We start from the raw sequence: 144,179 nt of genomic DNA, 5'->3' as shown, positions 1-144,179 counted from the left end.
AAGGCTGCATACCCAGCCCCTTACTACACTCCTTGTACACACACGACTGTGAGGCCAAATTCAGCTCTAATTCCACTTGCAGATTTGCTGATGTCACCACTGTAGATCTCAACCAACAACAAGACAGAGCTCAGGAAAGAAATAGACAGCTTAGAGGCATAGTGGAAAAATGACAATCTCTACCTTAATGTCAGCAAAATGATGGAGCTAGTCATCAACTTCAGGAAGTGGAGTGGAGGACAGGCCCCTTGTCTGTATAAATGGTGCTGAGGTGGAGATGGTCGAGGGCATCAGGTTCCTGGGAGTAAATACCATGTCAATCTGTCCTGGTCCATCCACATCGATGCTACAGTCGAGAAAATACACCAACACATTTACTTTGTCAAAAGGCTAAGCAAAGAGACTCTTATAGTCATAGAGTCATACAGCATGGAAACAGACCCTTCAGTCCAAACAGTCAGTGCCAAATATCATCCCAAACTAAACCAGTCCCACCTGCCTGCTCCTGGCTCATATCCCTCCAAACCTTTTCTACTAGCTATCCATCCAAATGTCTTTTAAACATAGTTTAAAATGTACCCAACATTTCCCCAGAAAGTTCATTCCACACACAAGCCACCCCCTGTGTGAAAAAATTGCCCCTTGTGTTTCCTTTAAAATCTCTCTCCTCTCACCTTAGAAATATGTCCCTCGACTTGAAATCCCCCATCTTCGGGGAAAGACAACCACCATCAGCTCTATCTGTACCTCTCATTATTTTATGAACTTCTATCAGGTCACTTCTGAACCTCCTACGTTCCAGTGAAAGAAGTCCCAGCCTACCCAGCCTTTCCTTATAACTCAAACCTTCCGCACCTGGCAACATCCTGGTAAATAAAATGTGAGGCTGGATGAACACAGCAGGCCCAGCAGCATCTCAGGAGCACAAAAGCTGACGTTTCGGGCCTAGAGCCTTCATCAGAGAGGGGGATGGGGAGAGGGTTCTGGAATAAATAGGGAGAGAGGGGGAAGCGGACCGAAGATGGAGAGAAAAGAAGATAGGTGGAGAGGAGAGTATAGGTGGGGAGGTAGGGAGGGGATAGGTCAGTCCAGGGAAGACGAACAGGTCAAGGAGGTGCGATGAGGTTAGTAGGTAGGAGATGGAGGTGTGGCTTGGGGTGGGAGGATGGGATGGGTGAGAGACATCCTGGTAAATCTCTTCTGAACCCTCTCCAGATTGACAATATCCTTCCTGTAACTGGGTGACCAGAGCTGGACGCAATATTCTGGAAGAGGCCTCAACAATGTCTTGTACAACCTCAACATAATGTCCCAACGCCTACACTCAAAGAACTCAGCAATGAAGGTAAGCGTGCCATACACCTTTTTAAACCATCCTGTCTATATGTGACGCAAACTTTAAAGAATTACATACCTGCACACGTAGGTCCCCCTGTTCTACAACACCACCCAAGGCCATTAATTGTATAAGCCCTACCCTTGTCTGTTGCACCAAAATGCAACACCTCGCATTTATCCAGTTTGAATTCCATTTGCCATTTTTTTAGCCCATTGACCCATTTGATCAGGATCCCTTTGTAATCTTAGAAAGCCTACAGCGCCAACAATTTTAGTGTCATCCACAAACTTACTAACCATGCCTCCTATATTCTCATCCAAATCATTGACATAAATGACAAACAAAACAGGACCCATAACAGTTGGTCACAGGCCTCCAGCCCAAAAAGCAACATTCCACCATTATTCTCTGTCTCCTTCCATTAAGCTAATTATGTATCGAATTGGCAAGCTCACCCAGAATCCTTAACCTAACTTTACTAATTAGTTTACTATGCAGAACCTTGTCAAAGATTTTAATACAATCCTAATGAACAACAACTGCTCTCCCATTGATAACCTTTTTGGTAACTTGCTCAAAAAATTCGATCAAGTTTATAAGACATGATTTTCCTCACACAAAACCATGCTGACTATCCTTAATCAATTTTTGCCTCTCTAAATGTCCATCAATCCTATCTTTTATAAACGCCCAACAATTTACCCACAACCTAAGGCATGTCCACAATTACTTGCCAATTTTTACAGATGCCGTACAGAAAGCATCCTATCCAGATACATCACAGATTGGTTTGGCAACTTCTCTGCCCAAGCCCACAAGAAATTACAGAGAGTTGTGAACACAGCCCAGTCCATTCAAAAACCAGCCTTCCATCCATTGACTCCATCTAGACTTGCTGATGACTCAGGAATGCAACCAAGACCCATGCAAACCTGTTTATAGACTCTTCCACACTCTTCTGTTGGGCAGAGTATACAAAAGGTTGAAAATACATACCAACAGATTCAAGAACAGCTTCTTCCCCACTGTTATCAAATGGAAGAATGACATCTCATATATTAGAGTTGATCTTTCTCTGTACCTTCTCTGTAGCTGTAACATAATTTTCTGCATTCTGTTCTATTACCCTGATATACTTATGTAAGGTGTGATTTGTCTGGTTAACATGCAAAACAGTACTTTTCACTGTATCTTGTTACACGTGACAATAATAAATCAAAGTGAATCAAAAATTCTGTAAGGCTTTTTTTCAGAAAGGTCTGAAAATCATTTTGAACAGTGAGCTAAAACTTGCACTTCCAAGAAAATGTGATTTTTATCTCAAAGTCTACCGATACCTTATAGAAATAATTGCTAAGGTGCTTGTTGACTTGTATTTACAATGCAGAGAGATGGAAAACAAACAAGTTTATTCAAATTAAAGGGGTTGATTAAAACAGAGGGGCGGTTAGTACTGCCTCCAAATCCATCAGTGTAGTTCTGGGAAACGTTTGTGAGTTGTTAGGAAGAAAAGCCCAGAAACAGAAGACAGTGGACGTGACAGAGAGGAAAACATCCTACTTCAACAAATGAGTTTGAGGAACCCATGGTCATCGTCATTGTTACTGTTGGAATAAAAGTGTATGGAATCCTTCTTTCTAATATTTGTAATGAGTTTGTTTCAAATAGTACTTGAGCAGTGCAATAGGGTTTGTGATCTTCTTTTGCGCAATAAACTTCTATGTTCTTTTATTAAAAGCACACTGCAGGCCTCTTTTTTTCGCTGTCAGAGAATCATTAGCCTGTGGATTGTCCTTCCCAGGGGGTACAGGCAGCTGCAATAGGGTGAGGGTTAGGGTTAGGGACAGGGTTAGGGTTGGGGTTAGGGTTAGGGATAGGGTTAGGGTTAGGATTAGGGTTAGGGTTAGGGTTAGGGTTAGGGTTAGAGATAGGGTTAGGGTTAGGGTTAGGGTTAGGGTTAGGGTTAGGGATAGGGTTAGGGTTAGGGTTAGGGTTAGGGTTAGGGATAAGGTTAGGGTTAGGGTTAGGGGTTAGTGTTAGGGTTAGGCATAGGCTTAGGGTTAGGCATAGGGTTAGGGTTAGGGGTAGGGTTAGGGTTAGGGATAGGGTTAGGGTTAGGGTTAGGGATAGGGATAGGCTTAAGGTTAGGGATAGGGCTAGAGTTAGGAATAGGGTTACAGTTGGGGATAAGGTTAGGGATAGGGTTAGGGTTAGGGATAGGGTTAGGGTTAGGGATAGGGTTAGGGTTAGTGTTAGAGTTAGGGTTAGGGATAGGATTAGGGTTAGGATTAGGGTTAGGGGTTAGTGTTCCAGTTAGGGTTAGGGCTAGGGTTAGAGTTAGGTTTAGGGTTAGGGATAGGGTTCGGGTTCGGGATAGGTTTAGGGATAGGGTTAGGGTAGGGATAGGGTTAGGGTTAGGGTTAGGGATAGGGTTAGGGTTAGAGCTAGGGGTTAGGGTTAGTGTTAGGGTTAGGGTTAGGTTTAGGGATAGGTTTAGGATTTGGGATAGGGTTAGGGTTAATTTTAGGGATAGGGTTAGGGTTAGCGATAGGGTTAGGGTTTGGGTTCGGGTTAGGGGTTCGTGTTAGGGTTAGGTTTAGTGTTCAGGATAGAGTTAGGGTTAGGAATAGGGTTAGGGTTCAGGTTAGGGTTAGGGTTCGGGTTCTGGATAGGGTTAGGTTTAGGTTTAGGGATAGGGATAAGGTTAGGGATAAGGCTAGGGTTAGGGTTTGGGGTTAGTGTTAGGGTTAGGGTTAGGGTTAGGTTCAGGGTTAGGGTTAGGGATAGGGTTAGCGTTAGGGTTAGGGTAAGGGTTAGGTTTAGGTTTAGGGTTAGGGTTAGGGTTCGTGTAGGGATAGGGTTAGGGATAGGGTTAGGGTTAGGTTTAGGGATAGGGATAGGGTTAGGGTTAGGGATATGGTTAGGGTTGGGGTTAGGGTTAGGGGTTAGTGTTAGGGTTAGGGTTAGGGTTAGTGTTAGGGTTAGGGTTAGGGATAGGTTTAGGGTTAGTGTTACAGTTGGGGTTCGAGTTATGTTAGAGTTAGGGTTAGGGTTAGGGGTTAGGGTTAGGTTTAGAGGTTAGGGTTAGGGTTAGGATTAGGGTTAGAGTTCGAGTTCGAGTTAGGGTTAGGGTTAGGGTTAGGGTTAGGGTTAGGGTTAGAGTTCGAGTTAGGGCTCAGGTTAGTGGTTAGTGTTAGGGTTAGGGTTAGGGTTAGGATTCGGGGGTTAGGGTTAGGGTTACGGTTAGGATTAGGGTTAGGGTTAGACTTTGGTTTAGGGTTAGGGGTTAGTGTTATGTTTAGGGTTAGGGGTTCAGGCTAGGATTAGGATTAGGGTTAGAGTTAGGATTAGGATTAGGATTCGAGTTAGATTTAGGATTAGAGTTCGGTTTAGGGTCAGGGTTAGGGTTAGTGTTAGGGTTAGTGTTAAGGTTAAGGTTAGAGATAGGATTAGCATTAGGGTCAGTGTTAGAGTTAAGGTTAGGGTGGGGGTTAGAGTTAGGGTCAGGGTTAGGAATAGAGTTAGGGTCAGAGACAGGAACGGGGTCAGGATTAGGATTAGGGTTAGTATCTGCCATTTTCTTCAAGGTCACGTTATGGTTTGGGTTAGTGTCAGGGTTAGGGTTGGGTTCAGCCTTAGGACCAGGGTTTGGGTTTGGGTTAGGGGTAGGGTTAGGGTTAGTGTCTTTAAAATTTCCTCAAGGTTGAGTTAGATTGACAAGAGGATCAAAGATTAAGGGCAGGGAGCTGGTGCGGAAGTGGGTCAGACAGTAAATGGAGATGAGACTATGATCAGATCAAACTTGGCTTTTGTGAATGGTAGAACCAGCCAGACGATCAAAATGTTTTATTCCTGCCTCTGGGTTCGAATCTCCTGAGACAAGAAAACCCAAGAAGGCAATGCTCACCTCAATCTGCCAAAATAATATAATACTATTATTATTAGTGTAATAATATTCCATAATTACCCAGAAACAGAACCTCTCCCAGACAGCGAATGCAGAGTGATAATGTTTAACCAGCTCTGAGCCACAGAAGTACTCAGGACAGGGATTGATTTGGTGAGAAATAGATTGCATCACTGTCGTTTCTGATTTATGTAAGATTCAGAACTCAGTTAAGCAGAGTGGTCAAATCTGGAGATAACAGTGAACTAGGAGCGGCAGAGTTACTGGAGGGTCCCAGTGAGGTCATAACTGAACACAATGAATAAGACCAACCTGGGCCAAAGCTAGTACAAATGATACTTAGTGCAAGGGATTATGAGCTACAGGAGAAACAGAGAAAGAAAGTTACATTTCTGCAGCACCCTTTGCAATCTCAGGGCATCCAGAGTACTTCACTGTCAATCACATACTTCAGCGGTGCATCACTGTAGATATTGTGGTCAGCAATTTATACACAGCAGGATCCCACAAATAGCAATGTAGTAATGACTAGATTGCTAAATCATGTCTTACCAGGCTGAGGGTCAGATATTGGCCAAGACACCACCCTGAGAAAACACAAACAAAAAGAAAAAAAGATTTTTAAAAAAGCAAAAGTCAAAAAAGAGAAAAAAAGCAGAAAGGAGAAAAAAGAAAAATATTGAAATCTTCCCCACTCTTGTCCAAACTGCAACCACAGACCCTTTCACATTCACCTCTTTGTAGACAAAGCCTCACTTTCAGCTTTCCCCTGAAAAACAGTGCAGCATCTCCTCGGTACCTCCCTGGAACCAATCAGAACCGTGACGTTCGCGGCTGTGCATTGTGGAATAAACCAGAGGACCTGTACGTACTCCCTGAATGTTTTTGAGATGGTTAAGATCAAGGTGAAGATAGAAGAGGTTGAGGTGGCTCAGCATACCCAGGGCTTCAGCAGAACAAATGAATCAAAGGACTCTCCCAGTCCCTAAACAATTGGAGATGTGTCCTGGATTTGTTCTCCTGTGTTGGAATGGACAAGTTGCTGCTTTTATAATGAAAGGTCACATAACAACAATTTGTATTTATAATGCACCTTTAGTGTTCCAATGTACTACACAGTAATGTGATCAAACAAACTGAGGCACAGATTCAAATGTGGAGGCATTCAGACATTTGATGGGTACTTGCCCAATGTACTACGGGTGGCACCTTGCAGTAACTGCGACCTATATAGAAACATAAGAAAAAGCAACAGAAGTAGGCCATTCGGCCCTTCTAGTGTGCTCCACCATTCATTATGATCATGACTGATCACCCAACTCAACAGTCACCTGGTGTTGTGTGACTTCTGACCTCGTTTGTTTGTGCATCTTATTTACAGCCGTAACTTTGCATTCCTCGCTCTGTTCAACAATGCTATGATATTTGTATGGTATGATCTTCCTGCACAGCACAGAAAACAAAACTTTTGACTACCTAGTGACAATAATAAATCAAATCAAATCACATGCACTACCATATGGCTATGGGCCAAAAGCTGGAAAGTGGGATCAGTGAATATCTCTGCGGTCACAGATAAGATGGGCTGAATGGCCACTTTCTGCCTTGTAAACATGTATGAGTCTATTGTTAGTTGACCATAATTATTAAGGACCCTCAGGCGCTGGATGGATACCTGCGCTCCTCATAAAGACCAATGCAGAATTTCCTGTCTCTGGTGACAGATGGTGTGACATTATCTGATTGATGGGAGCTCAATGTGACATGATAATGACCTCCTTCAGAGCCATTCACTGAAACAACCATGACAGAAGCCTTTGTCAAAGGTTCTAAGGGGTGTCCAAAATGTAGGGCGGGGGGTAGGGAGAGAGAGAGAGAGAGAGAGAGAGAGAGAAAAGCTGGAGAGCTTTCAGCAGGGAATACCAGAGCATTAAGATTGAGTGTGTTCAGTGTGAGAGAAAGTTGCTGTGGAAAAGCCTTTGGAGAGAAGCAAGAAAATTGGAAAAAGTGAAAAAATAACCAAAATGAGCTGTAACCATGCCTTTGCCACACTATCCAGTATCTCTCCATTTCCAGTAAGACATCAGGTTCTATTTTAAAGCCAACAAACGCTGCTCACTTAGAACATAGGACAATACAGCGCAGAACAGGCCCTTCGGCCCTCAATGTTGCACCGACCTGTGAACTAATATAAGCCCCTCCCCCTACACTATCCTACCCAGTTCCAGTCAGACAACTCCAATCCTTGTCCCTTCTGCTGGAGACTGAGTGAAATGTTGCTTCTCTCAGTTTGTTGTCACTTCCACTTAAACCCAGTGTTAAAATCAAACAGTTCCCCTCAGCTGTGTTGTTGGAAAGATTGAAGCTCTGGCCCTGGAGGTTTATTCGGAGGCTTTCACAAGGTCATGAGGCATCAGTTCACATTTAGGAAGACAAATACAGTGTTAGCATTCGTTCCGAGAGGACTAGGCTACAACAGCAGGGATGTATTGCTGAGGCTGTGTAATGTTCTGTTCAGACAAATACATGAATAGCAAGTGAATAGAAGGATACAGATCCTGTAAGTGAAGACAGTTTTACTATGGGAGGGCAAAATGTGTCAGCATAGGCTCGGAGGGCCGTAGGGCCTGTTCCTGTGCTGTACTGTTCTTTGTTCAAACTGCATATGGAATATTGTGGGCAATGTTTGGCTCTGGATCTAAGCAAGGACATGCTGGAGTTAGAGGGCGTCCAGAGGAGGTTCACAAGAATAATTCCAGGGATGAAGGCCTTGTCATATGAGGAATGGTTGAGGACTCTGGGTCTGTACTCGATGGAGTTTGGAAGGATGAGAGTGGGTATATGATTGAGTCTACTGAGAGGCCTGGATAGATTGGAAGTGGAGGAGGTGTTTCTATGAGTAGGAGAGACTAGAACCGGAGAGAACAGCCTCAGAATGGAGGCACAGTCCTACAGAACTGAGATATGGAGGAATTTCTTCAGCCATAGAGTAGTTAATCTCATTGCTGCAGAGGGCTATGAGGCTAGTGTCCTATCGAAAGCTTTTGAGTGTCTTTAAGACAGAGGCAGACGGGTTTATTGGGACAAAGTAACCATAGTAACACAAGTCAAGCACAGACATGCACGGGAATTCCGAGAGGCATGGTTCTCCACCCATAATGCAATCGACAAACATCTGAATTGGACCCCATATACAAACCCATGCAGATCAAAACTGGAAATTACAGTACTGACCATAATGGGCCGGACAGTATAAGTTCCGAGCAGGGTAGAATAACATCATTTCATCGGAGGCTCCACTGATGATGTTACCTGGCATGGTGACAAAATGTCAGAATGGGAACAAGCCAGCTCGGCGAGCAGTTCAACAAGCTCAGACAAACAGAGATATGCATCTGCAGTTCCTATTACCTCAGACAAACAGCTCCCTGATTAGTAAGGGGATCAAGGGGTACAGGGAGGAAGGCAAGAGAATGGGGTTTGAGAAACATATCAGCCATGATTGAATGACAGAGCAGACTCAATGGGCCGAATGGCCTGGTTCTGCTGCTATACCTCACAGTCTCACGTCCAAGGCACCAGGACTCAACCAAGAGTAGCCACACTTCGCAAAATGTCAGATTTAACTCTGAACAAGAGGAACATAGGAACAGCAGTAGGCCATTCAGCCCTTCAAACCTGTTCCGCCACTCACTGAGATTGTAGATGAAATGCGACCTTACTCCACTCCCCTGCCTTTGGTCCATAATCCCTTAATACCTTTGCTTAACAAAAATGATCTATCTCAGATTTAAAATTAACAAATGATCCATCAAGCATTGCAGTTTGTGAAAGAGAGGTCCAAACCTCTCCCACCCTTTTTGTGTGGAAATGCTTCCCAACAGCTCTCCCAATTGGTCTGACCCTAATTCTCAGACTATGCCCACTAGTTCTAGAATCCCCAACCAGCGGAAATAGTTCATCTTTATCTCAGAGATAGTTGGAACTGGAGAATCTGGGATAACAAGGTGTAAAGCTGGATGAACACAGCAGGCCAAGCAGCATCAGAGGAGCAGGAGAGCTTACATTTCTGGCCTAGACACTTCTTCAGAAGAATTCAGAACAATTTTCTGAAGAAGGGTCTAGGCCAGAAATGTAAGCTTTCCTGCTTCTCTGATGCTGCTTGGCCTGCTGTGCTCATCCAGCTCTACACCTTGTTATCTTTATCTCACCTGGTTTTTCCAGTTAATATCTTAAATGCTTCAATCACATCACTCCTTAACCTAATGAATTCTCAAGGGAACAGGAAACAGGAGAATGTTGCACTTTCATTGGCCAGTGGTTTGCTTCAAATTTTGGAAAACCACAAACCCTTGTACCTCCCTACAACGAGGTGCACCTGCTATTTAGTGGTTTGACCAGCAGATGGTGCCGTTTGATTGCTTTCTGCAAAAGGAGACTATACATTTTTCCAGAGACAACGTGGGAGCAAATGAAAGCAGCTGCTGAGATTTATACTGCAAACAATAAATGCATATCTGGCCCAGTTAGCCCTTTTGGCTAATGCTAGCACTGTATTAGCGAATTCTTCCTATAATTTACCAACACCTCTGATTATTTTACTACTTTAAAGGTGCTACCAACAATGAGAGCGCTTGCTGCAGATGGTTTCAAATATTTATTCTTTTTTTTAGTAATATTCTGGTCTCTATCTCATTATTGCTCTGTAGAAGATCATTCCATGTTCTAATAACTCTCTGTGTGAAAGTCTGACCATTGTCGTTGAAATACCAATTAATGGAAACACTTTACATGAACAAAAACCTTTATCAATTGGAATCTTAAATTTCTTTGCCAATAGGTAAATAAAACATTTTAGAGGTTTTGTTGGCAATAACAGCCGCTAAATGTGGGTGGTAATGTCATGCAAATCCAGTGCTTGTTTTTTGCAGCTTGCAAGACCCTGGTCTCATAGCAGCCCCTTCAACCAACCTGGGTTTTACGGTCAGTGATAATGGGACCTGCAGATGCTGGAGAATCCAAGATAACAAAGTGTGGAGCTGGATGAAGGGTCTAGGCTCGAAATGTCAGCTTTTGTGCTCCTGAGATGCTGCTTGGCCTGCTGTGTTCATCCAGCCCCACACTTTGTTATCTGGGATTTAAGGTCCCACTTTTAAACTTTGTTTGTTGAGGTAAGTGACAATGTGCGAATGTACCACAGTCCCATCCAGGACAAAACAGTTCGCGAACTAACACACCACCCACCACCTTCAACATCCGTTCCCCCCACCACCGACGCTCAGTAGCCACAGTGTGTACTCTCTACAAATGCACTGCAGAAATTCACCAAAAATCCCAAGACAGCACCTTCCAAACCCACGGCCACTTCCATCCAGAAGGACAAGGGCAGCAGATACATGGGAACATGAAAGTTCATCTCCGAGCCACTCACCATCCTGCCTTGGAAACATTTCACTGTTGCTTCGATGTCATTGGGTCAAAATCCTGGAATTCCTTTCCTAAGGGTAGCGTCGATCTACCTGTAGCACATGGACTGCAGCAGTTCAAGGAGGCAGCTCACCACCGCCTTCTCAAGGGGGCAACTAGGGATGGGCATTAAATATTGGCCCAATCAACAATGCTCATGTCCCACGAGTAAATTTAAAAAAAATGCAGTGCCCAGACACTTAATCAAACTTTGGCTGTGAACGACCCAGGTCTGATTTAAATGTCAGCCCAATGCAGAGAGGTCCCACCTGCCACAGAAATATGTGGATAAATCACTGAACACACTGGCTGAGAAGTCAAGTTGCCATCGTTTTGCCACACCATAGCACTGCTCTCATTAAAGAGACAGTGGGAGTGTTTTAACCAGAGGGTCACTGTGCGTCAGGCAAGATGAGGTGGGGAGGCCGAGGGGTTGAGAAGTAGTGTCCTTCAATGATAACCACAGTTGGTGATGGGAACCGAACCCATGCTGCCAGTGTTACTCTGTATCACCAACCATCCTGCTGAGCTAACCTCCACTGTCATAGTGAGGATGGAAAGTATTGAAAAATGAGAATCAGAGGCTCTTGTGGGGAGGTGGTAATGTCCCTACTTCTGGTCTAGGAGGGTTTGAATCTCACCTCCTCCAGAGGTGACCTCCCTGGATAGGTTGGTTCAAGATATCTGTAAAACCCAGATGCCAATTCATCCCACTCTGGGTACACTCCCAACTAGAAATGGTGAATGGGTTAAATTTAATCACAAGGCACTCTGTTGGCTGGCAGCTTGTTTTCTGCTCAATCCTCTTGTCGAATTCACTTTCCTCTCGAAATATAAATCAGTTTATTGACTGATTTACACAACTGCTTGAGCTGAAGTTGCTCTCTCAAAGTGTCTCCATGACAGACCCTCCATTCCTGTTCATTCAATTCACTCATTCACTCTTTCCCCAGGACTGAGCTGCACTTTCCCAGCCAGAGGGTCAGTTGGAGCTCAGTAGGTGACCCTTAGCTCTGGGTCAGAAGCACATGGCCAAATTTCATTCCAGAGACAGCAATCTAGGCAAATAATCACTATGAGAGCTCCTGCATTTCAGAACAGGTGCTAAAGTGCTGCCTACACTGTTCTGGAGAGTGGTCACTGAACTCAAAATGTTAACTCTGCTTTCTCTCTCTGCTGATACTTCCTGACCCGCTGAGTTTCTCCAGCAATTTCTGATTATGCTGTCTCAGGAGATTTAAGACAGGAGCCGGGAGGTTGGGGCTGGTGTCCAGGCCACTAGCATCTCTCAACCAACACTGGAAAAACAGATTGTCCTGTCACTATCACAAACAGTGAATTAGCAGTAACATTCCCTCCAATGCCCATGTGCGGCACAGACTTCCACCAATCAGTGTGTGCGCGAAACCTCGGAGAGGACGGAATTCAGAACTCTCCATGGATAAGCAGATTATAGGGAACACTGATTCGCAGCAGGAGCAGGCAGCTCCTGGAGATTGCCCTGCTATTCATGAAGATCAGAGCTGTTCTGATTCACGTCTATCCCTGCTCATGGGATCTTGCTGTGCATATTCTGGCTACATCAGAGACAGTCCAGAGAAGGCTCACTTGGCAGATCCTGGGTGTGGAGGGACTGTGTTAGGGGGAGGGGTTGAATCAGTTGGGCCTGTACACATTGGAATGTAGAAGAATGGAAGGTGGTCTTATTGAAACAGACAAGATCCTTAGAAAACTTGAGAGGGTAGATGTGGAAAGGCTGTTCCCCTCGTGGGAGAGCCTAGGGCCAGACGGCGTCATCTCAGAATGACGGGTCACATATTTTATGAGGAGGAATTTCTTCTCTCAGGGGGGAGTGACTCTGTGGAAGTCTGTACAGTGGAGCGATCTTGAGGCTGAGTCATTAAGGTCTTTTTGATTTAGTTTTAGATTTAGATTTTATTTCACGTGTACTCAAGTACAATTGTATTTTTGCCATTTTGGATCTTGCTAGTGATGATCAAAGCCTGAGGTAGTCAGATTTATTTTTAATCAGGAAGGGAATCAATGGTTTGTGGGGAAAAGGCAGAAAAGTGGGGTTCAGGATTATCAGATCAGCCACACTCTCATCGAATGCTGGAGTGGACTCAATGGGCTGAATGGCCTACATCTGTCCTGTGTCTCATCATTTCCTACATTGCAACAGTGAATAAACAGTAAGGTAAGCCACCATAATCCCATACAGCCGCTCCCTCATTAGAGAGAGACCACTGGTAGTGGTTTAACCTGAGAGTCCTCACATCTCTGACCAGGAGAGGTTGAGAAAGTGTGACTTTCATGATAAAGCCCAGCTGGTGCGGGAGTGAAATTCCAGTTATTGGCAGCATCTCTGGCATTGCAAACCAGTTCACCTGCCAACTGAGCTACACGTCCAATGGCTGAATCAGCTGTTAAGCACTATATGACATTGTCAGAGTACAACGGACATCATTAATTCCTCTGTGATCTGCTGGGTTCTTCCTCAGATTGAGTGGCTCCTTAATTTGCCACCTTCGGTCATCTGTGAGTTTATCCTTGAATGCATCAGAAAGACAGGAAGTTGCCTTTTGGTGTCAGATCCTAACTCCCTGGTAAGTGCAGGGAGCGGATTGAGAGGAACATCACTGAGGCATCAATACAAACCACAGTAATTCTTCATTTCCCTGAAACAAATCCAATCATCATTCCAAAGTGTAGTGGGAATGTGGATTATACTGTTTGATTGGGAGTGTGGTCAATGGTTGTTGGAAGTCACGTTATTTCATTTGCTACATTAAAGGGCCTCGAGAAATGCAAGTTGCTGCTCTTAGTGAAACCTCCAGGAATATAAGACCATAAGGAATAGGAACTGCTGCAGGCTATTTAGGCCCTCAAGGCTGCATTGCCGTTCAATTGTCTGATCCAATGTTACTCATATCTGATCTCCTGCCTCTCCCTACGAGTTCTCATTCCCCAACTCATCAAGGATCTACTAACCATCTATCTAACCCTAGTGTGCAATGCACTCGCTGTGGTGATGCAGGAATTATTGAATATCCTGCAGATGGTGTTGTAGAGTATGATAAAAACTGTGGGAATAACCAGTTGCCTTGGAAAAACTAACTACAAGCGACTGAAATACAATCTGATCTTTGTTTAAAACCTTGCTCAGGCCTCATTCAGAATATCGTGCCTCCAGAGACAATGGAAAGGTTCAGCGAAGGACCATGTGATTGGTGCTTTGTGAAAAAGCCTCAGGTTACCAGAATAAGCTCAGCAGACGGGGCTTGTCTCCTTCACGAAATCATTGCATGCCAGTTGTACCCCTGTGCCCCTGGGCAGCTGAGATTGAGTCCAATTCTAGAATTGGTGTGAATGGAGAACAAGGCAAAATAAATCCACCGAGGCCGGTATCCCATCACCAAGTCCCTCTTTGTTTATCTGTGCACAGTACGTGGACTCTGACCAACCAGCTCGGAGCCAGTCCAGACAGTAATGACAACCTCGGAGACTCCTGTTTATATCTGTCAGCCAGCACTCCCTGATTGGCCCAGATTAACAGCCCCAATCAAGGATCTCACACTCAATGAAACCCACTTGGACCTCGTTCCAGTGATGTACATGTATAACCAATAAAACAGAGCGGAATAGCAATGTTGGTGTGCGATGCCAACACTACCAAAGTGAGGCGGCGTGATGTGGGCTGTACCTTTAAAGTGTGCAGTTTTTACATTCTTTCGTAGGATGTGGGTGTCACTGGCAGGGCTACACAAGGCAGACTTGGCCAACAATGTCCCATGGCATCCAAGGAAAGCTGGAACAAAAGTAATACCAGCAAAGGGAAGCCACGTGTAATGTTCAATGAATGTTTCTGGGGCTGGGTCCTTTCTCCCATTCCCTAAATGTTTCATATTGAGTGGAAATGTTTGACTGGATTGAAGAATGTTTATTAATGTGTCAATGATGTCCCTCTGGATCTACTCCCTGCTGTTTCCAGAGAATTAGGCTTTAATTCCTGGAGGATCCAGGATAATCCCTCTCCCCCCCCCCCCCCAACCCCGCTCAGCAGTGTGTAACCCTGCAGTGTGCGTCCATACCTGGCAATTCCCCTCTGGATCACAACATCTGTTTATATTAACAAGATGTGGAGTAAAATCAATGGCTGGGACTGAGCAAAGCAGGCAGGATTGATAAGTCTCCAAGTGATGCTGAGGTTGGCCTTGTGGTTGCTAACAAAGAAGGAACTACAGACTGTGGGAAAATATCAGAGCCTAGTTCTGGTGGATGGAACAGTGGTAGATAGGGATCAATTTGGGGAAGCATAAGGTCGCGCATTGGGGAAAAGCTAACAAGGAAAGGGAATGTTTAGGAATGTAGAAAGAGAGAGCTTATATCAAATCCCTAAAGGGGTTGGACAGGTAGACAAGATGGACAATAAATATAACAAAGTGTGGAGCTGGATGAACACAGCAGGCCAAGCAGCATCTTAGGAGGTGTGCTTAACCTGCTGTGTTCATCCAGCCCCACACTTTGTTATATCAGATTGTCCAGCATCTGCAGTTCCCATTATCTCTGGACAATAAATATGGTTGGCAAAGGCATGGTTTCTCAGGCTGCACAGGTCATAGTACAACAGTGTGAAACACTAGAGGGACCACTGCTGGAAAACAGCACCGTTCTGGTCACAGCACTAGACAGGCCACAGTGAAGATTTACAAAGATGTTAATTGGACTGGAAAGTTTTATTTTTGGGTTAATAATGGATGGGCTAATATAACTTTCCTTGGAATGGAAGAGACTGAGGGATATTTAATTGAAGTGTCTAAAACAATGACAGCACTAGATCAAGTGGGTATGAAACCTTATTTCTCTTGGTCAAGGGGCTATGAACTAAGAGGCTTAACTTCAGGAACACAGTAAATGGTTTAGGGAGAAATTGGCGAGAAATCCTTTCTCCCAGAGGGTTGTGGGGGTCTGGAACTCACTGGCTGATGGAGAAGCAGAGTCATAACCCCTCATAATGTTTGGAATAAAATGGGATATCCATCTGAAATACCATAACTTTCAATAGATGGAAAGCAGGATTAGGCCGGATGGTCTATCGGCTGCCTGATGTTTATTGAATGGACCAAATGGCCTTCTCCCATGCCGTAAATGTCTAGGATTCCACATGGCTGCTGCAAGATGACACTGCTGCAAATGAAACAAAAGAATTATGCTTGGTCTGTGAATGGATTTAACTGGATTAGAAAGATCAGGGAGGAGGATGGAGCAATTCGATAGGAGTTAAGTACTAGGTCACAGGAGAGTTGTGGACTAAGACTGATCCATTGAGTATGGTGCCATGGAGGAATTAAAAAGGCAAGTTGGATGAGGTGGTTAATGTAGTTGACCCTTGGGTGGGCATGAGGGAGGACGTCTCCGAGTAACTGTTGGTTTCAGACCTTGTTTGATCATATTTAAGATAGCAACATTGGAATCTTCCAGAATTGATTACTTCCAAATCACAGCTTCCTACACCCTCACACTTACACATACACGCGCACCCTGGTTGTATTCCCTGGGATTGTTTTGTTTGCTGTGGGGAGACAGTGGGATTGGAAGTGGGAAGAGCAACTGAGGTCAAAGTTGGCAGGATTGACTGCCACGAGGGGTCATAGTTTTAAGGTGTTAGGAGGAAGGTATAGAGGAGACATCAGAGGGAGGCTCTTCACCCAGAGAGTTGTGAGCGCATGGAATACTTTGCCAGTTGTAGTCGTGGAAGCGGAGTCATTAGTGACATTTAAGCGACTGCTGGGCATGCACATGGACAGCAGTGAATTGAAGGGAATGTAGGTTAGGTTATTTTATTTTTGGATTAGGATTATTCCACGGCACAACATCGTGGGCCGAAGGGCCTGTACTGTGCTGTACTTTTCTATGTTCTAAGTTACACCATGGATAGGCCAAACTCAATGGGCCAATAGGCTGCGCCATCATCAATCTCTGGAGTGGGAGCCTTGACCCTCCATGAAACTTTCCATTTGCTGGCCAAGTGTTAGCTGATTCCTGAGCAATGGTTGAGCAAGGGTTATTAATTCTACAGATATTTCCTGTAACCATCCCAATTCCTCAGCAGAGGGAGCTATAGGTTGTCATTTCTAATTCTGAAGGAGAGCCATATGCCACAGTGTTACCAATGGTTACTCACTCCATAGATACCAGAGTTGTTTTCCTAATTTTTTAAAATCTATTTTCCTAATGAACATATTCAGAGGTGTTATTACATACCTCTAGAGCGGGTGGGAATTGACCCAAGACTCCTGGGCCAGGGGTAGGGTCTGTACCTCTATGCCATGAGAGGGCCCACCAGACATGTTGAAGATGTCCAATATTTGAGTGTGTGTATGTGTGTCAGAGACAGAGTGAGAGTGTGAGAGAGTGTGTATATGTACGTGTGTGTGTGAGAGTGTGTGTGTGAGTGAGACTGAGTGATGGTGTGTGTGTGTGTGAGAGAGAGAGTGAGAGTGTGAGAGAGTGTGTATATGTACGTGTGTGTGTGAGAGTGAGACTGAGTGATGGTGTGTGTGTGTGTGTGAGAGATGAAGGTAAGTAATCCAACTTATGATTTGGAAGCTTGGATTCTAAGACTAAAGAACCATGCATAGTTTAAAATTTGATTTGTATTTTTATCCTGTGTGTGTTAAGAAGGGAAGGACTTTAGTTTATAGGGATTTTTTTGAGTTCTGTGAGCGGTGAAGAGCTGCCTGAATTAGATTAGATAGATTACATTCCCTACAGTGTGGAAACAGACCCTTCGGCCCAACAAGTCCACACCGCCCTTTGGACCATCCCACCCAGACCCATCCCCCTATAATCTACACACCACTGAACACTACGGGTAATTTAGCACGGCCGATCCACCTAGCCTGCACATCTTTGGACTGTGGGAGGAAACCGGAGCACCTGGAGGAAACTCACGCAGACTCGGGGAGAATGTGCAAACTCCACACAGTCACCCGAGCCTGGAATCGAACCTGGGTCCCTGGCACTGTGAGGCTGCAGTGCTAACCACTGAGCCACCGTGCTGCCTCAATTACTTTGTTTATGCAACAAAATAAAGTGTTTAAAAGGTAATTACAATCTGAATGTATTGAACTCAGAATTTACTGAGTCCAGAAGGTTGTAATGTGTGTAAAGTCACTCCCATTCCTTCCCTTTCTTTTAGCTTTACTTGTTCCATTTTCTGATATCATGTCCTCTCTCCCTTACCCCGACCCCAGTGGGACTATCTGTTCTTCCCAGTCTGGCAGTTCAATGCACTATTGTCCATCATCAACATGTCTGGTGGGCCCTCTCGTGGCACAGAGGTAGAGACCCTACCCCTGGCCCAGGAGTCTTGGGTCAATTCCCACCTGCTCTAGAGGTATGTAATAACGCCTCTGAATATGTTTCTCACATTTCCATCATTTAATCTGTACTATCAACATCCTATCTCCCCTAGCACTCTACCAACGCTACTGCCCCACACTATAGCATAAATGCTGTCCTTTCCACGTCAGCTCTGAAAAAGACTTGTCTAGAATTGAAACATTAGTTTGCTCTCTCTCCACAGATGCTGCCTGAGCTGCTGTGATCCAGTTTTCAGTAAGGATTTAAAACCCTGGGTAGGGGAGGTGGGGGGATGGTGGTGAATAGTAGAGTGCCTTAGAAACAAGGCTAGAAGAGGAAACATTGCTGCTGCCTAGCAACAAGGACCTATAAGATAGACAGACAGAATGATGCAGATGGTCAAGAAGAGAAGAGATAAGAAGGTGTAGAACTGGACGAACACAGCAGGCCAAGCAGCATCAGAGGAGCAGGAAGGCTGATGTTTCGGGCCTAGACCCTTTTTTGAAGAAGGTTCATGCTCCTCTGATGCTGCTTGGCCTGCTGTATTCATCCAGCTCTGCACCTTGTTATCTCAGATTCTCCAGCATTTGCAGTTCCTACTATCTCTGGTCAAGAAGAGTATGTGGGTTTCTCTTCAGAAAGAAGCAAGTGACTCTGGGAGAAGAGATCTGTAACAGCAACAGCGCAGTTTAGCAGTCTCCAAAACAGTCAGGACATAAGAAATTGGATTAAAATCAGAAAGAGAAAGACTATAGAATCAGAAGGCTGTGGAAGAGGAGTTTAAGGAACCCAAGTTAAGGAATACGAGAGCTGCGTTCGCAGTGCGTTTAAAAGTCTCAGGAAGTGAAATTATCTAAAGAAATGACATTGAGCAATTGTAGAACTTCCCGGAAAGAAACCAATTATAGCCATCCCAGTGAAAAAGAAATGTAAAAGTGAATGTAAAAGTCACCGTAATGTTTTTGTAGAGGGTGGAAAGTTTGCATCTTTATTTCTGATATTTATACTAAGTCAATTTTACTTAGTTCTTATTTGCTGTGTTATGCTTCTTTATTTCCCTTTTGTGTGTAATAAATTTTATGTTCCTGTATTAGTGGTACATTGGCAGCCTCTTGCGAGTGTGTCCAGTGACTGACCATTGCAGGAAACAAGCAATAAAAATAAAACATATGGTCAATGAAACCAGGTTCCACTCTGGGATCTAACCAGTCCTCTACCACCATCAGTTGGGAAAGTGTTTGTTTCAGGTGAGCTGCTTCCTCGATATTCTGCTTCTGTTGCAGAGACAGTTATTTTGCTGCAGTTTCCTACAAGCCCAATGTAAAGACAGGATTTAATTCATATGGAGTTGAGCATCTGAGATAAGCTGCAATGTTACTGAGAGCCCAGTAATCACAGTTAGCTGGGGATTATACAGCTCAAAGTACATTAGTCTATATCTGTACCATCATTTCCAATATAATAATAGGCAGCAACCAGGATTTCTGCGCTGAGCTCCATTAGACCCAGACTAGAATGCAATGCAACATGACAGCACTGATGGAGACATCAGACGGTGTCTTTGCTCAAATTAATCCAAAGAACCACGAGGTGAGATGTAGCAACCACGAGGCAGGGATGAACTGCGACACAACAGAGGCCCCAGATTTCTCCAAATCTCAGGGCACCCAGTGGAAGGGAAAGTGAGCTCCCAAACGCCAGCACACCAATCCCTGCCATTTTGGAGTTCCTCTGATGTGGTTGGAAAATGGATGTGAATAGCAAGCCAGGAAGTGTGGAAGGTGTGGGTTCCACAGCACCTTTTGAAGCAGCTGCAGACCGTATACACCGCGGGCCGCACTGCCAGAGAGTTCCTGATCTAGCACAGTATTGACGAAGCCTCATTTGATTTCCAGTCAGGCCCAGCACACACCGATGCTCATTCAAGCCCTGAGGACATCATTCCTGAATGTGTTCAGTCCAGCCAGGAGTCCCAACTGTCGATCATATCACTCAATCCCATCTAAGATCTGAAGAAGGGTCTAGGCCCGAAACATCAGCCTTCCTGCTCCCCTGATGCTGTTTGGCCTGCTGTGTTCATCCAACTCTACACCTTGTTATCTCAGATTCTCCAACATCCGCAGTTCCTACTATCTCTAAGATCTATACGGGGTCACTAATTCATGGGAAGATGCAGCATCGGGATGGTGAGCACATTCAAACAAGGGTATGATTCCTGATTCATTGCACTTCACTTGACAAAGGAGCAGTGCCCCAAAAGTTTGTGTTTCAAAATAAACCTGTTGGGCTATAACCTGATGTTGTGCGACTTCCAACTATTGCAGCGAAAGGGTCTGGATTTCTAACATAGGTAGGCAGATAGCAGGCTGGAAGAACACAGCAGGCCAGGCAGCATCTGGAGGAAAGGAACAGTCAACATTTCAGGTATTACCCTTCTTCAGGACTGAATGTGGGGGTATGGGGAGCTGCAGATAAAGAGAGCAGATGCTGCCAAGCCTGCTGTGTTCTTCCAGCCTCTTATCTGCCCACCTTTGATTCCACATCTACAGTTTTTTTTGTCTCTAACAGAATTTCTAACAGTTGAGCCAGTGTATGGGACAGACTGTCTGCAAAGTGCGATGTCAGGAGCAGTTCGATGGAGCCACAGGAGAGCTCGTCCAAAAGGGGGCTAGTTCAGTCAACACAAATGAGGGAGAGACAGGATCCAGAAACATTGCACATGAGGAAGGATCACCGGACCTGAAACGTTAACTCTGTTTTCTCCTCCACTGATGCTGCCAGACCTGCTGAGCTTTTCCAGCAACTTTGTTTTTGTTCCTGATTTATAGCATCCGCAATTCTTTCAGGGGCCCGGGTTCAATTCCACCCCCGGGTGACTGTCTGTGCGGAGTTTACACATTCTCCCCATGTCTGTGTGGGTTTCCTCCGAGTGCTCTGGTTTCCTCCCACAGTCCAAAGATGTGCAGGCTCAGTGGATTGGCCATGGGAAATTACCCATGGGTGTTTAGGGATGTGTAGATTAGGTGGATTATAGGAGACGAGTCTGGGTGGGATGCTCTGAGGGCCAGTGTGGACTTGTTGGGCTGAAGGGTCTGTCTCTGCACTGTAGGGATTCTATAAAAAACATTGCGATGGAAAGCAGTATCAAAGATTTAGAGATGTCACCGTTCTGCAACAAAACTCAGAACTGAAGTGTAAACAAACTTGTTCTCAGCCTTGCTACAGAATGGCTATTCTAGCCACGACACTGAAACGTGGAGAATTCCGTTGCCTGGGGAAAAGTTGCTCATTCAGATTGTAACATGAATTCCAACATCAGAACAACTCGCTACGATGAAACCAGAAGTTACTGTGAACGATGTTTGATGAGTACCAGTGCTGGATCTACAAAGGCGGAGCTTGCAATGTGAAATGACACATACACTGTGACATGTGCCTTTCTCTTCATCCTGCACCTACAATCGCCAAAACCAGAACACAGGAGAAGTGGACAAACATCTAGGAGAAATTTCTTCAAAGGATAGCAAATCTTCTCAATGCTCTATCCCCGGGGTCAGTGTGTTCTCCATTGTTGAACATATTTAAGCCTCAAACACTTGACATATTTGGTCCCTCCAGGATACAGGGAGTGGGCTGGAATATGGAGATGAAATCCAGGATCAGCCATTACCATATTGAATGACAGAAGAGGCATAAAGAGCAGACTGGTACCTTTTTTTTTGGATAACAGCTGACAGATGGCATATAAAATGCAGGAAGAACCTCCTTGTTTTGGTTTCAGAAATACTGATACTTTTTTAAAAAAGTAATGACCTTTGCAGCTCTGGCTTTCCACTCATTGTGCTCAAATAATTGATACGATTTGCAACTGGCAAATCCCTCAATAAACATTCAGCCAGGTCAGAGAGTGTCTAATGCTTAAATGGACAGTAATAAGATGCTGTCAGTAACAGTCTAAAAGGCAGCAGAAATCAGCGATCAATCAGATCAAAGTAAGTTCAGATGAAGGGTCACTGGACCTGAAGAGTTAACTCTGCTTTCTCTCCACAGATGCTGCCAGACCCACTGAGTTTCTCCAGCAATTTCTGTTTCTGCTTTGCACAAGATGCAGTGTAGCAACTCACCAAACCCTTTAACACAGCACCTTCCAAACCTGGGTACCACAGTGTGGGGCTGGAGGAACACAGCAGCCCAGGCAGTGTGAGAGGAGCAGCAAAGTTGATGTTCCCAGAAGACAGAGGGTGGTAGTAGACGGCAAGTATTCAGCCTGGAGCTCGGTGACCAGTGGTATTCCGAAAGGAATCTGTTCTGTGACCTCTGCTCTTTATGATCTGTATAAATGACTTGGATGAGCAAGTGGAAGGTTGGGTTAGTAAGTTTGCTGATAACTCAAAGGTTGGTGGAGTTGTGGACAGCGTGGAGGGCTGTTGTAGGTTTCAATGGGACATTGACAGGATGCAGAGCTGGTCAAAGAAATGGCAGATGGAATTCAACCCAGTAAAATGTAAAGTGATTCATTTTGGAAGATCAAATTTGAATGCATAATACAAGGTTAATAGCAGGATTCTCGGCAGTGTGTAGGAACAGAGGGATCTTGGGATCCACGTCCATAGATCCCTCAAAGTTGCTGTCCAAGTTGATAGGGTTGTTAAGAAGGCGTATGGTGTGTTGGCTTCCATTGGCAGGGGAATTGAGTTTAAGCGCTGTGAGGTTATGCTGCAGCTCTATAAAACTCTGGTTAGACCACACTTGGAATATTGTGTTCAGTTCTGATCACCTCATTACAGGAAGGATGCAGAAGCTTTAAAGAGGGCACAGAGGAAATTTACCAGGATGCTGCCTGGGCTGGAGGGCAGGTCTTATGGAGGAAAGGTTGAGGGGAGCTAGGGCTTTTTTCATTGGAGCGAAGAAGGATGAGAGGTGACTTGATGGAGGTTTACAAGATGATGAGAGGCTTAGATAGAGTGGACAGTCAGAGACTTTTTCCCAGGGTGGAAATGACTATTACGAGGGGACAAAATTTTAAGGTGATTGGAGGAAGGTATGGGGGCGGTGTCAGAGGTAGCTTCTTCACACAGAGAGTGGTGGGTGTGTGCAGAATACGCTGCCGGCTGTGGTAGCGGAGTCAGATAATTTAGAGACTTTTAAGCAGCTCTTGGAGAGGCACATGGAAGATAATAAAATGTAGGGTACGCAGAGTAGCTTGATTTTAGTAGGATAACAGGTCAGCATAACATTGCGGGCCGAAGGGCATGTACCGTGCTGTACTGTTCTGTTCTACATTCTATGTTTCGGGTTGGGACCCTTCTCAGGACAAGGGCAGTTGTTTGGGAGCACCCACTTGCAAAAGTTCCCCTCTCATACCATCCTGAGTCCGAAGGATCACCATCTCTCCACTGTCACTTGGTCAAAATCACAGAATTGTTTGGGTGCAGGAGGAGGCCATTCAGCCCACACTGAACCCAGAAACCTCTTCCTAACAGCCCTTTGGGTACTCTTGCACCATGGGATACAGCGGGTCAAGGATGTTCCTCAACAGAAACTTCTCCAGGGCAGTTAGGACTGGCCAATAAATGCTGGGCCAACCAGCAGTGCCCACGTCCCTAAAATGAACAAAAAAACATCCTGAACAGCAACTTGACCAGATAGCGCAGGATCATTCATGCCAACGCTCACCCTTTGACAAGCTTTGGCAGGGACTCAGCTGCATTACTGTGCTAGGATGTGAAGGAGATTTAATAGAAGGATAACAGGGATGAGGGAATGTTATATGGAAAGGTTAGAGAGGTCGGAATAACTGCATCCGAGCAGAGAAGGTTAATGTGAGATTAGATATGGGTGTTTGACCTGGAGTGATTTTGAGATAGTTGACTAGGAGGAAAGCTTTTCCACTGATAACTAGGAGACAAAGACTTAAGACATGCAGCAAAAGAACCAGAGAGATGATGAGGAGAAGTTCCTTTTAGCCAGGACGTCCTAGAATGTAGTGATTAAAATGGTGGTGGAAACAGATTCAGTGGTAGCTTTCGAGAGGAGGATAAATAGTTGGTTAAAAAGCAAGGTTGGCAGTGCTACAGGGAAAGGACTGGGGAAAAGTGGGTCTCCAGCAATGCAGTACTCCCTTAATACCGCAGTGAAGTGGCAGCCTACATGCTGGGCTCAGGAGGACGTGACTTGGTGACTCAGAGCCAAGGTTAAAATGGACAAGCCACCAATGGGGCTGGAGAAAACAAAGGGGAATAAAACAAGGCCGTCAGCTCATACATTGTAACGCCCTGAAACCTGATACATCGCATCATCCTTTGTGCTGGCTTGCAGACTGCGGTCTAGTTAACCCGAGTGGTAAGGTTACCTAGTGACAGGCTCACATAATTGGTTACACAGTAAGGGTCTTTTATTGCAATGAAAATTATTTGTGACAGAGCAAAAGTCTCAAACAGTGAATTTCTAGGCTCTGCTGAATGTGGCCTGAAACCACAGCTTGCAGAAGGTGGGTCTCGATAGTCCCAGTTCTCAGAGTGTGACAAACTGTGGGACTTAGTGTCAACTCTTAACTCCCTTAAAAACAAACCTGAAATACTGAGGATGTTGGAGATCTGTAATAACAACAAAGTGCTGGAGAAACTCAGCATCGATGAGGACAAAAGAGCAGAATTAATGCAGAACACGTGGGTTAATGCTCCCTGGCCAACATCTCTATCTCAGATTTGATGCAGTACTCCAGTGAAGGTCAGCGCAAGCTGGGAGAACGGCAGCGATAATGGGAACTGCAGATGCTGGCGAACCCAAGATAACAAAGTGTGAAGCTGGATGAACACAGCAGGCCCAAGCAGTGCTCCTGCTTGGCCTGCTGTGTTCATCCAGCTTCACACTTTGTTATCTGGAAGAACAGCACCACATTTTCCGCATGGGGACTTTGCAGCTCTCTGGACTCAATACTGAGATCAGTAATTTTAGGGCCTAAACTCTCCCATGTCCCAGCTCCCCCACCCACCCCACACACCAGGCCTTGTTACCACATAGCCTGCCATTACACACCCCCTGTTGTTAGCCACTAACAGTCCCCATTAACAGCTATTCACCCTCCTGGCCTGATCGTTAGCAACTCCTTTGTCTGTCCAATACTCTTCTTTCTCTTTGGGCTCTATCCCCACCTATCATTTAGCCCCTCCTCCCCACCCTATCATCTGCACATAAACTGACATTCTTCTATTGATCATCAAGTCTGAGGAAGGGTCACTCAGCCTGGATCATTATCTCTAATTTCTCTCCACAGATGCTGCCAGACCTGCTGAGCTTTTCCAGCAACTTCTGTTTTGGTCTCCTAGTTCCAGCATCCGCAGTTCTTGTGGTTTTTATTTTAAAGTGGAGTTAAAGCCTCAAATCTGAAATGCCTCGAGGGGTGAACAAGAATCTGACTCTCAGATCTGAAATGGTAACCTTGCTCCTCACTCCATAGATGCTGCCAAATTGACAGTGTTTCCAGAACTTCTAAGTTTCTATTCCTTGCTGACCATGCCAGGGTGTCAGCGTGGCCTGGCCACAGGCAGATATTAACTTCATTTCGGCACAGCTCATTTTCACTTCTAATCATTCTATGACGTTGCGTTCCCTGGTTATCAGAGTAAGCACAGGGTGGAAAACTTCAGCAGCACTTTTTGCTCGGTACACTGCAGGCTGTTGCACAGGACGAGGTCTTTCCTGCTGCTGATGGGTCAGTCAGCTTGAATGGATCAACAATGGTACCCTAAAGAAATGGGATCAACAAAATCAAAACGTTAAGACCTCATTAATCATGCAGCAACTCCACCGATCATTCATTATATTTAGGGCTCCCTGAGATACACAAGACAAAAGGTGAACCAACAGTGTCAGCCATACCTTAAGTGGGATGCACTCTGCTCTCTGAGCCAATAGGCTAAAAATACAAGAGCCATTCCAGGCTTTAAGCCTCACAGACAAGTCTGAGACTCCCAAGCAGTACTGAGAGAGGGCTGCACTGTTAGCTTGCAACTTTAAACCCCATCTTCTGACCCTCTGAAGAAGTCGTTCCAGACTGAAATGTTATGGTCATACAGCACAGAAAAAGAACCTTTGGTCCAACCAGTCCATGCCAACCATAATCCCAAACTAAACTAGTCCCACCTGCCTGTGCTTGGTCCATAACGCTCCAAAGCTTTCCTACTCATGAGCTTATCTAAATGTTTTAAGTGTACCCACATCCACCATCCCCTTCAGAAGTTCTAAGATTGGTGAAGCAGCAGATAGTGAAGGGGACTGTTGGAGAATGCAGCAGAATATAGATAGATTGGAGAGTTGGGCAGACAAAATGGCAGATGGAGTTCAATCCGGGCAAATGCGAGGTGATGCATTTTGGAAGATCCAATTCAAGAACGAACTACACGGTAAGTGGAAAAGTCCTGGGGAAAACTGATACACAGAGAGATCTGGGTGTTCAGGTCCATTGTACCATGAAGGTGGCAACGCGGGTCAAGAGAGTGGTCAAGAAGGCATACGGCATGCTTTCGTTCATTGGGCAGGGTATTGAGTACAAGAGTTGGCAGATCATGTTGCAGTTGTATAGGACTTTGGTTTGACCACATTTGGACTACTGTGTGCAGTTCTGGTCGCCACATTACCAAAAGGATGTGGATGCTTTGGAGAGGGTGCAGAGGAGGTTCACCAGGATGTTGCCTGGTATGGAGGGCGCTAGCCATGAAAAAAGGTTGAGTAGATTAAGATTATTTACATTAGAAAGACGGAGATTGAGGGGGGACCTGATTGAGGTCTACAAAATCGTGAGAGGGATAGACGGGGTGGATAGCAAGAAGCTTGAGTGGGGGACTCAATTACTAGGGGGGCACAATTTCAAGGTGAGGGGGGAAAAGTTTATGGGAGATATGTGTGGAAAGTTCTTTACGCAAAGGGTGGTTGGTACCTGGAACGTGTTGTCAGCAGAGGTGGTAGAGGCGGGCACGATAGAGTCATTTAAGATGTATCTAGACAGATACATGAATGGGCAGGGAGCATAGGGATACAGATCCTTGGAAAATAGGCGACAGGTTTAGACAGAGGATCTGGATCGGCACAGGGCTTGGTGGGCTGAAGGGCCTGTTCCTGTGCTGTAAATTTCTTTGTTCTTTGTTCATTCCACATGCAAACCAACCTCTGTGTAAAAACTTTGCTTTTCACGTATTTTAAAATCTCTTTCCTCTCACCTTCAAAATGTGCCCCCTAGTCTTGAAATCCCCAACCCTAGGGAAAAGACACCTCTCATTCATAGAGTCACACACCATAGAATCAGACCCTTTGGTCCAACCAGTTCATGCCAACCATAATCCTGATCTAAACAGTCCCACCTGCCTGCACTTGGAACATATCCTTCCAAACATTTCTTATTCATGTAAGTTAACTGTTTCTCTCTCCACAGATGCTGCCAGACCTGCTGAGCTTCTTCAGCATCCACTACTATGAGTTAAGCCCCATTTGTGCATTCAGATAGCCATAAAGGAAGATCCTATGACCCTATTTCAAAGAGAAGTTGGGAAGTGATCCGTGATCCTGGCCATTATTTATCCCTCCAATAACATCACTCGGAAACAGATTATCTGCTCATTACCACTTTGCTGCTTGTGGGATCTTGCTGTGCTCTCACGTTACCTCCACTGAAATAGTAACCACATTTCTAAAACTGGCTGTGGCGCTCGGCAACCCTGGTGGTGCTGAGAAACACTATATAAATGCAAACATCTCTTGGGAGCAAGAACATTAATTTGTACAGTCACCTCTCAAAGACGTCACAATCATTTCAGATCCAGTCAATTACATTTTTTCCATCCAATTATGTTTCTGTTAAGCTTCGTATTTTTAACACGTGCATTAGTCTGTTGTGGGCTCACATCTGAGCCATTGGCCAGCTCAGTGGTGACTCAGGCAGATGTGAAAGATCCCTGGGTATATTTCAAAGAAGGGCTGCGACAGGATTTTTTCTACATCTGAATAAACAAATTGGTGTCTGATTTAAACAAGGACAGCTCCAACAAGAAGTACCCCCAAGTTATATAGCTTAACTCTAGACCAGCTAAACACACACTCCTAAACAGCTTCCACCTCCTAAAACTCTGTCCCAATTCACACCAAATGCCATTTGCTCACCAGCCCTATGCTGACTCCCAACAAAGAGCCTTTCCACAACCACTTCCACCCGGAAGGACAAGGGCAGCAGATACATGGGAACACCATCCCTTGCTAGTTCCTCTCCAAGCCACTCACCATCCTGACTTGGAAATATATCGCTGTTCCTTCACTGTCGCTGGGTCAAAATCCTGGATTGGCCTCCCTAGGGGCATTGAGGGTCAACTCACAGCAATATGGACTGCAGCGGTTCAAGGAGGCAGCTCACCCCCACCTTCTCAAGAGAAATAAATGCTGGCGCAATGCCCATGTCCAAGCAAATTTTTAAACACTTGAAAGTATTAATTTTGAAAATTCTCATCTGCTTTTATAAAATCCCTCCATGACCTTGCTCCTCTCTAACTTGGGAATCTCCAACAGCTAAGTCTGACTTCTTAAACATCCCCAATTCGAATCGCTCCACCATTAATAGCTGTCAGCTCTGGAATTCTCTCCCTAAGACGCTCCTTTTCTCTCCATACCTCAAAGGTGCTCCTCCGAAACTGTGTTTTTGTCCAAGTTTCTGGTTGTCGGGCATATTGACACCTCGCATGTCTATCTCAGTGTCACATTTCTCCAGTGTACAACTTTGGAACATGCTACTCTGGTAAAAGCTCCATTACAAAATGCAAGTTACTATGGGGCTGTAACCCAGGATTGAGTGTAAGATTAAACTGAGCCAAGCTACTGCTTTTACTGGGCAAAAATTACAAATGGAAATAGTAACAAAAAGAAGTCTTTTTTCATAATTATTACAAAAGTTTTCACATATCTGCACATTCCTAATGAGTCAAGAGTGAGGGAAAATAATTGTAACAACCTTTGAAATTTTAATTCCATAACAGTGCTAATTCTCTTGCCACTGGAGAAACTGGGTTTTCAACTGTTGGAGAGTTAAGTTTGTTTTGTGTCAAATATAATTTTTAATGTCAGCGTTATTGCTGTTATGAATCACAATGTTTCTGCCCCCGTAACCACTTCCTCTTGCGAAAATGTTGCTCCCCTCTTGGGTACAGTCCCACTGGAACCTGCCCAACCAATCAATCCATTATCAGGGAAGGCCATATGGGAGAGGATGGCAATGGTGGGAAACTTCCAGCCTCTACGCTTCACTCTTTACTTCCCGGCAATCGCTAACATGCAGTGTAAATAAACTTTTGCTGCAAATGCCATAGATAATCACCGAAAGTGAGGTGGATGTGTTTTTGATCCATTAAGGACAGAAGGAATAATCAATACTTAGCACCTGGACCAAAAAGATACAGAAGAGTTAGATCACTCAGCCCACTGAGTCTGCTCCATCATTCGATCATGGCCACTATGTTTCATGATCACACTCTCCTGTGTTCTCACTGTAACTTTTAATTTTTTTTCATTCATTCACAGGACGAGTGCATTGATTGCCAGGGCAGCATTTATTGCCCATCCCTATTGCCCAGAGGGCAGTTAAGAATCAACCACATTGCTGTGGGTCTGGAGTAACATGTAGGCCAGACCAGGTAAGGATGGCAGTTTCCTTCCCGAAAGGACATCGGTGAACCAGATGGGCTTTTTAATCTTTAGGTTCTTAATTCCATGGTTTTAATTGAATTCAAATCCCACCATCTGCCATGGCAGGATTTGATAGCTGGGACTCCAGAATACTGCATCAATAGTTCAGTGATAATACTACAAGGATGTTGATGCCCTAACTAATCATGAAACTATCTATCTTTGTCTAAACGCATTCTATTACTTGGTGTCCACAGCCTTTTGCAGCAATTCCTACAGATTCACCACCCTCAGGCTGAAGAAATTCTTAGTTCTAATGGTGAATGGTGCCTGAAACTTCAATTTAGCCTCAACATTTCCTGCCTTGACTTAAACTGAGTTCCCATATTTGGACCTTCTTGTTGCACGTGAAAGGTACAATTGGTTTCAGCATCGTTGAATTGAAAAGGCAGAGATAAAGGACAGGCTTGTCTAGCCAGAGACACATCGACAGGCAGAACTAGCCAGGGCTGGCATTTCCACAGTCACCATTGGGATCCTCAGCTTTGGCAGTCTGTGACACAGTCAGTAGCATCCTCTCGTCTCAATCCCAAGGATCTGGGTCAAGGGTTTGAACACTAAAACAAATCAAGGCCTGAGTTTCAATACGATCAAAGCTCTGTGCAAGTGGAGTCCAACATTTCAACACAGTCTTGTAAACACCTTAATTCCAAAATAATACTGCTGGCCATCTGTTAGATTTTCAAAGGAAAAGCTGAATTCTTGCAGTCGCGGAATTCCCTCATCTCTTCACAAACATCCGAAAAGGTCAACAGAATGGAGAATTGATAACGTGCTCGAGATCTTAATATGCAGCTTCTTGGGTGGTCTTTGATGAGGTGTACTCAGGCTAACGAATAGTCATTGAGGGGTACAAGGTTCTTGATACAATTTATCAGAACATAACGTTCATTCTGTAGTCCCAAAGCTTCATGTGATTATAATAAATTCCTCCTCAATTCAATCCTAAACAGCTGTCCCATTCCAGCCCTGAAATTCCAAGCTCGAGATTGCCCAGCCAAGGGAAATAATTTGTCAGCATCTACTCTAATAAGGCTGTGCGAGTTTTGTAGGTTTCATTAAATCATCTCTTATTCCTTTAAACTTGAAAAAAAACATAGGCCTACATCCAGTCATTGTCCTCAAGAATAAATCCCTCATCCCAGGAATCAGTCTAGTGAACTGTGGCAATGCATCCTCTAAGGCAAATACCTCCTTCCTTAGGTGCAAACTGCACACCGCACACTGTACTAACACTTTACTAGTCTTGTTACAAGAAAGGTTAATTCAGTATTCACTTTCTGTTCTGAGGGAGGGTCACCAGACCCGAAACGTTAGCTCCGTTTTCTCCTTCACAGATGCTGCCAGACCTGCTGAGCTTTTCCAGCAACTTCCAATGTTGTTCAGTTTCCTAATGGCTTGCTGGGCCTCAGGTTCCAACTCCCTCCGAAACTGGGGAAAAATCTTATTTCTAACCCAGCATCCAGTCTCATCCACTTGATGGTGTTCCGCTGTCAACTGCTAACCAGGACTCGTTACAAAGTCTAAGGTCAAGTCCACAGATGGTAACCTTAATGCTGCTCAAAGATCAAGGTAAGATCCAGCACTTCAATAGGTCCATTCAGTTCTGTACAATGTGGAAGAGTGTGAAGCAACATTCCATCAGGGAAATATGAAAGTATGATGGGAACGTTTTGTTCTAAAAATGCCCTGATGCCTAACAAATTTATCAATTATCTGCACATGTTTACTTCAATTTTGCTCAACATAATTTACTACATTGTTTTCTATCTCAGTTTGACCTTGCGCAGAACAACTGCTAAAGATTGGCATTCGAAATCTCGAAATTAATCGTTTGTTTGTGAAAGCAGTGGGGGCAAGAAAATCTGCAACGTGCAGTTGCTCTGACTCTTAGAGGGTTCTTTCCAGATAAAACACTGAATTAGTTAAGTTAGAAACAAAGCAAATAACTTGCTAAACAATGTGGGAATGAGTTTGTCAAGTATGTGATGAGAATGCAACAGGAAAGAGTAACCCAAAACCTTTATTAAATCCTATCATGACTCCGTTGAGAATTGGAATTCAGATTTGAAAGATCTGGTGAAGAAACTAAAAAGGTGATTGAGTCGGATGCTGTAAAAATTTTCCGTTAAATAGCGAAACACATAATTCTGATACCAGTCCCTCCTCCAGAACAGCCCTCTGACGTACTCATTTGTATCGAAGCCCTACCTGAGAAACCGAGGGCTGAGGGAGGCAAGAAATACAACAGATTGATGGGGAGTAGGAGGGCAGAACAAAGTTCCTTTCATGGGAGGTGCAGCATTTCTGAGAGAGCCAGCTTTTGTCGCCTGTTAGCTAAGAGTCAACCACATTGGAGTAAATCTGGACTCATACGCAGACCCGGCTGGCTGAAAACAGCAGAGTTCCATTGGACGATGGTGGTCACATTACTGAGATTCGTCTCTACATTGCTGACATCTTATTAGAATTCACCAGCGGCCGTGGTGGGACTCCAGAGTTTTGGTGAGGGCCCCTAAATTATCAGCCCGCTGGTGTGATCATGATGCAACTGTCAGCCAAGTCCAGATGGTGATAACAAAGATAAATATTCAGTATCCGTCGTCAATCTCCCTCACACACAATGGGAATGCAAAGTCTCTCCATCAAACCACAATCCAAAAGCAGCACTAACTTGATGGGTGACACACCCCAAAGTACGCCAGTAAAACGATAAAACAAATGGCCACCCTGCAAAATCTGAGTGCCATTTTCGAAATACATCAATTGCACATACCCACTGGCATATTATTTTAAAAAACACACCACGACATAAGATCCTGTGGAATTTGCAAACCTGTCAACCTGATAACTGGACTAAATCTGCCAATTTAAGATATTAAGGGCTAACAGGAAAGCAAAGAACTGTGACTGCTGCAAAAGGGAAAATAAAAGAGCTGCAGAAACTCAGTTTCGAGTCCAGTATGACTCTTCCCTTTCACTCTACACCACCAGCAGCGCGCACAGTTTTGCATTTCCAACGTTACTGTGTTGTCTGCATAGCTTTGTTTGCGTTATTAGATAGTGATGTTTTCTTGCCCAGCTTCACAGCAAATACACAATGTTCAAGAAGAGACTGTACCAGTATGCCTCTGTTAATACACTGCTATTCACCAGCTGATCCCTTTCTGTGGCACACTGTCGACACTGGAGACAAAACAACATTTGTTGTAGTTGCTTGGTTCATATTACAGGAACCATTTGGAAAATGTTAGCTTTTTAAAGTAAAAGGGAATTTATATAAATTTTGAAAAGAAAAAGAGAGACAATAATTGGTTAAAGCAAATAAGATCTTAGCTGTTTGACACAGAAGAACGTAAAGCTGCTATAGTCCAGGAAGATTGCTCTGTTATTAGACAGAGAGATGATTGGTGGTAGTTTAACCTGAGGGTCACCATGCCTCAGGCGAGGGGAGAGGTTGAAGAGGAGATGGTTACCTCAGCCAATGAGGGAAGCTGTTAGCGTCACTCTGTGTCATAAAGCAGCTGTCCAATAGACTGAGCTAACCCAATCCCTGCACAGCACAGAGGAAAAGGTGAGTGGGGATTGACAATGCCTTCTGCTAAAAGTGTTGTCAGTGAACTGCATTAGGAGCAAAACCAACGTTGCTGGAAAAGCTCAGCAGGTCTGGCAGCATCTGTGGAGGAGAAAACAGAGTTAACATGTTGAGTCCGGTGACCCTTCCTCAGAGCTGATGGTGGCTGGGAAAACGTCGGTTTGTGTGCATAACATAGGGAGGTGGGTGGGGTAAGGAGTAAACGATAGGATAGAGCCCTCTGGACTCATATTAAGGTCAATAGTTTAGGACCTAAACTCTCCCATGTCCCAGCCCCTTACCCCACACACCAGGCCTTGTTACCACACAGCCTGCCTCTACTTACCCTCCGTTGTCACTAACCGTCCCCATTAACCCTCCCGGCCTGATCGTTAGCAACTCCTTTATCTGTCCAACTGTCTTTCTCTCTCTTTGGGCTCTATCCTATCGTTTACTCCTTACCCCAGCCATTTCCCTATGTTATGCACACAAACCGACGTTTTCCCAGCGACCATCAGTTCTGAGGAAGGGTCACCAGACTCAAAATGTTAACTCTGTTTTCTCCTCCACAGATGCTGCCAGACCTGCTGAGCTTTTCCAGCAACTTCTGTTTTTGTTCCTGATTTACGGCATCCGCAGTTCTTTCAGTTTTTATTTAACTGGAGACCAGAATAGCAGCGAGTTAAAAACCAAAAGAACTGCGGATGCTGTAAATCAGGAACAAAAGCAAAGTTGCTGGAAAAGCTCAGCTGGTCTGGCAGCATTTGTGGAGGAAGAAACAGAGTTAACTTCTCGGGTCTGGTGACCCTTCGTCAGAACTCTTGTTTTCTCCTCCACAGATGCTGCCAGACCTGCTGAGCTTTTCCAGGGACTTTGCTTTTGTAGCAGGGAGTTAAAGGCTGCTACATAACTAGGTCTGGAAAGCATGGCTCTGAGTACACCTTACTGGCACAGTCCTATCCAAGCAATGTCCCCTTTTGAAACATCTCACCCACCATGCTCCATGGCTTCGTACCTCCTTATGCTTACATTCCTCTTCCAGTGGGAGCCTGCTTCCATTGGAACTTATGGCACAAACATGGAGTCCCTTGGGGGACATGGGGTGACTAGAGCAGTGCACCTAGTACACAGTTCACTGAAACCCCCCCAGCTCTTCCTACCAGCCACAAACATACCGAAAAGATTTCCAGGCTGCTAACTGATGTGCTTCATTAGTTATAAATGCACATTCTGTGGCCATCAAGTCCTGCAGTGGGATTTGAACCTAAAGCCTCTGGCTTGCACTGTGCCATGAAGCCTCCCATCTTTTGACGTGAAAAGATGCTATTTCAATATTAGCTGAGGTTGTTGTTCTGTGTATCAGAACGAGTGAAACAAGGCTGTGTGTAACAGCTGATTACCAAACTGTGCTGAAATTATTCGAGCAGCTGCCAGATTGGCCAAAGCAGCATCATTATTTTCCAAACTATAGACAGCGTTCCATAGAAAGTACAACCACGCAGGAACAGGCCCTTCGGCCTAACATGCCTGTGCTGACCACAATGCCATTCTAAATTAATCCCATCTACCTGCCAATGGTCTGTATCCCTCTATTCTCTGCTTGTTCATGTGTCTACCTAAATACTACTTAAACATTGCTATCATATCTGCTTCTCCCAGCTCCTCTGGCAGTGTGTTCCAGGCACCTACCACCCTCTGTGTAAAATTTCTTGCACATCTCCTTTAAACTGTCCCCCTCTTCCCTTAAACCTATGCCCCCTAGTATTAGACATTTCAATCCTGGGAGAGAAAGTCCAACTGTCCACCCTATCTAAGCCTCTAATCATTTTATATCCTTCTGTAGGGTCGTCCCTCAGCCACTGATGTTCTAGAAATAACAATCCAACTTCTCCCTCATAGCTAATATACTCCCGTCCAGGAAACAGCAGTCCCACCATGTTCATTAACCTGGCCCTACCTGTTCTTGCTATTAGATTTGACTTAATTTCTACCTTCTTCTCAATCACTCCACAGTTCTGCTCTAGTTCCCGCCTTCCAACCACTGCTTTCAACATTCCCCAGTGGCACTAGCAAATCATTCTGCCAGGATACTGGTGCCCCTCCAGTTCAGGTGCAACCCGTACCGGTCTTTTGTACAGGTCCCTTCTGCCCTGGAAGAAATCCCAAATGACAGCAACTGTTTAGCCACAGGTTTAACTGGAAGTCCTTCCTAATCCTCGCCTCACTGATGCATGACAAGGGAGTAATCCCAAGATTGCAACTCTTGAGGTCCTGCTTTTTATTTTCCTCCCTAGCTCCCTTTGCAGGACCTCATCTCTCTTTCTGCCAATGTTGTGGGTACCAATATGGACCATAGCCTCTGGCTGCTGACCCTCTCCCTTCCTAATGCCCCCCCGTGCCTGCTCAAAGGCATCTTTCACCCTGACACCAGGGAGACAGCACACTGCCCTGGGGTTTCACCTTGTGGCCACAGAAATGTCTCACTGTGTCTCTGACCATATAGTCCCCCCTATCGATACTGATCTACACTTTAACCCTCCCTGTTATACGCCTGTGCCCGATGAGGTGCGACTGCCCTAGCAGCTGCTGCTCTCCCGAGAGGCCATTCCCCCAACTAACAGAATCCAAAACTCCTCCACCCAGTGTTTGTAAGTGTCTGTGTGAAGTCAGGACAAGAGTGTGTTCTGCTCCACAGCTGCCTCTCCCAGCCCTTCCCATCACCAATCCCCACTCCTCCACCAAGCTCACTTCTATCCTGCCTCTCCCACCCATTCCCATCACCAATCCCCACTCCTCCACCAAGCTCACCTCTATCCCGCCTCTCCCACCCATTCCCATCACCAATCCCCACTCCTCCACGAAGCTCACCTCTATCCCGCCTCTCCCACCCATTCCCATCACCAATCCCCACTCCTCCACCAAGCTCACCTCTATCCTGCCTCTCCCACCCATTCCCATCACCAATCCCCACTCCTCCACCAAGCTCACCTCTATCCCGCCTCTCCCACCCATTCCCATCACCAATCACCAATCCCCACTCCTCCACCAAGCTCACCTCTATCCCGCCTCTCCCACCCATTCCCATCACCAATCCCCAAACCCCACTCCTCCACCAAGCTCACCACTATCCTGCCTCTCCCACCCATTCCCATCACCAATTACCAATCCCCACTCCTCCACCAAGCTCACCTCTATCCCGCCTCTCCCACCCATTCCCATCACCAATCCCCACTCCTCCACCAAGCTCATCTCTATCCTGCCAGTCCCACCTCAAAATAACACTCTGGGAGACAAAATGGGGTTATTGCAATGGGATCAGTGATAATGGGAACTGCAGATGCTAGAGAATCCAAGGTAATAAAGTGTGAAGCTGAATGAACACAGCAGGCCCAGCAGCATCTCAGGAGCACAAAAGCTGACGTTTCGGGCCTAGACCCTTCATCAGAGAGGGGGATGGGGTGAGGGTTCTGGAATAAATAGGGAGAGAGGGGGAGGCAGACTGAAGATGGAGAGAAAAGAAGATAGATGGAGAGAAAAGAAGTTAGGTGGAGAGGAGAGTATAGGTGGGGAGGTAGGGAGGGGATAGGTCAGTCCAGGGTAGACGGACAGGTCAAGGAGATGGGATGAAGTTAGTAGGTAGGAAATGGAGGTGCGGCTTGGGGTGGTAGAAACGGATGGGTGAGAGGAAGAACAGGTTAGGGAGGCAGAGACAGGTTGGGCTGGTTTTGGGATGCAGTGGAGGGGAGGGGAAGAGCTGGGCTGGTTGTGTGGAGCACCCTTGTCTGCTTTCCGGAGAGACCACTCTCTCCGCGACTCCCTTGTCCGCTCCACACTCCCCTCCAACTCCACCACACCCGGCACCTTCCCCCGCAACCACAGGAAGTGCTACACTTGCCCCCACACCTCCTCCCTCACCCCTATCCCAGGCCCCAAGATGACTTTTCATATTAAGCAGAGGTTCACCTGCACATCTGCCAATGTGGTATACCTTATCCATTGTACCCGGTGTGGCTTCCTCTACATTGGAGAAACCAAGCGGGAGGCTTGGGACCGCTTTGCAGAACACTTCCACTCGGTTCACAATAAACAACTGCACCTCCCAGTCGCAAACCATTTCAATTCCCGCTCCCATTCTTTAGACGACATGTCCATCATGGGCCTCCTGCAGTGCCACAATGATGCCACCCGAAGGTTGCAGGAACAGCAACTCATATTCCCGCTTGGGAACCCTGCAGCCCAATGGTATCAATGTGGACTTCACCAGCTTCAAAATCTCCCCTTCCCCCACTGCATCCCAAAACCAGCCCAGCTCTTCCCCTCCCCCCACTGCATCCCAAAACCAGTCCAACCTGTCTCTGCCTCCCTAACCTGTTCTTCCTCTCACCCATCCCTTCCTCCCACCTCAAGCCGCACCTCCATTTCCTACCTACTAACCTCATCCCACCTCCTTGACCTGTCCGTCTTCCCTGGACTGACCTATCCCCTCCCTACCTCCCCACCTATACTCTCCTCTCCACCTCTCTTCTCCTCTATCCATCTTCGGTCCGCTCCCCTCTCTCCCTATTTATTCCAGAACCCTGTCCCCATCCCCCTCTCTGATGAAGGCTCTAGGCCCGAAACATCAGCTTTTGTGCTCCTGAGATGCTGCTTGGCCTGCTGTGTTCATCCATCTTCACACTTTATTATCATTGCAATGGGATACTGGAGAGTGCCCGAGTCATTGTGTGACACAGAAACAAACGTTTATCAGCATTATCCTGTTCCAATCCAACACAATCAGACTCACACCAGCCTTAACTGTGGCACAGGTTAACGAGATTAGAGAATGCAGCAGGACGCAGAATTTGTATCTAATCGTAATTGTGTGGAGCAATACTTCATGTTTCAAATTGAATGGAAACAGTTTCTGTCTTGAACTGTATGTTGCATTCTGTAATCAATGACGGGGAACGTCTGCAGTGTAATACACTCACATAATGTCTGACAGTCTCAACTCTCACAGCCATTCAGCCTCTCCACCCTTTCATAGTTAAAAAGATCTAGAAATTCAAAGTTTTGATATTCTTTTTATGCATCCTGGACTAATTTTATTGTTGCCAAAATTTTCCCTCTGTCCACTGCCTTTCTACATCCTTGGGGCTTACTATGTACTGTAAATTATCTCAGTAAACATTTTAACTTATTGTTAACTTTACACAGAAATGTAGGAAATAGGAGCAGGAGTAGGCCATTCAGACCCTCGAGCCAGCTCCCCCATTCACCATGATCATGGCTGATCATCCAACGCAGTCACCTGTCCCTAGTTTCTCCCCCATACCATTTGATCCTCTTAGCCCCATAATTCATATCCAACTCCTTGAAAACATTTAAAGTATTGATGTTAACTGCTTTCTGTGGCAGAAAATTTGACAGGCTCCCCACTCTGAGATTCAAGAAATCTTTCCTCACCTCAGTCCGAAACAGCCTCCCATATAAACTGTGACCCCTGGTTCTGGATTCCCTAGAACACCGCTCTTGCATTTACCCTGTCTAATTCCAGTAGAATTTTACAAGTTTCTATGAGAGCCACCCCGCACTCCCTGAGGAATCAGTCTGGCAAATGTTTGCTGCACTCCGTTCAGAGCCCAAAACAAAATCCACAAAATATATATCGTACATCTGATTGTTCATTTTGAGCCGTGTTCTTTCAGGTGAAAACCACAGCTATCAGACAGATGAATCCACTATCTTTTTTTCCTTTAAGAATTAGAACTAGCTTTATTGTCACACGCACTTCAATGTGTGCAGGGAAAAGCGTACAAGTCGCTGTTTGTGGCACCATCTCAGGTACAAAGGTCCCTAGGTACAGCTTTTCCAGGAACAGTTCTTGCAAAGTTAGAGAAGTGAAAAAAGGTCCAGCAATGCAGATTTAGGAATGAGTTGTAACATAGAGACAAAAAAGTACAGAGAAACGGTGTTCCCGCCCAGACCACCTAGCCTCCAGTCTGCATTGGGCTTTGATCCAGACTGTGCCTGGCTTCACAAGGCTGGAAGATTGTTCTGGAATCACTGAGACACTGGAGGGCGCCACCGAAACTGTGCCAGGCTGAGAGACCACCAAGCTTTTAAAAGAAAATCTCCCAGGGTTTTAAGAAAAAACGTACTTGATCACGGGATATGAGGATCGTCATTTGTATTTATAATCCTTCCTTAATCACCCTGGAGATTAAATCCAGTCATCAGTATCATGATTGTTTCAGAGATGAATAAATAGCTCTGCACAGCAGTTGGTGGGGACTGCCTCCAGGAACTGCTGCGGTCCATGTGCTACAGCACTCAGAGGGAGGGAATTCTAGGATTTTGACCCAGTGACGTTGAAGGAACAGCAACATATTTCCAAGTCGGGGTGGTGACTCTGGGGAAAATCTGACTCAGTTATCTTCTACCCTTGCTCTTTGTGTATCGGGGTGCCTCTGTCTCTATTGTGTGCTTTCTTCACTGTGTCTAATGAACACTTGTCACAGCTAACATTGCTGCTCTCTCCTCTCTGATCCACTATACAACACAACACATCTCTGCTGTTTGACGAAACAACATACAGCAGTTGAGGTGAGGAGCACAGCTATATTTAAAGGGTGGTGTTTAAGTGCAAACTAAAGTTGTCACAGTCCGAGAGGTCTATTTTCTCATTACAGACACTAGAAGGGAGTTTAGCTTGAGGGTCACCATGTCTCATTAGATGGCTGAGGCTGGGAAGCCACAATCCTGCATGGTAACATCGACTGGTACAAGGGTTGAACCCATGCTGCTGGCATCACCCTCCATTGCCTTCCAGTCAACTGAGCTGAATGACCTGCACTGTGCCCACCCTTTAGTTCAGTGTACGTGGAATAGAGGGATAAATGGTTGGCTAATAGGGAAAGCTGAAGTAGGCTTGGAACAGGCCAAAATGCTTCTCATGTTGAGTGGTCTGTTTCAGTGCTGTAAATTCTAGGGAACACACACCTTGCCATTCTCCGGCTAAAATTCACCCTCACTCAGGATTTCAGCACTGCTGCCTGTTTGGGGGACAGGCTGAATGACTCGTTATAAATTTCAAGAAAACAAAGTGTGAAGCTGGATGAACACTGCAGGCCAAGCAGCATCTTAAGGGCACAGAAGCTGACGTTTCGGCCGAGACCCTTCATCAGTCTAGGCCCGAAACGTCAGCTTTTGTGCTCCTGAGATGTTGCTTGGCCTGCTGTGTTCATCCAGCTCCACACTTTGTTATCTTGGATTCTCCAGCATCTGCAGTTCCCATTATCCCCGTTATAAATTTCAATTGCTTTTACCTTTGATTTTGTGGGTGTATCTTCTCCAGAACATGCAGCCACTTTCCCAACTGGTTTAATGCTGAATGCACGAGCAAATCGCGATGCCTGGAGAATTGCTGCCACCTCTTCATCCACAGTTACCACCTCACCTTCCTGAGCAACAGGAATTCAAAAAACAGCGTTAAATTCAGAAGGAGCTGAAAAGGTGGTCATAAGGCAAGCCATACCATGTCAAAACCTCGCTACCACAGCAAGTGGGTACAGGAAATAAGGTTAGATGGTTTACAAAGGACACAGGATGAGGCCATGAGGGAAGAGGAGGTTCTGCAAACTGTGATCAAGTGGATAGAACGGCGAAAGACTCAGCTAGTTTCTATGCACATTTTCTAATTGATAAGCACCTTACAGTCATAGAAATGTATAGCACAGAAAAGGCCTTTCAGGACTCGTCCATGCTGACCAGATATCCTAAATTAATCTAGTCCCATTTGCCAGCATTTGGCCCATTTCACTCTAAACCCTTCCTATTCATATTCCCATCCAGATGCCTTTTAAATGTTGCACCTGTACCAGCCTCCACCACTTCCTCTGGCAGCTCATTCCTTGCATACACCACCCTCTGCACGATAAAGTTCCCCTTAGGTCCTTTTCAAATCTTTCCCCTCTCACCTTAATCCTATACCCTTCTAGTTTTGGACTCACCTGCACTGGGGAAAGGCCTTTGCTATTCACCCTATCCATGCCTCTCATGATTTTATAACCCTCCATCAGGTCGCCCCTAAACCTCCTGTGTTCCAGTGAAAACAAACCCAGTCTATCCAATCTTTCTTCATATCTAATGCCCTCCATACCAGGGAACATCCTGATAAACTATTTCTGTACCCTCTCCAAAGCATCCACATGCTTCTCGTACTGTGGTGACCAGAATTGTACAGTCAGCTGTGAAGGGTCACTGTCTGGTCAGTTCACTGCTCCTTCTTGGAATTCATTCGTTTTGAGCTTTCTTACACCTCAACAGCTTGGTTTCACAAGACGTGAGAATGGCCAGCATTGGTTGCCAATGTTCAGCTGCCCTTGAGAAGACTGAATAGATCTGAACGGCTTGCTAGATCCCCTTCAGAATGAAGAACTAATCACATTATTTCGGGTCTGGGAGTCACAGCGAGGGTCCAACGGGTACAGATGACAAACTGTCTTTCCTGATGGGAAACTGTGACCCAGATGGATTTTTAGTTTCACAATCACCATTACTGATTCTAGCACACGTAAAAATTCTAGATTTTGCTTTCTTTAAAAAAAATTCCTCAACTATCCCTAGTTCAACTTGAACTCATACGTCTGGGTCGTACCCTGGGTTCTCAATCCACTGGCCCCTGAGCATTCTCAGTCCAGTCCTTTAGGGATCGGTTAGCTCAGATGGCTGGACAGCTGGTTTGCGAGGAATTACACCATCAGCATGGCTTTAACTCCCGCAACAGCTGGGGTTACCTTCTCTAAATCTTAGCCTCTCACCTCAGGCACGGTGACCTCCAGGTGGAACCACCACCACTTGCCGCGCTCTATCTCCCTCCCTCCCTCCCTCTCTCTCTCTCTCTCTCTCAGAACAGTCCAGTGATCCTCTGGAACTATGAGGATTTTCACCAGTGGCCTCTGATTTCCCAGTCCAGTGTCCGTATTATCGTACCCTCTCGGATAATCAAAACCATTTCTAGTTGTAAATCTTGAACAGATTGGGATTTGAAACCTGAGCTTTACATTAAAAGTGTAGTTGACATCAAACTCCAGCTTTTCTTTAAAGCCTCGGATTGATCCATTGTACGTTACGCAGCATTTTTCTTTCGCACAGCTGGCTGGGATTTTAAACAATCTGTACATGGCAGAAACAAACTTGAAGTCTCCTAAGAGGAGAGAAAAGAACATTTGAAATGGTCTGAAGTAAAAATTACAACAATCATCTCAGCTGGAAACTGAAACTTAAAATTTTCTACCGCTTTACCGTGACATAAATTTGAATAATGAGCACATTGTGGCAGCTGGAGGATTTAGGAGGTGATGAGCATACATTAATCTGTGAGTGAGAGTAGACAGCTTTACCAGGCACGGAGTGGGGGGGGATAGAGAGAGAGAGAGAGAGAGAGACACGCAGGGGTGGGGGAGGAAGGGGGCCGGGTGAGGGATAGGGGGTTGGGGGAAGAAAAGAGCGTGGTGGGCGGAGGAGCAAGGGCGTGGTGGGCAGAGGAGCAACAGCGTGGTGGGCAGAGGAGCAACAGCGTGGTGGGCGGAGGAAGAAGAGAGTGGTGGGCGGAGGAGGAGGAGAGTGGTGGGCGGAGGAGGAAGAGAGAGGTGGGGGAAGAGAGAGGTAGCAGACTTTGTGAGAGACAGACAGACAGAATATGGGAGGGGGTGGTTGAAGGGAGAGAGGGAGATGAGGGGAGAGAGAGCGCAAAGGGACAGAGAGACTCACGTGACACTGTCATATGATTACAGAATGTTTCAGCACATAATGGGGACATTGGCTCATTATGTCGATGTGACAACCATCCAATTAAAACAGGCCCAAATCCCATCACAGCAGATGGCAGAATTCAAATTTAAATTCATAAAATCTGAAACTGAAAAGCTAGTCTTAGTGAAGGTAAGCGCAATATTATCATCGATTGTTGTTAAAACCCTTTCTCGTTCGCTGAGTTTTTTTCAGGAAGGAACTCTGCCATTTTAACTTGGTTTGGTCTACATGTGACTCCACACCCAGGGGACAGGCAACAAAATGTTGTTTTTGCCAGTGACACCCATGGAAGAATAAAAAGAAAATCTCCCTCCTCACATCTCTGATTCTGACGGTATCATCAGCCAGGTGAGCAGTGAGGGCAGGACAGTACCTTCGACCATCTAGAGGGACAAAGGAGGAGATGTGCATGGGAACACCACCCCCGGCTCCATCCTTAGCAGCACCATGGGTGGTTAAAGATCATGAAGAATGTACTGGTTCAAAAAAAAGCAGCTCAGTACCTTTTTCACCTCAGGAGAAACTCCAGGGGATATAAGCCTAGCCTGTCCAACCATTCCTCGTAAAGCAATGTGCTTATCTAGTTAGTAGTCTAGCAAATATACTCTGAAATATACTCTGATCTCCTTCCAACACAGTTAGATACTTTCTTTCATTAGGTGATGAGTATTGTACACGTTTGGGCTCACCAATACCCTGCAGAACTGAAACATAACTTCACATATATTTATATTCAATTCACTTTTCAAAATATTATAACATTCCATTAACGTCCTTAACTGCATACAGACTAGCCATTTGTGTTTCTTGCACCAGGACAACCAGATCCCTCTCAGTAAATTCAGCATTATGAGCATCATTTGTTCCATGGCTGTTCTTTGTTCTTTCTTGGGATGTGAGTGTTATTCATAAGGCTATTCTCTCTCTTCCCTCCCCCCTGCTCTCTCTTCCCTCCCCCAATTCTGTCTTCACCCCACCACTCGCTCTCTCTCCCTCACCCCCACTCTCCCTTCCCCCCAACTCTCTCTTCTTCCCCCCACACTCTCTCTTCCCCCCCACCCCACTCTCCTCTCACTATTTATTTCAGAACTTCCTTCCCCCTCTCCATTTCTAAGAAGGGTCCTGAAACGTCAACTTTCCTGCTCCTCTGATGCTGCCTGGCCTGCTTCGTGCCTCAAGCTCCACACTGTGTTATCGCAGACCAGAAAATGAACTTTCACAACTAATTGCCTTTGCTGTTTAGCCTCAAGTCATTGGACATGGATGTCTAAGAAAAATAGAGTTGGATAGTCAAATTGAATGGTGCAGCAGGCTCGAAAGGCCTAAGGGCCTACTCCAGCTCCCATTTTCTATGGAGCAAGTGTCAGTGATGACGGCCATAGTACAGTCACTAAAACTCGTTTAAAAAAGAACTGACCTCATTCACCAATGTCCTTCAGGGAAGGAAATCTGCCTGTTCTTACCTGGTCTGGCCTACAAGTGACTCCAGGCCCACAGTGATGTGACTTATTACCTCTGACATTGTTGGTTTCCAAGACAATCTCCAGTAATTAAAGCGATAGACAATGACGTGCCCTTGCCAACAGGGCCCACATCCCATGGAAATATTAAATAAAACGCTCCATCTTTTAAACATCACAGTTTATGAATGTTTTTGAATGTGTATGGCACTAGTGGTGTGTTGACTCTTGGTCACAGCTGTTATAGAGTTTGAGTTTACAGTCAGACAATGAAGACAGCAGCGACAGCTCACCTTAGAATCACACGTTTGTCAGTTCAAACTCCACTCCTGACCCTCCCTCTGCACATAAATCTACACTGATGCTCCCACTGCAGTCCTGACGGGCTGCCCACGGTGCCATCTTCTGAGTGGGGTACAAATCTGAAGCTAAACCCGCCCTCCCTGATGTAAAAGATCTCACGGAACTATTCTGAAGAATATCAGGAGAGCTCTCCCGGCCTAGGGGCAGCTTCCCAAGAACAGATGATCAGGGTGCAGGCTGTGGGGAGGATTGGTTGACACCTTACAACAGTGACTACCTCAGAAAAGTATTAAAGATCAGCTGAAAAGCACTTTGGGATGGCCAAGAAAGGTGCTATATAAATGCCAGCTCTCTCAGCATTCAGTCTAACAAAATACACAAAGGCTCATCACACAGATAAACAGCTCTCGATAGACAAAACAAGCACCAGCTAACACCAGCAATCCTTGACTGCTATTCAAAACTTGCCTCCTACTCGCTCCCCTCATCCCAGCAATTATCTTCAAAACACATTAGATCTTCAAGGTTTTGGAGACGAAGAGAAAAACAAAATGATCAATTCTAACACAAGGTAAGAAAGGATTGACTCTGCCTGCTGCTGCTGATATGACCAGCGTGTGGGTCACATTCAAGGCTCCACTCCAAAAGGCAAAACACATTTGTTTTGGCTGCATCCACATCAGAAAACTTGCAAGCAGCAGATTCATTTGGAAACAAGCTGCACCCAACAGCCCACATACAGCAACACACGTTCTCAAAACAGCCTGTGATCTTTGGCTCCTGAGGAAAGCCTGATGGGACTGGATGTCAGTTTCTGCATAGAATATCGTCTTCTTTTATTCGTTTACAGAATGTGGACATCTGTGGTTAAGCCAGTATGTATTGTCCAGAGGGCAATTAGGAGTCAACCACATTGCTCAGGGTCTGGATTTACATGTAGGCCAGACCAGGTAAGGATGGCAGATTTCCCTCCCTAAAGGGCATGAGACTAGCTTTTCATTGAATTCAAATCTGACCATCAGGATTCGAAGCCATGCCCCTGCAGTATAACCTGGGACTCAATTACTACGATTAACATCACCACTACACCATCTCCTCCACTGAAGAAGTTTAAGTTAACCCTGGTCATTGCACGGTGGCTCAGTGGTTAGCATGGCTGCCTCATAACACCAGGGGCCTGGGTTTGATTCCAGCCTCAGGTGACCGTCTGTGTGGAGTTTGCACATTCTCCCCGGGTCTGCGTGGGTTTCCTCCGGGTGCTCCGGTTTCCTTCCACAGTCCAAAGATATGCAAGTTAGGGTGGATTGGCCATGCTAAATTGTCGCACAGTGTCCAGAAATGTACAGGCTGGGTGGGTTAGCAGGGTTACAGTGATAGGGTGAGGGGGTGGGTCTGGGAGGGATGCTCTTCAGTGGGTCGGTATGGACTCACTGGGTTGAACGGCCTGCTTCCATGCTATAGGGATTCTATTGCTCTAACTCAGTACTTTCCAAATGAGGGCCACCAGATAAGATTTTCGGGCTGTAGGCTGAGAGGCAGCCACGGTATCATGGACTCGGGCCAGATTTCCAAACGGCCCCCTGGAACTCCCTACACTTGTGTCTGCTGATGAGGAGGCAACTTGAAGAGACTGATCTCAGAGCCTGCTTCTTCCTTTCCAGGGAACATCTGCCTGCACCTCGCTCAACCCCGTTCCCCGAAACCCTCCCCCAATGGCTAGGCTCACACAAAAACGTGAGGGAGAAAACACAAGTCACGTTGGGAAACATTCGGAGAAACAGCAGCCCGGATTGAAGGCAATACGTTGGAACGCAAACACCGATCTGTCAATCCTTGAGTTCTTACCAACAATTTCCTTGAGCTCTGCATTCGTCACACTAATTCTCTTGGCAGCGGCGAGGTGAGGGGTACTGAATCCCACTTCCTCTGCGATTGTGAAGAGATCTTTCCACCACAGAGCTCCTCCGAGACATTCGCCTGAACAGAGATGATCAGACTAAGTTCAGCGGACAGAATACATCGTGTTACCCGGTTACTGAAGGCAGGTTACCACAAGGTTCACAACAAAAACCAGCCTGGCAACCCATCGCTAGGTCTTAGCCAAAGCCCTGCGGACCTGGACAAGTGATTTGCTCTCCTTTGCTGCCCTGTGCTCACCTGAAGTCAAAGGTAAGATTGACAAAGGTACTCACAGACATATTGAGGTCAAAAACGCACAAGCTGGGCACACAACATCGGTGGTTCATCAAGTTAAACCTGGTAGTTTCATCCACATCCACATTTTTCCTTTTTGTTTCGCTCCCTCAACTTTAAACCAGCAAAATCAATGCTGCGGCAGAGGGCACAGGAGGGTGGGGGTAATGAACTCTTCAGCGGCTGGAAGTCAAAATCCAGAAGGTTCTACATGAAGCAGACAGCTCACTCCTGCAGTTTGCTGCACAGCTGACAACAGCGACAACTGCCACTGCCGCATCCGCTCCCAGGATGAGGCATTCCACTCCCGGACATCCCAGATGTCCTCGTTTTTCAAGGACCGCAACTTCCACCCCCACAGTGGTCGAGAACGCCCTCGACCGCGTCTCCTGCAATTCCCACAACTCATCCCTCACACCTCCTCCCCGTAACCACCACCAAAACAGAATTCCCCTCGTCCTCACGTACCAGCCCACCAACCTCCAACGCATCATCCTCCGACACTTCCGCCATCTGCAATCCGATCCCAACACCAAAGACATTTTTCCCTCCCTACCGTTACCTGCACTCCAGAGGGACCACTCTCTCCGTGACTCCCTTGTCCGCTCTGCACTCCCGTCCAGCCCGACCACTCCTGGCACTTTTCCCTACAACCACAGGAAGTGCTACATTTGCCCTTATACCTCCCCCCGCCCCCCCACCTCCATCCCAGGCCCCAAGAGGGCCTTCCACATTAAACAGATGTTCACCTGCACATCTGCCAACGTAGTATACTGCATCCGCTGTTCCTGTTGTGGCCTCCTCTACATTGGGGAAACCAAGCGGAGGCTTGGGGACCACTTTGTGGAACACCTACTCTCGGTTCGCACTAAACAGCTGCACCTCCCAGTCGCCAACCATTTCAACTCCCCTTCCCACAGCAACTCATATTTCGCTTGGGAACCCGGCAGCCCAACGGTATCAATGTGGACTTCACAAGCTTCAAAATCTCCCATCCCCGACCACATTCCAAAACCAGCCCAGCTCGCCCCCGCCTCCCAGAGCCTGTCCTCCCACCTATCCCCTCCTCCCACCTCAAGCCCCACCCCCACCTCCTACCTATCAGCCTCATTCCGCCTCCTTGACCTGTCCATCTTCCCTGGACTGACCAAGCCCCTCCCTAACTCCCCACCTACACTCACCTTTACAGGCTCCATCCCCACCTCCTTTACCTGTCTGTCTTCTCTCCACCGATCTGCTCCTTTATCCATCTTCCATCCACCTCCCCCTCTCTCTCTATTTATTACAGAACCCCCTTCCCCTCCCCTAATTTCTGAAGAAGGGTCAAGGCCCGAAACGTCAGCCTTCCTGATCCTCTGATGCTGCTTGGCCTCCTGTGTGCATCCAGCTCTACACCTTGTTATCTCAGATTCTCCAGCATTGGCAGTTCCCACTATCTCTGAATATTCCAAAATACATCACTCACACTCCCTTTGCTCCCACCCTGGAGTCGCCCCCTTTCTCCTTTCTTAAATCTCCTCAAAATTGGCAATGCCCTGTCCTCTGGATCTCCATCCTTCACTCATTGGCTCTCAATAAGATGGACATTGTCCTCGCATGAGCAATTGGAAGAATATGGAATTTGAATCAATTTCTCTGGAACATTTACCACTGCTACAAAATAATCATGTTCCTTTGCCACTTACCCCACAAAATCTTGTGTGTTCTTATAGCTTCTGGAAGGTTGCAATCAGCATAGATGTCACTAAAGTACATTTCTCCCCCATCCTAATATTGGACAAAGCATTCCATGTCAGCATTTGTTCGTAAGAACCTATGTTATTCGTCCATAATTACAATGGGTCGCGCATCTGTGCAATTGACATATGAACAAGGAACAACAGTCAGCCATTCAGCCCTTCAATAAGATCTAGTAAACATTCTCTGAACTGCTTCCAACATATTAACATCCTTCCATAAGTATAGCGACCAGTGCCGTACACAGTACCCCAGCTGTGGTCTCACCAATGATCTACATAACTGAAGCAGAACCTCCATATCCTTCCATTCAATGCTGTGGAGACTGGGCTGGAATACCACAACTGCTAAACTGGGAGGGGCATTTTTCTAACACCCAGGCAGACGACCAGCTTTGTGAAGGAAAGCAGAGCAGCGACTGACCCAGGGCAATAACAAATAGGCAGCTCAAGGCAACAATCTGTTCTCCAAACACAGCAGCAAATTCTCAGACACTGGGGGAACACGGTGTGCATACCTTTAACACTCGATAAGCTTCTTTCAGCACAGCCTTTTTATCAGGCGACAGGTTAATCACACAGTTTGATCTGAAAGAAAACAAAACAAAACTGTTTCTCTCTGTAATAACTAGGTGTAGAGCTGGATCAACACAGCAGACCAAGCAGCATCAGAGGAGCAGGAAAGCTGACATTTCGGGTCTAGACCCTTCTTCAGAAATGCAGTCCCTACAATCTCTGTTCCCCTCTGTAAGATTGGTTTAATATATGACACCCGAGGACATATACCCGGACAAACGGGAAGCTCAAACGTCATATCCAGCTGAATTGCAATCACAGCAGCACCTGGAAGTGCAAATATCAGAAAATCCCTCCACTCAGAGCGAAGTCAGGCTCCTGCCAGTCCAGGCTGGGACGTCAGGCTCCCTCCACTTCGGGGGAGGGGAGGAGGTGTGGATCTGGCTTTTTCCACTCCACTCAGGGTGGAGCGGTCAACAGGCTCACACTTCACACAGGTCAGACTGGCTACAAAGTCGGACTCAGTATCAACACTACAGTAGTGTAAACGCAGCCACAGACACTGCTGTAGGGAGAGCAGAAATTAGTCGGCACAACATTGTGGGCTGAAGGGCCTGTTCTGTGCTGTACTGTTCTATGTTCTATGTTCTATCGTGCAGCAGGCTGTGTGGAATAGTTACAGGGACAATCTATCCAGCAGCAGATACAAACACATAACCTCACCCTGATGGGCAGCTTGAAAAGAGGCTGGAATGCTCTTCGCTGATTTAGCATTTCAGGCAAGGTCCCATTTTACCAACACCGCCAAATCTGGAGAGTTTCTAAAGGCACCTTGGAATATTATTCCATGTATTCATCATTGCTTATTTTAAATGATTCATTTTCTAAGTAGTAAATCTACATTTCAGGATGTAATTAAGTTGTTTAATTTTTGTCACTGCATATTTTTTGGTGCAAGATGTAAACTTTGAATGATCAGTCCGGAATTAATCTGCTAGCATCTTGCTGTGCTCTTATTCTGCGTTTCATTTACGAAACTGATGGAACCAGGAATAACAACAATTGCCTTAATATCAAGAGAATAATCTCTGTTAATTCAGTTAATGTTTCATCCCCACTAAAAAATTAAGCTTGAAAACTCATTTGTCCTTTCAAATAAAAAGCTTAAAAAAATGCTTACGGGAATTTAGAAGAATGAGAGGCGGCCTTATTGAAACATACAGGATCCTTACAGGGCTTGCCAGGGGAGGTGTGGAAAGGTTGTTTCCCCTTAAGGGAGAGGCTCAGACTAGAGACATCATCTCAGAGGAAAGGGTCGCACATTGACGATAGAGATGATAAGGAATTGCTTCTACGTTGCAAATTTCTTTACCATGGCAGGCAATGGAGGCTGAGTCATTAAGTACTATCGAGGATGAGGTAGACAGATTTTAATGGGTAAGGGAATCAACGGGTTATGGAAGTAAAGCGGGAAATTGGGGATGATCAGATCAACCACAACCTCATTGAATGGTGGGACAGATTTGATGGGCCGAATGGCCTGCTCCTATATCTTCTGGTCTTATTTAAAGAAGTGAATTTTTGACGATAAATCTCTTGCAGTGCAACTGAATCTGAATCACACTAATTTTTACTTCCCTTCCTGTCCCCTCCTTCTCAAGCTCTCCACCTTCTCAGGTTAGTCTGAAGTTGCAGATTCTCATTATTGTTAAAATCTCTCTTGGGTGGCAGCCACTGCAATGCCTACTGAGTTAGGTCAGAATGTGGCCCGTTTCCCTGGTAACGCCCCTCCGTCTCCGTGGTCATGCTCCTGTAACTAATCAGGTGGCCGCCCCTTTATTTTCCACCTTGCAAAACTCCCAATTGGGTCCTGGTTCGTGTCCAAGGGTTGGTTCCTGACTCTCTAACGAAGCTGCTTCCTCTGCAAACATCCAGATGCAGATCCCCATCCAGAGCTATTTGTCGGGAATTGCAGCAGGGCATCAGTTGAGGACAAGATTTCCTTGTCTCTGATTTACATTTTCCAACCAGTCCCTGACACCCCGCCAGCCCCAAAAAGGTCATGCATCCTAATCTCATCCATATTCATTGCCCAGCTTCAAAGAACATTAAAAAGTTAGATACCCATTAATGCAGAGCTTTATTGCACAGGAGGAGGGTATTCGACCCATCGTTTCTGGGCTGGTTCTATTACCTAGTGCCAATCTCCTGCCTTTTGCTCACTTCTATCTAATATCCTCTTGAGTAACCAGCCTCCACCTGCAGAGCATTCCAGACCCAAGGGATCTGCATTTTCACGTTGCTACATTTGCACATCACTGTAAATGTTTGCTCTCTCATACTTCTTTCTCGTGCCATCTACTTTGTCCAGCCCACGCATGATTTTGAAAACCTCCGCTTGGCCCTCCTCTCTCAAGAGAGAACAGTCCCAACTTCTTCAGTCTATTCTCCCAACTCTTTAACCTGATGAAGGTCAACACTGCCGGCATTGAAAGCCGCAGAGTCTTTTGTGGCAATGTTTGTGTCTATTTTGCAAAGTTGATACTAGTCCACAAGGCCAGTAAACAGAGCAGAAGCAGGCCATTCAGCCCAACCCATTACTCTGTCATTCAATGAGATCAATGACTGCCAATTCGTTTTCTCTTGTGATCTGACTTGCAGGTTTAAACTTTTTTTAAGGTAATTGGTCACAGGATGTGGGTATTAATAGTTCACCTGGTATTTGCTGGCCATCCCTAATCACCCATGAGAAACAGTGCTGAGCTGAACTGTTGCTATGTGAGTCCCTACCGAGCAACAGTATGGATGCTCCCACATGGATGGAGTTTAATTTAGATAAATGCGAGGTATTGCATTTTGCTGAATCAAACAAGGGCAAGACTTATACAATTAATGGTAGGGCCCTGGGGAGTGTTGTAGAACAGGGACCTAGAGGTTCAGGTACATAATTCATTGAAATTTGCATCACAGGTAAAGGGGGTGGTTAAGGAGGTCTGGCTGTGAGTAACTTAATCCTGGCACCTACTGAGCCAACCATCTGACCAGAAACTGCCTTTATTTTTCTACCTGCACAGGTTCAGAGAAGAATACTTTCATTGCTACTGTCTGATGACTATAAGAAGAAAATAATCCAAATTCTTTCTTACATAATAATATCAAAGCTGTTGTCCTTCAATCCAGCATCGCTGAGATTTTCAATGTAGCCTTGAAGGAACTCAACATTGGGCTTACTGAAGCCAAACAGCTGAGTGTGATACTCAATAAACTTCTGAGCAACTTGTATCTGTAACATAACAGCAACAGAGACACAATGAAAGAATATTTACAGGGACCACTAGAATATTAATACAATGGCTCTTCTCATCTGCAAACAAATATTATCAAGGTCAGGAAAGGAAGACTTGGGTGTTCACATACTCGGAACTTTACAAACCCCGAGATGTAGTCACTATTTTAACATTGTCGTGGTGGTGACCAATTTGCACACAGCACGTTCCTGTGAACAGCAGTGTGATAACGTCAAAAGAATTTCTTTTCAGTGGTAAACACAGCATGTGCACATACAGACAGACGCAGGCACACACTTGCTCACACATGCTCAGACTGACAATTAGAGGTCCGTGTGCACACAGGCACAGACAGGCACAGTAATGGCATGTATTTATACAGACACAAGCATATGCATGCTCACGTGCATGGAGGTAAATCCACACACGTACATACACATGCAGAGATTCACAAGCACTGTCTGACAATATTTTTGAAAGTAATTGCTACACCAAATGAAATCTACAGAGTATACTTATTGCTTGGTTAAATTAAAGAAAACAGATACTCATGTCAAAAACACTTTATATTCTTATGTTTTAATCTAAATAATAAACCAATTCAGTGACAGCCATGCACTCTGTTGTGTAAATGTCACTGTTAAGATTATGTTACTGTACAATATCACGAGGCAGTACAGAGCTTCAGGCAAAGGTTCAATCAGCAAACTGTGATGGGGAATGGTCCCATAGGTCAGCGTCCAGTTACACAGACGGTCACACACACACACACACACACAAAAAACAGAGTTGGGAGAATGTAAAGTGACACAGAGTGAGGTATGGTGAGGTTGAAAAGGGCCAGGACATTTTTCCGATATGTGTCAGTGCAGCTCCTTGTTGTAATTTCACTACTGAAGCACTGCGATTTCTCGCCAGCCTGCGTTCAGAAACAGCAGCAGAGTTGAGGGTGTGCTGAAGACATTCCCTCCCCTATCCCCTTCAGGAGCTGACTGCCCCAATCTGAAACGCTACCTGCCCCTCGGTCATGTCAATCCCAGTCACATGACCGCGCTCTCCCACCAGCTTGCTGAGCATGTAGCAATCCCGGCCACTCCCACTTCCCAGGTCCAGGATCCAACAGTTTTCCAAACATTCAGGAACCACAAGACCACATCCGTAGTACCTATCAAACAGAATAAAGTCAAACTCAAAACCTTTTCAAGTACAAATAATGCACATAGCACACAGGTCCAATATAAAAACCTTCAGAGAATCAGAAAAGCAAATGGTACAAGCGGAGGCCATTTGGCCCATCATGCCCAGGTTAACTCTTCAAACCAGCTGTAAAATTAGACCCATTTGATACAACAGGAACAACAGGTAACCAATATTACAACATTTCCTTTGAATTTGGACCCATTTGCTCTCTCAGGGTGGGGTTCAAGGCAAAATCACCCTGGTGCCAGAGCTTAATGCAGAATATTTATCCACTTTCACATCCCCAATATTCAGTCCCAGACTAAATGTCTTCACAGACAACAGTCCACTCTCCTCCAACCACTGACCAGAATGATACTAGGGAGCAGGAGTTCCAAACCCGAGGCCCCCATCTCTGAGATCTCCGCACAGGCAGCTGCAGCTTAGCTGTCTTGTTGATATGTCTGGTCACGGTGTCGTGGCCGACGCTGTGTCCAGCTGGTGGATACAAACTAAAGAGGAGCCCAAACTGGTCCTCTCAGCAGCTTGTGGACAGGTGTACAAAGAGTGAGAATGTGGCTTTAAACTTGACAGACAGCATTGCTGAGGTTCAATGGGAGACAGTCTTGTTTTTACCAGTCTGCAGTGCTAACTACCCATCCCTGACAAACCTCTTAGTCATTCAGTTCCTTATCTCAACATCAGTTGCTTTTTTGATGGCTACACTCTGCCAAGGGTGTGGGGAATGCCTTTCAACATTTGCTCCCTCTCTCTCACAATTACTCGCAATTCAGGTGCAGAGCAAAAAATCATTCTCATCTGCTAACTGTAAGGAGAGGACATTACGGCGGTGGCCATGAGAACTTTTCAACCTACAGTTTCTCTTGTATTTATTATTTAAAGGGGTTTCTCTCATATCCCAATTGGAGCTTGGACCCTAACCCCACAGCACTTCTCTTCAATGTGGAAGGTACTTGTCATGGAGGCAGCAGGGCAGTTCAGTGGTTTGCACCGCTGCCTCACAGCACCAGGGACTCGGGTTCAATTCTACCCTCAGGATGTGTGGAGTTTGCACATTCTCCTCATGTCTGCGTGGGTTTCCTCCGGGTGCTCCAGTTTTCCCCCAGGGACAAAAGATGTGCAGGTTAGGCAGATTGGCCATGGGGAATTGTCTAGGGATGTGAGATGGGGGGTTAGAGGGACAGAGTAAGGGAGGGTGGTCTGGGTAGGATGGTCTTCGGAGGGCCATTGTGGGCTAGTTGGACCGAGTGATCCACTTCCGCCTTGTAAGGATCATACGATTCTATGTCTTAGAGGGTCTCATGGGGTAGTGGGTATTGTTCCTATCGTTCAGCCATAACACTCCAGATTCAAATCCCACTCCGGGACCCCACTGTTCACAACTACCACTATTCGGTCAATTTAAAAATCTTCCGAACACAGGCATTAACAGTAGGAGAAATTCCTTGTTTACAGGGCACACTACCATTAGCAGGTTCCCCTCTGAGCCACTCACCTGACTTTCCTGACTCAGGAAATATCTACCAGAACTGGGAATGACAGGACTGATGTAGGAAAGGAGACTGAATCAGTTAGGACTATATTCACTAGAGCTTAGAAGCCTGAGGGGTATCTCAGAGAAATCTGTAAAATTCTAACACAGTGTAAGTGCAGGAAGGATGTTCCCGAAGACTGGGGAGTCCAGAACCAGGGGTCACAATCTAAGGACTGAGATGAGCAGAAACGTCTTCACCCGAAGAGCAGTGAAGCTGTGGAATTCTCTGCAGCAGAGAGTGGTTGAGGCCAAAACATTGAATGTTTTCAAGGAGTTAAATATCGCTCTTAGGGCCAAAGGGATCAAAGGGTACGGAGAGAAAACAGGAACAGGGGATTGGTTTCGAAGGTCAGCCATGACCATAGTGATGTGTGGAGAAGGCGCGATGGGGTAAATGGGCCTACTCTTGCTCCTATTTTTCTACATCTCCATGTTTTTATCATTGTGTTCCTTCAGTGTCATTTTGGAGCTCTCTCCCCAAGGACCTTCTCAAGGCGTAATTCAGGACTGCTAATATATACTGCCCAGACTATGACATCCATATCCCATCAACAATTTTTTTAAAAAACATACAATAGAAAGAAATTTGGATCTTCTCCCTTCACTATCCGTAGATCCAGATACAATGTGCTGTTGACCAATTGAGACTCCCTGTATGAAGCATCATGTGTAATCACCTCGCAAGTCCAAAGATGTGCAGGTTAGGTGGACTGGCCATGCTAAATTGCCCACAGTGTTCAGGGAAGTGTACATTAGGTGGGTTATATGGGGATGGGTCCGGGTGGGATGCACTGAGCGTCGATGTGGAGTTCTTGGGCCGAAGGGCCTTTTCCCACACTGTAGGCATTCTGCCATTCTATGATCGATGAAGTGACAGCACAGGGTGACTCGGTCTGGCTGTTAGATTATCAGTTAACCCCGGTGCACAAGCTCAGGTTCCTCAAAGCCCTAAGTGTCCCTGGTGAGGACAGTCTTTGTGTGCAGCTTGCCTGGCCAAAGACACAATCTTTCTGCCTTGCCATCATATTAGTCATCAGCACACTCTGCCAGTAATTACTGGCTTACAGATTTTTTTTTTATTCATTCTAGTATGGCACTGCTGGCCAGGCAGCATTAATTTCCCATTCCTGAATGCCCAGAGGGCAGTTCAAAGTCAAGCACATTGCTGTGGGTCTGGAGTCACATGTTGGCCAGATCAGGTATGGATCGCAGTTTCCTTCCCTTAAGGACACTAGTGAACCAGATGGGTCCTTCCGACAATCAACAATGGATTCAAGGTCATCATTTGATTCCTAATTCCAGGTATTTATTGAATCCAAATTCCACCATCTGCCATGACGGGATTTGAACCCAGGTTCCCAGAATGTTATCTGGGTCTCTGGATTAACAGTCCAGCGATAATACCACTAGGCCACTGCCTTCCCTCAGCATTGATAGCATTTGCTCAGGGGAAATAATAGCGGTTCCGGGACCAACACAGCATGCATGGGGCCAACAACATGAGTGGCATTTTGACTGAAAGAGAAATGTAACAATATTTCTGAAGAAGGGTCTAGGCCCGAAACGTCAGCTTTCCTGCTCTTCTGATGCTGCTCGGCCTGCTGTGTTCATCCATCTCTACATATTATTCTCTAAATGTTATAATTAAATTGGGTATAAATAAGTGAGACAAATACGGATAATGAGATTGTTGGCTTTGCCTGTATGCTTTACTGAAATTAGATGTAGATTGATTACTTACTTTGAGCTCACTTCTTCATGAACAGCCTTCAAGACATCCCGTACGTAGTTAGGGAGAGGTTTAGCAGGAGTGACACACATATTCAGGACCAGATCTTCAGTCTTCTGCAGTCTCCTTCCATAGTAATCCTTGAGACAGAGCATGACAAAACGGTCATATCACAGAAACAGGGATTAGACCCAACAATCAACATAACACAAACCTCTTATCCCAACTTCACCTCATCCCAACACAATGTCTTTCTGTTCCCTTTTCCCTCAGCTTCTTCATAAAAGCATCTACTGACCTCAGCAGCATGTGCTAAGTCCGTTGTTCTCATCACTCTCTGGGAGATGGCACAATAAACAATATAGTGCAAAAAATCCCTTTTCTCACAAGATCTGTGTCTCGCCGGCAATTGTTACTTTAATATCCATCCCCAATTTTCTTTATTCTCACTTGTTAACCCAGCCAGCTACAACTTAGTGGCTGGCTAGATCATTTTAGAGGACTGTGAACAGTAAATGACATTGTTGAGAGTCTGGAGTCACATGTAGGTCTGATCAGGTAAGGATGGTAGATTTCCTTCCCTGTATTACTGAATGAGATGGGCTTTTCCGAGGATTGACAATGTTTTCATGGTCATCAGTCGACCCTTAATTCCATATTCCTTATTGAATGCAATTTCCACCATCTGCCATTGCAGGGTTTGAACTCCGGTCCCCAGGTCATTAGCTGAGTTTCTGGATTAATAATCTACCGATAATACCACTAGTCCATTGCCTCCCCAGTTTTCTGCAGCTATTGGATGTGAAGCCACGTCCAACAAACCAAAAAAAACGGCAGATTCTGGAAATCTGAAACAAAAACCGAAAGCTGCCGGAGAAACTCAGGTGGTCTGGCAGCATGTGTGTAAACTGAAATGCAATGAATGTTACAAGTTCTTTAGAACTCCAGAGGAGGGGTCATTGGATCTGAAACATTGAACACTGTTTCTCTTTCCACAGATGCTACCAGACCAGCTGAGGTTCTGTTTTTGTCTGTTTCAAGTGTCCCCATGTCTTAGCCAACAACTTCTATTCAAGCAAACTGATAAGAAACACCAATTTATCAGGTAAATCAATGTTGATATCTCGAGTGATGATTAGTTATCCTTGTCTCTTCATTAAGATTCCCGAGGATGTGACAAGAAATGGCAGATTATGCTTGCTGGCTTCCTTTCTATCTCTCTCTCGCTGTCTCTCTATGGCTGGTGATGGCTCAACCTGACTTTATCAATGTGAGATCAAAACCCGAGCTTTTCATTATCTGAATGTTGCATCTTTGCCAGGAAAGGAGAGAAGAACCACATTTATATAGCACCCTTCAGCGCTCAGGACACCCTGCAGCTCATTAAAAAGCAAGGTATGTTCTTGGTTGCAAAGTGTTGTGAGGCAGAAAATCAATTTGTGAATGGCACAACATCATGAACGTCAACGGGAAACAGCGAGGCTACCTGTTTTTGCTCAATGGATAAATGACGGCCACGGTACCACCTCATTTCTTTAAATAATACTGCAGGGTATTTTACAAACATCTAGGGCTTTAGTTTAATCTCTCACTCGGATGCTCCTTCAGATTCGAGGCTGAAACATCAGTGCAGCAAAGTCCTCAGGTCCCTGGAGTGAAACTCAAACTCATGGCATTTCAAAAAGAGATTCATGAGGCCAATTCCAGGGATGAAAGAGTCGATTTATCGCAAACAGTTAAATAGGTCAGGTGTTTCATGAGAATTTAGCAGAACGAAGGTGGTCTCATTGAAAGGTTTCGAGAGGGCTCAACAGGACAGGTGTTCACAAGACTTTTCCACTAATGCAGGAACCTCAAATTAGAGCATATCATTTCTATATTCTGTAATTCTCATTCAAAACTGTGAAGGAACTTCCTCCCACAGAGTCATGGAGTGATACAACATGGAAACAGACCCTTCAGTCCAACCAGTCTATGTCAACCATAATCCCAAACTAAACTAGTCCCACTTGTCAGCGCTTGACCCATAACCCGCCAAACAGTTTTTTGTCATGTACTTATCTAAATGTCTTTTAAACACTGCAGACAGTGGTGTTCCCATATATCTGCTGCCCTTGTACTTCTAGATGGAAGTCGTTGAGGGTTTGGAAGGTGCTGTCTAAGGATCTTTGGTGAATTTCTGCAGTGCATCTTGTAGGGAGTACACACTGCTGCGACTGAGCATCGGTGGTGGAGGGAGTGGGATGTTTGTGGATGTGGTGCCAATCAAGCGGCTGCTTTGTCCTGGATGGTGTCATGTTTCTTGAGTGTTGTTGGAGCTGTACTCATCCAGGCAAGTGGGGAGTATTCCATCACACTCCTGACTTGTGGCTTGTAGATGGTGGATGAGTTTTGGTGAAACAGGAGGGGAGTTCCTCCCTGCAGTATTCCTAGCATCTGACTTGTTCTTACAGTAAATGTGTTGAGGTGGCCAGTCCAGTTGAGTTTTTGGTCAACAGTAACTACCAAGATGTTATGACGCAGTGGAGCATTCAGTGCTAGTAACATAGAACATTACAGCACAGGCCTTCGGATCTCGATGTTGTGCCGACCTGTCATACCGATATGAAGCCCATCTAACCTACACTATTCCATGTACGTCCATATGCTTGTCCAATGACGACTTAAATGTACCTAAAGTTGGCGAATCCACTACCGTTGCAGGCAAAGCATTCCAATCCCTTACTACTCTGAGTAAAGAAACTACCTCTGACATCTGTCCTATATCTTTCACCCCTCAATTTAAAGCTATGCCCCCTTGTGCTCGCTGTCACCATCCTAGGAAAAAGGCTCTCCCTATCCACCCTATCTAACCCTCTGATTATTTTATATGTCTCAATTAAGTCACCTCTCAAATTTCTTCTCTCTAATGAAAACAGCCTCAAGTCCCTCAGCCTTTCCTCGTAAGACCTTTCCTCCATACCAGGCAACATCCTAGTAAATCTCCTCTGCACCCTTTCCAAAGCTTCCACATCCTTCTTATAATGCGGTGACCAGAACTGTACACAATACTCCAAGTGCGGCCGCACCAGAGTTTTGTACAATTTCACCATAACCTCTTGGTTCTGGAACTCGATCCCTCTATTAATAAAAGCTAAAACACTGTACGCCGCCTTAACAGCCCTGTCAACCTGGGTGGCAACTTTCAATGATCTGTGTACATGGACACCGAGATCTCTCTGCTCATCTACACTACTAAGAATACTTACCATTAGCCCTGTACTTTGCCTTCCGGTTACTCCTACCAAAGTGCATCACCTCACACTTGTCTGCATTAAACTCCATTTGCCACCTCTCAGCCCAGCTCTGCAGCTTATCTATGTCTCTCTGCAACCTACAGCATCCTTCGTCACTATCCACAACTCCACCGACCTGAGTGTCGTCTGCAAATTTACTAACCCATCCTTCTACGCCCTCATCCAGGTCATTTATAAAAATGACAAACAGCAGTGGACCCAACACCGACCCTTGCGGTACACCACTAGTAACTGGTCTCCAGGATGAACATTTCCCATCAACCACCACCCTCTGTCTTCTTTCAGCAAGCCAATTTCCGATCCAAACTGCTATATCTCCCACAATTCCATTCCTCCATATCTTGTACAATGTTCCTCCGCATTTTGTAATCGAATGTCAAAGGCAGCAGCTAGAATATATCTTATCAGAGATGGACATTGCCTGGCATTTGTGTGGCATGAATGTTATTTGCCACTTGTCAGCCCAAGTCTGGATATCGTCCAGATCTTGTTGCGTTTGGAAGTGGACTGCTTCAGTATCTGATGAGTCACGAATGGTGCTGAACATTGTGCAATTATCTGCAAATATCTCCACTTCTGATTTTATGATGGAAGAAGGTCATTGATGTAGCAGCTGAAGATATCTGGACCGAGGACACTGCTCTGAGGAACTCCTGCAGAGATGTCCTGAAGCTGAGATAACTGACTTCCAACAACCACGACCATCTTCCAACCAGCTGCAAGTTTGCCCCTGATATCCATTGATTCCAGTTTTGTTAGGGCTCCTTGATGCCACACTCGGTCAAATGCAACCTCCATGTCATGAGCTGTCACTCTCACCTCTCGGATTCAACTCTTTTGTCCATGTTGAAGCTAGGCTATAATGAGGTCAGAAGCTGAATGGCTCTGGCAGAATCCAAACTGACCATCTTTAGTGTTTTAATTAATACACTGATTGAATTTTAATTTGATTCAAAATTTCCAACCCTGACATTGCTTACCTTGGGGAGCTATAAATTGCTATCATTGAGAAGATGAACAATGGGAGAGTTTCTGGTTTGCTGCTGACCCTCCCTCGTTAATGTCTGTATATTCAACTCAGTGAAGCACACCAATATAGGTTTACAAAACCCAATAGTTTAAGAGATTAGTAAATCAAAAATTAAAAATGACTATGCTACCTTCACATCTTCTCGAATTCCCATCTCTCCAGGACATTCAGAAGAACTAGAAAAATATTTTAAAATCAATTATGAGATATTGCCCTTGGCGTTTTTCCTTTTTCAGTGCATATTGAATTAGGAAAACCATTTATGAAAGATTCACTTACATTGTAGATTATTAGAAACTGCTTTAAAAGCCCAATGTATTAACAACTCAGGAAGGATAACGATACAAACTGCTACAATGTTTGCTAATGAAGAGTTTAAAAAAGCTGTTTCAGGTACTCCAGAGAGGCATTCTGTTGAAATAACACACAGCATGTGTCCAAAATGCTCAGTCAAAGTAAGCAGAAAGGTGCAATGCGGCAGGTTTATAGTCTATCGTTAACCCTCTCTCCTCGCTGAGATGTTTAAGATGTTGGCAGCTAAAGGTGTGGCCAGCATTGTCACAGAGATAGGGGCCAGAGATCAAGGAGCAAGAACCAGGAGAACTGCAGAAACTTCAGAGGGTTGGAGGAGGTTAGAGGATGCAGAAGGATGGAGTCCAATGATAATAAGGCCTCAGTGAAGGGAGCAAGGTGAGTTTCTGAGAGCAAAGGACACCTGAGATTTTTGTTATTATTGATAGGACTCACCATGGTCTATTGGAGTAGGTTTTTTTAGCTTCCTGGGCAGAGAGAAATTCCTCCATGTTTTGTATAAATTTAGCTCAGCTCAGGTTTTGCTGCTAGTATTGAACCTGTCCAAGGATATCAAGGGTGGGAGGGGATTAACAGTGCAATTATGATGCATCATTGATCCAGCGTCTAGGCTTCAGGCAGCAGGATGACTTTTGCCTGCGCTTTAGGCTGGTACTTCAGTGTAATACTGAAGGGAGTATTGCACTGTATGAAATGTTGTCTTTAAGGAGACATTAAAGGGACGTCCCATCTAGCCCCTCAGGGGACAGTCAAATTCCATTTTGAAGAAGAGATGTTAAACTCATCCTGGCCAGTTTCTCTATCAAGTCACAGAAAACTGCTCATGATAACACTGTAGTTTGTGGGACCTTGGTGTGTGCAAATTATCTATTGCATTCCCTGCATCATACTAGCAGCTATACTCCAAAAAGTGGGTAATTGGACATGAAGTGTTTTGGGATGTCCAGAGGTCAATAATGTGAACGTACAAATGCATCAGTTCACATGAAGAATGGTCAGTCAGGCCTATGCCATGACCATCCCAGGACTTGCCAGCTTCAAGTGAGGAGGCAGAAGTTTGATCAATGAAACAATTTGTCCTGATAGGAAACAAAGACAAGGCTTTCCAATAATCACGTCAGAAACAAAATCCACAACTGGGCTGGTTCACACAATTAGTAACACAAGTTCAAGTTCGGACCAATTTCAAGAATCTGAGATTAGACTGACTGCAATATCCCCTTCCAATTGAGACCTTCGAAACAACAGCGGCAAGAGCGGAAACAGCAGCGTGGACATACTTACAAGCACTGCAGAAGGCAGCTCACCACCATCTCCTCCAAGGCATTAGGAATGAATAGTAAAATGCTGGCCTGTTCCACAACTCTCAGATTCCATGAATCAAACACCCCACCATGAGATTTCATGCCAAAGCAAACATGAGTGACCAAGATGTCACAACAATTCATATTTCAGGTTGCAGGAGGTTTCTTAATCTCCTTTGACTGGTTTTGTAACCGTCCCTTTCATAACCTCAGGTACAAATGCAAATAATCTTATTTCAATGCACCTTAGCTTAGCTTGTCAAAATCTTGAAAGTTCTCTCAAGATACGGTGTTAACAGCTTATATAAAATGTTAATTTCTCAAGCCTCAATTACATTCTGATAAGGCCTTAGTTAAATAAGACCAATATTAGATCTCCCCCCACTGCTTTTTGATACAGTGTAATTATGTATACAACACTGCACATTAACTACATCTTATGAAAAATCATAACTCTAATTGCAAACAGATTCTACTGTTTTAGCTATTCATTCACTGTACTAATATTTATTCAGGGGATATAGGCATTGCAGGCTCTGTCAGCACTTACTGCCAGTCCCTAGTTGCCCTTTGAAAAGGAGGCAGTGAGCTGCCTTCTTAAACTACTGCAGTCCAGGTGCTGTTGGTAGACCCACAATGCTGTTAGAAAAGCAGTTCCAGGATGTTGTCCAGGTGCTGTTGGTAGACCCACAATGCTGTTAGAAAAGCAGTTCCAGGATGTTGTCCCAGTGACAGTGAACGGTGATATTTTCCAAGCCAGGATGAAGTCAGAAGTCACACAACACCAGGCCATAGGCCAATGGGTTTGTTTAAAATGACAAAGCTTTCAGACCACTTCTCATTCGTCAGGTGAAGTGTTAACAAAGGAGCAGCACTATGAAAGCTTGTGATTTCAAATAAACCTGTCAGCTCTCTGATGAAGGGTCTAGGCCCGAAACATCAGCTCTTGTGCTCCTGAGATGCTGCTTGGCCTGCTGTGTTCATCCAGCTTCACACTTTGTTATCTTAGATTATAACCTGGGGTTGTGTGACTGCTAGCTTTGTGAACCCCAGTCCAACACTGGCACCTCCATATCAAGTCAGGATGGTGAGTGGCTTGGAGGGGAACTTGCAGGGGATGGCATTCCCATGTATCTGCTGCCCTCGTTTTTCTGGATGGTAGAACACCAGTTTAGAGTCATAGAGCTGGTACAGCATGAAAACAGACCGTTCAATCCAACCCGTCCATGCTGACCAGATATCCTAAATTAATCCAATCCCAATTGCCAGCCTTTGCCCTTATCCTTCCAAACCCTTCCAGCCCAGTTCGTCCCCTCCCCCCACTGCATCACACAACCAGCCCAGCTCTTCCCCTCCCCCCACTGCATTCCAAAACCAGCCCAGCCTGTCTCAGAGATAATGGGAACTGCAGATGCTGGAGAATCCAAGATAATAAACCGTGAAGCTGGATGAACACAGCAGGCCAAGCAGCATCTCAGGACCACAAAAGCTGACGTTTCGGGCCTAGACCCTTCATCAGAGAGGGGGATGGAGAGAGGGTCCTGGAATAAATAGGGAGAGAGGGGGAGGCGGACCGAAGATGGAGAGAAAAGAAGATAGGTGGAGAGGAGAGTATAGGTGGGGAGGTAGGGAGGGGATAGGTCAGTCCAGGGAAGACGGACAGATCAAGGAGGTGGGATGAGGTTAGTAGGTAGGAAATGGAGGTGCGGCTTGGGGTGGGAGGAAGGGATGGGTGAGAGGAAGAACAGGTTAGGGAGGCAGAGACAGGCTCGGCTGGTTTTGGGGTGCAGTGGGGGGGAGGGGAAGAGCTGGGCTGGTTGTGTGATGCAGTGGGGGGAGGGGACGAACTGGGCTGGTTTTGGGATGCGGTGGGGGAAGGGGAGAATTTGAAGCTGGTGAAGTCCACATTGATACCATTGGGCTGCAGGGTTCCCAGGCGGAATAGCCTGTCTCTGCCTCCCTAACCTGTTCTTCCTCTCACCCATCCCTTCCTCCCAGCCCAAGCCACACCTCCATTTCCGACCTACTAACCTCATCCCACCTCCTTGACCTGTCCGTCTTCCCTGGACTGACCTATCCCCTCCCTACCTCCCCACCTATACTCTCCTCTCCACCTATCTTCCTTTCTCTCCATCTTCGGTCCGCCTCCCCCTCTCTCCCTATTTATTCCAGAACCCTCACCCCATCCCCCTTTTCTGATGAAGGGTCTAGGCCTGAAATGTCAGCTTTTGTGCTCCTGAGATGCTGCTTGGCCTGCTGTGTTCATCCAGCTTCACACTTTATTATCTTGGATTCTCCAGCATCTGTAGTTCCTACTATCTCTATTCAGAGACCCATCCAGATGCCTTTAAAATGCTGTACTAGCCTCCACCACCTCCTCTGGCAGCTCATTCCATACACGCACCACCCACTGTGCGATGAAGTTACTCCTTAGAGATAATGGGAACTGCAGATGCTGGAGATTCCAAGATAATAAAATGTGAGGCTGGATGAACACAGCAGGCCAAGCAGCATCTCAGGAGCACAAAAGCTGACGTTTCGGGCCTAGACCCTTCATCAGATGAAGTTACTCCTTAGGTCCCTTTTAAACTTTGCCCTCTCACCTTAAACGTACACTCCTCTAGTTTTGGACTCCCCTACCCTGGGGGAAAAGACTTTAGCTATTCACCCTATCCATGCTCCTCATTATATTCTAAAGCCTCTTTTCTAAGGCTCTGAAGCTCCAGGGAAAATAGCCCTAGCTTACTCAGGCTCTCCCTCCGGGTTTGGAGGAGCTGAAGAAAAAGCTCGGAAGCTGTTGCATTGCAGTGACACTTGACGAAGTGCAGTAAAACTTGAATGAGGCTGGATTACCCGCAGCGACGTTGTGCAGTTTCTCCAGTCTGAGGGCATGGAGCTCCCCAGCTCCGTGCACTCCCTCACCCAGCTGGCTGCAACCCCGTTAACCACGGACACATACCTTTCCCCGTGACCTTGCTGCTGCGCCATTCCTACCCTTCCGTACTCCGTGTCAAAGTCCCCTGGGGGGCGGCTTTCTGCGCATTGGCAGTAGGCTTTCCCCCCCCCCCTCTCTCTCTCTCTCTCTCTCTCCTCCTCCCTTCCCCTCCTTGGGTTCTAGCCTCGGAGCTTCTATCCAGAGTAAAGCCCTCGCTCCAAAAAGCCAGCATTACTGCTGCAAAGTTGCTAATGAAGAAAACTCAATGTGAACAAATGGCTCCATGATAACCAGAGGAGGCCGTTCGCCCTGCACTGGCTCTTTGAATGAAACCTTATGATCAAACTGGGCTCGGTTTCACCCCACACGCCGCCAAAACTAGAATACCTTGAGTTTTCATCATGTTCAAAAATATGTGCATCAGTATGTTTTTATCTGGTAATACAGGGCATTTATTTTTATTGTGGTGGCTCAGAAGGAGACTGTTCAGAGTATTCAGCTCAAAGCCACTAGCCTTGGAACCTGCTTTTCTTTATTATGAGGGCCAACATCCCGACTCTTCTAAAGGATAGACATCCCAGAATTCCCAATCACTATTCAATGATCCGTGCAGGAGGGCATACCAGCAGTAGCATCAGGCATAGCTGAAGATGAGGCATCAACCTGGTGAAGCCACCAAACAGCATAAGGTGCAAGTGGCAGGTAGAGCTAAGCGATCCCACAACCAAAGGATACAGCCTAAGCTCTTGCAGTCCCGTCACATCTTGTCATGAATGGTGGTGGACAATTAAACAACTCATCAGAGGATGAGGCTCCCCTATCCCCATCCTCAATGATGGAAGAGCCCAGCACATCAGCATTAAAGATAAGGCTGAAAAATTTACAGCAATCTTCAGCTGGAGGTTCTAAGTGCACGATCTATCTCGGCTCCTCTGGTGGTCTCCAGCATCACAACTCCAGTCAATTTGATTCGCTCCATGTGATATCAAGAAACACTTGGAGGCATTGGACACTACAAAAGGCTATGGGCTCAGACAACATTCTGGCAATTGTACTGAAGACTTGTGTTCCAGAAGTTGCTGCTCCCCTAGTCAAGTTCTTCCAGTACAGTTACAGCATTGGCATCTACCTGACAATGCAGAAAATTGCCCAGGTATGTCCTGTACATAAAAAGCAGGAAAAATCCAACCCAAACCATTATCACATTGAGAGTCAATCATCAATAAAGTGATGGAAGGTGTCATCGACAGTGCTATCAAGCAGCACCTGCTCAGTTTGGATTTCCACCAGGGCTGCTCAGGTCCTGACCTCATTACAGCCTTGGTTCAAACATGGACAAAACAGCTGAATTGCAGAGAGGAGGTGGAAGTGACAGCCTTTGACGTCAAGTCTGCTTTCAACCAAGTGTGGCATCACGGAGTCCTAAAAAAACTGGAATCAACAAAAATCAGGGGCAAACTCTTGCTGGTTGGAGTCATACCTGGCATATAGGAAGATGATTGAAATAACAAGGTGTAGAGCTGGATGAACATTGTAGGCCAAGCAACATCAGGAGGAGCAGGAAAGCTGGTGTTTTGGGTCTGGACCCTTCTTCAAAACATCAGCTTTCCTGCTCCTCTGATGCTGCTTGGCCTGCTGTGTTCATCCAGCTCTACACCCTGTTATGTCAGATTCTCCAGCATCGGCAGTTCCTACTATCTAGGATGATGGTTGTAGTTGTTAGAGGTCAGTCTTCTCAGCTCCAGGATATGTCTGCAGGAGTTCCTCAGGGTAGTGTCCTAGGCCCAACAATCTTCAGCTGTTTCATCAATGACCTTTCCTCCATCGTAAGGTCAAAAGTGGGGATGTTTATTGATGATTGCACAATGTTCAACACCATTGCAATTCCTCAGATACTGAAGCGGTCCAAACGCAACAAGATCTGGACAATTTCCAGGCCTGGGGTGACAAGTGGCAACTAACATTCGTGCCACACAAATGCCAGAAGATGACCAAGTCCAGTAAGAAACAATCTAACCACTACCCCTTGATATTTAATGGGGCTACCATCACTGAATTCTCTACTATTAATATCCTGGGGTTACTATTGACCAGAAATTCAACCAGACTCACGTAAAAACACTGGCCACCACAGCAGGTCACAGGCTAGAAATAATGCATTGAGTAACTCACCTCCTGACTCTCCAGAGCCTGTCCACCATCTACAAGGTACAAGTCAGGAGTGTGATGGTATAGTCCCCATTAGCCTGGATGGTTGCAGCTCCAATAACACTCAAGAAGCTTGACACCATCCAGGACAAAGCAACCCACTTGACTGGTATCATATCTATAAACATCCATTTCCTCCACCACAGACGCTCAGAAGCAGCAGTGTGTACCATCTACAAGATGCACTACAGAAATTCACCAAAGATCCTTAGACATCACCTCCAAACCCTCGACCACTTCCATCTAGAAGTACCAGGACAGCAGATATGTGGGAACAACATCATCTGCAAGTTCCCTTCCAAGCCACCCACGCGGAAATATATTGCCATTCTTCAAAAGGGGTCAAAATGCTACATTCCCCTCCTGATGGCAGTGTAGGTCAGCCTATAGCACACAGACTGCAGCGGTTCAAGAAGGCAGCTCTCTTTCACCTTCTCAGAAGTAGAGGGGGATGGGCAATGAATGCTGTCCAGCCAGCAACACCTGCATCCCAGGAGTAACTTAAAACAGAAATTGTTTCATAATAGTTGTCAGATCAAAACGGGTTATTTCTGTTTTGGTATAGACATTTTGGACCAAACAAGTTCCTATTGCACCATAACAAATCAATTACTTCCACGACTATTTCCTCATTTTGCTGAAAATGCTTCATTTGTTCAGACACAATATCGTTCATTTTTAACTTTGTTCCATTCTTCACTGATTTCACCTCAATCACTCACCCCCTATTCCTCTCTCTCTACTGACTGTCACCAAAAATAACCAAATCTACAACTTTGACAAAGCCCCTTTGCAATTATTGATGGAGATGAGGGTGGAGTCCATAAGTGCCATTCAGCCCAATGAGTCTGCTTCCCCATTCCATGAGATCGTTGAGCCAGCACATGGAAGAAATTAAGAAATAAATTCATCAGTGTTATCTTTGCACTCCAGGCTGACCAGAATGACCAGTTTTAGGAGACAAGAGCAGGATTTGATAGTGTTTTATGTGGTCTCCTCAGATCTGGCAGTGGATTGTAAAGCCAGAAGTCCTTTACAAATGTGTATCCCTTGGTCGTAAAGGAGCAGGAGATTGGCAGCTTTTTGGAAGCCAAGAGAATTAAGAAATAAAGGGATAGGGCAGAAAAGCCGATTTGTTCATATCCTAACTGGATAGTACCTCAGAAGGGGGCTAAATGGCCCAGTCCAGGACATATTGCTGAGTTCCTTCCAGCAGGCAGGCAACACGAGGAAAGGCAAAGAGAAAGTTCAAGTGCAAATGCAACCAAATGTTCATTGTTCACTTTCCCTCATGTACCAATTTTTCAAGTTGCACTTTGGGAGCAGAGCAAAAATATTTAAATATTTGGGAATGGAGTTCACAACACATCCACTTTCTCAGGTTGACCATCCATACAAAAACACAGATGTGCCATGCACAAATGTACATCATAAAATACTTAGTGCAAATGTTAATGCATTACAGCTCCACTAGAATCTTTATCAAATGGTTTTGAGCTTCAACTTCACCATAGGAGGTGAGGAGGGGTCACAATGTTGTTATCACTCTCAGATAAATGGTCAAGGCTCAGTTACATTGAACAAGGAAAGGAGATAAGCCAAACAAGGATATGAATTGAAGGTTGTGGCAAAGCTAAGAGTGACTTAAAGCAGCTGTGCACTCATTTTACAAATTAAAACAAAGTACATTTGCTCCTTCACCATCTCTAAGCATTGGCAACACAAGCAATATGCTGTTTACAAACTCACCGTCAGCTCTTCTTTCTCTGTAAGTGGAGGCTCTGGGTATTTAATTGTGGGCAATTAATACCACTTCTGATATTGTTTTCAGCTACATGCATTTTTTAAGAGAGATAATTATTTTGTTTCACTTCAAATGCAATGATAAAACCACTAACCACTCTGCAATCAGAATTTATTTTTGTTTAAACATGAAATTGATACTTAGGAATGCAGGAAAGTACATTTTCTAGAAAGTTTAAGAAATTAATTTGTAGGATAATGTTGGAAGTAAAATGCATTTTGCTGCACATCCAGTATGGGACTGAATACATATTTGCTAGATAGAGCATTCAAGTCCGTATATTCAGATACGAAGTCGGTAACAAATTGCTCCAAGAGTTGGACGTTTTAAGTGTTTTGCCAGTGATAGTGTTAAGTGTTGTTTGGACAAAACTTACTGGATAACAAGGCGTGAAGCTGGATGAACACAACAGGCCAAGCAGCATCTTAGGAGCACAAAAGCTGACGTTTCGAGCCTAGACCCTTCATCAGAGAGGGGGATGGGAGAGGGTTCTGAAATAAATAGTGGGGGGGGGGGGGAAAGGCGGACCGAAGATGGATAGAGGAGAAGATAGGTGGAGAGGAGAGTATAGGTGGGCAGGTGGGGAGGGGATAGGTCAATCCGGGGAGGACGGACAGGTCAAGGAGGTGGGATGAGATTAGTAAGTAGGAAATGGAGGTGCGGCTTGAGGTGGGAGGACGGGATGGGTGAGAGGAAGAACAGGTTAGGCAGGCGGGGACGAGCTGGGCTGGTTTTGGGATGCATTGGGGGGAGGGAAATATTTTAAAGCTTGTGAAGTCCACATTGATACCATTGGGCTGCAGGGTTCCCAAGTGGAATATGAGTTGCTGTTCCTGCAACATTTGGGTGGCATCGTTGTGGCACTGCAGGAGGCCCAGGTTGGACATGTCGTCTGAGGAATGGGGGTGGGGAAAAAAAAAAAAGAGTTAAAATGGTTTGCAACTGGGAGGTGCAGTTGTTTACTGTGAACCGAGCAGAGGTGTTCTGCAAAGCGGTCCCCAAGCCTCCGCTTGGTTTCCCCAGTGTAGAGGAAGCCACAACGGGTACAGTGGATGCAGTAAAATACATTGGCGGATGTGCAGGTGAACATCTGCTTGACATGGAAAGTCATCTTGGGGCCTGGGATGGGGGTGAGGGAGGTGGTGTGGGGGCAAGTGTAGCACTTCCTGTGGTTGCAGGGAAAGGCGCTGGGCGTGGTGGGGTTGGAGCGGACAAGGGAGTCGCTGGATGCCTAACCTGAAGAAGTTACCCTCCTCCCTCCAGACGAACCTCAGGGAATCTCTCTCCCACTGCAACTCTCTTGTTCCCCCTCTCTCCCTATTTATTTCAGAACCCTCTCCCCATCCCCCTCTCTGAAGAAGGGTCTAGGCCCGAAACGTCAGCTTTTGAGCTCCTAAGATGCTGCTTGGCCTGCTGTGTTCATCCAGCTTCACACTTTGTTATATTGGATTCTCCAGAATCTGCAGTTCCCATCATCTCTGATCAAAACTTACTGGAAATGTTTTTGTAAAGTAAGTTTCTTCACTGGCCCAGTATTTTGGAGTGGGGTCCCAGGTTTGCCATTCATTCTACATTCAGTTACCTCACTTCAGATGACAATTGCCCAATGCTTTCTCTGGTGCATCTTTAAAAGTTGGTGCAAGGTTACGTGCTTCTTTGGATGTCTCGATGTTGCCTCTGTATGTTCCTGACAACGTCTCACGATAGATCCATTGCATCTTGTGCTCCTGAGATGCTGCTTGGCCTGCTGTGTTCATCCAGCCTCACATTTTATTATCTTGGAATTCTCCAGCATCTGCAGTTCCCATTATCTCCTCCATCTTGGTTGGTTTCAAGCCAGGGGTGCCCATGAGTCAACAATGATATTTAATCTCTCCAGGGAAGCTTTGGTCACATCTCTAGCATGTTGCTGCTATTCTCCTGGGAGTCTTCTGCTGCTCTGTCCCTGCCACTTACATTGTCTGTGCTCATCACAGATGTTACCTCACCAATGAAATGCTAACAATTTTCAATTACCATTAGAATCAACCACAAAAATGCTCCTTATAATGTGTGGTGTGCGCAATTCAACAAATGTTAAGCAATTTAAAAACCTAGCCTGATTTCGGGCAAAGTCAAGTCTTCAAGCAGTTTCAATCAGCTGCTTGTAAAAAATGATGATGATGATGATGATGATAATTAATGATAAGATCCTGAATGCAACTGCTATTTCTATTTTTTTTTAAGTTTTACTGTCTTACCATGTATAACAAAATAAATTGCATTAACACAACTGAATCAGCGACAAGTAAAGGGGACTTTAATATTACAAAGTTGAGAAACAAAGGTCTTAAATATATGATATCAGTTAAAAATACTATATGATAAAGATTTTCAGGACAGAAAGAGATGGAGAACAAGAAGTATCACATTACACATTTGCTTTAATAATTCAACTGTAGTTATTAAACTCAGCTTCATAACAAGTAAAAAAAAATCAGATATACATTTTAACATCACTGAAGGATTACGAATATTATACAGCGGGTTCTGCTACCATACATTAAAGCTGCATGTTAACTTGGTACCTATTACATGTTCTCACACCTGGATAAGCCCGACATGTATGCAGAATGAGGCTGCTTGCATATACAGAGGAGCAGCATGGACCTAATCAACATTGGAGAATGAAGATTAAGGCAGCAATAACTACAAAAACAAGCTTTCAATAATTCTCAAAGAGCCGAGATCACCCTTACATTGGAGGGTGTAACAAAATGTTAACGCAACTTCCACTGACAAACATAATTTAGCAGTGACCATTATACAATATTAATTTGAGGGGCTCTGAAAGTCTGTTTAGAAATGTTAATTGAGTTGTTCAATTCAAAATGAAATATATTTTATGTTTTCAGTTTAAAATAAACACCTATAAATCACTGATGAATGAACTTTTAAATATTTATTTTCCCGATGGTAATTTAATTGGTATATTGAGGGTGCACCATTGATGTTTAACCCATGAAGCAATGAGAACATATGAAAAGCATTTAATTCTATCACCAGTTATGAAAATGTACTGGTGCACTGATATTACGTTTTTAAGAATCAAATATTAGATACAGCAACATTACTGTCTGGATTGTTTTCCTGGAACATGTCAATTCTCTACCTTTAATGGTGCATTCAAGTATTAATAATCTAGAAGTTCATATCAGTACCACATTCATAATGACTATTAAAAGCTGCATTGCAGTGACAGCACTGCTAGATTCTGCATAAGGTAGAGAATTCCCCCCTCCCCTAAAACATCACAACAATGTAAAGGACTACAGTCAATACCGCTGTTAATAGTCTATATATATACACACACAAAGCCAATTTGTTCACACATGACAGGTGCACTATGTATCTGACCTGAGCAGATGTCACTGTGTTCTTCATCAGCAATAAGTCAAAGGAGCATTTGGAAAAGGTGCTGATTGTTGCACATAAAAAGCTGAATGGTTTGCTTAAGAACGTGCTTCTCATGGATGGGAGATAGAACAGTTTCCTTCCCTCCACCCATCATATTCCACCAACAGGCTTCAGCTCCAGGTATTCACCTTCATGCCATCTTTCACCTCATTTTAACAGATGCTTCAGCTGGTCTTGAAGATTTGTAGAAAGTTCAACACTGTCAAAACATTTAATTGAGGGAGGAAGAAAGTGGCTTATTCGATCCGGTTTTACACCAACATTTCTCACTTTTATAAATTACAATCAGCATTCCTCCCTCATGATTTTGATTTCTATCAATCCAGACAACAGATTAAATAGGTTGTGCAAACAGAGAAATATTTTCATCTTAGGGAGGTACACTTTAGTGTTTAAATACCCTGTCTTTCAGATGCCTGGGAGGATAGGTACAATTCCATATCTGTTCTCACTCATTTAACTGTCAATTAAATTTGCTATGAACATTTGAATTAAGACCAGGAGTAAGTTATTTTGGCTCATCGAGCTTCCCAATCATTCAGTAAAATTACGATGAGAAGGTGCCGGTGTTGGACTGGGATGGACAAAACTAGAAGTCACATGGCACGAGAGCATAGTCCAACAGGTTTACTTGAGGTTTACGTTGAGGAAGGGTCACTGGACCCAAAGCGTTAACTCTGTCTTCTCCTCCACAGATGCTGTCAGCCTTGCTGAGCTTTTCCAGCAACTTTGTTTTTTGTTCCTGATTTACGGCATCCGCAGTTCTTTTGGTTTTTATTTTGTTGTATTGAAAATCACGAGCTGCTCCAAAAGATTGTGATTTCAAATAAACCTATTGGACTATGCCTTGCAATCGAGTGACTTCTGACTCAGTAAAATTACAGCTGACTGGATTACTCCATATCACCGCATACCCCTAAAACCTTTCAACTCCATGCTTAACAAGAATCTATCTACTTCTGCCTTCAAAATATTCAAAAGTCACTGTACAATTTCAGTTAGTACTGTAGATTTCTCGAAAGGATTGATAAGGTACAACCTCAAAAGGTTATTGGGGAAAATTGACGTTTGGTGGTACATAGGGTAACATGTTAACAGGGATAGTCGACTGCTAACTGGAACATTAGCCATTAGTGAGTCATTTTCTGGCTGGCAAGATATAACAAATTGTACACCATAGGCATCAATGCCGGGGCTTCAAGTTTTTATAATTTATTGAAGTGGTTTGGGAGCCCAAGTTCCAGATTCTCTTACAGGAGGAAACATCTTTTCCACTTTGCCATGTTAGGACTCCTCAGAATTGTATGTCTCAAACTGCCCATTCCAGGCATTAGTCTAATAAACTTTGTCTGAACTCCTTCCAAAACATATACATTTTTCCTTAAGTAAGGAGATTAATACTGTACTCAATATTCCAGATATCATCTCACCAAAGCCTTGTATAACTGACGCATACATTCTCTTTATTTGTGTGTTCAATTCACCTTGCAATAAACAATAATGTTCTGTTAGCTTTCCTAATTACCTGCTCTACCTGCATGCTTAACTTTTGCAATTCTTTAATTAGGGTAGTCAAATCCCTCTGCATCGCAGAGCTGTGCAGTCTTTCACCATTTAGTTAATATGGTTAGTTATTATGTAGTTAATATGGTTAGTTCCAGCCAAGGTGGTCAATTTCACATTTCCCCACATCACACTCCATTGCTAGGTCTTTGTCCACTCATAAGTAGTCCATATCGGTTCATAGACTCCTTATGTCCTGTGCACAACTTACCTTCCTTCCTCTCTTAGTGCTTTCGGCAAATTTAGCAACCATACCTTTGATCATTTCATCCAAGTCACCTCAATTAATTATAAAATCTTAAGGCTCCAGCACTGACACCTGCGGCATTCGACTCATTACATCTTGTCAATCAGAAAGTTACCCAATAATGCCTACTTGTTCCTGTTAACTAGCTAGTCTATTATCTAACGTTACCCCTTACACCACAAACTTCTACTTTCCACAATAACCTTTGAGTTTGCACCTTATCAAATCCTTTCTAGAAATCTAAGTACAGTACCAACTGCACTTTCCCTTTGTCCACAGGGCACACTACTTGGTTAATCTTGATTTTCACAAAACCACATTGATTCTGCCTGATTATGTTGTGACCTGCTATGATGTCCATCTTTAATAATGGCATCTAACATTTTCCCTATAAACAGATATAAAGCTAAATTATGATCTATTGTTTTTTACTTTCGGTCTCTTTCCCTTTTTGTACAAAGGGGTTACATTCATTTTCTTTCCAATCTAATTGAACTATCCTGTTATTGCAATTGCAATGAATCACATGTAAATAAATGGCTAGATTGAAAACTTATTCAGCTTGTGACTCACTATTACTATCAGAGTTGTCAGCTGTTTCACAAACTGCTCATCTGTAAGGATGATCGGATATTTCAGCTAGTGAAAACTTGAAGTCAATAAACACCTTTGCTTTAATTGAGACTTTATTTAGGAACACACAGTTTTATTGTAGCTCATGGAACAAGAGAGGTAAAAGACCTCTCTGGATCCTGATATCTATCAATTTCCTTTAAAAGGCAAATCTTTATCTTGTTTCTTTAAAAATTCTCTCTCCATATCCCTCTTCCATTCTTGTAACTTCCTTTGGGTTTACAACCTCTGTGCCTCATACACATTCCACTTTTAACTTCGTAATTGTCAGTTGTGCTTACATGTGTCAATTCCCCAACATCCGGAAGTTTCTCCCTAGACCTCCTTTTTCTTGCAATCTACTTTTGGTCATCTCTGCTCACATGTTCTTATGTGACTCGATGACACTGTTTTATATGATAACACCTTGGGACAGTTCACGACATAATGGCGCGGTATAAACATAATTTGTTGAAAATGAGTGATTTTCAAGCAGTTACAACATGTGATTGAACATATGAATGATCAGATCGAGTGAATGGAAAAGGGTCAGACATGTTTTTGCCATCTTGTGTAAGTGTTTTCAAAAGCAAGATATTTCAAAAGGTCACCACTAGGGAGTTGTTAAAACATCTTAGAGGATGACGATCCCTCACACGCAGTGGGGGTGGGTGTGTGCATTTGGGGAAATGGGGTGAACTTCAGTCCACAAACAATCTAGTGTTTTATCCTTCCTGAGTGACCATCAGAATTTTCTTTTTCCTTATTTGCACCAATACAACAAAATTCAGAAGAAAACAGCAGAGACCACTAGGTATACAACAGAAGAACAAACAACACCACAATGCAGAAACAGGCCTCTCGGCCCACCATATCTGTGCTGACTATGATGCCATTCTAAACTAATTTCATCTACCAGCACACATTGTAACCACAGAGTGAAGCTGGATGAACACAGCAGGCCAAGCAGCATCAGAGGAACAGGAAAGTTGACATTTCAGGTCGAGACCCTTCATCAGACCCTTCTTTACCTCAAACCTATGCTGCTGACATTTTGACAGTTCCACCCTGGGAAAAAAGACTTCAACTACCCCCTCTATCCTGCCTCTCCCAATTTTATATATTTCGATCAGACTGTTCCTCGGTTTCCAATGCTTTCACAAAAACATTCCAAATTTGTCCAAACTCTCCTTACAGCTAATAAGCACCAATCCAGCCAACATCCTGGTAAAGCTCTTCTGGATCCTCTCCAGAGCCTCCACATCCTTCCACTAGTGTAATGATGACAGCTGCACACAATACTTCCAAAGTGGCCTAATTAAAGTTTTATACATCTGCAACATGATTTGCTAACGTTTATATTCAATGCCCTGACCAATGAAGACAAGCATGTCATATCAGTTTTTTTACCACCACTTTCATGGAGCTATGAACTTGCACCCAAAGATCCCTCTATATATCAATGCTTCTAAGGGTCCTGTCATTTACTGCATACCTTTGTCCTACATCTGACCTCCCAAAATACATCACCTCACACTTGTCCAGATTAAACTCCATGTGCTATTTGTCCTCTCAACTTTCCAACTAATCTATATTCTGCTGTATCATTTGATGACTTTCCTTACTATTCACAACTCTAAAAATTTTCATGTCCGCAAACTTACTAACCAGACCGCCTACATTTTCATCCAAATCATTCATATACAATAGAAACAACACGGAACACCACTGGTCCCAGACCTCCAGTCAGAAAAACACCACTCAGCAACTACCCTTTGTCTACTACGACCAAACCAATTTTGTATCCAACTTACTGAATTTTAAAAAAGAACTGAAAATAACCTGAGTCAGGCAGTTCGCATACAGGGTTTAGATTTGATTTGTAAACTGTGCTCACCTTTCCCAAATGTCACTCTTTAATTCGGGCATTAATTTCTCTGGCATACATCTTGTGTACTATTAACTGTTCTTTTATGCATATGCCATATCAAGAGGCAATCTGCATGAATGCAATATGTCAGTAGATCATCCACGTGCATATGTTTAGTAAAGGAAACAACTAGGGATGTTGAAATGTGAAACAAAGACAGAATTTGCTGGAAATTCTCAGCAGATCTGACAAATATCTGTGGTCAGAAAGTAAAGATAATGCATCAAGTCCAGTTCTGAAGTAGGCTTACTGGGCTCAAAACATTAACTTGGCTTTCTCTCCAGAGATGCTGTCAGACCTGCTGAGTTTCTCCAGCAATTTCTGTTTTTACATCTGTGTAATGATTGACTATGCATCACGCACGCAATAATGTATAAGCCAACCAATGCAACATCATAGCAACCTCAACAACACTTCTGCAATTCTCCCCACGTGCAGCTAGTCAAATTATAGCCCAGAAAAAAGATCAGCAACATTTAGAAGGAGAACTAAAATGGACAAATATTTTGAGTAGTTTGCACTTTCTGACTGACTTATAGAGACAGGCAATCACAGACTCAGAGACAGAAACAGACCGTTCAGTCATATCAGTCCATGCCAACCATAATCCCAACTAAACTAATTCCTTCGCTTGGCCCATATCCCTCCAAACATTTCTTTTTCATGGGCCTACCTAAACATTTTTTAAACGTCGTGACTGTACCCACTTTCACCACTTCCTCTGAAAGTTCATTCCACACATGAACCACTCTCTGTGTTGAAAAGAATTGCTCCTGCTTTTTTAAAATCTTTCTCCGCTCACCTTAAAAATATGCCCCATGGTCTTGAAAGCCCACACCTTGGGGAAAAGACACCTGGCATTCATCTTATCTATACCCCTCATACCCCCTAAAGCTCTATAGGGTCACCTCTCAACCTCCTACACTCCAGTGAAAGAAGTCCCAGCCTATCCAGCCTCTCCCCATAACCCAAACATTCCATTCCCAACAATATCCTTGTAAATCCCTTCTGAACCATTTCCAGTTTCATAATATCCTTCTCATAACAGGGCGACCAGAACTGGACAGAGTATTCCGGAAGACACCTCACCAACATCCAGTACAACCTCAACATAACGTTCAAACTCCTATACTAAAAGGTCTGTGCAATGAAAGCAAGTGTGCTAAATGCCTTCTTAACCCCCAATCTATATGTGATGCAAAATTCAAAGAATTATGAACCTGAAACCCCTAGGTCTCTGTTCTACAACATTACCCAAGGCCCTGCTTTTCATTGTTTAAGTCCTGCCTTTGTTTGTTTGACCAAAATACAAGACCTTGCATTTATCCAAAATGAACTCCATCTGCCACTCTTCAGCCCATTGATCAATTGTGCATCTCCAGAGTTTTGTATCTTCCCCATTGATTTCCAGCATTTGTATGGATCACTGTCTGATGCTGAACCAGGCTACTTGGATGTCATGCTGCCCTAAATGGCCCTGAACTGAGCTTTCAGCCCATTATCTTCCCTGTCTGCAAATCTGCTGACCACTACCCTCACATCCATTTCACAATGCCACCCTGCCACAGCACACCTGCTTTTGAATCCCTCATTCGCATAACTAGCACGACACTCAGAAACAGAGACATCAAGATATTTTTTGGTTAGAAAATAACCATTTAATTAAAGTTGCTTAAGAATCTGCAAACAACAGCTTAGCAAATACTCACTTTTTCTGTATAGCTTCCTGCCTATAAAAAAGGAAGTAGTTTAGGGTTAGTTAGAAGAAACTTAATTGCAGGCATAAACCAGATCAAATAAGTTTTATCAAAAGCATTTTCTTTGGAGTCTACAAATCTGCTTCCCATTTATGGAAAAGAGATTAAACAACATAATACTGAATCCCAGAGATCAGAGTATGAATCACAATAAAAAAAGCATCCAAGGCTACAAGTCTTCATTTCAAACGGAGTGGAGTATAAAAGGCTTTGCTAAAACTACTCAAGGCACTGGTATGACTATGTCTGGAATACTACGAACAGTTTACGCAGCCCCTATCTAGGGAAAGATCCTGGCATTGGAGGTGTGTTAGAAAAGATTCACTCTTCTGTTTCCAATTATGAAGGGATTTTCTTATGAGCAGAGATTGAATAGGTCAGGCTTGTACGCACTGGAATTTAGAAGGAATGAGATTATATAAAATTCTTGGGAGACCTGACAGAATGGACGCGGAGAGGTTATTTCCTCTGTGAAAGGGTCTAGGACAGTGGAGTGGGGATTGGAGATAACCTCAGAGTAAGGGATTTTTTACAGAACTCTTTGCCACAGAGGGCTGTTGAAGCGGAATCATTAAGTATGTTCAAGGCAGCGGTAGACAGATGTTTACATCAGTTAGGGGAGCAAAGTTTATCGGCCAGAAAGTGGAATTGAAGATATCAGATCAGCTACAATCTCAATGAATGGCACAGCAGGCTAGATGGGCCAAATGGCTATCGACGTCCTCCTATGGACCAGGCTTGAGAGAGTTGAATCAAAGCACCATTAAATTATTTCCTTTTCCCTACGTCTCAATACTGTACACACTTTTACATTCTAAATTTCCCTCAGTTTCTTGTTCTCTTCCTCCAATTCTACTTCTTTCTTGAGTCAAGCCCACACGGCAACTTCTCAATTTAGCAGCGAGTTCCCAGGGTTTGACAACTTTACTCTGAACTTTTTTTTAAAAATCAGAAGGAGCTCACAACCTGACAAAGGATGATAAAAAATATTCAAACATTGGATAAGGAAAAGAAAGCAAGAGCACAAAGACAGAAGGAATAGTACTTACTGGTACTGCAGATGTGTTGTAATAATGGCCATCTTTCGCAGACTCTTAAAAACAAGGAGAAAATGATGAAGACAGTATTGTGAAGAAATGAAGTGATCAAGAACAACAAAATGAGGTTATGACAGCAGAGAGAAACTATAATGTCTCTCATTAATCCATGGAACTTGGTATACCCCTGTCTCTGGACTAGTATCTATCCCTCAAGCAACAGAATTAAAAATGTGTATCTGATCATTAGCACATTGCTTGCAGACGGTATTTCCACACATTTACAAAATACACTTCATAATATACTTCACTGGCTGTAAAGTATGGCAAAATCCTTGAGGCTGTGATTGTGATTATACTAGGGGTTTAAGAGGTGTATTTTGTCCTGGGATTTCTGTTTTCAACAGAGGTTTTAAGACAAAAAGGTGCTGAACTGTCCATTGAACTCGTAAAGTATACAGCTTGAGAGGCCTCAGGTTTTTTTAATGTTGGAACAATAGAAGCAACCTGAATGGGTGGGGTCAAACTCCCACAGAACCAGCATTTTTAGTTTTACTTGCTGGGTCCTGCAGTGAAGATTCCACCTAACAAAGGAGCAGCACTCCAAAAGTTTAGGATTTCAAATAAGCCTGTAGGATTATAGCCTGGTGTCATGTGACGTCTGACTTAAAAATATGCTCCTTAGTCTTAGAAACCCCCTTCTTAGGAAAAGACACCTACCATCAGTTATTCCAATTTCTTGTCGTTGTATTTTAACTATAGTGTATGAATAAAGTGTGTTTTGCTTCAAATCTTATAGTTTAACCAGAATGCAACATCTTACACTTACTCTTAAAATAAGAAAAAGTTAGGGTCTAGACAATGTTCTTAATATATCTTGAGGGGGCTTGGTCTGGTCCATAACATAATTAGGGCCTTTATGGCTGTAGCTTTTCCAAGTTTCAATTTGAAAAACTTCTACAAGGCGCATTTTTATTTGAAAATGGCAGATTTTCTATTTCACACTGAATTTGTATTCTGCATAAGCGTATGAATGTTGATTCGCTCCCATTGGCTTCTATTTATTGTCTCTCATGAATTGTGGCCAAACTTTCACATTTAATATGACAGATGGATCTTTGATTTAACATCTCACACGAGGTAATGGATGAGATTGCACTGGCCTTCTTTAGACCTGCACTGAGGCTGTCAGCTGAGGTTTGAGTTCTGGACTCACGTATGAAGCTACAACATTTGGAACCTACATTTTGTACAAATACTTTTCTGTTGATTCCGACATATATATAAACAGATGTTGGGCTTTGAGAACCAGCTGTGACGTAAATATAATTATTTCCCAGGGGAGTGCTTTAATGCAAGTGGTTGAGAGACGAAACACTCACATCCTCAGAATGTAGTATCGAATCCTCTTGCATCACCATGTTTCTAGCTGCTTGACCAAGGAGCTGAAATGGGAAACAAAATCACAACTTACTCCTTAAAACACTGCAGACTGTGTTAACTTTTTAACAGCAGTGTTAATGGCTCACCAGGGAGGATTAACATGCACTAGTGCAATTTTCAGAACTTTCAGAAACTTCAACTGTGTTGATTGAAAGTACAGTCTCAGTGGAGTGTATTTCAGGAGTAGTGAGAAACCAAAAACAGAAGCTATATTTCATACCTTTAGCCCACTTACAACTGTAATTCAGTGGCTATGAAACAGTACTTGTTACTATGATCCCAATTTGCCTCCCACAAGATAAGTTGGAGGAAGAAGATAAGCAACTAGATTATCTGTTTTAGTGTTGACAGTAGGGTAAAAATTGGCCAAAGCCTATGAATTTTTTCAGATAGACTGGAGGATTTTTATATCTGTCTGAGATGAAGAATGGGGGCCACGTTTTAGCATTTCATCCAAAAATAATACCTCAGGCAGTGAAGTAGTTCTTCAATCAATCATCAGCGAAGATTATACAATCAAAGCTCTGCAGCACAGTTTGAGTCTGTAAGCCACAGTCACAAAGAAGAACCATCACTGACTGAAAGTGAGTGTAAACCCACTGAGATTTGGTGGGGAGAACAGGGCTGATGTGGTGCAGTGGTAGCGTCCCTACCTCAGGGCCAGTACACCTGTGCTCAACTCTCACCTGTTCCAGAGATGTGTAACAACATCTCTGAACAAGTTGGTTAGAAAACATCAAAGTGACACTTAGCAGTTAATGATTGGATGAAGTTGGGGCAAACAAAATAAAAACAGGTGAGAAAATATAAAGAAAACTTATGTTGTTCAACAACTACTGACTTAAAAATTCCTAGAAAAGCCTCATCTTACAGCTGGATTAAAAATATTCTAAATGAAACAGCTTTGAAACATCAACAGCAGGTCCTGAACAGAGAGCTCTCTACCTTGAGTACTGTAAAGATGAGGGCCCAAACCCAAAGGGCAGTACTTCCCCAAAGGAAACATACTGCACCTTTGAAAGTTAAAAAAAAAGGACATGGCATGAATAATCTAAAAAATAAATCCATAAGTAAGTAAACTTCAACACTGCACCAAGGTGCTTTGCTCATATTGGCCTCACTTCAATTTATTCCCACTGAGACCAAAGCAAGTGTCAATATCCCCAAATACTATCACCAGATACAACTCAAATGAAAAATCGATTACTATTACCAGGTACCTTAATAGTTCAGATTAACTGAGTGCAAACTAGTGAAAGAAACATTCAGTAGAGTGTTCCTAGAAGCATGGCGTTCCAACCGGAACTCCATCAACAAACACATTGATTTGGAGCCCATCTACCATCCTCTGAGAAAAAGAACAGGAAATGACATCACCAACACAGGAAATGACATCACCAACACAAGGAAACCTAAACCGATAAATAGAAAGCGGGACATAATACCAAAGCTTCATTGGAGGCTCACTGATGATGTTACCTAGAATGGTGACGAAACGTCTGAAAACTAACCTTCCAGCTCAGCGAGCAAACTCACATCCAGAGTTTATCTCTGCCACAATATACTAATATAATCTTATTACAATTATGCCGCTCTTCCTCAAGTCTGCTCCCTGATTGGTTTGCACTCAAAACTATAAAAGAAACTACTAAGATTTGTTTTCAAACTTTGTAAGTTTTCATCTCACTGAGGATTCTGCAGGCCAAATCACATCCAACAACCTTTTCTGAAAAAGCTGCTCACACATTTTGTCAGCTGTGACAAATTCCACCACGACAGTTGCCACAAACCACACATTCAAAAAAAATGAAAAAGAAGTTAATTCTCGCCATCGCTCATGTTAAAAAAAATCCTTGAAAAAGGATTCCAGAATTCAGATCTGCATAGTCACCAAAAATTAATCCATTCCTTAAAAACCTAAAAGAACTGCAGATGCTGTAAACCAGGGACAAAACCAGGATTTGCTGGAAAAGCTCAGCAGGTCTGGCAGCAACTGCAAAGCAAAGATCAGAGTTAACATTTCGGGTTCGGTGACCCTCAGATGCCAGAGGTAAATTTCATTTACTCACCAGTTCACTCAATGACAATGCTGAATATATGCAAATTTAAGAAATTTGCATAATTTCTGAAAAGAAATCTTCCTTTTGGAAAGAAAAACATACTTATTTGCATTCAATATCCATTCCTAAATATAACAGTCTATAGTGCTTGCCAGGTCTGGCCTATATCTGTTTTCAGATTGACAGCAATGTGATTGTCTCTTAACCACCCTCTGAAATGGTCTAGCAAGCAACTCAGAAACAAAAGCAGAAATTGCTGGAAAAGCTCAGCAGGTCTGGCAGCATCTGTGGAGAAAAATCAGAGTTAACATTCTGGATCAGGAGACCGTTCCTCAGACTTACAGCATCTGCAGTTCTTTCAGGTTTTACATCAAAAAACGACACTAAGTCTCTCAAGAATTGGACAGGTGTCCTGGTGTGAAGCTGGCATTGGAAACAAAAACGGCAAATCCCACCCCAAATCAGATCACACGGGATTCTGGGACAGCTAGGCGATTGGATCCAAACTGGCTTGATGGTAGTTTTTCAGACTGGAGGCCCGTGAGCAGCAACGTTCCGCAGGGATTGGTGCTGGGTTCATGGTTTTTTGTCATTTATATAAACAAGTTGGACCAGAATATAGGAAGCATGGTTAGTAAACGTGCAGGTGACACCAAAATTGGTGGGAAGAGCAGATGACGAGGAAGGTTATCTAATATTACAAAGGGATCTTGATCGATTGGGCCAAAGCGCCGAGGAGCAACAGATGCAGCTTAATTTGGATAAATGTATTGCACTTTAGTAAGACAAATGAGGGCAGGATTTACACAGTTAATGATAAGATCCTGGGGAGTATTACAGGACAGAAAGACCTAGGTTCAGATACATAGTTCATTGAAAGTTGTGTCAGAGATAGACATAATGGTTAAGGCGTTTGGTATGGTTACCCTCATTGCTCAAAACATTTGAGTATCAGAGTTGGGATGTCATGTTGCTGTTATATAGGATGTTAGTGAGGCCTCTTCTGTAGAATTGTGTAAAGTTCTCGTTGCCCTGCTACAGGAGGGTTATTATTAAATTGGACAGGGTGCGGAAAAAATTAACAAGGATGTTGCCAGGGCTGGAGGGTTTGAGGTCTAAGGAGAGGCTGGATAAGCTGGGACTTTTCTCGACTGCAGTGTAGGATGTTGAGGGGTGACCTTATGGAGATTGATAATATCATGAGGGGCATAGGTAAGGTGAATAGCAAAGGTCTTTCCCTATGGTGGTGAGTTCAAAACTACAGGGCATAATTTTAAGGTGAGAGGAGAGAGATTTAAAAGGGCCCTGAGTAGCACGTGAAATGAACTGCCTGAGCGAGTGGTGGATGCAGGTACAGTTACAACAATTAAAAGATATTTGGACAGGTACAGAATAGGAAAGGTTGAGAGGGATATAGACCAAATCCAGGCAAATGGGACTAATTTAGTTTGAGAAACTTGATTAGCATGGATGAGTTGGACTAAAGGGTCTGTTTCTGGGCTGTCTGATTATGTACGCAAGATCCCATTTTCAAGTTACCTTTTGATTCAGTCCATGAATTTGTTTTTGAATGTGCTTTGAATCAAAGCAATGTCTTTATCCATCACTGGGAGAAATAATGGTATTTCATCACAGCTTTTCTGAATAATGCAACCACTTCACACACACGCAATAAACAATCAGCACCGAACAGTGCTGCCATCTTTCAGACAGACCTCTGGAACTCCTTCCTTGAACTTCTCCATCTCTCTCTTTGTTCTTAAAGAAATTGCTTAAAACATCAATTTTTGACCAAGACTCTGGTCATCCTCCTAGATATTGTCTTTACAGCATACAATCTAATTTTGTTTCATAAATGGCCTAGGAAACAGCTAAAAGCGTCTTATGATTCCAAACATTATTGTCAAAACAATAAAATGTGAGGCTGGATGAACACAGCAGGCCAAGCAGCATCTCAGGAGCACAAAAGCTGACGTTTCGGGCCTAGACCCTTCATCAGAGAGGGTCTAGGCCCGAAACGTCAGCTTTTGTGCTCCTGAGATGCTGCTTGGCCTGCTGTGTTCATCCAGCCTCACATTTTATTATCTTGGAATTCTCCAGCATCTGCAGTTCCCATTATCTCTGATTATTGTCAAAACGTTTGTTTGAGATGATTGCCACCTTCCTCTGTGGGTGGAAAAGATCCCAGGACCATTAGACGAAAGAGAGGAAGTCTGTCTCGCTATCCTGGCCTGCATCCAACCCTCACTGAACAGCACTAAAGCATGAAAATAGAACAAAGAACTGTGGAAATCTGAAATAAACTAAGGCAGAAAATGCTGGAGAAACTCAAAGTCTGGTTGCAGCTGTGAAGACAAAACAAAGTCAACGTCTCAAATCTGGCGACCCTTCTTCAGAACTAACAGCAGCTAGGAAAAAGTGATACAAATGCTGACGATGGTGAGTGGGTGGCGAAAGGAGTGAATGGATAGGTGGAATGGGGGCCCAGAGGACGAGAGAAAAAGACAGGCTGGCAGACGAAAGAATTGTTGATTAGTAAGCCAGGGAAGAAGATCTACTGTACTGCGTGCAGTTCTGGGTTTTATGCTACAGGAGGAACGTGACAGCACTGGAGAGGGTACAGAGGAGATTTACAAGGACGTCACCTGGGCTACAGAGTTTTGGTTATGAAGAGACACTGGACAGACTGGGGTTGTTTTCCTTACAGGAAAGGGGATTGTGGGAGGAGAACATGATTGAGATGTATAAAATGATGTGGGGAACAGATAAGGTAGACAGAGAGAGGCTTTTCCCTTTGAAGGGATCAGTGACCAGGGTATTAGATTGAACATAATACAGCACAGAAACAGGCCCTTCAGTCCACCGAGCCTGCGCCAAATTCGAATCCTTATTTAGACCCGCTATTATTGCCCATGTGCAGTTTCTATCCCTCAGTTCACCTCCCAGTCATATGTCTATCGTGATACACCTTAAACACTGTGAATGTGCCTGCTTCTACCATCTCCACTGGCAGTGCGTTCCAGGCACCCAACACCCTCCATGTGAAAAATTTTCCCCACACCTCTCCCTCTCTCCCCTTGAACCTTTTCCCTCTTGTAGTTGCCCTCTCCACCCTGGTAAAAAGCCTCTGAATATCCATCCTATCTATGCCTCTCGTAATTTTGTAGATCTCTTATCAGGTCAGTCCCTCAACCTCTGTCTTTCCAGTGAAAACAATTCAAGTTTATCCAACCTCTACTCAGAACTAAATTCCTCCATGCCAGGTGACATCATGGTAAGCCTCCTCTGCCGTTCTCCAAAGCATCCACTTCCTTCTGGCAGTGTGGTGACCAGGACTGCATGCAATAAGCCAAATGTGGCCTAACTAAAGTTTGGTATAGCTATAACATAACTTGCCAAACTTTTATATTCAAAGCCCCAGCCAATGAAGGCAACCGTGTGGTATGGCTTTTTTGACCGTCTTATCCACGCATGTTGCCACTTTCAGCAATCTGTGGACCTCTACATCCAAAATACCCCGTATACCCTCTGTACGTCAATGCTTCTCAGGGTTCTGGAGAATTTGCACCTGAATTTGATCTTTACCTGACATTTCTCCAGATTCAACTCTATCTGCCATTTCTATACCCAAATCTGCAATCACGATATATCCTGCTGTATCTAACATTCTCCTCAGTATCTGCAATTCCACCAAATTGAAATATGTTAAGGGAAACAAGTCCCCAAGGCCAGATGGGATCTATCCCAGGTTAGTGTGAGAAGAAATCGCCGGGGCCTGAACAGATATCTTTGCATCCTCTTTGGCCTCAGGTGAGATTCTACAGGAATGTGTTATCAGCTAACTTACTAATCGGGCCACCCATATTTTCCTCCAGATCATTTAAAATATATGTGTTTTCAAACAACGGTCCCAGCACTGATCCCCACAGAACACCACTAGTTACCAGCGTCCATTCCAAAAAGCACCATTCCACCACTACCCTCTGTCTTCTATGACCAAGCTAGTTTTGATCCAGCCAGCTCACCCCAGATCCCATGAGACTCTACTTTCTGTACCAGCCTACCATGAGGTACGTTATCAAATGCCTTACTAAGGTCCACTTAGACAACATTCACTGCTCTTTCCTCATCAATCATTCTTGTCACCTCCTCAAAAAACTCAATCAAGTTAGTGAGACATGACCTTACCTGCAATAACTCCCACACTACCTATCACTAACAAGTCCATTCACCTCCAAATGTGAATAGATCCTATCTCTCAACATATTCTCCAAAATCTTCCCCACCGATGTTAGGGTCACCAGCTTGTAAGTACCTGGATTATCTGTTTCCCTTCTTAAACAAAGGAACAACATTAGCATTCTCCAGTCCTGTGGTACCTCACCTGAGGTCAAAGAGGATGCAAATTTATCCGTTCAGGCTCCAGCAATTTCCTTCATTACCTCCCACAGTATCCTGGGATAGATCCCATCTGGCCTTGGGGACTTGTTTCCCATAACATATTTCAAGATACTCAATACTTCCTCTTTCATTATGTCCGAAAGTATTCACACACCTTTCCTTAACATCAACATCCCCCACGTCACTGGATCCGAAATGTTAATTCTGATTTTTTTCTTCACAGTTACTGCAAGACCTACTGAGCTTTTCCAGCAACTTCTATTTTTGTTCTTGATTTACAGCATCCACAGTTCTTTTGGTTTTGACTTAAGTATGCTTCTTTTTTTTTTGACTAAGCCGATAATTTCCCCCGTTATCCTATATTCCTGAATCCTGCCATTCCCCATCCTTCATTTTCATAGCAACATGCCTGTCCTACACTCTAATAACCTGGTCTTTAAAAAACTCCCAAATGTCAGATATGGATTTGTGCTCAATTGCTCCCAATTCACATTCTCCAATTCTTGCCTAAAGTTGGTTAAGGTAAGGGTCAGGATGTTCAGAAATGCGAGGATAAACTTTTTCACCCAGACTGTAGTGAGAATCTGGAACTCGCTGCCTGTAACAGCAAGAGAGCCAGAAACCCTCAAAACATTTATGAAGTAGTTTTACAGGAGACCGCTTTGTGGAACACCTATGCTCAGTTCATGACAAACAACTACACCTCCCAGTCACGAATCACTTCAACTCTCCCTCCCACTCCCTGGATGGCATGTCAATCCTACACCTCCTCCAGTGCCACAACGATGTCACCCGAAGGCTGGAGGAACAGCACCTCATATTCCTCTCGGGAACACTGCAGTCCAATGGTCTCAATGTGGACTTCACAAACTTCAAAATCTCTCCTCGCCCGAACCACATCCTAAAACCAGCCCAGCTCATCCCTGCCTCCTTGACCTGTCCATCTTTTCTCCCACCTACCCAACTGACCAACTCCCATCCCAAACTTCATATCTACACTCACCTATACTGGCTCCATCCCCACCTCCTTGCCTTGTCCATCTTCTCTCCACCTATCTGCTCCTCTATCCACTCTCCATCATTGCCTCCCTCTCTGTCTATTTATTTCAGAATCCCCTTCCCCTCCCCCATTTCTGAAGAACGGTCCAGACCCGAAACATCAGCTTTCCTGCTTTTCTGATGCTGCTTGGCCTGCTGTGTTCATGCAGCTCTACACCCTGTTATCTTAGACTCCAGCATCAGCAGTTCCTACAATCTCTAAGAAATACTTTTAATGCGCACTTGTGATGTAAAAAGATACAAGGCTATGGGTCAAGCGCTGCAAAATCAGACTGGAATAGTAAAGTGAAATTTTTTAACTGGTCTGGACACAACAGGCCATTTTCTCTACTGTAGATCTCTATGGCTTGAACAGAAGCTCGCGAGGTGATAACAATGAGTTGTCAAAAATGGGTTGGCTGCACTGAAACCATCCCATTTCATGAAGGGTGACTGGACTCAAAACGTTAACTCTGTTTTTCTCTTTCTTCAAAGATCCTGCCAGACCTACTGAGTGTTTCCAGCATCCTCTGTTTTCGCTTCAAGACTGGACTTGGGGTGGGAGGTAGTATGGATCCACAAACAAAAACAGAAATTGCTGGAAAACCCCAGCAGGTCCAGCCAGCATCTGTGGAGAGAAATGAGAGTTAACAATTCGGGTCCGGTGGCCCTTCCCCAGAACCGCACAGGGCGGCGGCGGCGGCGGCGGGGGTGGTGGGGGAGAAGGTGAGGCTTTAGCACTGTACAGGGGGTGGAGGTGGGAGGGAGTGAGGGGGTGGAGGTGGGAGGGAGTGAGGGAGTGGGAGGGAGTGAGGGGGTGGGAGGGAGTGAGGGGGTGGGGGTGGGAGGGAGTGAGGGGGTGGAGGTGGGAGGGAGTGAGGGGGTGGAGGTGGGAGGGAGTGAGGGGGTGGGGGTGGGGGTGAGAGGGTAGGGGTGGAGGTGGGAGTAGTGGGGGTAGGGATGGGTGTGAGAGGGGGAGGGTAAATTAGCTTTTGACTTCCCCAGGGGGTGGGGGAATGATCACTGATCCATTCATCACTGGGTCAACACGCCCCCTCCCCCATCAAGGGGGGGGGGGTGTTAAACTGGGCCTTAAAGGGGAAGGCCCCCCTTTTCCTCAACAACAAAGACAAAAAGCTCCAGCCGGTACCTCGGAGCTGCGGGAACCCTTCAGTATCTGCTTGGTGAGAGCGATCACGTCCGTGGTGCAGGTGGAAACCTTCTCCGATAATAAACCCTTCACCGACTGCCCGTAACGGGCCTGAGCGTCCGCCCCCGCCGCCATCTTGCCCGGGCGCTACGGAGAGCCCAGAGCGCCCGGTCCGCGTTTCAAAACCGCGACCGCAGGCGGCTGCCGTCACACAGCCAGGAACAAGCCCCATCCAACCCTGGACTGCAAACACGCTGAATCCTTTGAAACCCTACACCCACAGGCTCTGCTTTTTGCACATTTTATAGCCTGCTTCCACGTTGCCCTGTTTCAATCTTCTGAACAACAAGCTAACAACTTTGCACATTTGAAAACTTGCAAGGCAAGAAATAAAATGTAAAAACCGAAAGAGATGCAGATGCTGTAAATCAGGAACAAGGAGATTTTTCCTTCTCTGATGCTGCTAGACCTACTAAGAATTTAAAAGCTGTTGGCTTTCCTCAATTTTTTAAACAATGGACTAACAATTTCGCCAGTTTTAAAGTTCTGCAAGACAAGAACCTAGGTGTTTACACCTTCTAAACAATAAATTAACAATTTTGCAGAATTAAAATCATGCATTGCAATCAGTTTTAAAATCTTGTGCAATGAGATGTTTAAAATCTGTCACTTGGCGGAGCAGAACTCGGGTAATGCTGAGACAAATAGGCGGGCTATGAAACTCAAAGGTAACAAAGTGTGAAGTTGGATGAACACAGCAGGCCAAGCAGCATCTCAGGAGCACAAAAGCTGACGTTTCAGGCCTAGACCCTTTTAAGCTCAGGTGCTTTCTTTGCTCAGTTTGAGCAGAATGCCAACTGGTTGGGGATGCCTGCCCCGATAGCCACAGACACACATTCCCTCTGTCACCGCTGTAGATGGCAGATCAGTCTTCCTGAGAGACAACCCAAGGAAAGCGACGGGCCCATACAGTGTCCCCAACCAAGCACTCAGATCCTGCGCAGACCAAATGGCGGAGGTATTCACCGACATCTTCAACCTCTTCCTCCTACAAGCTAAAGTCCCCACCTGCTTCAAGAAGACCACCATCATCTCCACGCCCAAACACATGCAATGTGCCTTAATGACTACCGTCCAGTAGCTCTGACTTCAATAATCATGAAGGGCTTTGAGAGGCCCACATCAACTTCAGTCTCCCAACCTGCTTCAATCCCCTACAGTTTGCCCACTGACCATAACAGATCCACAAAGGATGCCATATCCCTAGCCCTGCACTCATCTCTGGAATATCCGGACAGCAAAGACGCCTACGCCAGACTCCTGCTCATTGACCACAGCTCCACCTTCAGCACCATTATCCCCTCCGGGCTGATCTCAAAACTGCGTGACCTTGGTCTCGGCTCCGCCCTCTGCAACTGGATCGTCTGCTTTCTGACCCATGGGCCGCAATCAGTGAGGATAGGTAACTGCAACTCCTCCACAATAACACTCAGCACTGGAGACCCCTAAGGATGCGTCCTCAGGCGCCTAATGTACTCCCTGTATACTTACGACTGTATTGCCAAATTCCAAATGGATGCCCTCTACAAGTTCACGTACGCCACCATTGCAGTCAAACAGACATCTCAAGTCAAAATACAGAAGGGAGGTGGAGGGCTCAATGACATTGTGCAATGTAAGTGATCTGTCTCTCAACATCGGCAAAACTAAAGAACTGATCATCAACTTCAGAAAGAAAGGTGAACACCCACATCTGCATCAGTGAAATTGAGGTTGAGAGGGTGAAGAGCATCAAGTTCTTTGGAGTGACAATAATCAACTACCTGTCCTGGACTTCCTACATAAATACTATGGTCAAAAAGGCACAACAATGCCTCTTCTTTCTCAAGCACCTCAGGAAATTTGGCATGTCCATAACCTCCCTCACCAACTTCTCCAGATGTACCATATCTATATATTGTCTGCGTACATAACGGCCTGGCACGGCAACTCCTCTGCCCGGGACTGTAAGAAACGACAAAAGGTGTTGTGCACAGCCCAGACCATCATGATGCCAACTTTCTACCCATGGACTCTATTTACACATCTTGCTACTTTGGAAAGGTGGCTAACATCATCAAAGACCCATTGCACTCTGGTGATGATCTCCCATAGCCTCTTCGTCAGGCAGAAGGTACAGAAGCCTGAACACATGCATCAGCAGGTTCAGGAACAGCTTCTTTCTAATCGTTATCAGTTTTGAACGGATTCTAGCCTCAAATAATGTAACCTGTATGCTTTTTGATCTGTACATCCTTTTCTTGCTGTGATCTGCCTTTACTGCTCGTAAACAAAGCTTTTCACTGTATTTCAGTACACATGACAATAAATCAATCAATCAATCAAGCAAGCAAGCAAGAATGTCAAATTTCAAACAGAGTAACAATTTGCTCTACATTAGACTTGCTGCTTGCTAACAAGTCCATTCTGATCGGGTGAGATTTTGCTATGATGAATCATCAGGGAACTGTGTTCTCTCACAGATAATAAAATATGAGGCTGGATGAACACAGCAGGCCAAGCAGCATCTCAGGAGCACAAAAGCTGACGTTTCGGGCCTAGACCCTTCATCAGAGAGGGGGATGGGGAGAGGGAGCTGGAATAAATAGGGAGAGAGGGGGAGGCGGACCGAAGATGGAGAGTAAAGAAGATAGGTGGAGAGAGTATAGGTGGGGAGGTAGGGAGGGGATAGGTCAGTCCAGGGAAGACGGACAGGTCAAGGAGGTGGGATGAGGTTAGTAGGTAGCTGGGGGTGCGGCTTGGTGTGGGAGGAAGGGATGGGTGAGAGGAAGAACCGGTTAGGGAGGCAGAGACAGGTTGGACTGGTTTTGGGATGCAGTGGGTGGGGGGGAAGAGCTGGGCTGGTTGTGTGGTGCAGTGGGGGGAGGGGACGAACTAGGCTGGTTTAGGGATGCAGTAGGGGAAGGGGAGATTTTGAAACTGGTGAAATCCACATTGATACCATATGGCTGCAGGGTTCCCAAGCGGAATATGAGTTGCTGTTCCTGCAACCTTCGGGTGGCATCATTGTGGCAGTGCAGGAGGCCCATGATGGACATGTCATCTAGAGAATGGGAGGGGGAGTGGAAATGGTTTGTGACTGGGAGGTGCAGTTGTTTGTTGCGAACTGAGCGGAGGTGTTCTGCAAAGCGGTCTCCAAGCCTCCGCTTGGTTTCCCCAATGTAGAGGAAGCCGCACTGGGTGCAGTGGATGCAGTATACCACATTGGCAGATGTGCAGGTGAACCTCTGCTTAATGTGGAATGTCATCTTGGGGCCTGGGATAGGGGTGAGGGAGGAGGTGTGGGGACAAGTGTAGCATTTCCTGCGGTTGCAGGGGAAGGTGCCGGGTGTGGTGGGGTTGGAGGGCAGTGTGGAGCGAACAAGGGAGTCACGGAGAGAGTGGTCTCTCCGGAAAGCAGACAGGGGAGGGGATGGAAAAATGTCTTGGGTGGTGGGGTCGGATTGTAAATGGCGGAAGTGTCGGAGGATGATGCGTTGTATCCGGAGGTTGGTAGGGTGGTGTGTGAGAACGAGGGGGATCCTCTTAGGGCGGTTGTGGTGGGGGCGGGGTGTGAGGGATGACTTGCGGGAAATACGGGAGACGCGGTCAAGGGCGTTCTCGATCACTTTGGGGGGAAAGTTGCGGTCCTTAAAGAACTTGGACATCTGGGATGTGCGGGAGTGGAATGTCTTATCGTGGGAGCAGATGCGGCGGAGGCGGAGGAATTGGGAATAGGGGATGGAATTTTTGCAGGAGGGTGGGTGGGAGGAGGTGGGCCTCCTGCACTGCCACAATGATGCCACCCGAAGGTTGCAGGAACAGCAACTCATATTCCGCTTGGGAACCCTGCAGCCATATGGTATCAATGTGGACTTCACCAGTTTCAAAATCTCCCCTTCCCCTACTGCATCCCTAAACCAGCCTAGTTCGTCCCCTCCCCCTACTGCACCACACAACCAGCCCAGCTCATCCCCCCGACCCACTGCATCCCAAAACCAGTCCAACCTGTCTCTGCCTCCCTAACCGGTTCTTCCTCTCACCCATCCCTTCCTCCCACACCAAGCCGCACCCCCAGCTACCTACTAACCTCATCCCACCTCCTTGACCTGTCCGTCTTCCCTGGACTGACCTATCCCCTCCCTACCTCCCCACCTATACTCTCTCCACCTATCTTCTTTACTCTCCATCTTCGGTCCGCCTCCCCCTCTCTCCCTATTTATTCCAGCTCCCTCTCCCCATTCCCCTCTCTGATGAAGGGTCTAGGCCCGAAACATCAGCTTTTGTGCTCCTGAGATGCTGCTTGGCCTGCTGTGTTCATCCAGCCTCACATTTTATTATCTTGGAATTCTCCAGCATCTGCAGTTCCCATTATCTCTGTGTTCTCTCACATCTCTGTTTAATTCAGGAAATGGTAAATGTTTGGAAAGGTTTCTTTATCTTGCAGAGGAAAGTTCTGTGCAAATGAAAATAAGCAGCTTCTAGCAAATAAATGCAGGCTACTAATGAGACCAACTCATAATCTTAAATTGGTTATTCTTACCGCACTCGGGATTATTTAGCAAGTACAGTCAAGTTGTGGAATCACATCTAACGTTAGACATAGTATTCTAAGAGTGTGGCAAGCACAGGCTGTTTGAGAGTGTCATTACTGTGGCTGTGGGGGTTGGTTTAGTTTAGTTGGCTGGAAAGTTGGCGAAGTGAAGCAGTGGGATCCCAACAGCATGGGCTCAGTTCCTGTGCTAGCTGAGCTTGTTGTGAAAGACTCTGCTTCTCAACCTCTGCCCTCACCTGAGATGTGGTGACCCTCAGGTTAAATCACGATCAGTTGTCTCTCTTTAGTGAGAGAGCAGCCTTATGGTCTGGTGTAAGACTATGGTGTCTGTGGTAAAGCAGCATGCTGTATATTACAATTTACCAGTCACTGGTGCGGACTGCCTACATGTAGCTCCAGAGCAGAGGCAGTGTTGTGGCTACAGAGTTGCTTGCTCAGTCTGTGAAGCCTGGAGCAGGACTCTCTCCTCCGCGCGGAATGGGCCCCTGGCAGCAGCATAGCATCGGCTGGGAAACCTGGAATGGGACACTCTCGGCAGCATGGCATTGGCTGGGAAACCTGGAATGGGACACTCTCGGCAGAGTGGCATGGCCTGGAAAACCTGGAATGGGACACACTCGGCAGCGTGGCATTGGCTGAGAAACCTGGAATGGGACACTCTCGGCAGACTGGCATGGCCTGGGAAACCTGGAATGGGACACTGTCAGCAGCGTGGCATGGTCAGGGAAACCTGGAATGGGACACTCTTGGCAGCATGGCATGGCCTGGGAAACCTGGAATGGGACACTCTCGGCAGAGTGGCATGGCCTGGAAAACCTGGAATGGGACACACTCGGCAGCGTGGCATTGGCTGAGAAACCTGGAATGGGACACTCTCGGCAGACTGGCATGGCCTGGGAAACCTGGAATGGGACACTCTTGGCAGCGTGGCATCGGCTGGGAAACCTGGAGCCGGACACTGATAGTGGCACGCTGTACCAGCAGAGAAGAAAAGTTGCAGTCTCCTCAAGTCATTTTTAAAAATCTTATTGCAACTTAATGTGAATGGCCCCTATTTACAGGTGATGGTACACCCTTTTCTGTTTTTTATATTGAGTACATGCGACAATAAAAGAAATTCGAAATAGTCTATCTGGCATTACATCAGCACTGAAATTCATACAGCAGCTTATTCATTCATATGGTAGTCAGAACGTTATTTTGGCATTTTTTGTAAAAAAGAAATTATGGGATGTGGTCATTGCTAACTAAGCTAGCACTTGTTACCCATCCCCAGTTGCTTTTGAAATGAATGGTTTGTAAAGACCATTTTAGGGGGCAGTTAAAGTCAACCACATTGCTGTGAGCCTGCAGTCACACATAGACCAGAGAAAGTAAGTATGACAGATTTCCGTCCCTATAGGACATTTGTCTTTTTGGCTTGACAGTAGCACCTTGCGTTAACGGAAGTCATAACTTGTGTTGCTCTTGCATTTGTGACAAACGACTAATTTCAGCTGTTCAAACTTTGAGATACCTTATATTTGCAGCATTTCCTGAGGTAGACTGGGGACTCTTCAGGGTCTGAAAGGGCAGCTTTAGGCCTATTTGTGAGAATGCATGATAGGCAATGATCAGTTATCCAATTGAAGGTGTCCTGTTTCAAGCTTGCATCATGATCAAATGGCTTGTGCCCTATTTACAAATTGCAGAAGTAGCTAAACTTAAAGAGTATGGACTTGTAAGAATCCCAACATGTAAGGTGACCAGGGAAGGCAGATAGGAGCAGAGAGCCCATTAATGGATTTCTCAACCAGCACACAAAAGGAACGGAGCTTACTGGGCTAATCCACTTCAATGGTGAATCTGAACGTTAAGATGGAGCATATTCAAGTGTGTAAGGAAATTTTTACAAGCAGCTCCCAATTCAAGCAAATGTGTCAATCCACGTGTTTCACAATTTAAAAACCTTCAATCAAAAGAACTTGATGTGATTTGTAAAGCCAAATATGAGACTGTTGGCAATGTTTAACCTTTATTGTGAAGGAATGCACTGCAAATGATAATACAGTGTCTCCCAATATTTAAAACTGCATCCTATGCCATTAAATCAACAATTAGAATGCTTGGAACAAATAATCACTCACAAACTCTTTTCTTGATCCTTTGAGTGTTGCCCGTATTTTCTAATTTTATGTCAGAATTCCAGCATTTGCGGTATTTTGAGTTTGCTTACTCCTGATTGTTAGTTGCAAGCTGAACAGCGGATACTAATGCCACAACAACTTACAACTATAAATGAGATTGTCGTAGCAAATTGCACTGGAGAAGCTTAAGAAACAACTAGTTGCTAAGCGAAGTGCAGTGAATGTACTGCATTTAGATATCCAGAAGGTATTTAACATGTGACCACAAAAGTTATCACGTGGAGTAAGAGCTCATGGTGCAGGGGTTAACATATCAGCATGGATAAACTGGCGGACTGTTGCAGGAATCGTATCATAACCTCAAGAATTTGAAATCTATATAAATTATTTGAATGAAGGGATTTTTTAAAAGTTCACTTGCGGGATGTGGGCATTGCTGGATGCCTTGCAATTAGTGCCCATCTCTAGATGCCCCGTGAGAAGGTAGTGGTGAGCTGCCTTCTTGAACTGTTGCAGTCCATATGCTGTAGGTTGATCCAAATGTTCTTAAGGAGGGAATTTCAGGATTTTGACTAGTGACAGTGAAGGAACGCCGATAGATTTCCAAGTCAGGATGGTGATTGACTTGGAGGGGAACTTGCAGGGGTGTTGGTGTTCCCATGTATCTGCTGCCCTTGTCCTTCAAGACGGAAGTGCGCCTGGGGTTGGAAGGTTCTGTCTAAGGATCTTTGGTGAATTTTCTCAGTGCATCTTGTAGATAGTATACACTGCTGCTATCAAGTGTTGATGGAGGAGAGAGTGCATGCTTCTGAATGTGCCAATCAAGCGGCTGCTTTGTCCTGGATGGTGTTGAGCTTCTTGAGTGTTGTTCAGGCTGCACCCATCCAGGGCAAGTGGGGAGCATTCCGTCACACTCCTGACTTGTGCCTTGTAGATGACGGACAGGCTTTAGGGAGTCAGGAGGTGAGTTTATCACCACAGTATTCCAAGCCTCTTGCCTGTTCTTGTAGCTGATGTATTTATGTAGCAAGTCCAGCTCAGTTTCTGGTCAACAGTAATCCCCGGGGCATTGATAGTGATGGATTCAGTGATGGTAACACTACAGAAAGGTCAGGGACAGTGGTTAGATTGTTTCTTATTGAAGATGGTGATTGCCTGGCTTTTGAATGTTAGCCAAGACTGTACATTGTCCAGATCTTGCTGCATTTGGACATGGCCTGCTTAAGTATCTGGGGAACCAGATGATTGCTAAATGTGCTGATGACATACAGATGATGAGGAAACATGTACACACACTGCCCACTTTAACTCAACAAAATAGGTGACAGCCGTGCTTCAGTTCATTTCTGTTCTTTGCCCAAACATAGTCAACCTGCATGGTTTAAATTTAAACAAAGTTTAGCAATAAACAGTCAGTCATCATGAACTGGTACATTCTCCATGGCAATGTCTCTGCTGCCATCAAAGTCCTCTTGCCAACAAATCAATGCTGCCCTCTTTACCACAGCAATGAAAAAGCCATTGGAGGGTTCTGCAGCAGAACACTTCAGTGACATTGCCCTCCAGGGCATTTACAGGAACTGAGCCATGCTTTGTTCTGCTTCCTACATTTAGATCCTGGCTCTAATCTAGCCTGTAATATTGGTGCTGTGCCAATGTCTGAGCCAATGGTTGTGAGTGTTACGTTGAGTGACGGAAGTGGCTGCTCAAAGCTTTCCTCCCCCGCTCAGCGGTTTTGCGGGAGCTGAGCAGCCGGCTGTTCTTGACTACCCGAAAGCACAAAACATAGAAGGAGACGGTAGTGGTGCCGAAGAGTTGAGCCATGAGGAACATGAAAGTTCTGCAGTCCAATCATCCTTAAGGCTGACAATGAGGAGCAAGTAGAGAATCTGCATGATGCAGCAACCTGGCATCATCTTCGATGGAGCAGGATGTGACATTGATTCCATGGCACCGCTACCCATCACCCTGTGGACCATTTGCCCAAGGGATGCATTCTTGGTGCTCCTCTACCAGTCATCTGCATCATCGTGGGCATCATTCCCCTGCAAGACCTAGAGACAGAAGACTATCAGTAACTATGTACTACTGTGTTTGGATGTTGCTATTAGTGACTACCTTTGTCACTTTTCCAAGATTAAACGCAAGAGTTTCCAGCTTCCTGCTCGAAACAGGAACCCTCCTTCCTGGCGTTGGCCTGCCGCCACAGCAAGTGCAGGATGGCATTGAGGGCATTGTTCCCACCCCAGTTGTAACAGCAAGTTCCTTAATGGGCTTTTGTCCAGAAGGCTGCAGTTCACATCCCCTTTATAAGAACTGCGCCTTTAAAAAGGACTGTCAGGAATGTAGGAATCTTCCACAATGTTATTTGGGCCATTTGTGGTGTGTCAGTTGAAATAACTGTACAGAGGCCAGTATCCACCATCAGATCACCCTTTTATCACACGGGAACACTCCTTGATTATACTACTGCCTCATACAGAGTTGTGGAGGTGCACAGCATGGAAACAGACCCTTCGGTCCAACTCGTCCATGCCGACCCAATATCCTAAACTAATTTTGTCCCATTTACCAGCATTTGGCCCATATCCTTCTAAATCCTTCTTATTCATATTCCCATCCAGATGTCTTTTAAATGTTGTAATTGTAACAGCCTAGACCACTTCCTCTAACAGCTCATTCTATGTATGCACCACCCTCTGTCCCTCAGGTCCTTCTTCAATCTTTCACCTTAAGCCTATGCCCTCTGGTTTTGGACCCACCCCCACCCCAGGGAAAAGACCTGACTATTTAGCCTCTATAAGGCCACCCCTCAGCCTCCAGTACTCCAAAGAGAAAAGCCCCAGCCTATTCAGCCTCTCCCTATTGCTCAAACCTGATAACATCCTTGTAAATCTTTTCTGAATCCTTTCAAGTTTCAACAACGTCCTTCCTATAGCAAAGAGACCAGAATTGTACATTGTAAGTGGCCGAAGCAACGTTCTGTACAGCCACAACATGACCTCCCAACTCCTATACTCAATGTATTGACAAATAAAGGCAAGCATACCGAACACCTTCTTCACTATTCTGTCTACCTGGGACTCCACTTTCAAGGAACTATGAACCTGTACTCCGAGGTCTCTTTGTTCAGCAACATTTCCCAGGACTTTACCGTGAAGTGTAGAAGTCCTGCTCTGATTTGCCTTTCCAAAGGCAGCACTTCCCATTTATCTAAGTTAAACTCCATCTGCCACTCCTCAGCCCATTGGCCCATCCGATCAAGATCCTGTTCTACTCTGAATTAGCTTTCTCCGCTGTCCTCCACACTACCTATTTTGGTGTCATCTGCAAATTTATTAACCATACCTCCTACGTTCATACCCAAATCATTTGTATAAATGACAAAAAGCAGTGGACCCAGCACGATGCTTGTTGTACACCACTGGTCGCAGGTCTCTAGTCTGAAATAGCATCCTTCCACTACCACACTCTGTCTTCTACTTTTGATGCAGCTCTGTATCCAAATGGCTAGTTCTTCCTGTATTCTATGTGATCTAACCTTATTAACCAGTTGAACACCAAAATGAAGCCCACATAGATCATGTCCACCACTCTGCCTTCATCAACCCTCTTTGTTACTTCTTCAGAAAAACTGAATTAAGTTAGTGCGACATGATTCCCCATACACAAAGCCTTATTGACTATCCCTAATCAGTCCTTGCCTTTTCCAAATACATGCAAATCCTGTCCCTCAGGATTCTGTCCGTCAACTTGCCTATCACTGGTGTCAGGCTCACTGGTCAGGGACCACAGTATCAGTATTCTGACATTCACCCTTTTTTATCTGACAGCCAGGGCTCTCCGATTGGACCAGATTAACAGCCCCAATCAGGGAACTCATATTCTATGAGGTCCAGCTGGCTGACCTCATGACAGTAAGTACATCGCTCCCTCTCTGAGTCCACAGACATAGGTCAGACCTCTCCAGCTCAGGGTCTCCAAAGTTGATGTTTGATATAGATGGTGCATAATGCAAGGGAGCTCACCTCTTGCATCAGGAGCGCCTCAGTAGACTTCCACTCTCTTCTTCTGGCAGAAAAGGCATCAAGGAGGCTATATCCATTACGTTCAGTTTTGTGAAGGACAGCACTCCCCACCCCTGCCATCTTTGTGAATAAATGATTTATGTGAAGGATTGGGTGTTTATCCAGCTGCAAAAAGTGGTTTATTATTTATTTAAAATCTCCACAAAGGTGAATAGACCCACTGGGCTTCTCAATCAGAACGTCCGGTGCAGCCCATTCTGCAAATTGTACTGATTTGATGGTTCCTTCACCTTCCAGCCCTCCGATTTCTTCTTCTACTTTTGCCCAGGAGGCAAATACTGGTGAGCATTGGAGAACCATGGAGTTGCTTCCTAGTCAAAATGCAAGATGGCCTTAACTCCTCCAATAGTCCCCAGACCTTCCTGGAAGACTTTCATTTTGGTGAATGAGTGAATTAGAACTTCACTCAGGCAGCCTGTTTCCAATTGAAATATGTTGAGCCAGTCTTGGTGAATTTGTGGCAATTAATTCTACCCCATCAAGCTTGGGCCCAAGCCTTTTACTACAATCACTTGCTTCTCATACAAGACTGGAACAGAAGTTGTAAATGCTTCCTGGAACAGGTTTTTAGTCCAACTGAGGTCTCACACAAACTTAAGGACTGGAGTCGAAATTTGTTAAAGGCTGGTTCTGCGATTGCTGAAATGGTCGGGCTGATATCAACCTCCATTAGAACCGGGTGGACATTTGGCCAAGAGTTTATTTTGACTATTTCTGATTTGGATGTTGTTAAGCTGTTCTAACCGTTCCAAACAAGATATAGGTGGTCTTTCCCAGGTTCGATTTCTCCTAGTTACTGATCTATGAGCTATCTTAATCAGTTTAAGTCTAGTAGACTCTTCTACTGTCTTGAGTCCACATACCAGCAAAAACAACATTGGCTTCCTGGCCAGAATCGTGAAGAGAATTTTAGCCAGTGGATGAGGCTTGGCTTTGTTTTGGGGTTTTTCTGTGGGCCGACTTAGAAACTTGGGGTAGGATATGTCCCAAGTGAGGCGATCCAATTGCCGTCACTCAAGTGGCGTTCTCCTGAACTCAGTCGGATTGGTGAGGGTGTCCACTTCTGTTGGAATATCCTGCAACTCATATGCTCCACTTGCCACATTTTCTCAGGATCAAGCCAGTTGTAGTGCCTGTTTGAAATCCAGCTGGGCTTCAGCTTGTAGGTGCTTTTGTATAGTTACATCATTAATCCCACCTACCAGACAGTCTCTAAGCATCTTGTTAAAGGTTAAGTGAAAGTCACAGCCTTCTGCCAGTCATCTTAACCTCGTTGAAAGTCCTGATTTGGATTCCTCTGGTTCTTAAACTGCCAAAAAAAACTGACAGTGTCTCAGAATTAATGGAGGCTTGGGGTCACAATATTCCTTAACTAAGTCTGTCAATTCTTGAAAGGTTTTAGTATCCGGTGCCTCAGGGAAAGTGAGGCTCCTAATGGCAGAAAAAGCTGCAGCTCCACAGGTTGTCAGGAGAGTTACTCTATTTTGTCTGCTACAATGTCCCTTGCCCAGAAAAAATAACACATTCCTTCCACATACTAAATCCAGCCGTTGACAACAGGGTTGAATGAGTCGAGTTTCCCAAACAGGCATGATGTAAGAAATGCTTAACCTCCCCCCCACTCAAAGATGACTGTTCAGAGTGATTTTTTTCCGCACCATGTTTTGTTCTCGTCACCACTGAAGTAACTCCACAGAGGCCAGTGCCCTGTTACTAAGTCACCCTTAAAATACTTGTGAACAGCCCTTGACTACAGTATTGTCTCTTTCAGGGTCAGTGACCAGATGTCCACATCTCTGACTCTCACACTTTTTATCAGTCAGCCAGGGCTCCCGGATTAAACTAGATTAACTATGGGGTCCAGCTAACCGACCTCATTATTATTGGTACAACAGTGATGCTGGCACTGAAAACAAGTCTGGGACTGTCCAGAAACTAATCTTAGTTACATTGTAATTGGGGAAGTGAAGAAAACTGATAAAATGTGGCATCTCCCCCACTTCATTTCCAATGTGAATCATAACCTGAGCACCCGACTTTCAGGGCAAACAAATTTCATAACTTGCTGTCAGTTACAGTTCTTTAATATGATTGGTTGAAGATCCTCTCAATCACTTGTGTTATAAAATAGAGGTCTATACATCCCCACACCCTGGTAACTAAAATCAAAACACACAGAGAGGCTCATCTCACCCTGTAATCTGCTAAACAAAGTGTGAAAATTGGTATAATCTGCCTCTCATCAACAATCTATTATAGAGGAGTGGTTCAGGAATAGTGCCAGACGACTGGAGGATAGCAAATGTTGTCCTCTTGTTCAAAAAGGGGAGTAGAGACAACCCTGGTAATTACAGACCAGTGAGCCTTACTTCAGTTGTGGGTGAAGTATTGGAAAGGATTATAAGAGATAGGATTTATAATCATCTAGAAAGGAATAATTTGATTAGGGAGAGTCAACACAGATTTGTGAAGGGTAGGTCGTGCCTCACAAACCTTATTGAGTTCTTTGAGAAGGTGATCAAAGAGATGAATGAGGGTAAAGCGGTTGATGTGGTGTATATGGATTTAAGTAAAGTGTTTGATAAGGTTCCCCATGGTAGGCTATTGCAGAAAATACAGAGGCATGGTATTGAGGGTGATTTAGCGGTTTGGATCAGAAATTGGCTAGCTGTAAGAAGACAGAGGGTGGTGCTTGATGGGAAATGTTCATCCTGGAGTTCAGTTACTGGTGGTGTACTGCAAGGATCTGTTTTGGGGCCACTGCTGTTTGTCATTTTTATAAATGACCTGGATGAGTGTGTAAATTTGCGGATGACACTAAAGTCGGTGGAGTTGTGGATAGTGCGGAAGGATGTTGCAGGTTACAGAGGGACATAGATAAGCTGCAGAGCTTGGCTGATAGGTGGAAAATGGAATTTAATGTGGAAACGTGTAAGGTGATTCACTTTGGAAAAAGTAACAGGAGTACAGTGTACTGGGCTAATGGTAATATTCTTGGCAGTGTGGATGAACAAAGAGATCTGAGTGTCCATGTACACAGATCCCTGAAAGTTGCCACCCAGGTTGATAGGGTTTTTAAGAAGACGTACAGTGTGTTAGGTTTTATTGGTAGAGGGATTGCATTTCAGAGCCATGAGGTCAAGTTGCAGCTGTACAAAACTCTGGTGCGGCCTCACTTGGAGTATTGCATACAGTTCTGGTCACTGCATTATAGGAAGGATGTGGAAGCATTGGAAAGGGTGCAGAGGAGATTTACCAGGATGTTGCCTGGCCTGAGGGAAGGTCTTATGAGGAAAGGCTGAGGGACTTGAGGCTGTTTTCGTTTGAGAGAAAAAGGTTAAGAGGTGGCTTAATAGAGACATACAAGATGATCAGAGGATTAGATAGGGTGGACAGTGAGAGCCTTTTTCCTCGGATGGAGATGGCTAGCACGAGGGGACAGAGCTTTAAGTTGAGGGGTGATAGATATAGGACAGATGTCAGAGGTAGGTTCTTTACTCAGAGAGTAGTAAGGACGTGGAATGCCCTGCCTGCAACAGTAGTAGACTCGCCAATTTTAAGGGCATTTAAATGGTCAGTGGATAAACATACGGATGATAATGGAATAGTGTAGGTTAGATGGGCTTCAGATTGGTTTCATGGGTCAGTGCAACATGAAGGACTGAAGATCCTGTACTGTGCTGTAATGTTCTATGTTTTAACTCTTGATATTCACTCTACAATCAACAAGTAACAATTTATTTATCTAACTCTAACGGTAAACAAATTAACTGAACTATTAACAAACAGAACAATTCCCTCTAAATACTGATTATTTCCAGATAAAACAAGATTCTAATGGTATGCTTTCCAGTAAATACAATTCCCACTGATACAAAGCAAAACTAAAAAAAAACTTAGTCTCTCCAAATTATAGCCTGGTTACATCTTCCAGAATGTTCTGTGTCTTCTCCATTGCTCTTCTATCAGAGATACCTTCTCCTTTGAATTCTTCTGTCAGGAATGTTAACTAGGTGTGCCTCAGTCCCTTTATTTAGATAATGCTTTCTCGAAGAGTTGGGACAGCTGATCTCTTAGCAGATAGCAGTTCGTTCTCTGCTAATTTTGCAAGTGTCTCCTTTGTTTATACCCTTGTTAAAACATCAATTTCTTACAACAGGATTGGTCCTATGTTGTCAAAACCATCAGATTGAAATTTAATTTATTTTTCGTATCTAATTGCCTGGTTTAAAGTAATTGGCTAAACAAAACTTGTTGTCTTGATAACAAAACAAAATTGCTAACTATCGAAGCTTTTGTTACAAATGTTACAACTCAGGTGCTCTGTGCACCTGCAGACACACAAGCTGCCAGCAGACGGTTTTTCTTCTCCAAGCCTAGAAAAAGCATATCATCTTTTAAAGGGATCATGCACTGATTTCCACCTTATGAACATCTATCTTTTATAAACACCAAATTCTTACATTCTGCCTACCCAAATTCATAACACCTCCCCCTTTAAGAAAAAATGAACCGTCATTATGAAAAGATGGCTTCATTTCTCTTAAAACTTAATGCCATTGTTACTGGAGCCATAGTTCATTAATCTAGAGTTACACATTTCATACTAATTTTACGCACATATAATATCAAACAGCTGCAGAAAGATTTAGACAGTTTAGGAGAGTGGTCCAGGAAATGGCTGATAAAATTCAACGTGAGCAAATGCGAGGTTTTGCACTTTGGAAAAAAGAATATAGGCAGTGACTATTTTCTAAACAGTGAGAAAATTCATAAAGCGGAAAGACAAAGGGATCTGGGAGTGTTGGTCCAGGATTGTCTAGAAGTTAACTTGCAGGTAGAGACTGTGATTAAGAAGGCGAATGTAATGTTGTCGTTTATCTCAAGATGGTTGGAATATAAAAGCAGCGATGTGCTTCTGAGACTTTATAAAGCTCTAGTTTGACCACATTTAGAATACTGTGTCCAATTTTGGGCCCCACACCTCAGGAAGGACATACTGGCGCGGTAGCGTGTCCAGCGGAGATTCACACGGATGATCCCTGGAATGGTAGGTTTAACGTACGATGAACGGCTGAGGATCCTGAGATTGTATTCATTAGAGTTTAGAAGGTTGAGGGGAGATCTAATAGAAACTTACAAGATAATGTATGGTTTAGAAAGGGTGGACGCTGGGAAGTTGTTTCCGTTAGGCAGGGAGACTAGGACCCATGGGCACAGCCTTAAAATTAGAGGGAGTAAATTTAAAACTGAAATGAGACAACATTTCTTCAGCTAGAGAGTGGTGGGCTTGTGGAATTCATTGCCACGGAGTGCAGTGGAGGCCGGGACGTTAAATGTCTTCAAGGCAGACATTGATAAATTCTTGATCTCACAAGGAATCAAGGGCTACGGGGCGAGTGCAGGGAAGTGGAGTTGAAATGCCCATCAGCCATGGTTTAAATGGCAGAGTGGACTCGATGGGCCGAATGGACTTACTTCCACTCCTATGTCTTATGGTCTTAAATACTACTGTTTCTATTTTATATTTTTATCTTATACATTTATCTATCTAACACATTTTTCTTTTAAACCTGTGATAAAGCATTCACAATAATACTTTTATGATCTGCAACATGTATAATCTATAAATTATATGCTTGTTAACATAAGGCTGCAATGAAGTAACCTGGTGTTTTTGCCCTTAAATCTTTCCAAAAATGTCAGTGAATTGTACTCGGTATACATTACAGTCTCTGATATATTGTTTGCAACATAAACATTAAAAATGTTGTAAGGCCAGTACCAAATTCAATAAGTCCTTTTCAGTGGTTGAATATCTTTTCTGGTGGAGATTGAGTTTTTTTGAAAAAGAAACCAATTAGCCTTTCAATTCCACAATCACCCTTCTGTAATAGCGCAGCTCTCCAACCCCTCCGCTGCTACATCAATGGCGACTTTAAACGGTTTCAAGAAATTTGACATGGCTAAAACTGGCACGGTGGTTAAAATGGCTTCTAAAGCCTCAAATGCCTCCTGGCATTGTTCTATCCACCAAAATTTTGTGTTCTTCTTTAACAAATCCATTAGCGGTGCCACCACATTACTAAGGTTTGGTACAAACATCCTGTAGAATCCGCTCTATCCCAAAAAAGGTAGCCCTTCCATTTTCAAGGATGGTCTTGGAAATTCCTCGATAGTGTTCATCTTCATGTCCTATCCGTCCCTGTCCCATGTTGTGACCTAAGAACGTCACTTCTACCTTCATGAATCTTGTTTTTGCCAAGTTTATTACCAACTTTTTCTTCTGTAGTCTCTCAAAGAGCTGTCAAATGCTTCATGAGATCTTTCCACAAATGTTTAAAGATCACTAAGTCATTTATATTGACAGCACATTTAGTCAATCCTGCCACAATTCTGTTCATACGCCTTTGAAAAGTGGCTGGTGCATTTTTCAGTTTAAAGGGCATTACTTCAGACTGATGCAGCCCATTTGGGGTTGCAAAAGCAGAAACTTCTCTCACTCTCTCCAACAAAGGTACTTGCTAGTAACCACAAAGTAAGTCCAATGTTGTGATGTAAGTGGATTGTCCCACTTTTTCCATAAGAGTCTTCCAGCCTTTGAATTGGGTATGAGTCTGATTTGGTCACAGCATTGACCTTTCGATAATCTACGCAAAATTGTTGGGTACTGTCAGGTTTGGGAACCGACACGATCGGCAAACTCCATACACTCTGACTCAGTTTGATGATGCCTTCTTGGAGCATCGCTTCCACTTCCTTCTGTACCTGTGCAGCTTTGAGAGGATCAAGCCTATAGGGGTGTTGTTTTATCAGAACAGCATTCCCTGTGTCAACCTCATGTACCATGGCATTAGTCCTCCCCATTCTTTTTCTACATATGTCCTCATAGCACTGTAACATGTGTTTCAATCCAGATCTTTGTTTCTGGGACAGATAGCTCACTATCTTGTTCCATTCTTTAAGGACTTCCTCATTAATCAAATTATTCTGAGGCACATCAAAATGCAAATCATCTGGATTTGATTCCTCACTCTGAATGGCAGTAATGAATACCTGTTTCTCTGGTTCCCTTTCCCTGTCATAGTAAGGTTTCAGCATGTTCACATGACATACCCAATAAATATTGATTTTCCTATTTGGCATCTGCACCAGATAATTCACCTGACTCAACTTCTTCTCAATCTGATAGGGACCACTGAACCTTGCTTTGAAGGGGTTTCCGATCACTGGGAACAGTACCAATACTTTATCCCCATAGGCAAACATACAAATTTTAGATTTCTTATCTGCTTCTTGCTTCATTAGATGCTGTGCCACTTTCAAATGTTGTCTAGCTAATTCACTGGCTCATTTTAATTTCTTTCTCACCTCAGATAAATGATGCTACTATGAGATCTCTGACTTCAGGCCTATCAACTTTTCCTTAATTAATTTTATAGTCCTTCTTACTTCGTGTCTAAACATCAAGTCAGGTGGAGTAAACTGAGTCAATTCAAGCATCTCTCATGGCAAACAATATAAATGGGATACCTTTATCCCAATCAGTTGAGTAATCCTGGCAATAAACCCTCAGCATTGTCTTTAGGGTCTGATGCCACCTTTTCAATGTTCCCTGGGACTGAGGATGGTACACACTTGATTTAAAGTGTTGGATGCCTAAAGTATCCATGACCTCGTGAAATAATTGGGCAGTAAAACTGGTCCCTTGTTCTGACTGGATCTCCCTGGGTAGTCCATATTGGAAGAAAGCAAGCAACTCCTCCACAACATTTTTTGCCTTGACATGCTGTAATGGAATTGCATCTGGGAATCTGGTAGACATACCCATTATGGGTAGAAAATACTGGCTCCCATTTCTGATTTTAGCGAGGGGATCCACACAATCAATCATAACCCATGTGAAAAGTTCTTCAAACGCAGGAATTAGCATCAAAAGTGCTGGTTTTATTGCTGCCTGTAGCTTTCCCACCATCCGACACGTACGGCAGGTACAGCAAAATTCAACTACATCCATATGCCATCCAGGCCAATAGAAATACTTTTGTATCTTAGCCTGAGTCTTCCTTGTTCCTAGTTGACCTCCTGCCGGTAATTTGTATGATACCCACAATACATCCTGTCTGTATGCTACCAGCAACACAATCTGGTGAATTTCAACCCATTTCTCCTTCTGGACTAACCTGCCAAAATCTCCATTTCCCCCTTAGGAGGGTTTAGGATATAAATCTTTTATTCTCTCGTCTTTTTGTTTTAACTTCATTAATCTTTCAAAACTAAGCATCTCTGCCTGCTTAGGTTTTTCATTTACCATCCCATCAAACAGATTGTCAGCTAACTGGACCTCAACTCCTTCAGAGATGATGGGAACTGCAGATGCTGGAGAATCCAAGATAACAAAGTGTGAAGCTGGATGAACACAGCAGGCCAAGCAGCATCTCAGGAGCACAAAAGCTGGCGTTTCAGGCCTAGACCCTTCTCAACTCCTTCATCTTTCTCTTTTGTTTTCCCTTTATTTTAACTTATGACTGTGAGATCTTGTTACCACACAGTCTGGAAAAATTCCAGGGTAAATTCGTTTTAACTCTTCAGTTCTCTCGTTTTCTTTTAGCTTCTTCATTAGAAGGGGTATCACTCCCTGCTTTGATCCAGCTAGGTCATTTCGAAGAACAGACTATATTCCTGGAATAAACACACTGTCATTCACTCCCACTTTCACTTCCTCAGTCTTCATTGGATTTTCCAACTTGATCTTACACAGGGGAACACTAAATCTCTCTCCATTTATTCCACAAATCATCACTCTCTGGAGCAACATTTCAGAAAGAATGCAAGTATTTTCATCTCTTACTATTAGAGACTGATCAGCTCCCATATGTCTCAACAGTTTAACTGATTTTCTTATTTCCCCCTGTTCTACCTGAGTAAACCTTACCCAGAGGTGCAGTTTTTGAAGAGATTGGGCACAATGTTCCTATCCAGCCCATGACTAGGCAGTGCACTCTCCTGCAGCTTCTCGGCTTCTCTTGGGATTTTCTTCAATACCTCAACTGAGCCTACTGGTTTAGGATTTTTTACTACATCCTTGTTCCCAGTGCCTTTCCTAATCCACCAGCATGGTGGCTCAGTGTTAGTACTGCTGCCTCATTCCAGTCTTGGGTGACAGTCTTTGTGGAGTTTGCATATTCTCTCTGTGTCAGTGTGGGTTTCCTTCCATGGTCCCTGTGCAGGTTAGGTGGATTGGCCATATTACATTGCCTGTAGTATTCACAGATGTGTACATTAGGTGAATTTATAGTGGAATGGGTTTGGGTGGGATGCTCTGAGGTTCAGTGTGGGCTTGTTGTGCTGTAGGGTCTGTTTTCACACTGCAGGGATTCTATAATTCACTGTAGCTTTGTGTGTCTAACCTTATTGCAATGAAAACACCTGACATCCCTCACCTCTTTTTCTACCTCTTGCATTTTTTTCACACGTAGTAAACTGTTCCCAGTGTGATCTGCTTTTTGTTTCTCATTGAAGGATCTCCCTTTTTCCTAACTTCTATCCCTCACGGAATGAAATTACTGTCGGAAGCTAAATTTCAATTTATGCGCTAATATTCATCCACCATCTCTGCAGCTCGTCTCGCTGTTTGAACTTGCTGTTTCTCAACATGAGTTCCTATCGTTCCTGGAAGTGAGTTTTCAAACTTCTCCAGCAGAATAATCTCTTTAAGATCCTCATATATCTTTTCTATCTTTAATGCTCTCACTCATCTATCAAAGTTGCTAAATTTAATTCTTTCAAACTCGACATAAGTCAAACCTGATTCCATTCTGATACTTCTGAACTGTTGTCTATATGCTCTGGTTCCAATTTGTAGGCACTTGAAATAGGCTGTTTCATTTCTTCATAGGCTCTGGTCACCTCCTCTGGCAGTGCTGCAAACACCTCATTAGCCCTACCAGCCAACTTGGTCTGAATTAACATTTATCCACACAGTATCTGGGGCAGTTCATCTGTTTTGCCAATTTCTCAAAGGAAATGAACAAGGTTTCTACAGTTTTTTCATTGGATGGTGGTAATGTTTTGACATATTTGTATGTAACCCTAGCAGGTCCTTGGCTTCGATGGGTTTGCTCATCATCACTCTCCTCTTCACTAAACCTATCTTGTAACTTCATCTGCATCCTATTAAATTGACTTTCCTGTCCATTTTGCAACTTCCAAAGTTCAAACTCTCTCTCTCTCTCTGTCTCTTTTTCACACTGCTTCATTTTCCAACTGGAACATTCTTTCCCCTTGTTTATCTGCTAACTCCAATTGCCTCATTTGCAATTTAATTTTTTCTAACTCCACTGCACTTTCCTGTTTCTCAGGTATACCTAAAAACTTAACTAACTCCATTACAATTTCGGCTTTCTTCTTATCCCAAGTGAAATTTATGTTTCTTAATTCTGAAAGTGTCTCTTTTCTTTGTCTCTCTAAACTTTCTTGGTAAATTTGGGAAGCATCCTCAAACCCCAGAAGCTTTTTAGCAAATGTTAAGAACCATTTCCCCACTTTTGATTTAACCAGGAACAAGCAACTGCAAATAAGCAGATTTTTCACTTCTTGTCTAAGTTTCATTGAAAGATCTAGGATACTAATCCCCAAGTTTGTTTTAATCTGCTGGGACATTTCCTACCCGAAATCTATCCAAAACTGTCCAGATCCATCCAAATCCTTTCAAATTCCAGATCTGATCTGTCCAGACCTCTCCAAATCCCAGACCCGAGCCCCCAATCTGTTAGAAAGCAAAGGTTGAGCACCCCTCCCACTGATAACTAAAACTGAAACACCCAGTGAGGCTTGTCTCACCCTACGCCCTGTAAAAAGAAGTGTGAAAAGTGCTATAGCCTGCCTCTCATCCCCAGCCTGTTATAGAGAAGTGGTTAAAGACTCTTGACACACACTTTATCATCAACAAGTAACAATTTATTTATCTAAATCTAACAGTGAGCAAAGTAACTGAGCTATAAGGTATTGAACAATTCCCCTCTAACTACTAACTATTCTCAAATAAAACAAGATTCTAATAGTATGCTATTTTAATAAGTACAAGACCCACTTATACAATCCAAAAAAAAATTAGAATTTAGCTTCTCAAAATCACAGCTTGGTTATGTCTTCCAGAATATTCTGTGTCTTCTCCGTTGATCTTCTGTCAGGAACATGGTCTCCGTTGAATTCTTCTGTCAGTAGTATTAAATAAGAGTGCTACAGTACCTTTATTTAGATGATGCGTTCTGTAAGAACTGAGAAAGCTATCTTCTGCTAGATGGCAGTTTGCTCTCTGCCGATTTTGCAACTGTCCTCATCTTTTTTACCCTTGATGACATATCAATTTCTAACAGCAGGATTGATCCCATGTTGTCAAAACCATGAGATTTATGTTTAATTGGTTTTTGGCACATAAGGACCCGGTTTAAATGAATTGGCTAAAGCTAAACTTGTCTTGATAAAAGAACAAAACATTGGCTTGATTCTGTCAAGCATCCAGCTTTTTGATAAAAGTGATACTATTCAGGTACTCTGTGCACCTGCAGACCCACATGCTGCCCAAACACATTTTTTTACTTCAAGCTTAGAAAAGGCACATCATCTTTTAAAGGGACCATGCAATGCTTTTCGCCCCAATCACTTCATAAACGTGAATATTTTACAAACATCAAATTTTAATGTCCTGCCTTCTAATTCACTAGTACTGTACCCAACTTTGCAACACTTTTCCTACTCATATATCTCATTTATGGGGCGATGCACAGTATCAGACACATAGGGCTGAATCTTACCTTTTTTTAGCTAAGTACAAGATATGTGTGACTTTTGCAGAGATTTGCACTGTGAGACTGAGCAAGATTTCTCACTGTATCTTACCGGACGCAGCTCATTAACTACCCATCCCAGCTTCGCGTCAATTCTACGTCCATTTTACCCCGCACAGTTTCCGGAACAATCCACCACTCACCAGATACCTGGTGAAAGACCAGCATCCCTGGCACCCGCACCATCTTTAAAAGCCCATTATATACCCAGGCGGGCACCAGCATTGGGAATCTGCCCTGGTCAGTCTAGGTCAGAAATTCAATATGTCTGAGAAGGGGAAGGTGGCATCTCTACATATCAGGGTGGCCCCCAGCATTCAGATCCCTTTCCCGCTAGGATTTTGTGTAAAGCAGTAGACCCTGCCAAGTCCCACTCAACCAATCCACATGAGCGTGCACCTGCCCACATTGCCCCTGCACTCCCAGCTCCTGATATATAGGGTAATCATGCCAGGTATGGCATTGCACTGTCCTCAGATTGTACCAGGGTACTCCTGACCACAGACATCATCCCCCACCATGACCCAACCTCCATATTGGCCATTCACACCTGTGCTTTACCATATCAAGCTTTACAGGTGCATTTGCCCCTCTTCGCAATCATCATCCCAGCCTTCCCCCCAGCCTGTTTCGGTCACAAGTCTGACTATAGCTCACATCACTCAGACCCCTGTAAGATGCTGGTGAGAAAAGCCCAGCCATGTTTCCTGGCCAGAGTGAGTGATGAGTGTGATTCTCTGAAGGCTGACTGTGCTATAAACCCATAAGAAATAGGAGCAGAATAAGGCCATTCGGTCCACCGAGGCTGCTTCACAATTTGATGATGGCTGTTCTCAAACCCATTCTCGTGCCTTCTCCCCATAATCCTTGAACCATTTCTAATTAAGAAACAAAATGTAGGGTGTTTCCATTCCTTTATCACAGGGTTTGGTTAGCACAGCCGGCTGGATGCAGTGTCGGCTGGAGGAACAGTGCGGGGGGCTAGCTGTCAGGCCAGTGCACTGTCAGCTGGAGGAACAGTGCAGGGGGGTAGCTGTCAGGCCAGAGCAGTGTGGCTGGAGGAACAGTGCGGCCAAGCTGTTCTGGTGGGGCCTGAGCCCAACATGGTCAGACTGACCGCGAAGTGTTGGGGAGGGAAGACCCTGGCATCTTTAGCGCCAACAGCAGGAAGCCCAAGGTTTATGGGACTGTAGGCCAAAACAGAGCAGCCCCGAGCCTTACGGGGAGTAATGCTTCGGAAAGTCTGTTGTATTTTTATCTCTATTACTAGGAAGGACTGTAATGTTAAGTTTTAATTTATTTCTTTAATTTTCTACTGATACTAAGAACAACAGTTATACTACTTTTAACCTTGTTTATATGTGTTACTACTTCTACCTAAGGTTTTTACAGGGGTACTATTTTTCCTCAGATCACACTGTGTGTGGTAACATTATATATTTTTCACTGTGCTCCTGTGCTTGAAGTACACGGCACAATAGAGCTTAAATCAAATCAAGAATTGCACTTGGCGATGAAAGGATCAAAGGAAAATTGGGAGCAAAGTGGGTACAGGAGACCGAAGATCATAAATCATAGAATCCCTACTGTATGGAAACAGGCTCTTCAGCCCAACAAGTCCACCCCGATCCTAGGATCATCCCACCCAGACCCATAACCCAGCACCTAAGCTACACATCCCTGAACACTACAAGCAATTTAGCATGGCCAATCCACCTAACCTGCACGTCTTTGGGCTGTGGGAGGAAACCGGAGCACCCACAGAAAACCCCCACTGACACGGGGAGAATGTGTGCAATCTCCAAACAGACAGGCGCCCGAGGGTGGAATCGAACCTGGGTCCCTGGTGCTGTGAAGCTGCAGTGCTAACCACTGAGCCACCGTGAGTCGGAAGAACTGGCACGATCGTACAGAATGGTGGAACAGAAATCATCCAACGTCCTCAGAAAGCAGCTTCCAAATCCACGACCTCTTCCATCTAGAAGGACAAGGGCAGCAGATGCATGGGAACACCGCACCACCTCCCCACCTCCCCCCCGCCCGCAAACTCAACTCCAAGCCTCTCACCATCCTGACTTGGAAATGTATTGCTGTTCCTTCATTGTCACTGGGTCAAATTTATGAATTCCCTCCCTAAAGGCATTGTGGGTCTATCTACAGCAAGTGGACTACAGTGTTTCAAGAAATCAGCTCACCACCACCATGTGAAGAGATAGTAGGAACTGCAGATGCTGGAGAATCTGAGATAACAGGTGTAGAGCTGGATGAACACAGCAGGCCAAGCAGCATCAGAGCAGCAGGAAAGCTGACGTTTCAGGCTAGGCCCTTCTTCAGAGCTTTCCTGCTCCCCTGATGCTGCTTGGTCTGCTGTGTTCATCCAGCTCTACACCTTGTTACCACCTTCTTCAGGGCAGCTAGGGACAGGCAATAAATGCTGGGCAGACAGCAATTCCCACATTTCACAAACAATTACATTTTAAAGAAAGACTCAAAAGGCCTACTCCTACTCCTGTTTTCTATGTTTCTTTAAAGGCTCTGGGACCTGAGCTCAGCTTCTGTCCACACAATACTGCCTGGCCAGAAGGTTAACTGCTGGAGAGGCTCTCTGGATTCTGGCTGGATTAGAGTAGGAGCGCCCTCTGCAGGCTGTGTTGAATTTTCCCAGAATAGGATTGGCTGAGGTGTGGTGTGGGGGTATGGGATTGACGGAGGTTGTGGCAGGAGGGGAATGGGGAATGGCTGAAGTAGTGGGGGTGGGGCAGAATGGATTTGGCTGAGGCCTTGGTGCTGGGGGAATGGGATTGGCAGAAGTAGTCGGGGGAATGGAATTGGCTGAGATTGGGGTGTTAGCGGTGGGCTGGGTCTAAGGAAAGGGATTAGCTGAAGTGGTGGGACTGGGGGCAGAATTTGCTGAGGGTTAGAGTGACGGAATAGAATTGGCTGAGGTGAGGTGGGTGTGGGGAATGGGATTGGTTGAGGTTGGGGGTATGGGAAAAGGAATTGGCTGAGATGGAGTGTGGGGGATATGGGATTGGCTGATGCTGGGGGTGTATGGGATTGACTGAGGTTTGGGGTGTGGGGGAAATGGAATTGTCTGATGCTGGGTGTTTGGGGGAAATGGGATTGACTGAGGTTGGGGGTGTGAGGGAAATGGGATTGTTAGAAGCTTGGGGTTTGGGGGAAATAGGATTGGCTGAGGTTGGGGGTGAATGCGATTGTTAGAAGCTTGGGGTTTGGGGGAAATGGGATTGGCTGAGGTTGGGGCTGAATGGGATTGTTAGAAGCTTGGGGTTTGGGGGAAATGGGATTGGCTGAGGTTGGGGGGTGAATGGGATTTTTAGAAGCTTGGGCTTTGGGGGAAATGGGATTGGCTGAGGTTGGGGGGTGAATGGGATTGTTAGAAGCTTGGGGTTTGGGGGAAATGGGATTGGCTGAGGTTGGGGGCTGAATGGGATTGTTAGAAGCTTGGGGTTTGGGGGAAATGGGATTGGCTGAGGTTGGGGGGTGAATGGGATTGTTAGAAGCTTGGGGTTTGGGAGAAATGGGATTGGCTGAGGTTGGGGGGTGAATGGGATTGTTAGAAGCTTGGGGTTTGGGGGAAATGGGATTGGCTGAGGTTGGGGGTGAATGGGATCGTTAGAAGCTTGGGGTTTGGGGAAAATGGGATTGGCTGAGGTTGGGGGTGAATGGGATTGTTAGAAGCTTGGGCTTTGGGGGAAATGGGATTGGCTGAGGTTGGGGGTGAATGGGATTGTTAGAAGCTTGGGCTTTGGGGGAAATGGGATTGGCTGAGATTGGGGGGTGAATGGGATTGTTAGAAGCTTGGGGTTTGGGGGAAATGGGATTGGCTGAGGTTGGGGGGTGAATGGGATTGTTCGAAGCTTGGGCTTTGGGGGAAATGGGATTGGCTGAGGTTGGGGCTGAATGGGATTGTTAGAAGCTTGAGGTTTGGGGGAAATGGGATTGGCTGAGGTTGGGGCTAAATGGGATTGTTAGAAGCTTGAGGTTTGGGGGAAATGGGATTGGCTGAGGTTGGGGGGTGAATGGGATTGTTCGAAGCTTGGGCTTTGGGGGAAATGGGATTGGCTGAGGTTGGGGCTGAATGGGATTGTTAGAAGCTTGAGGTTTGGGGGAAATGGGATTGGCTGAGGTTGGGGCTGAATGGGATTGTTAGAAGCTTGAGGTTTGGGGGAAATGGGATTGGCTGAGGTTGGGGCTAAATGGGATTGTTAGAAGCTTGAGGTTTGGGGGAAATGGGATTGGCTGAGGTTGGGGCTGAATGGGATTGTTCGAAGCTTGGGCTTTGGGGGAAATGGGATTGGCTGAGGTTGGGGCTGAATGGGATTGTTAGAAGCTTGAGGTTTGGGGGAAATGGGATTGGCTGAGGTTGGGGCTGAATGGGATTGGCTGTGGTACTGGGGTGGTGGGGTAGTGGTGAAGGTGAAAAATGTGCTGAGTGGAGAATTATTTCGCAATGCGGAGGAATTATCTCACTCGCGTTCAAGGCTGCAGCGATATATCAAGTGCGCGGCGCATAAAAACGCTGCTCCGTGTCCACCTTGGATAGATCGCAGGGAAGTGCATCTTCGCAATGAACGTGCTCACAGCTGTCCTCATGCTGAGCGTGGCCCTGCTGATCTTCTCTTTGACCCAGATCGCTCGGGCCAGGCGGAATGCTGGCAAGATTCCGAAGAGTTTGCCATCATGGCCGTTGATCGGGAGTTTGCTGAGTTTGAGAAGCGATTTACCACCTCACCTTCTGTTCCAGAAACTCCAGAAATCATATGGGAGCATGTTTTCCTTCATGCTAGGCTCCCATTATGTGCTGGTGATCAACAACTACGAATATGCCAAGGAAGTGCTGCTGAAAAAGAGCAGAATCTTTGCGGGGAGACCCAATATGGTAAGCTTTTCGAATGAGAACATTATTTTTGCAATTGCATCGTGCAGACTATTCACTGTTTAGTGCTTCTTCTAATGTCACAGGCAATCTCCGATGTGTAACGAAATTAATTTGCAGGTTCGCGATGGTTGTCTTGTTTCAGGTGTTTTGGGTTGGGTTTTTGTATTCTGTTCCTCGGCAAAATAAACCGACTGTCTGCTCAATTTCAATCTGCGGCAAAATAGGAGAGCCCTCTGCCTCCTTCGGGTGTCTACCTGCACCGACTAGCTTAGATAATAAAATGTGAGGCTGGATGAACACAGCAGGCCCAGCAGCATCTCAGGAGCACAAAAGCTGACGTTTCGGGCCCAGACCCTTCATCAGAGAGGGGGATGGGGTGAGGGTTCTGAAATAAATAGGGAGAGAGGGGGAGGCGGACCGAAGATGGAGAAAGGAAGATAGGTGGAGAGGAGAGTATAGGTGGGGAGGTAGGGAGGGGATAGGTCAGTCCAGGGGAGACGGACAGGTCAAGGAGGTGGGATGAGGTTAGTAGGTAGCTGGGGGTGCGGCTTGGGGTGGGAGGAAGGGATGGGTGAGAGGAAGAACAGGTTAGGGAGGCAGAGACAGGTTGGACTGGTTTTGGGATGCAGTGGGTGGAGGGGAAGAGCTGGGCTGGTTGTGTGGTGCAGTGGGGGGAGGGGACGAACTGGGCTGGTTTTGGGATGCGGTGGGGGAAGGGGAGATTTTGAAGCTGGTGAAGTCCACATTGATACCATTGGGCTGCAGGGTTCCCAGGCGGAATATGAGTTGCTGTTCCTGCAACCTTCGGGTGGCATCATTGTGGCACTGCAGGAAAATTCCTGCCACAAACCTCCCAACACTTCATTCCCTAGCGTCTGTTTCCCCACAATCAAAATGCATCTTCTTCCCTCAGTCAGTGCCTCCCAGTCAAACTCCTCATCTTTGAACACAATTACAACATACAGCTCAGAAACAGGCCATTCAGCCCAACTGATCTATCCTGTATATGAGCCTCTTCATAAGCTGCTTTCTCCAACTTGATGAACACACTCACCAGTTCCTTTCTCTGATGTGAAACATAGAAACTCGGATGATGTGGAGTGCAGGTGTCAGACTCGGGTGGACGAGGTCAGAAATCACATGACACCAGGTTATAGTCCAGCGGGTTTGTTTGAAATCTCAAGCTTTCAGAGCACTGCCTCTTTGTCAAGTGAATTACCTTCTTTCTTCACTTCACCTGTTAAAGGAGCTGTGCTTTGAAAGCTTGTGAGTGGGGTCTTTATTGGTCAGTGCATTAGTGTAGGAGTTGGGATGTCACGTTGCAGCTTTACAGAGTATTGGCAAGGCCAGTTTTGGAATACTGCATGCACTTCTGGTCTCCCTGCTGTAGGAAGGATGTTGTGAAACTAGAAAGGGTTCATAAAGATTTAACAAGGATGTTGCCAGGGTTGGAGGGTTTAAGCTACAGGGAGAGACTGGATAGGCTGGAGCTATTTTCCTGGAGCATTAGAGGTTGAGGGGTTACCTTATTGAGGTTTATAAAATCATGACAGACATGGACAGGGTAAATATAGAAGGTCTTTTTCCCCAGAGTGAGGGAGAGAGGGAAGCATTTAGAAGGGAGCTAAGGGGCAACTGTTCCATGTGGAGGGTGGTGCATGTATGGAATGAGCTGCCAGAGAAAGTAGTGGAAACTGGTACAGTTACAACAAAAAAAAGACACATTGATGTGTGTCTGAATAGGAAGGGCGGCACGGTGGCTCAGTGGTTAGCACTGTTGCCTCACAACACCAGGGACCTGGGTTCAATCCCATCTTCGGGTGACTGTGCGGAGTTTGCACATTCTCCCCGTATCCGTGTGGGTTTTCTGCGTGTGCTCCAGTTTCCTCTCACAGATGTGTAGGCTAGGTAGATTGGCTGTGGGAAATTGCCTGTAGTGTTCAGGGATGGGGAGGTTAGGTGACTTAATGGGGATGGGTCTGGGTGGGATACTCTGAGGGCCAGTGTGGACTTGTTGGGCAGTAGGACCCGTTTCCACACTCTAGGGAATCTGACTCTAATTCTAAAAGTAATCTAATGAGGAAGGGTCTAGATGGATGTGGGCCAAATGCTGGTAAACAGGACTAGGTTAAGTTATGATATCTGGCCATCATGGATGAATTGGACCAAAGGGTTTGTTCCATGCTGTATATCTCTATGACATTTTAACTTATTTCTCTATTTCTGTAACTAAGGTTTTGCACCTAAGGTGGTGGTACGTGTGGTGACATTGTACACTTTTCACTCTTGTACCCTGTGGTTGAGTACACGTGACAATAAAACCTAAATCTAAAACGAATCAAAAAAACACACACACTCAAACAAAACTGAAACCAGTCTCATTTTGTATTAACGTAGGTCAGACATCAGGTTATTGCCCAGCAGATTTATTAGAAAACACAAGCTTTTGGAATATTGCTCCTTCGTCAAGATTATGTTTAGATATGATACTGAGGCATACAAGGCTATGGGCCAAGTGCTGGAAAGAGGGCATGGAATAGTTATGTGAGGTAACACGGTGTGAAGCTGGATGAAACAAGCAGCTTCAGAGGAGCAGGAAAGTTGACATTTTGGGTCGAGACCCTTCTTCAGAAAATCAATAGTTATGTGGTTGTTTTCGACTGGGATGGATGTGATGGGCAAAAGGGCATTTTTCTGTGTTGTAGATCTCATTGACTGTAACTAAACTGCTATCTACATGAGTCCCGCCTTCCTGTAATAGGCCCTTAGCTTTGAAGATTGTGATGGTTCAAGTGCTTATCCAAGTACTTTTGAAAAGGTTGAGGTTTCCTGCCTCAACTCCCCTCCCAGGCAGTTAATTCCAGACCCCAAACACCCTCTGGCTGAAACAAGCTTTTCCCTCAAAAGTGAATGGGAGTAGGAGGAGGCCATTCAGCTCATTACAGAGTGGCAATCTCATGCTTTATCTTCATCCCCTTGCATCTAACTTTTATCTAAATAGTTATTCAAAGCCCTCTTGAATGCTTCAATTGAACCTGGCTCCGCCAAACTTTCAGGCAGTGCATTCCAGACCCAAACAGAAAGACAAGGTTTTTCCTCACTTCACCATTCACTACTTTTGCAAATCTCCTGAGCTTTACACTTGTTGTTCTTGTTACTTTAATGAACAGAAGCCATTTCTATCTGCCCACTCTTGCTTCTGACTTTGCAAAATCTATCAGATCTCCTCTCAGCCTCCTTCTGTCCAACAGGTCCCAACTTCTTCAATTCATTCTCATCACTGAAGTTCGTCATTCCTGGAACCATTCTTGTAAATTGCTTGTGCACCCCCTCCAATATATATTATTATTTTCCTATAATGTGGTACCCACAAATGTACAAGTATATTCCAGCTGAGGTCTAACAAGCACCTTGTAGAAATTCAATATCACCTCCTTTCTCTTCTGCTCTGTGTTCCTGTTAATAAATGCAAAGCACATAATATGCTTGATTTATTGTTCACTCTAGCTATCCTGCCACTTTCAATAATCTGTGCCCATCTACACCCAGATCCCCATGCCCCTGCACCCACTTGAAGTGGTACCCCCTTTTTGTACTGCTGTTCAATGTTCTTCCTACCAACATACATTACCTCCCACTTCTCTGCATTGAGAGTCTTCTGTCACCTATCCACTCCACTCTACCAACTTGTCTGTGTCTTTCTAGACTTCTACACTGTCCTCCTCTCAACTTAGAATTCTTCCAGGCTTCATTTCATCTGCAAACTATGACATTTCCCTCCACACGCCATGATCTAAATCGTGAATATAGACCACGAAAAGCAAGGGTCTCAATTCGACCCTGTGACACTCCACTACAGACATTCCTCCAGCCTGAAAAATATCCACTGTTAATTGCTCTCTGTTTCATATCACTCAGCCAATTTTGTGTTCATGTAGCTGCTTATCCTTTTACTTCATTAGGTATAACCTTCCTCACAAGTCTGTTGAGTGTCACTGTATCAAACTCTTGAAAATCCATTCAAAGTTTTGACAAAGATCTGTAGCTCAGATTGTGGGGGAAGTTGTTGACCTGCTCACCGAGCTGGCTTGTTCTTGTTCAGACATCATCAGTGGAGCCTCCGATGAAGCGATGTTATTCTATTCCGCTTGGAATTTGTACGTTTGGACAAAGTAATTTTGGACAAGTGGGACAAGGTAACCATAGTAGCCCAAGCCAAACGTAAACACACACAGGAATTCCTAGAGGCATGGTTCTCCACCCATAATGCAATCAACGAACACATGGAATTGGACCTCATTTAGAAACCTGTACAGATCAAAACCGGAAATGACAGTACTCACCATAACAGAGCGGACAGTATAAATTCCAAGCAGAGTAGAATAACATCACTACATCGGAGGCTCCACTGATGATGTTACCGAGCATGGTGATCGAACATCTGAACGAGAACAAGCCAGCTCGGCGAGCAAGTCAACGACCTCACCTGAAAATCGATGTACACCACCAGCAGTGTTACTGTCATTGGGCCTTTGTTACCCCTTCAGAAATCTAAAGCAGGTTAGTTAAACACAACTTCCCCTTCAGAAATCCATGCTGCCTCTTTCTAATCGACCTACTGATCTGATAAGACTGTGATGACAATATCCCTTTTACAATGTCACAGAACCTTCTATCTCCCGTTCCTCCTCCTCTTACAGCTTATGAGGTACACTTTTTACTTTTGACAATGCGTCACAGCCCTCGACTTTCCCAGGATCATTACAATGCAATGTTTAAATGTTACAGCAAACCAATAATATCTTTTCTCTGTTCAGTTGACTACCAACCTGCTCTCCAGAGATGGGAAAGATATTGCATTTGGAAACTACAGCCCCAGCTGGAAGTTTCACAGGAAGCTTGTTCATTCAGCTATATACCTGTTTGGTGATGGATCTGCATCATTAGAGAGAATGAGTGAGTATGTGCAGCAGTTGTGCACCAGAAATTCTTTTGGATTCCCCTGAAGGTGCGATATGTTTAACAGTGAGCGATGCGTTCACTGACACAAGCAAGTTTCTTGATGTCATTGAGTCAGTGGAATTGGCTTAATCAAGTCTACACTTCGTAAAAAAACATCAAGTGGAGTAGACAGTCTTTGGTAGGGCACTGTAACAGAAAGACAAAGAGTTAATGGAAATTCATTGCAATTAACTGAATGTATTATTGCCCAGAGTGATGATGATATATGCCCAGTCCCAATCATGACATTTGAACTGTCCTACATTTGCTTGAATTAGAGAAACTTAGGCTGTGCTCCTGCTCATTTACATTATCCACAGCTGCAAGTGAGTGTATTTTTTCTTAAAAAAATTCATGGGATCACTGTCTAGGCCAACATTTATTACCCAGAGGGCAGCTAAGAGTCCTCACATCACTGTGAGGAAGAGGAGCTCATCATTAGATACATAATTCCAAGCTATTATGGAATTCAAATTCCACCATCTGCCAATGGCAGGATTTGAACCCGAGTTCCTGGAGCATTAGGGTCTGTGGATTAATAGTCTAGTGATAATACCATTAGGTCATTATCACCCTGCGATAATGTGCAAGTGAACAGCTTCCTGCTCTTGCTTTGCTACATCGCTTCATGTGTGAATAACAACCAACGGACCTGAAATACCAGAAAATAAATAAACAACACCAGTACAACGGACCTGAAATACCAGAAAATAAATAAACAACACCAGTACAACGGACCTGAAATACCAGAAAATAAATAAACAACACCAGTACAACGGACCTGAAATACCAGAAAATAAATAAACAACACCAGTACAACGGACCTGAAATACCAGAAAATAAATAAACAACACCAGTACAACGGACCTGAAATACCAGAAAATAAATAAACAACACCAGTACAACGGACCTGAAATACCAGAAAATAAATAAACAACACCAGTACAACGGACCTGAAATACCAGAAAATAAATAAACAACACCAGTACAACGGACCTGAAATACCAGAAAATAAATAAACAACACCAGTACAACGGACCTGAAATACCAGAAAATAAATAAACAACACCAGTACAACGGACCTGAAATACCAGAAAATAAATAAACAACACCAGTACAACGGACCTGAAATACCAGAAAATAAATAAACAACACCAGTACAACGGACCTGAAATACCAGAAAATAAATAAACAACACCAGTACAACGGACCTGAAATACCAGAAAATAAATAAACAACACCAGTACAACGGACCTGAAATACCAGAAAATAAATAAACAACACCAGTACAACGGACCTGAAATACCAGAAAATAAATAAACAACACCAGTACAACGGACCTGAAATACCAGAAAATAAATAAACAACACCAGTACAACGGACCTGAAATACCAGAAAATAAATAAACAACACCAGTACAACGGACCTGAAATACCAGAAAATAAATAAACAACACCAGTACAACGGACCTGAAATACCAGAAAATAAATAAACAACACCAGTACAACGGACCTGAAATACCAGAAAATAAATAAACAACACCAGTACAACGGACCTGAAATACCAGAAAATAAATAAACAACACCAGTACAACGGACCTGAAATACCAGAAAATAAATAAACAACACCAGTACAACGGACCTGAAATACCAGAAAATAAATAAACAACACCAGTACAACGGACCTGAAATACCAGAAAATAAATAAACAACACCAGTACAACGGACCTGAAATACCAGAAAATAAATAAACAACACCAGTACAACGGACCTGAAATACCAGAAAATAAATAAACAACACCAGTACAACGGACCTGAAATACCAGAAAATAAATAAACAACACCAGTACAACGGACCTGAAATACCAGAAAATAAATAAACAACACCAGTACAACGGACCTGAAATACCAGAAAATAAATAAACAACACCAGTACAACGGACCTGAAATACCAGAAAATAAATAAACAACACCAGTACAACGGACCTGAAATACCAGAAAATAAATAAACAACACCAGTACAACGGACCTGAAATACCAGAAAATAAATAAACAACACCAGTACAACGGACCTGAAATACCAGAAAATAAATAAACAACACCAGTACAACGGACCTGAAATACCAGAAAATAAATAAACAACACCAGTACAACGGACCTGAAATACCAGAAAATAAATAAACAACACCAGTACAACGGACCTGAAATACCAGAAAATAAATAAACAACACCAGTACAACGGACCTGAAATACCAGAAAATAAATAAACAACACCAGTACAACGGACCTGAAATACCAGAAAATAAATAAACAACACCAGTACAACGGACCTGAAATACCAGAAAATAAATAAACAACACCAGTACAACGGACCTGAAATACCAGAAAATAAATAAACAACACCAGTACAACGGACCTGAAATACCAGAAAATAAATAAACAACACCAGTACAACGGACCTGAAATACCAGAAAATAAATAAACAACACCAGTACAACGGACCTGAAATACCAGAAAATAAATAAACAACACCAGTACAACGGACCTGAAATACCAGAAAATAAATAAACAACACCAGTACAACGGACCTGAAATACCAGAAAATAAATAAACAACACCAGTACAACGGACCTGAAATACCAGAAAATAAATAAACAACACCAGTACAACGGACCTGAAATACCAGAAAATAAATAAACAACACCAGTACAACGGACCTGAAATACCAGAAAATAAATAAACAACACCAGTACAACGGACCTGAAATACCAGAAAATAAATAAACAACACCAGTACAACGGACCTGAAATACCAGAAAATAAATAAACAACACCAGTACAACGGACCTGAAATACCAGAAAATAAATAAACAACACCAGTACAACGGACCTGAAATACCAGAAAATAAATAAACAACACCAGTACAACGGACCTGAAATACCAGAAAATAAATAAACAACACCAGTACAACGGACCTGAAATACCAGAAAATAAATAAACAACACCAGTACAACGGACCTGAAATACCAGAAAATAAATAAACAACACCAGTACAACGGACCTGAAATACCAGAAAATAAATAAACAACACCAGTACAACGGACCTGAAATACCAGAAAATAAATAAACAACACCAGTACAACGGACCTGAAATACCAGAAAATAAATAAACAACACCAGTACAACGGACCTGAAATACCAGAAAATAAATAAACAACACCAGTACAACGGACCTGAAATACCAGAAAATAAATAAACAACACCAGTACAACGGACCTGAAATACCAGAAAATAAATAAACAACACCAGTACAACGGACCTGAAATACCAGAAAATAAATAAACAACACCAGTACAACGGACCTGAAATACCAGAAAATAAATAAACAACACCAGTACAACGGACCTGAAATACCAGAAAATAAATAAACAACACCAGTACAACGGACCTGAAATACCAGAAAATAAATAAACAACACCAGTACAACGGACCTGAAATACCAGAAAATAAATAAACAACACCAGTACAACTGACCTGATGAATTGGCAATATCTTTACGAGCTTGGAAGGAAAGACAGTGTAGAACAGTTTGATACAGCAGCCCCAAGCAGAATGAAATTAGTTTTGCAGGAAGTTGTAAAACCATTCATTTCTGGTGTGACTTTAGGGCACAGGAGCCTGGCAGAGTCACTCACTTGGCAGCATCACTGGCCTTTTGACACAGAAGGCACTCTGCTTAAGAGCTACTTCTGGACTTGTCAGTCGGGGAACGAATGTTCACGTGATAAGCACTTAACAAAATCCAGGATGCACCAGGTCAGGTGGATTGGCCATATTAAACTGCCCACATCATTCAGGGATGTGCAGGCTGGGTAGATTAACCATGGGAAACGCAAGGTTACAGGGATGGGGTGGGGTAGTGTGTCTTAGTTCGATGCTCTTCGGACAGTCAGTGCAGAACTCGATGAGCTGAATGGCCTGCTTCCACACAGTAGGTATCCTCTTAGTGCAGAGAGGCACAAGGGTGAAGAAATAAGTGAGGAGATAGATCCCAAAGTGTCTCCATGAGGATGTAACCAGGAATGAAGGTGAATGAGAGAGATGATATAAACAGGAACCAAGAGGAAAGCCAACTTGAAGAAGTTTTGCTGTTCTCTCCAATAGGATCGCCTTTTGTTTCTTCTTCTTTGGTTTTGAAGCAATAAGGTGGAAAATCAAATTTCTACCTTGCTTCATTCCAAAAACGTTAGCTCATGTTATGGCAGTGCTGGCTCAAGTGACCATTTTTCTCTTTTTTTTTTGGATTGGTGGTGAGCAGTTTGCCAAGAAATGCAATCAATGTACAGTACGTTTGAGCATTACCTTGGCTCCCCATTGGATATAATGCCTGAGGTGACCCGAGTCATCACAAATGTCATCTGCATGTTGTGCTTCAACTCCAAGTATGAGAAAGATGACCCAGAGTTTCAGAAGATGCTGAAGTACAGCCAAGGCATTGTGAATACTGTCGGAAAGGATTCATTAGTGGACATCTTTCCCTGGTTGCAGGTACTTTGTTCTGAATCGCAACTTCTATTTATAACTTCTTAGACTACTTAGACCCTAATTGAAATAATCTTTGATGGTGGACAATGCTTGGCAACTGTGATTTACGGATGGGATGCAAGTAACTGTGACTGTAAATCATTAATGTGTGATTGCAGATCCTGTGGTAATCTCTATCACAGCCAATCTCACTGTTAATTCCTTCACAGCTATTTCCCAATGAAGACCTCCACCTTCTGAAACAAAGCATTGCAGTTCGAGACAGTATCCTTCAGAAGAAATTTGAAGACCACAAGGTACTTTGCTGTAGAGAGTAAACCTCCACATCACTGATGTAATGGCAGTAGTTGAGTGGACGTGTGCTATTGCATATGGTGCGTGTTTGTGTATCGGTCAGCAATGGTCAATGGGTGTAGAATTGTAAACCAACCCTCCTTCCCTGTCCCATTGGTGGGAGGGTGGGGTTGTAAAATACAGTAGCTGCATTCCAAAGTTGAAAAGAGATGTAAGGAGAGCGTGGTGGGAATCAGGAACTCACTACCTGTTAGAGATAGAGCTTTCACAACATTGAAGAAGTATTTAGATGCGCACTTGCGATGCCAAGGCATAAAAGGCAATGGGCCATCTACTGGGAAATGGGAATAGAATAGTTAAGAAATAAAATCCGAAAGAACTGCGGATGCTGTAAATCAGAAACAAAAACAGAAAAGCCCAGTAGGTCTGACAGCATCTGTGGCAAGAAATCAGAGTTAACGTTTTGAGTCAAATTGAGGTGGATCACTCCATTTCTGAAGAAGGGTCCTGACCTGAAATGTCAGCTTTCCTGCTCCGCTGATGCTGCCTGGCCTGCTGTGTTCCTCCAGCTCCATGCCGTGTTATCTCAGATTCATGAAGATACTGTCTTCATCAAGGGAAGAACATTCTGTTAGCTAATGGGACTTGGTAACTCACTTCACGTTTTCTTATGAATATTAATTTGTGTCCCTTGGCATCATTCCACAATGTGTACAAGCAGTCTTATTGGCTGGTGGTAGTGCTCCTCCCAGACAATTAGAATCCAGTCTCCCTGCCAAGGAGGTGTATCATAACACAACTGAACAAGTTGATTAACATGGCCATTCCCAAGGCTTTATTTCACACCATGTTGCTTACCCAATCAATATATCGCATTCTAATGGAAACCCTGTAGTTCATTTGGCTAGACAACTGGTTTTACAATGCATGGGTTCAATTCCTGGTACCAGCTGAGGTCTGTGTAAAGGTCCTGCCCTCTCAAACTTACCTGAGGCATGATGACCATCTGGTTAAACTCACCACCAGTCATCTCTCCCAAATGAGAGAACAGAATCAGGATGATTTTATATTTAGTTTTGTATTACACCCCATTCACCAGGTTTGGTGGCTTGGATTTAGGATCCCTGGAGTACATAAACCCTTTGGCTTTCTCCACTGTGTTTCTCTACAAGCTCCTTTCACATCCAATTCATCCCAGTGATCACAAAATAAGGCATTGATCCAACCTTGAAATGGCTTTCTCTACAATCTCACTCAAAACCAGGTACTCATCCTGGTGCAACAAAGTGTGGAACTGAATGAACACAGCAGGCCAAGCACCATCTTAGGAGCACAAAAATTCTCCAGCATCTGTAGTTCCCATTATCTCAGACACAATTTATCCTGGTGTGATAGCATTTCCTCTGATATTAGTTTTTCATATTTCATTGAACTACTTAGTCATGAGATGGACACAGACCCTTTGGTCCAACTCGTCCATGCTAACTGGATTATCCTAAATTAATCTAGTCCCACTTGCCAGCATTTGGCCCATATCCGTCTAAACCCTTCCTATTCATGAACTCATCCAGATACCGTTTACATGTTGTAATTGTACCCACCTCCTCTAGCAGCTTATTACACACACGCACCACTCCCTGATTATACCTATATGTCCTTGCTCTGGAATTTGGGTTTAACTTGAAACAGTTCTCGAGTCTAAATGTGTTTGTCTACTGTGCAAAGCTCTGCTCATGCATTCAGCTGTTTTGACTGAAGTAAGTCCAAAGACTTTTTCATGGCTCTGTCCTTTGATATAGCAGAGCCATATTGAGGCTTTTCTCTGCCCACTTCTGTAGGACCTCGGCTTTTACTCTTGCTCTGTGTTGAATGTAAAAATCAAATCAAGGTCTGTCCATTAACCCGCACATATCCGGGGGGTCTTTTATGAACAACCGATCACTTATGTGATGTCTTTCTCTGCTCCAAACCACTTTCCAGGCGAGTTACAGCAGTGACTCTGTAAACGACTTGCTTGACATTTTGATCAAAGCCAAGATGAATGCAGAGAATAATAACAGCTCCAAGTATGAGGAGAGACTGACAGACGACCATCTGCAAATGACTGTGGCAGATATTTTTGGAGCGGGGGTGGAGACCACATCTATAACCCTCGCATGGACAATTATTTACCTGCTTCACTGTCCTGAGGTAATATAAACGAGGAGGTGATGGCCTAGTGGTATTATCGCTGGACTATTAATCCAGAGACCCAGATAACGTTCTGCGGACCTGAGGTTTGAATCCTGCCACGGCAAACGTTGGAATTTGAATTCAATAAAATATCTGTAATTGAGAGTCTAATGATGACGGTGAATCCATTGTCAATTGTAGGAAATCCCCATCTGGTTCACTAATGTCCTTTAGGGAAGGAAACTGCCATCTTTACCTGGTCTGGCTTACATGTGACTCCAGACCCACAGCAATGTGATTGACTCTGAACTGCCCTCTGGGCAATTAGGGATGGGCAATAAATGCTGACCTAGCCAGTGATGCCCTCATCCTGTGAATGAATTTTAAAAAATACTTGAATTAAAGTATGCAGCAGGGATTAGAGAGTTACAGATCTCCCAGTGGATGGTTAGGTCATTGTAAAGTTTGGTAGCGTCCACAGAGAAATTAATTGTGGAACATTAATGCAGAATAGATGACTCCATTTGCAGCTCTCTTTAACACTGCTGCAAAATTTCTTACCAATGGGAAGCTGCTTCATGTTGGACGTAGTTTCTTTTGGCAAGCTTTTGGAAGTGTGTTTCTTTTAAACAAATTGAAATGTATTTTAATCTGGATTTGTTTTTCCTCATATGTTCACTGTAAAATTATCCCTTCTTAACTACTCTGTGCACCCATGTACAAAGCACAACCATGTATAGAAACTCTCACACAAACACTGAAACATGCCCCTGTGTACCTCTCATTCACACAAAGATACACATACTCACTGACACACACCACGCTGGCAGACAAACACATGCACAAATAGTCACCTACAGACGGACACATATTCATACAACCACATATACAGGCACAGACACTCTCATATGTACCACAAGTACAGTCATCCACACACACCCAACCACATATACAGCCACCCACCGATACACACACAATGTACACACTAGTTATCTACAGTCAGATACACAGACGACCACACACATAGACATGCACACAGATACACAATCACAAATAACAGGCAGATGTCTACATGTATATACACACAGACACGGACATACACACAGACGCACGCACAGACATTCTCATGTTTCCCATGACAGTGATTTGAGGAAAACGTTGTCTCATAATAATAGTTGCTTACTTCAGAAGTCCTTCAGTGTAAGTAAAAGACATGAAAGGATACCTTGTGAAAGAAACCAGTGAGATAGCTGAACAATTGTGGCCCATTGTTTACACCACAGGTACAGAAAAAAATACAAGAAGAAATTGATAGCAAAGTTGGATTAAACAGGACTCCTCAACTGAGTGATAGAAACAACATGCACTTTCTCAGTGCAACGATCAGCGAAGTCTTACGGATCCAGCCAGTCTCACCTCTCCTAATTCCACATGTGGCTCTGGCAGACTCCAGGTAAACATCTCTGAAACAAGGGTCTAGACCCGAAACGTCAGCTTTCCTGGTCCTCTAATGCTGCTTGGCCTGCTGTGTTCATCCAGCTCCACACCTTGTTATCTCAAACATCTCTCCAGTTCTCCACTGGGAACATAGGAACAGAAGAGTGCCACTCAGCCCCTTGAATATGTTCTATCATTCAATTAGATCCTGTAAGGTTGCTTTCATTTTACATTAGTATTCCTTGTGAATTACCCTGATGAGTACAAGATAAAAAAGTTTATTTCAGCAGGACTCACTTTCTGTGTGATCAAATGACTGGCTGCTACAATTCCTCAATGGTTAACATGAAAAAAACTGAAATGAATTATTCCGGTTGGCTTCATATCCCTGAAAGCCCCTAACTAAGAAAAATCTATCAATCTCAGTTTTAAATTTTTCACCTGAGCCACAGCCCGTACGGTTTCTGAGGGAGAGTCCCATTTTGTTATGAGTGAAGAACTACTTCCTCACATCGCTCCCGAGTGATTTCGCTCTCAGATGTGCAGTAAATTTGGGTGACATTTTACTTAGTCGGACTCTCCCGCACATGTCTGCTGCATTCCTTAATATGGGGCTGGACGGCTAGAATGCATCGCATCATTATCATCAGCAGCAGTGCCTCGCAGGTGAGGGTGACTCTCCTCTACCCTCGGAGTGAGTCTGTAGCTGGCTGTATGTACCACTGTGGCTACTGCAGGCTCCATTACCCTTGACGAAGATGATGGTCCCGGGAAGGGGTGGGTGTGGCAGTGCGCTCCATTCGCTGTTCTCGCCCGGCTTCCGCTTTTTCTCCAACAGCAAGTCTCGAGGTTCTCGGCACCTTCCCGGATGCCCCTCGGCACCTTCCTGGATGCCCCTCCTCCACTTTGAATTTCCCGGGTCAGTGATTCCCGGCTGTCTGTGGGAATGGCGCACCTCACCGATGAGACCTTAAGAGTATCACTGAAGCACTTCCTCTGTCTACAGTTGGGGTTCACTTGCCATTCCGAAGCTGGGAGTAGAGCTCCTGTTCGGGAAGGCTTGTTTCGGTCATGCTCAGCCCATCGGGTGTGGCCAGTGCATTGATACTGGGGATGTTGGCCTGGTTGAATTGCTGGTGTAGATATGTTTTTCCTCCCAGCAGATTCGCAGGATCGTAGACAATGCAGCGTTAGTGGTGTTGTTCCAGTACGTTGAGGTACTGTTGTAGACAGTCCGCACCTCAGAGCCATGTAGCCAGGCAGGAAATGCAGCGCAGAATAGTGCCAACAGCACAGGCTCTGTACTAGGAGTTAGCCTCCTCACCTTGCCCTGCGCAGCATTGCGTAAGCTACAGTGAAGACAGCGAGGACAATACAGGGGACGAGAGAGAGCGAGAGATAAAGAGAGAGGTTCCTTCATGTTAATTGTTGAGGAATTGTAGCAACCAGTCTTTTGATCATACAGAATGTGAGTACTGCTAAAAGAAACTTCTTTTCATCGTGCACTTGTCAGCATAATTCACAAGGAATACCAATGTAAAATGAAAAGGCCTTTAAGAATTACACTGACAACCCAATTAAGGTTGTCAATCAGACACAAAACATGGTGTGCTTGTGTTATGCTGGAAGCCACGTGTATTAATACACATGGAAAGAGAAAGAACTGCATCCCATTGCAACTCAACAAATCAAGTTCATTCCTCAGGGTAACCAGGGCCATCCTGCCTGGCTCCAATTTAACAAAGCTTGGCAGCTAACTGTCACTCATCATGTAACTGGTACATATTCCAGGCAACTCTCTACCAATGAGAATCCATTTGCCAACCAATCTGCACTCGTTGTTTCCATTTGATTTGGTGTTCTTGCAAAGTTCCCAAATGAGTGCGAAATGAAAAGCTGTGACAATATATCCACTTTTTTCAGCACTACTCAAATGCAAAACACGAAGGGTCTACCACTGATCCTTGGGTTACCACTGGTCACATTCTGCCAATTAGAATTGTGCAATGGTTATGATGCGAAAGGAGACCAGTCAAAACAAATATGCTAATGCTAGCTTTCTATAAGTGCAATTCAGCTCATCTAAGCCCCTCATCATTTTGCCGCAGCCCTGCAAATATTTTCTCTTCCAAAAGTTATCCAATTCTCCTTTGAAACCTGCAATTGAATATGTATCCAGATAATGTTCGGCAATGCATTTCAGATCCTAAACAGTTATTGTGTAAAACATCTTTGTTCATCTTGTCCCTGCTTCTTTCCCTTCCACCTCCCTTTCTTCTGTGCCCAGCCTCTTCATGATTGTGAAAATCTCTATCAAACAGCTCTCAACTTTCTTGGCACTGAGAACAACCTCAGTTTTATCAATCTATCCATGTAAGGCCAATTAATTTGGTGTGTATGTTCATTATCCCGGTGTTTCCTACATGTTTAAATCCTTTCAGTAATGCTTTAACTTCCAAAATTGATTTTATAAAGCTACATGCCTGGACAATTGGACATTTCTAAATATCAGTAATGTTCAAGCCTGATGTCGAGGTAATTCCCTGGGTTGCAAATGGGTTCTGTTCACAAGTTGATTTGTATGCAAGTCTGAACGCAATGCAAGACAACATAAAGGAGCCTTTTATAGGTACAGGAAGTGCTTGCATTTTGGATCTTTAAAATTACACCCCGTAAGAGATCATGTTTGTAAGTCAGATGTCCGTAAATCAGGGAGCTCTATATTCTGAAAGCCAAAATATAGTTCAAAAAAAGGGATGTATTGCACAAGGAAAGTAAACTGAACTTAATGTTAACTCTACCTGTTGCAAACACAGTATTATAAATATTTTTGTTAACTGCACTGAGAAATGCTGAGTTTAGGTCACTGTTCCAGAAGAACTTGCTGACCTTTTTGTTAAAAGAAAACTTTCACAAAAATGACCAATATCTATTGCTTACTATTTTGAAATGAAATTATGAAAATGGCATTTACATATATATAGAAATCATACACCTTTCATCATGATAAGTAACCTCTGAGACAGACAGTTCGAAATTCAAATCCCATCCCAAAGACTTGAGCACCTAACCCAGTGCAGTATTGGAGTGTGCTCGGTCAAAAGGAGGTCAGTTTGGGCAGTTAACTGCGTTGTCTGGACAACTGCTTTGTGATGCAGAGTCACAGCAGCAGTGAGTTCAGTTCCTGCTTCACTTGAGGTTACTATGTAAGATTCTCCTTCTCGACCTTGTCCCTCATCTGAGGTGTGGTGACCCTCAGGCTTCTCTCTCTAATTAGAGCATGCAGCTATGGTCCAGTAGAACTATGGTGACTTCACTTATTGTCAGAAACATTTCTTCTAGTTAAAACCCAGGCCCAATTGTCTCTCTTAGGTAAATATAAATACTCCCTCAACACAATTAAAGAAGAACAGGACGGCTTGACCAAGACTAATCTCTCAACTAACATCAATAGAGAGCAGAATACCTGATGGTTTATCCCATTGCTGCTTGTGGGAGCTTGCTATGCAGAAACTGCCTGCTGTGTTTCCTCTATGACAACAGTGGTACCAGTTCAAAAGTACTTTATTGTCTATAAAACAAGCTGGGAGATGCCAACATTGTGAAAGGCACTATACAAATGCAAATCTTTCTCCACTTCTTTCCAATAGGTTGTCATTTGAAACAAAATTCTCAGCCTTTAAGGTAGAATTTTAACACCAATTGCAATCTCTTGATTTCTAGTATTGGTGAATACACAGTCCCCAAAGGTACTCGCGTCATCATCAACCTCTGGGCTATTCATCACAATGAACAGGAATGGGAAAATCCACATGCCTTTGATCCAGGTGAGAGCTTTGTAACATTACAGCTTTGTGGGAGAGGGTGATCGCAGAGTAATGATCCAAAGATCCAGGTTAATGCTCTCAACACAAGGGTTCAGCTAGAAATAATATTCAATAAATGAGCCGGCAATTGGAAGCTAGCCTCAGTGATGGCATCATGTGATTGTTGGTAAAACGCCGTCTTTTTCACTAATCTCCTTGAGGACATTTTGTTACCTTTTCCTGGGTTGCCTACACATGACTCTGAGGCTGCAGCAACGTGGCTGACTCTCACCTGCCCTTGGAAATAGCTCCACAAGCAACTGTGTTTGTCCCGCCCAATAGCACTGGGCAGCAAATGCTGATCTTACTGGCAAACCCCGGAAGAAGGAAGCATCAAGCTCTATCATCTCCGATCTGAATGGCTACTCCCTGTTTTTTTTTTGAACAAGTGAGGCAATAATTCTGCTGTTTCTGTTTTCTGCTGGACAGACCTTTTATTTCTTCCCTTGTCCAGTGACCGCCTCCTTTTTGCTCACATCCTTATGCATCCAGCAAGATCTTTTCCCATTATTCCCATTGATTCCAGGCTTGTCAGGACTCTGCGATGCCACCCTCAGTCGAATGCAGCCTTGATATCAAGGGCTGTCATTCTCACGTCACCTCTGGAATTCAGCTCTTTTATCCATGTTTGAACCAAGGCTGTAGTGAGGTCAGGAGCTGAGTGGCCCTGGCGGAACCCAAACTGGGCGTCACTGAGCAGGTGCTGTGCGATAACACTCTTACTGACACCTTCCATCACTTTCCTGATGATCGAGAGGAGGCTGATGGGGCAGGAATTGGCCGGGTTGGATTTGTCCTGCTTTTAGACATACCTGGGCAGTTTTTCCACATTGTCAGGTAGATGCCAATGCTGTAACTGTGCTGGAACAGCTTGGCTAGGGGAACACATTTCAGTACTATTGCGGGAATGTTGTCCAGGCCTGTAGCCTTTGTAGTATCCAGTACTTTCAACCGTTTCTTGATTTTATGTGGAGTGAATCGAATTGACTGAAGACTGGTGAGTGTGGGGCTGGGGACCTCTGGAGGAGGTCAGGATGGACCATCCACTTGGCACTTCTGAAGATTGTTGAAAATACCTCAGCCTTACCTTTCACTTCATGTCCTCCCTCTGGATGAAAACGTCTTTCCTCACATCCCCTCCAAATCTCTTGCCCCTTCCCTTAAATTCCCCTGGTCATTGATCTTTCTGCCAAGGGCAAAAATGTCCTTCCTGTCTAAGCCCCTCGTCAATTTATACATCTCAATCATGTCCTCCCTACAGAAGCCTAGCATGTCTTATGTATTTCCTTGCCTTGTTGGTCCTGCCCAAATGCATTACACCACACTTATCTAGATTGAATTTCATTTGCCATGGATCAGCCCATCTAAATCCTCCCGTTATCTAAGGCTATCCTCACGTCTACTACCCTACCAATTGTCATGTCATCCACAAAACGTACTGATAAATTCCCCTAAATTCTAGTGTAAACCGTTTCTATATACCGAAAGCAGCAGAGGCCCAAACACTGATCCCTGCAGACATACTCGCAGGCTCTCAGGGGTAATCATGCGCTACCCCTCTACCGTCACCCGCTGCTTTCTGCCACTTGGCCAATTCTGGATTTGATTAACCAGATGTCTAGGCATCCCCCCCTTGGGCTCTTACTTCACTGTCAGTCTGCCGTGTGGGAAGTTCTCAAAAACCTCGCTGAAATCCTCGTGGGGAATGCATTGTCCCCATCTGCAGAACTGGTCACCTTTTGAAAAACCTAGTCAAGGTGGTTAGATCTGCCCTCGTGTTAGCAAGGCTGTGTTCACTGTTCTTCTTTAATGCCCATCTCTCCAAGTGCAGATCAACCCTTTCCCTCAGAATTGCTCCCAAAAGTTTGTTCACCACTGGGGTTAGGCTGACTGGCCTGTACTTTCCTGGTTTATCCCTTGTTCCCTTCTTGAATAACAGTAAGACATTGGCTGTCCTCAGTCCTCTGGCACTTCTTCTGTAGCCAGAGAAGAATTGAAAATTATTGCCAATGCCACTGCTGTTCCCTCCCTTTGCCTCACTCAGCAGCCTGGGATACATTTCATCCAGGAGACAATAAGGACTGCAAATGCTGGAAGCTAGAGTCAATAAATGTGGAGCTGGAAAAGACAGCATCTGAGGAGCAGGAAAAGCAAGGTTTTGGGCCAAAACCATTCATCAGCACTTGGGAGGGGGAGGGGTCCCAGAAATAGATAGAGGGTGTGAGGTGGGGCTGGGGGGAGGGTAGGTGGGATGGAGATAGGTGGATGTGGTATGGGGGTTATTGTGTTGGTCAATGAGAAGGATGGAGTGGATAGGTGAGGAGGAAGATGGACAGGATGGGGGTGGAGGAATTTTGAAGCTGGTGAAGTCAATATTTAAGGCTGAGAATCATTGGACTGAAGACCATCAATTCTTTCAAGAGGAAAATGAATCAATGCTTGAGCGAAATATACGTGCAAGAGGTTTATGGGGAGTGGGGATGGTTCTGCAGGGATAACAAGGTGTGGAGCTGGATGAACACAGTAGGAAAAGCAGCATCTTAGGAGCAGGAAAGCTGACGTTTCGGGCCTAGAACCTTCATCAGATTTTTTGATGAAGGGTCTCAGCCGAAAACATCAGCTTTTGTGCTCCTAAGATGCTGCGTGGTCTGCTGTCTTCACCCAGCTTCACACCTTGTTATCTCGGATTCTCCAGCGTCTGCAGTTCCTATTATCTATGGTTCTGCAGGGGATGGTTTGGATACAGTGGGCTGAATGGCCTCTTTCTCTATCATAATGATTATCAAACTTTTAAAAAAAACTTTTATTCTCTCTTCTAGGCCGGTTCCTGGATAAAGATGGGAAACACATTTACTCGCCTTCCACAAGCTATATCCCTTTTGGTGCTGGAGTCAGGGCTTGTCTTGGAGAGATCCTGGCCAGGATGGAACTCTTCCTCTTCATATCTTGGTTTCTTCAGCGCTTCACTATCGATGTTCCTCCGGGCTACCCCCTGCCAAGTTTGAGAGGAAACTTTGGGATTGTCCTACAACCAGAAAAGTTTAAAGTTCAGCTCAAGCTCAGGAAAGCCTGGGAAAATAACAAGTGACCGAACTGGAGGGCAAAATGGTTAGCAGCTGCAACCATTCTTCATAAAACAGCTCCCTGTGATGGGACAATGCAATCAATTGGAAATCTGCTGAGCACCCCATGGGACCACTCCTGCTCCTGTTACATTCTTATCGTGTCATCCTGGGCTCCATACCTGTTCAGCATAATCATTTACACATTGCCAGGCGCTTCCGTTTAAAAAGTGTGTTCACTCCTGATGTAATTTTTATCCTGGGGGATAGCAAGAACTGCGGATGCTGGAGTCAGAGTCAATACAGTGTGGAGCTGGAGGAACGCAGCAGGTCAGGCAGCTTCAGAGGAGCAGAAAGTCGACATTTCAGGTTTACACTCTTCATCAGGTCTGTAAACCCGAAACTTGCCTGCTCCTCCGATGCTGCCTGACCTACTGCGTTCCTGCAGCTCCCCACTGTGTTGACATAATTTTCATCCTGTTTGAAGTGGCTGGCAAACAGTGAAGCGTTCTCAGAATAAGTCATGAGAAGGGCTTTCTGAGTGGCTGAGAGGGGACAGCTTCATGTTAAGGCTAAAGATAGGGTCTACATAATATTTAATTCTAGATCTAAGCAGGAAAGTGCTTGGAAGTAACAACTCATTTGGGTCAAGTTTTCAGGGATAATTTTGAGATTTGTTCCAGATGCAACCGCTCCTGTCCAAAACCAAATACCACATCTCTGGAGAGTATCCACTGCTCCGTGATATGACATTAGTTTCCCCTTCCCTGATCGAAATTGCCTCTTTCATGTCAGTTTCACACAGTGGGTCCACATCTCTAGTCTTGACTCAAGTCGCCTGAGTATACTTTATACAGATACCATTCCTGGCAGCACATACAATAGACATCTGTTGGCCTGTGATCAACACAAAACCCACAGATCAGAGATGAAGGCTACTCTGCTCGGAACAATGTTCCCCAAGACAAAATTCTGAGTGAAACTAATTTTGAAAAAAGCAAACCCACACTCTTCCCCTTTAGAGGACGTCCGTGGTCATTGCATATCCTTAATTGTCCTTGAACTCAACAGCTTCTTGGGCCATTTTCAGGGCAGTTGAGAGTCAACCACATTGCTGTGGGTCTGAAGAGGAGGCCAGACTGAGTAGATTTCCTTCCCTAAAGGAAGCTACTGAACTAGATGAGTTCTAATGACAATTGTTACACTGTCAATATTAGATTAGAGCAGCTTTTTGTTTGAGACTTTTATGCCTTTTTGCCTCTTCAGAACGTGTAGATTATGAGATTTCCTGTTTTGTAAAACAAAGTGCCTGTCTTAAACTCCCTCTTCAATACAAGCATCTATTGGAGCTCGAAAGAGCCTTTATTGTCCTGGAAAATTACCCGTGTGAATTTTATCAGTAACATAGCTGTTTGTGGCAATGTTTTTATGAACCCATTGACATAATCAGATCAGATTTCTAGACAATGAAGGTTTAGGGTTGGATTGTGTTGCAACAGTGCGTTAGATCAAGGGCAATGTAACCAGCACTCAGCCTTTGAGGTATTACTAAAGCTCTGTGTTCAGAGAGACCTCAGCCTCTGTTAGTTCCTGATGAGCCTCCCAGCCCCTCCATCCAAACTTTAACTGGTCAGGTAGCAGAAATAAAACATTTCTCTGTTTTCCTCTGTATTAGCGCTCTGGTCTCTTCGTTAGGCTAGAGCTACCACAGAAAGCCCTTAGTATAAAAAGTGTATAATCAGTGCACGTTAATATAAATGCTGCAATATTTATGGATTGGAATAAGTTTTCTCTTCTGATTAATATACTCTGATGAATGTATAGACAGTAGTTTTGCTGCTCAGGATGTCATACCTTATTCTTTGTATAAAATGAACTTGCCAGATTAATTATTGCAGCCTTTATATTTGTTTCTACGTGCTTTTGAATAATTTAGGGCAGTACAGTGGCTCAGTGGTTAGCACCGCAGCCTCACAGCACCAGGGACCCGGGTTCGATTCCACCCTCAGGCAACTGTCTGTGTGGAATATGCACATTCTCCCCGTGTCTGCGTGGGTTTCCTCCAGGCGCTCCAGTTTCATCCCTCAATCCAAAGATGTGCAGGTTAGGTAGATTGGCCGTGGGAAATTGCCCGTAGTGTTCAGGGGTCTGTAGATTAGGTGGGTTATAGGAGGAATGGGTCTGGGTGGGATGCTCCAAGGGTTGGCATGGGCTTGTTGGGCTGAGGGGCCTGTTTCTGTAGGGATTCTATGAAACGGTGTGTGAATGTAAGTTTTATTCATTCACAGAATGAATGCTGGTGAGACCAGAATTTGTTGCATATCTGTAATTGCCCTGGAATGTTGCTTGGCCATTTTGGGAGGGGGAGGTGGAGTTGAAAGGTGATTACGTTGGCTGGGGGGTCTGGAATCACATATAGCCCATGCAAACCATGCAAACCATGCAATGACAACAGATATCCCTCCCTGATGGACATGAGTGAAGCCAATGGGTTAGACCATCGACATTATATAAGCTTTTAATTCCACACTTCTGATCAAGTTAAAATTTTACCAACTATTATGGTGATATTCGGACAGATTTCCCCGAATATAAACCTGACGTTCTGGATTATTTAGCTAATGACATTACTTCTACATCTTCATCTGCTCTTTGTGTATGAGTAATTCTTTGTTCCACATCAATAAAAGGGAGTTTATTTACAGCACAGCACAGTTTATATCTCATCCATGCCCCTTGGTAGGGTTTGAGCTATAGGGAGGAGTGAATAAGCTGGGACTATTTTCCCCGGAGTGTTGGAGGCTGAGAAGTGACCTTACAGAGGTTTTTAAAATCAGGAGAGGCATGGATAGGGAGAATAGACAAAGTTTTTTCTGCAGGGTTGGGCAGGGGTGGGGAGTCCAAAACTAGAAGGGCATAGGAAGAGGTGAGAGGGGAAAGATTTAAAGAAGACTGGAGGGACAGCTTTTTCATGCAGAGGGTGGTGCGTGTATGAAATGCACTGCTAGAGGAAGTGGCAGAGTTGAGTACAGTTACAACATTTAAGAGGCACGTACGTGAATAGGAAGGGTTTGGAGCAATAATGGTCAAATGCTGGCAAATGGAACTAGATTAACTTAGGATCTGTTCCGTATAGACGAGAAGGACCGAATGGGTCTGTTTGCATGCTGTACATCTGACCAGACCCTCCCATGTTGTATGCTGCATGATCCTGTCTAAAATTCTGCTGCTCGTGACCTCACTCACATACAAGCAATGCTCACTCATTATCTCCCCTGCTTACACATCTCCTGAGGTTCCCAATTTAAGTCGCACCCCACTTTTCAAATTCTCGTCCTTCACTTCTAATCCCTCTTTGGCCTTGTCACCTCTCCATGACAACAACTCCTGTTACATGACATCTCTAATGCAATGAGGCATTTCCAAGGAATTTCATAGGAGTGTCAGGGTTATACTGAGCCACACCAGGACCCAACACTGAGATGTTAGGTCAGATAATCAAAAACCTGGTCAAAAAGGTAGGTTTTAATAAGTTCTGTCCCTGTAATCTCTCAAGGTCCCTCCATTCCTCCACTTATTTGCCCAACCTTTGTGCTCCATCATTGACTGCAGGGTCAGATCCCATGTTGAGAAGTCACTCCCTAAACTCCTCAACTCATCTACCTCTCCCCACTCCTCCCTGAAATAATCTCTTTCTAAGCTTTTGGTTGGTAAACTTGATATTTCCCAGTGTCAAATTGGTTTAAGAACACTGCTGTAAAATGCTTTGAAGCTCCTTACTATGTTAAAGCCGCTACACCATTACAAATACAAATATCAGTTCTTTCTTGCACAAAGACAATGGCAATATCTCTAGAGTCTACAAGCAAGGGGTATTAGAGCTTTTAAAACCACCATATTTATAGTCATGTGGTATGTAATTTTTTTTGGGATTGTTGATTGATTAGTCATGCCAATGCTAAACATGCCACAGAACTTTGTAACAGATATTAGTAACAGTATGTCAAACATTTTATATAAATGTGTATTCAGTGAACTGGTAATAGTTCTGTTTATTACTCAATAAACTTGCAACAAGAGTTAATATTTAGATTTCTTCTCCCTGTTCTTGCCTTTGGTCCACATGAACTCTCTTTAGTTATTTGAAGTGACAAATGCCTTCACTCAGCAGCCAGAGAAACTTTTCAGAAGCAAGACTGGAATAAGAAACAATGTCAAGTCTGTGAGTCACCTCAGCTTACTGTATCTATCTGGTACACCCACATCATCTCACTAGGGTCTCAAAAAATGGTTAGAATCTCATTTTCAGACAGTATTTCAACCTGTAACCAAAACTAAAAATGTAATAAACTATGGGCAAGTAAAATAAACACATTATCTAAGAACACATGTATGTATATTATGAATTTTATATTTTTATTTTTACTCCCCAGATTGGAGTTGAAAGAGACAAGTCTTTGACAGTGTCAGGACAACTTGAGGGGGCTCAGGCTCCTTCGTTTTATATGCTGACACAGGAAAGAACTTTCTGCAATCTCTAGTGATGAGTTGGGAAGGGCAAGTTTTTAAGAGAGATAGTGATACAGCTGAACTCCATCATCTCCAGCAGAATTACGTTTTTGGCTAAAAAGGCCCTTGATAAACATTGAATAAGGAAAGACATCCTTCATGGTCAGTATGAGGAGCAAAGCACTAAATTAACAAGCAAAACATCAAAGGTAACCATGATAACCTAAGCCACATGCCAATTAGTACAAGGTGAGTAAGATTAGAAAAATGAATGGGTGGCTCAAAGCCTGCTGAAGTAAAAATGGTCTTCAGTTCATGGGGTTAAAATTGTAGCAGAGCTAATGGGAACTGCAGATGCTGGAGAATCCGAGATAACAAAGTGTGGAGCTGGATGAACACAGCAGGACAAGCAACATCTCAGAAGCACAAAAGCTGACGTTTCGGGCCTAGACCCTTCATCAGAAAAGGGGGAAGGGGAGAGGGTTCTGAAATAAATAGGGAGAGAGGGGGAGGCGGACTGAAGTTGGGATAGAGGAGAAGATAGGTGGAGAGGAGAGTATGGGTGGGGAGGTAGGGAGGGGATAGGTCAGTCCGAGGAGGACGGACAGGTCAAGGAGGTGGGATGAGATTAGTAGGTAGGAAATGGAGGTGTGGCTTGAGGTGGGAGGAGGGGATAGGTGAGAGGAAGGAAAGGTTAGGCAGGCTGGGATGAGCTGGGTTGGTTTTGGGATGCAGTGGGGGGAGGGGAGATTTTGAAGCTGGTGAAATCCACATTGATACCATTGGACTGCAGGGTTCCCAAGCCGAATATGAGTTGCTGTTCCTGCAACCTTCGGGTGGCATCATTATGGCACTGCAGGAGGCCCAGGATGGACATGTCGTCTAAGGAATGTGAGGGGGAGTTTAAATGGTTTGCGACTGGGAGGTGCAGTTGTTTACTGTGAACTGATCGGAGGTGTTCTGCAAAGCGGTCCCCAGTGTCGAGGAAACCACACCGGGTACAGTGGATGCAGTATACCA

At 44.4% G+C, this 144,179-nt stretch overlaps 3 protein-coding genes across 9 annotated transcripts; 1 reads left to right on the top strand and 2 right to left on the bottom strand.

Annotated features, from left to right (window-relative positions):
* Positions 1–24,471: 24,471 nt before the first annotated feature.
* Positions 24,472–66,132, bottom strand: as3mt (arsenite methyltransferase). 4 transcript variants are annotated; one of them, XM_059652969.1, is made up of 11 exons: positions 66,033–66,107; positions 61,588–61,633; positions 57,144–57,271; positions 53,683–53,833; positions 52,528–52,664; positions 49,384–49,453; positions 48,815–48,896; positions 46,782–46,913; positions 42,423–42,565; positions 40,686–40,820; positions 24,472–25,824 (listed from the first exon to the last, which is right to left on the bottom strand). In XM_059652969.1, the coding sequence occupies exons 1-11, from the start codon at positions 66,059–66,061 to the stop codon at positions 25,723–25,725; spliced, it is 1,155 nt and encodes a 384-aa protein (XP_059508952.1). In that variant the 5' UTR covers positions 66,062–66,107; the 3' UTR covers positions 24,472–25,722. The 4 variants fall into 4 exon arrangements, with proteins under 4 accessions (XP_059508952.1, XP_059508953.1, XP_059508954.1 ...); XM_059652970.1 differs by lacking the exon at positions 66,033–66,107 and adding an exon at positions 65,927–66,007; XM_059652971.1 differs by lacking the exon at positions 61,588–61,633 and having other exon boundaries at positions 66,033–66,132.
* A 6,293-nt stretch (positions 66,133–72,425) lies between these two features.
* borcs7 (BLOC-1 related complex subunit 7) lies at positions 72,426–90,926 on the bottom strand. Of its 2 annotated transcripts, XM_059652967.1 has the most exons (5): positions 90,715–90,918; positions 82,005–82,067; positions 80,635–80,678; positions 79,538–79,558; positions 72,426–73,675 (listed from the first exon to the last, which is right to left on the bottom strand). In XM_059652967.1, the coding sequence occupies exons 1-5, from the start codon at positions 90,847–90,849 to the stop codon at positions 73,624–73,626; spliced, it is 315 nt and encodes a 104-aa protein (XP_059508950.1). In that variant the 5' UTR covers positions 90,850–90,918; the 3' UTR covers positions 72,426–73,623. The 2 variants fall into 2 exon arrangements, with proteins under 2 accessions (XP_059508950.1, XP_059508951.1); XM_059652968.1 differs by lacking the exon at positions 79,538–79,558 and having other exon boundaries at positions 90,715–90,926.
* Positions 90,927–117,843: 26,917 nt separating this feature from the next.
* LOC125461977 (steroid 17-alpha-hydroxylase/17,20 lyase) lies at positions 117,844–142,740 on the top strand. 3 transcript variants are annotated; one of them, XM_048551421.2, is made up of 8 exons: positions 117,844–118,274; positions 123,092–123,230; positions 127,593–127,822; positions 128,029–128,115; positions 130,094–130,303; positions 131,569–131,738; positions 135,446–135,549; positions 138,408–142,740. In XM_048551421.2, exons 1-8 carry the CDS (start codon positions 117,963–117,965, stop codon positions 138,674–138,676), a joined length of 1,521 nt encoding a protein of 506 aa, XP_048407378.1. In that variant the 5' UTR covers positions 117,844–117,962; the 3' UTR covers positions 138,677–142,740. The 3 variants fall into 3 exon arrangements, with proteins under 3 accessions (XP_048407378.1, XP_048407379.1, XP_048407380.1); XM_048551422.2 differs by lacking the exon at positions 130,094–130,303 and having other exon boundaries at positions 117,845–118,274; XM_048551423.2 differs by lacking the exon at positions 123,092–123,230 and having other exon boundaries at positions 117,964–118,274.
* The last annotated feature ends 1,439 nt before the right edge of the window (positions 142,741–144,179 follow it).

The sequence above is a fragment of the Stegostoma tigrinum genome, chromosome 20, assembly GCF_030684315.1.
Source record: "Stegostoma tigrinum isolate sSteTig4 chromosome 20, sSteTig4.hap1, whole genome shotgun sequence".
Lineage (NCBI taxonomy): Eukaryota > Metazoa > Chordata > Chondrichthyes > Orectolobiformes > Stegostomatidae > Stegostoma > Stegostoma tigrinum.
Note: the sequence above shows the minus strand (reverse complement) of the source record. Positions and strands in the feature narration are given on the sequence as shown.

Coding starts and splice junctions, on each gene's coding strand:
- as3mt (XM_059652969.1), bottom strand. CDS start 66,061: ATGGCGCAGCAGCAAGGTCACGGGGAAAG. Junction 46,914..48,814: donor AACACACAAGATTTTGTGGG/GTAAGTGGCAAA, acceptor ATCTCTGTTCAG/GCGAATGTCTCGGAGGAGCT. Junction 25,825..40,685: donor ATACACCCACAAAATCAAAG/GTAAAAGCAATT, acceptor CCATTTCTTTAG/GGTACCATTGTTGATCCATT.
- borcs7 (XM_059652967.1), bottom strand. CDS start 90,849: ATGGCGGCGGGGGCGGACGCTCAGGCCCGTTACGGGCAGTCGGTGAAG. Junction 80,679..82,004: donor CGATACTACATTCTGAGGAT/GTGAGTGTTTCG, acceptor CTTGTTTTTAAG/AGTCTGCGAAAGATGGCCAT. Junction 79,559..80,634: donor ACAACACATCTGCAGTACCA/GTAAGTACTATT, acceptor CCTTTTTTATAG/GCAGGAAGCTATACAGAAAA.
- LOC125461977 (XM_048551421.2), top strand. CDS start 117,963: ATGAACGTGCTCACAGCTGTCCTCATGCTGAGCGTGGCCCTGCTGATC. Junction 128,116..130,093: donor AGAAATTTGAAGACCACAAG/GTACTTTGCTGT, acceptor ACCACTTTCCAG/GCGAGTTACAGCAGTGACTC. Junction 130,304..131,568: donor ACCTGCTTCACTGTCCTGAG/GTAATATAAACG, acceptor TTTACACCACAG/GTACAGAAAAAAATACAAGA.